The sequence below is a fragment of the Drosophila montana genome, unplaced genomic scaffold (assembly GCF_035044405.1).
Source record: "Drosophila montana isolate Dmon_TW-CO22-7 unplaced genomic scaffold, ASM3504440v1 contig_3084_1, whole genome shotgun sequence".
In the NCBI taxonomy this organism is placed as follows: domain Eukaryota; kingdom Metazoa; phylum Arthropoda; class Insecta; order Diptera; family Drosophilidae; genus Drosophila; species Drosophila montana.
In genome coordinates, this window is record NW_026997958.1 from 1 (window position 1) to 122,355 (window position 122,355).

The 122,355-nt window shown below is 40.7% G+C and overlaps 17 protein-coding genes and 1 long non-coding RNA gene across 29 annotated transcripts; 8 read left to right on the plus strand and 10 right to left on the minus strand.

Moving 5' to 3' along the window:
- Positions 1-2,209: 2,209 nt before the first annotated feature.
- On the minus strand, positions 2,210-29,597 carry Sesn (Sestrin). Its single transcript, XM_064685715.1, has 9 exons — positions 29,429-29,597; positions 17,806-18,661; positions 6,507-6,674; positions 4,051-4,233; positions 3,560-3,974; positions 2,921-3,242; positions 2,675-2,858; positions 2,501-2,611; positions 2,210-2,407 (listed from the first exon to the last, which is right to left on the minus strand). Exons 2-9 carry the CDS (start codon positions 17,854-17,856, stop codon positions 2,321-2,323), a joined length of 1,521 nt encoding a protein of 506 aa, XP_064541785.1. The 5' UTR covers positions 17,857-18,661; positions 29,429-29,597; the 3' UTR covers positions 2,210-2,320.
- On the plus strand, positions 22,062-23,245 carry LOC135430892 (purine nucleoside phosphorylase). Its single transcript, XM_064685713.1, has 2 exons — positions 22,062-22,969; positions 23,034-23,245. The coding sequence occupies exons 1-2, from the start codon at positions 22,172-22,174 to the stop codon at positions 23,208-23,210; spliced, it is 975 nt and encodes a 324-aa protein (XP_064541783.1). The 5' UTR covers positions 22,062-22,171; the 3' UTR covers positions 23,211-23,245.
- Positions 29,598-34,342: 4,745 nt separating the features above from the next.
- Alg3 (Alg3, alpha-1,3- mannosyltransferase) lies at positions 34,343-39,152 on the plus strand. 2 transcript variants are annotated; one of them, XM_064685693.1, is made up of 3 exons: positions 34,343-34,688; positions 34,747-34,795; positions 37,470-39,152. In XM_064685693.1, exons 1-3 carry the CDS (start codon positions 34,455-34,457, stop codon positions 38,747-38,749), a joined length of 1,563 nt encoding a protein of 520 aa, XP_064541763.1. In that variant the 5' UTR covers positions 34,343-34,454; the 3' UTR covers positions 38,750-39,152. The 2 variants fall into 2 exon arrangements, with proteins under 2 accessions (XP_064541763.1, XP_064541764.1); XM_064685694.1 differs by lacking the exons at positions 34,343-34,688; positions 34,747-34,795 and adding an exon at positions 37,274-37,415.
- LOC135430875 (protein tumorous imaginal discs, mitochondrial) lies at positions 34,905-37,176 on the minus strand. 6 transcript variants are annotated; one of them, XM_064685690.1, is made up of 3 exons: positions 35,822-37,176; positions 35,423-35,480; positions 35,147-35,322 (listed from the first exon to the last, which is right to left on the minus strand). In XM_064685690.1, exons 1-2 carry the CDS (start codon positions 37,174-37,176, stop codon positions 35,423-35,425), a joined length of 1,413 nt encoding a protein of 470 aa, XP_064541760.1. In that variant the 3' UTR covers positions 35,147-35,322. The 6 variants fall into 6 exon arrangements, with proteins under 6 accessions (XP_064541757.1, XP_064541758.1, XP_064541756.1 ...); XM_064685689.1 differs by having other exon boundaries at positions 35,147-35,327; XM_064685687.1 differs by lacking the exon at positions 35,423-35,480 and having other exon boundaries at positions 34,905-35,322; positions 35,835-37,176.
- Positions 38,973-41,984, minus strand: l(2)dtl (lethal-(2)-denticleless). The gene is made up of 2 exons (XM_064685685.1): positions 41,789-41,984; positions 38,973-41,499 (listed from the first exon to the last, which is right to left on the minus strand). Exons 1-2 carry the CDS (start codon positions 41,829-41,831, stop codon positions 39,293-39,295), a joined length of 2,250 nt encoding a protein of 749 aa, XP_064541755.1. The 5' UTR covers positions 41,832-41,984; the 3' UTR covers positions 38,973-39,292.
- Positions 41,985-42,478: 494 nt separating this feature from the next.
- LOC135430885 (uncharacterized) lies at positions 42,479-56,833 on the plus strand. Of its 2 annotated transcripts, none has more exons than XM_064685708.1 (3): positions 42,479-43,785; positions 53,405-54,272; positions 56,024-56,833. In XM_064685708.1, exons 1-3 carry the CDS (start codon positions 43,642-43,644, stop codon positions 56,275-56,277), a joined length of 1,266 nt encoding a protein of 421 aa, XP_064541778.1. In that variant the 5' UTR covers positions 42,479-43,641; the 3' UTR covers positions 56,278-56,833. The 2 variants fall into 2 exon arrangements, with proteins under 2 accessions (XP_064541778.1, XP_064541777.1); XM_064685707.1 differs by having other exon boundaries at positions 42,483-43,785; positions 53,402-54,272; positions 56,024-56,824.
- LOC135430890 (protein lifeguard 1) lies at positions 54,849-56,087 on the minus strand. The gene is made up of 4 exons (XM_064685712.1): positions 55,846-56,087; positions 55,667-55,782; positions 55,366-55,605; positions 54,849-55,304 (listed from the first exon to the last, which is right to left on the minus strand). The coding sequence occupies exons 1-4, from the start codon at positions 55,874-55,876 to the stop codon at positions 54,906-54,908; spliced, it is 786 nt and encodes a 261-aa protein (XP_064541782.1). The 5' UTR covers positions 55,877-56,087; the 3' UTR covers positions 54,849-54,905.
- Positions 56,834-56,892: 59 nt separating the features above from the next.
- LOC135430887 (protein lifeguard 1) lies at positions 56,893-58,644 on the minus strand. Its single transcript, XM_064685710.1, has 3 exons — positions 58,490-58,644; positions 57,873-58,153; positions 56,893-57,809 (listed from the first exon to the last, which is right to left on the minus strand). Exons 1-3 carry the CDS (start codon positions 58,524-58,526, stop codon positions 57,210-57,212), a joined length of 918 nt encoding a protein of 305 aa, XP_064541780.1. The 5' UTR covers positions 58,527-58,644; the 3' UTR covers positions 56,893-57,209.
- A 561-nt stretch (positions 58,645-59,205) lies between these two features.
- LOC135430888 (uncharacterized) lies at positions 59,206-59,516 on the plus strand. The gene has a single exon (XM_064685711.1). The coding sequence runs from the start codon at positions 59,230-59,232 to the stop codon at positions 59,500-59,502; it is 273 nt and encodes a 90-aa protein (XP_064541781.1). The 5' UTR covers positions 59,206-59,229; the 3' UTR covers positions 59,503-59,516.
- Positions 59,517-59,663: 147 nt separating this feature from the next.
- LOC135430882 (mitochondrial-processing peptidase subunit alpha) lies at positions 59,664-61,915 on the plus strand. The gene is made up of 6 exons (XM_064685703.1): positions 59,664-59,855; positions 59,930-60,311; positions 60,377-60,793; positions 60,865-61,005; positions 61,067-61,571; positions 61,634-61,915. The coding sequence occupies exons 1-6, from the start codon at positions 59,803-59,805 to the stop codon at positions 61,801-61,803; spliced, it is 1,668 nt and encodes a 555-aa protein (XP_064541773.1). The 5' UTR covers positions 59,664-59,802; the 3' UTR covers positions 61,804-61,915.
- A 41-nt stretch (positions 61,916-61,956) lies between these two features.
- Positions 61,957-66,212, minus strand: drosha (ribonuclease 3 drosha). The gene is made up of 3 exons (XM_064685695.1): positions 64,660-66,212; positions 62,296-64,605; positions 61,957-62,231 (listed from the first exon to the last, which is right to left on the minus strand). Exons 1-3 carry the CDS (start codon positions 66,140-66,142, stop codon positions 62,089-62,091), a joined length of 3,936 nt encoding a protein of 1,311 aa, XP_064541765.1. The 5' UTR covers positions 66,143-66,212; the 3' UTR covers positions 61,957-62,088.
- Positions 66,213-66,294: 82 nt separating this feature from the next.
- Positions 66,295-68,080, plus strand: LOC135430886 (tRNA methyltransferase 10 homolog A). The gene has a single exon (XM_064685709.1). It carries the CDS (start codon positions 66,378-66,380, stop codon positions 67,332-67,334), a length of 957 nt encoding a protein of 318 aa, XP_064541779.1. The 5' UTR covers positions 66,295-66,377; the 3' UTR covers positions 67,335-68,080.
- On the minus strand, positions 67,434-69,744 carry tkv (thickveins). Its single transcript, XM_064685705.1, has one exon. It carries the CDS (start codon positions 69,697-69,699, stop codon positions 68,221-68,223), a length of 1,479 nt encoding a protein of 492 aa, XP_064541775.1. The 5' UTR covers positions 69,700-69,744; the 3' UTR covers positions 67,434-68,220.
- A 567-nt stretch (positions 69,745-70,311) lies between these two features.
- Positions 70,312-75,795, plus strand: LOC135430880 (angiogenic factor with G patch and FHA domains 1). 4 transcript variants are annotated; one of them, XM_064685702.1, is made up of 9 exons: positions 70,312-70,654; positions 70,720-70,816; positions 73,198-73,334; positions 73,486-73,581; positions 73,665-73,737; positions 74,328-74,825; positions 74,880-74,997; positions 75,057-75,156; positions 75,217-75,795. In XM_064685702.1, the coding sequence occupies exons 1-9, from the start codon at positions 70,457-70,459 to the stop codon at positions 75,376-75,378; spliced, it is 1,479 nt and encodes a 492-aa protein (XP_064541772.1). In that variant the 5' UTR covers positions 70,312-70,456; the 3' UTR covers positions 75,379-75,795. The 4 variants fall into 4 exon arrangements, with proteins under 4 accessions (XP_064541772.1, XP_064541770.1, XP_064541769.1 ...); XM_064685700.1 differs by lacking the exon at positions 73,665-73,737 and adding an exon at positions 73,802-74,237 and having other exon boundaries at positions 73,486-73,575; XM_064685699.1 differs by lacking the exon at positions 73,665-73,737 and adding an exon at positions 73,802-74,237 and having other exon boundaries at positions 70,313-70,654.
- On the minus strand, positions 70,826-72,350 carry Hex-C (Hexokinase C). Its single transcript, XM_064685706.1, has one exon. It carries the CDS (start codon positions 72,268-72,270, stop codon positions 70,906-70,908), a length of 1,365 nt encoding a protein of 454 aa, XP_064541776.1. The 5' UTR covers positions 72,271-72,350; the 3' UTR covers positions 70,826-70,905.
- Positions 75,796-75,891: 96 nt separating the features above from the next.
- On the minus strand, positions 75,892-87,104 carry LOC135430879 (myb-like protein AA). Its single transcript, XM_064685698.1, has 7 exons — positions 86,350-87,104; positions 84,891-85,076; positions 83,738-84,813; positions 83,533-83,656; positions 81,248-81,553; positions 76,309-76,433; positions 75,892-76,236 (listed from the first exon to the last, which is right to left on the minus strand). Exons 1-7 carry the CDS (start codon positions 87,077-87,079, stop codon positions 76,114-76,116), a joined length of 2,670 nt encoding a protein of 889 aa, XP_064541768.1. The 5' UTR covers positions 87,080-87,104; the 3' UTR covers positions 75,892-76,113.
- Positions 76,488-76,885, minus strand: LOC135430891 (uncharacterized). The gene is made up of 2 exons (XR_010436692.1): positions 76,753-76,885; positions 76,488-76,701 (listed from the first exon to the last, which is right to left on the minus strand). It is a non-coding gene; the product is annotated as an uncharacterized LOC135430891 (long non-coding RNA).
- A 21,004-nt stretch (positions 87,105-108,108) lies between the features above and the next one.
- scb (scab) lies at positions 108,109-121,994 on the plus strand. Of its 2 annotated transcripts, none has more exons than XM_064685696.1 (8): positions 108,109-108,317; positions 116,842-117,832; positions 117,897-118,005; positions 119,205-119,789; positions 119,868-119,997; positions 120,061-120,423; positions 120,495-121,365; positions 121,423-121,994. In XM_064685696.1, the coding sequence occupies exons 1-8, from the start codon at positions 108,124-108,126 to the stop codon at positions 121,522-121,524; spliced, it is 3,345 nt and encodes a 1,114-aa protein (XP_064541766.1). In that variant the 5' UTR covers positions 108,109-108,123; the 3' UTR covers positions 121,525-121,994. The 2 variants fall into 2 exon arrangements, with proteins under 2 accessions (XP_064541766.1, XP_064541767.1); XM_064685697.1 differs by lacking the exon at positions 108,109-108,317 and adding an exon at positions 114,985-115,341.
- The last annotated feature ends 361 nt before the right edge of the window (positions 121,995-122,355 follow it).

Genomic DNA, 122,355 nt, shown 5'->3' on the forward strand with positions numbered 1-122,355 from the left:
CTCGGCTAAATACAGTCCGATTTCGGACTGCACGGATTTAGGACATTTAGGTTCACCAGGACTCTTATCAATGATATGGTAATACCAAGGATATTTGGGTCATCTAAGAACCATAAAGTGCGGAGGGGTGGCTAAAAGAAAACGCGTACATAGTTGTAGACCATTTCCGAACGTGTTTCGCATGGATTTTAATTTGATGCCAGTTTATTCTATGGACTTTCACGAGTTCAACGCGCCTTATATGCCCGGGATCGGGCTTTATTTGGCCGAGATATGTCCATATAGAGTTTTTCAAAAACTTTCTAATTGAAATAAAATAAATACAGTCCGATTTCTAAGATACAGCAGCTTTTACAGTTTGGGAAGTCCTAGGCAAACGGTCTGAAAGTTAATCAGACATAAAGATTTATTAATATTAATTATCCTATTTTATTTAGCCTATCAAGTATAGAGTTTAACAGCCTTCCCGCATATTTTGAGCTTTGTAAAAATACAATAATAAATAGACATACGAGCATATTTCACCTATGAGTTGCACTGTTCGTTCCATTTATGCAAAATCATAGAAAAAATTGAGACAATGAAGTCGAAGTTCCTATTTGCAAAACTATTATCTACATATATGTCTATGTCAAATATATATATCCCCATTTTGTATAGCTATTTATATGCAAGGGTATACATTTACGTATATATATATTTGTTAAAATCACATCTTTGAATTGTATATAGCTCGTTAGCTTTATGTACAAGCGGTGCTAACTCGCATTAAACTACGTTCAACTTTATATTTAGGCCCTTATGGTTATTCGATAAATTACTTATGTATTCGTTTTCAGGAAACCTGTTTAGAACATTCGTTTTCTTTGTCTTTATACACTTATGTATTAGCTTAATCTACTTATTAAATGAATTATTTTAGAGATTTTCAAACATTCACGTAATATGGTAAAGATGAAGTTTAGCTCAATGCGATATATATTGTTCAGCAAACCTTGATATTCTACCTGTGAGTCAAATTTGTTGACTTTAGGAGCAAAATACAATAGAAACTCGTTCATGGATAAACAAAGATATCCAGCTTTTCGTCGTCTGTTAATGTATATGTGAATATTACTATAAATCTATCTTCGAATGATCGTTAATATTTGGTAGAGGCTATTCTAATTAATTTAAAAACTTTATAAATTGTATGTACAACTCTTTTTTTTACCTGCATTAAACTATGCATATGTATAACAAGCGAAATATTATGTGATTTAAGCATGTTTTCATTTAAGCATATAAGCATTAAAATAATTTAAAATTTTACCTTTGCGACAAGAAACCAACGTGTTTCATGTTCATTTTTAGATTCTTAAATTAATGGGCTGAAACTCTTGTTTCATAAGTTCCATATGCTCTCCATTTCTTTGTTGCTTATCATTAGAATTTTAGAATATATATATATATATATATACGTATTTTGCATTTTTTTATGTATACAATTTAACACATACCTTGGGATTATTATTAATACAAGTACATAGTTATATCCCAGTTGTTAGACATTTAATGTCTAAATGATTTTTAGATGCGCATTTCACATTACAGTACATATAAATATAAATTTTAGTTTTAAATACTATCAAAATATAATATTTGTTTATATCTTTAGAAGAAAAGCTCGAAGACTTAGACGATCGATCCCTTTGATTTCGCTAGACTATGAAAATAGATTCCGCTTTAAAAAATTTATCGTTTAAAAAAAGCATGCAAAAATAAAGAAAAAAGAAACAAATTGTAATTAAAATAAAAATGTATTTATTTCACTAAAATGTTTAACAAAACATAATACATATGTACAGTGATTGCTGCAAGCATTTTTATAAAGGAAACAGAAAACCCAATCCTTTAGGTTCAATCATTGCCAAATTTTTAAGCATTGAGTTCAAATGTGGCCATATACTACATACTTATTGATCTCTCTTTCTTCAGATTTTTTAATATCATAAACAGCTGTAGTATATTTCAAATTTCATAGACAAAAAGTAGACATTGACGAATTGGATTAGACTATACTCTATATATATAGATGAGACATTGATTGACACAAATTTGAAAGGGATCTATTGCAACTACTTTTAATCGGGTCGGGTGGGGTCTGTTTTTTGTTTGTCATTTAATATGCGCTAATTCTGTTCTTTAATGCTCTTGTTAAATTATCAACTCTCTGGAGCCTTTAATATATATATATATTGGTATCTATATGGTGTATGCATGCGTGTTTTTGTATATGTATTTGTATTTGTATGTATATATCTTTAATCACTTAATGAGATCAAGTCATATAGCGCATAATCTCGCGCAAAGCATAGAGTAATTCGGCCTGGTTACGGGCTTCCATTATCATTAGATTAACATGAACCTGCGAACAGTTGAGAAGATACGAAAAAAAGAAGAAAGAAACAAAAGAAGTTATTGTAACCAAAAAAGTGTCCGTCTTTCAGTCCTTAATCACCTTTTCACTATCCTGCAGCTCGACGAGCACACTATCATAATCCTTGGTGGTAATGCGCTCCGGAAAGCAGCAGGCTGTCTTTATAAACATTTTCAACGGGCGCACGAGCAGCTGACGATAATTAAAAACAAAAAAGTAAAATAAAAATAAATACAAAAATGTGAGTGCACTTACCTGGTTAACTTCACCGTAGTCGTAGTCGTCGTGTCGTATGCCAAATATGCACTGTATGTAATTCCAAATGGCCCGACGAAACTTCGATGTATCCACATTCTTGATGCCGCCCATTGTGAAGTATGTCAAATTGTAGGCAGCGCGAAACTTTTCGTCCAGAAAAGTGCCCACATCGTTGTACAAGCTGATCAAAGAAAAGAAAATTAAAACAGATTTCCAACAACATTTTCTTTGCTGTGACCATACCCATCCACTAGAGAATAGCCATGATCCTCCCACGAATAGTCCTGTATGCGAAATGTGTTAATATTCTCGGCACCACGGCGGGCAAAGTCCTGGTACGTGAAGCTGGCATCGTCCACATAATGCGAGATTATTGGCGGCAGGGCAACAGCCGGCTCGGGTGTAGCTGCTGCCAGCTCGGCGGTCTGCAGCTCGACGCTCTTAAAGCGATTACTTAGCTCGGCCTCGCTGCACTCGTCCTGGTTCTGGGAGAGCACCTTCATGCGCTCCATCAGCGCCTCCACAGAGATGGCACATTGATGCTGCGGCTGCAGCTCTGCGGTTGCTGTAAATCGGAAGCAACATTTATGTCAGCATTATCAAGTCAACTCTACACTCAACAGAAATCATTGACGATTTTTTGAAATATTTAATATTAAAAAATCTTCAGTTTAAACGAGGTTTTGTACGTTATTGTATCAAAAATAACATGAAATAAAAAAATATTTATGCAAACTTCCAGACTATAATTTCTTGAGAAACTATGTTGAGCTGCGACCACATTTATTGGTTCGTTATGGCCATGTTCACCTGTGCCTGTCTGTCGCTCAGTTTTAGAGCTACACAGACAAATAAATTTAGGGTATTTACTTTTCGGCTTACCCAAATAGTGTTGCCCAAAACTGTTGTTGCTGGCTGCAGTGCTGCGGCTGTTGTTATTGTCCATTGTATTGTTGTAATCGGGCTTTGTATTGTTGCCAACGCTGCCGCTGCCGCTGCCGCTGCCGCTGCCGCTGCTGTTGTTCAGTGATATCTCGCCAAGAACATTTTTCTGCTGCTGCTGCTGCTGCTGCTGCTGCTGCTGCTGGTTAATGGGGCTGGTTGTGGTTTGGCGTGCATCATCGACCGACGGCGGCGACACGGGCGCACCTTTCAATTTGGGACTAGACAAGCCGTCGAGCTTTTGTGTTAGACCGCAGGAGAACACAAACGAGGAGAGCGAATGGAAATGCGATAGCAATACCATTGCGTGCACCACCTCCGACAGGGACCAGCTGCTCCTGCCCTTGGTCAGACGCTGCAAATGCAAATGCAAATTCAAATCATTAAGGATTTAGAAGAGATGTTTGCTGCGTCTATCTATATGCACATACCTCGATATGTTCCTTGCGCAACAGCCAGGGACGATGGGCTAATATCTTATTTATATCGTATATGGCACGTAATTTGGCGGGTATATAGTCCAGCCCATTTAGCCATTCGCTGTTGCCGCCCTGATTAATGAACTCCTTCTCGTAGCGTTTCACCAGATAGGGGCATTGATGGCGTGCGGCTGCCTAAAAACAAGAGAAACAATCAAAATCAGAGAATCAACAATCTAAAGCAAACGATTTTCGACAATAAAATGATCCCCTACAGTTTCCCAGAGACACTCAGAGCCCATTAAAAGCGCCTGGGAGAGCAGCTACACCTGAAAATGCGCTAAAAATATGCTACGTTGTATCTGTGTGTGTGTGTGTGTGTGTGTGTGTGTGACCCAAAATAAGACGAAGACAAATATTCGAAACGCAGGCCAATGTTTTGACTTTTAACATCGCTTTTGTTTTTTTTTCATATTTTTTGTTGCTGCGTCATCGATGGGGCTTCACTGTACCTGCATCATGCCATGCAGCTATAAATCTGCCAATATTTTACATTTATAAAATGCAACATTCAGTCGCCCAGCACTATGGATATACTATATTCTCATTCTCATTCTCATTCCTGAAATGTTGCGCGGCATGGGTTAAATGAATGTGTTTATTATTTTGAGCAAAACAAAAAGTCAAAGACCCAGAATACCCAAATACTCTCATATCTTATCTTGTTTATGATTATTGCACACACACATACACACACACACGTATACGAGACGTAGGAAAATTTTATTTGAAATAAACAGACAGCCAAGGCGAAAATGCGAAAATATTTTCGATTCAATTGAGAATGGCCGGAAAATCAATTTATCGCAAATGCAGTTGGAAAAACCTGATGCCTGTTATGGATCTTTAATTTTACAAAAAAAAAAAAGCACAGAATTTCACATAAAATATTTTTGTAGTAAATAAAAAAAAAAAAGGGAAAAACAATACCGAAAAAATGTAAGAAACGAGAAACGAGAACAAAAATTGGGCTTGCAAAGAAAATTGCATTGGCAAAAAATGTAACTTTACAGTTACCATTTTATTATCTGAGAGGTGTGTGTGTGTGTGTGTGTGTGTGGGTGGGCGTATAAGTCGCATTCACATTCACATTCGCATTGTTGTTGCAGTCAGTGAGAAATTGAAATTAAGTGCGTCATAAATCAATTTTAATTACGATGTTGTTCATACAAATTTTTCTATTTTTAAATTTTCCGCCGCTGAATTTTGTTGTTTTTCAAATTTAATCAAAATTTTCCGCCAAGTACACGTTTTTCTTATACATTATACTAAAAACTTTCAACTGCTGTGGATTATCTATAAAAGCAAGTTGATAGCACAAAATGACTTTTCCTGGCGCACAAAGCAGCTTTACGGCAAAAATAGAAACTTTAACAAAATTCTTAAGTATGTGTGTGAGTATGTGAGTGTGTGTGTGCGTGTGTGTGAGCACAACTGAAAGGCTTTACTTTCCGCAAGAAGCTTTGCCCAAATGGGTATACATTTTATTTACAGCGTCCTTTGCCACAATTTTCTGAACATTTTCTAATGCCTTTGTGTAAAATTAAATTCTCGTATGAGAAGTCGCAAGTCATAAGCTTGTTATCAGAAACTGCGGCATCAAGTTTTCTACTATATTGTTCATAAATGGACAAAGGAGTTTCGCCCAAGTTGCTCTAATAAACTCATGAGGCGTTCTTACCTGGGATTAATTCAATTGTTAAATGCCATTTAAGATTCCTGGCTGACACCTGGTTGCAACGAGTTGCATGAATATATAAAATGCTGTCAGCTGTTATTAGGCAAACTTGTTTGCTGCGCAACATTTCTATTGTTTCGGGCATTTGGGCATTCTGTATCACCTGCCATAGACACACACACAATACCCAACCGCTCCGTCAAGAATTTCTATTCTTGTGACATGTGTTGCAGCTAGTATAACAAATAGAGCTTAAAGCCAACAGCACTTTTTCACTGCACTGCCGAGAGAGCTCAGAACAGTGGAAATAATTTGCTGTTGTTGATTCCCCAATGTGTAACTTGTTGTGCGGGTGTGTGGGTGTGTATGCGGGTGTGTGTGTGTGCGAGTGTGGAGGCTGCTGTCATTGATAGGAGGGCATCAACAGGCAACAAGCAGCAAATGTGAGAGCTAATGTGCTTAAATTTGCCAGTGGCAACAATGCACAATGCAACCACACGAGCACGAACACAGGCACAGATACACAGATACAGATACAAAGATACACAGATACATAGATACTGATACAAAGATACAGCCGCAGCCGCGGGCAGTCGGAAATATGATGAATACTTTGAAACTGCACATTGGAAAGGGACCAAGAAAAGGGACATAAACAATAGAGAATGCCAATTAAAATGTGATAAATTATAAGAAATTAGGCGCAAATAATAAAAAAAAAACTACTCACAATTATGGCCAAATAGTATCTATAAGCATATGGCAAAGGTCCATCGCCTTTCATAATAAAGTTCTGCGTGCGCAGAAAATGATCACGATAAAGTGGATGATAGCCAATCACCTGCGTCACCTGATCGCAATCATCGAGATCATCCATATCAAAATCTGTGGACGAGCACTGAAAAAATAAGAAGTGAAAGGAAAAAGTATTAAATAACCAATTACGATGAAAAGCATGCGTATACTTAATGCTTATATGTTGCGCATACGTCGCGTATAACAGCGCATAAATAAACGTAATAAAAGCAAACATAATTGAAAAAAATACTTTGTTTAATGTTCGGTTTTCGCAATGTTTGCACATATCAAATATAACTTTTTAATTAAGCAACATTCGTTATGCAACATTCTACAATTCACTTGCGCATCATATTGATATCCTCTGTGTTAACATTAAGCGCAAAAAGTCATTATTTGCAATGAGCCACTTTATTGGCTCCTTTCGGATTGCCCCAATCAATAAACAGTTGCCATGGCAAAACTGACGCAGATTCCGTCCACCGAATGCATTCTGCTCAGATATATATGTGTAATGCGCTTTTAGTGGGGCCAAAGGTAAACGCAAGGGCACAGACACGGGCACAGGTAAAGGTAAAGGCAAAGGAATTGTGTATATTGCTCTCTATTAGAGAAGCGGGACGAAGGGCAACAAGTTGAGCCACTAAAGCTGATTGGCAAATTGAATGGAGCTGAGTTGAGTCTCTGCACTCGCTTGCATAAATGCGACTGGACAAATGTTTAAGCAGCGCAGCTATTATTAATATTATCGCAATGAGCTGAGACTGGCAGCAGGAGGAGCTCTTTGAAGTTGCCAGTAAACAAATACAGCACAAAAGCAGCTCTTGTTTGTTATTTAGTAGTGTATCTAGCATACATACATACATACATACATATACATATACTATAAGCTCGATCGTTAATCAACAACACATGTTTATGCGTTTCCAGCAGCATTTTCTATATTTTTATCGCTGTCTGCAGCTACAGCTCCACTGACTGACTGACTGACTGACTGACTGACTGACTGACTGACTGACTGGCTGACTGACTGACTGACTGACTGACTGACTGGCTGACTGACTGACTGACTGGCTGACTGACTGAGAGACTGACTGAGAGACTGACAGACTGACTGACTGACTGACTGACTGACTGACTGACTGACTGACTGACTGACTGACTGACTGACTGACTGACTGACTGACTGACTGACTGACTGACTGACTGACTGACTGACTGACTGACTGACTGGCTGACTGACTGACTGACTGACTGACTGACTGACTGACTGACTGACTGACTGACTGGCTGGCTGACTGACTGTAAAAATGTTAATCAAAGTTGTTTTGTGTTGTTGGCTTTTTATTATTTCATTTTTTTTTTATTTTGCTTTTTCTGTTGTTGTTTATGCGGCTGCCTACTAAACTGGGGCGATGTTATTAAACGTTCAATGACTTTTTTTTGTTAGTTGTTATTTGTTTGTTTTTCTTCTCATTTCTTTGCAGTCAGACTAAGTCGCCGCTTGATTCTTGATAGCGCAGCGTCTACTTATAGACCATCGCTTATCGTATGTACTATATATCATATATATATGAGCTTGGCCACAATCCGAAGAATCATTTGGTGCTAAATAAATGTTAGTTGCTAACATTTAACCTAAACAATTTGCACATATATATCACGACCTTAATACGCCCACACACACACACACACACACACACACACACACACACACAGCCTTATTCTAAAAGTAATCATGCCATTTTTGGCAAACTTGAAAATGTATCGTATCGTATACCCTGTGTTGCCTAGTCAAAGTTGTTTGACATTGAAACACGCCCACAGTTAAATGGAAATGTTTCATAATACGTTTATTTGTTCTATTGATGTTTTGGTTATTTTGTAGCCAGTTGCTAAATAGCAGCCAAATATAATAAATAAATATGACAAGCTGCACATTTACAATGAGTTGAATAAATCAAAAGGTTTTGGCCTGTTTCTCTGTGTAATACTTCTTGTAAAATGCCAACACTTGCACACATAATTAATTGGTTCGAATGTCGAGATACATATTTTTTTGGTAGCCAGCGTCTGCCGAGAACTTAACATAAACAAGATATTCGATTAATCAATGTGATTTATGGCCAACGATTCACATGCAAATTGATGATCAATTTAAATACATATCTAAATAGTTTGCTTTGCTTTGCTTTGCTAATTTGCAAAATCAACTATTTCTTTTGGGCAAATTAAATGCCACAGCTTGAACAGTATTTAATCGAGTCGCACAAAAAACTGCAGATAAATAATGCCAAAGTTTTCCAGTAGAGGAATTGTCGCGCATCAAAAAAAACCAAAACAAATATGTCACAATTTTACGATCGGGTCAAACCGACTGCGCTATGCCCTTTCACAGGCTGTCTCCCCCAAATTTATTAAGAGTTATGGAACTTTTCAACTCTCAACAATTGTTCTTTAAAGCAAAGTCTCAAGTCCAAACTTGATCTATCTAATTGTCAATTATATACATATATATGCCAAGTCTCGCACAAAACTAATATACTCTTTTTGCATATGGTGAACGAGTGTATCAACTAATTACTTAATTATGCCCATTCACAGTCTGTCTCCCACAAATTTATTAAGAGTTGTGGAATTTTTCAACTTGTTCTTTAAAGCAAAGTCTCAAGTCCAAACTTGATCTCTCTCGCACAAAACTAATATACTCTTTTTGCATATGGTGAACGAGTGTATCAACTAATTACAGCTACCAGTTGAAAGTCGACTCTTGTTGTTGTTTTTTTGTATCTTTTGTTGTTTTTTATTTGCATTTGTCTTTTTTGTTTTTTTAGCATTTTAATTGGCGCCAGGGCAAAACTTGACAGACTTTTTCGCGCTTCGCTCGGAATAAGATAAAAAAAAAAAAAAAGCCGTTGACAAATTGTGTAAGACACAAATTATAATTAATTAATGTCAGTCAATTGAGTATAAATTACGGAGAATGTTGCGCTGTCGTTTCTTATTTATTTAGGAAAAGCGCTTTTCAAAAGCGCTCAGTCAAGAAAGTGTAGGGTATAAAATATATATGTATATGTGTATATATGTGGAAAATTAGCTCGGCTGGCAGAGAGAAACCCGTTTGTGAAGCAAACCGCTTTGACTTTGACTCAACTTACATTGAGCCCAGTTGAGGACCAGTTGGTTGGTTTCACAAAGTCGATTACATGGCCAACACAGGAGCGGGCACAAACGCAGCTTGTTTAGGCCAAGTTTAGTGGATACTGACTGGCTTTTTGTCAACTAGAAAGTTACACTGACAATATATAGGGTATCTTGCGTTCGATATACTTTCGTGCTCTTAATTGTTGTTTGCTTTCTGTTGCGTTCGATTCAAAACTCGTTCGTCAGCGTGGCGTATACGTGATATGACAAGACGCTCTTGGTTGCACTTTGACACGCTTAATTTGGCTCGGGAATTGACAACTCGCCTCGAGTTACACGTCAAATTCAAATGTTGACAGTCGCTCTTCATATTGATTGAATATACTTTAGTAATATATTCATCAGTTCCAAAAGCAAATGATAAATATTTCTTTTTTTTTTTTGATTTCACAACTGAACAACTTCGGAATACGAAACATAAAACATTAAATGGAGGTCAGAGCAAGACGTTAGAGGAAGCAGATCTTGATATACATACATAAGTCGTGACTGAGCATAATATATGGCTACACACACATTAAATTTGTTGTGTTCTCCAAACCCAAACCCAAAACTGAAACCCGAGCCGAGCCGAGGCCCATGCTTATGCATTCATGCATAAATTTGAGCATAATTGAGTGGACTTTAAGTAAAATGGCAGCTGCAAAGCATAACAAGTGATACTTTGCAGCAAGGGCAGGCGGCAACAAGTTTTCGAGTCCCCAGCAGGGGCTTTTCGACCATTTTCGACCATATTCGACCATTTTCGACTTGCCCTGATGACAGCCCACAAACGCAAATAGTTGAGCCGTGGTGTGTGTACATTCAATGTACTTTATTCTGTTTTGTGCGTCAACTTTTAGCGGTCACTGTGACGGGAAGTGTGTTTACGCTGAAAATCACGAAGCGTAGCGATTATAAAGCCGAGCTAGTGTCAGAGGCGGACACACACATCACATCACGTCTTCACAGTGCCTGCTATTCGTCAGCCGTCAGTTAACTTACAATTGTTAGTGTTGTTTTTCTTTACGCTGCTCGAGCTTATGTTAATGCGGGTAATTAATTATATTGTAAGCAAATTTTGATTTCCTCTTTAAAAAATAATAATAAATGGGAGCAGAAAAGCGCACGAATTACAACAAAAACCGAAATAAACTAAATTATGCACAAAATTAGCATAATTAGTTAGCCCAACACAAAGCGAGTAAAATACCCTTTTATTTCTGACAGCTTGATTCACTTATATGTAGGTTTTTCAGACATTCTATCTCTCTGGCTTGCTGCGGTTTTCACTTAGCTCTTTTGTCTTGAATTTTCATAGCTATTATTTTTTTGATATTTTTTATTTTTTTCGTGTGGGCGCGTTTTGAACTCGCAGGGGTTTCGCTTCAAATGTCAACAGTAGTGGCCTCAGCAAATTAAAACAAAAGCTGGTAAACAAGCAAATAAATTAGCATAAATAGTAGACGGCTCAAAAAGAGAAATAGCAAACAATAAGTAGGTAGGTAGATAGGTAGATAGGTAGATAGGTGGATAGGTAGTTGGGTGAATAATAGGTGGGTAAACACAAGTAAAGTGGAAAAAACGGCAGGTGTTAGAAATGCAAACTGAATAAGTGTGTGTAAGTATGAAAACGAAATAATAAAAAATAATAGTACAAAGAATATCAAATCAACAAGTTGAGAGCATTTTTCCACAGCATACAGAAACCTTTCTATATATATATACTATATGTTAATTTGTATCTGTATAAGTGAGTGTGTGTGTGTGTGTGTGTGTGTGTGTCTATTGGCGGCTGCATTATAAACTATTTGTTGTGCACTTGCGCGTGTGCGTAGCTAATAAAGACGCGCGTCTAGACGCGATAAACTATCAAACTCATAAGTGTACTATATACTAATAAGTGGATTTTTAAGTTTGCACTCACAGCTTAGCATATTCATTTAGGTGTATTTACATATTTATGTATATATTTGTGTTCCACATACGCGCAGCGTAGATTGCGATTGCGAGAGAGAGCCAGAGAACAATGCCAGGTTGCAATATGAGAAATTTCTCATTTGCTACTTCATTATATTATACTAGCGGATATAACCCGGCCTTGCCCGTGGCACGTATGTTATAAAATCAATGTTCTCAAACAAATTTGAAATGATTTTGAAACTGATCGCACGGTAAACAAATAACTTTCATAGAAACGTTTTCCGCCAATTTACCACTGTTGCGAGTGGAATTTCCCAAATCGCTGAAACACGTATTCATTATATTCAGCAAATCGGGAAAAAATAAAACCACCCAAAAAATTTGTTAATTGCATTTCACCCGAAAAAGTGTGAATTCTGCGAAAAGTGTGAAACACGTCTCAAATGATTTTTCCTATAGATCTTTGGAAACGAATTTGAGCGCGAAACGTCACCCACCAAATTTTTGTCCTCCATTTCCACCAAGGAGGAACGGATTTTTCGAAAAGTGTGAAACACCCCTCAAATGAATTTAAACAAAGATCTTTGAAAATAAGTTTGAGGCCGATCGGATGGTAAACAAAAAAGTTACGTACAAACGTTTTTCGCGTTTTTTCCACACTTGCGGGTGGAATTGCCCGAAACCTCACATAAGGTAACTACAGTGAAAATTTCCGCTTCTTAGCTCTTACGGTTTGGGCTGTGCGTTGATCACCAATCAGTCAGTCAGTCAGTCAGTCAGTCAGTCAGTCAGTCAGGACAAACAGTTTTATATATAGAGATTATATTATATTATACTATAATTATATTATCAGTTAACATATTTAATTAATCAACTGCAGCACACTTGTTGCTGCTTTTTGTGTACCCGACCCGTTCTACATGTCAACAAAGTTGATTCACTTTATTTTAAGTTGTTCGCTTTTTGCTTCGTTTCGTTTTTGCTTATGTCAAATATTTTGAAAAACATTTCCTTGCACCAGCCACAAAATAGCATTCATGAAAATTTGATAAGCTATATACACACATGAAATCCCATTCTGCACTTGTTTATCTTTGTTTATCTTTTGTTTTTCGTATTGTTTTACACTGTCGAGTCGCCTTTTTTTGTATGTGTGCTTCTCTGACTGCGACTACTCGATTTGAGTTTTTGCGAGTTCCTATGAGTTATATGAGTACACTCATTCGCAGTGTGAGTAAGTACTGTGAAATGTGCACATGTTTGCAAGTGTCTAGCGAACTGGCAATATTGACCAACCTCAATGTGTGTGCGTGTGTGTGCCTGTGTGTGTGTGAGTGTGTGTGGGAGTGTGTGTGGTGGCGTGACTCTGGTCCTGGAGTTTTCCGCCCGCTTGTCTGGCACTCAGTGCGACACTTTGTCTACTGATAAAGTGCAAACAATCGAAGCTCTAAAGGCAAAACAATAGCAATGCAAACACAAAGACATGACAACAACCAAACAGTCTTCTCTGTGGCAAGTGTGGCAAATTATTAGGTGCACATTATCGCTTGTTACGACAACAACAACAACAATAAACTGTCTGACAACTAAGTCAGCGACGGCGACTGAGCTGCTGCTTGGCCTGATAACACTTATTGATAAGATGGCATAGAACTCACACATATTGCCATAATTGTTATTTCCTTCTACCTTTGATATTGATGATAATAACTGGAGAAACGTCTGGTAAATGGCAAATTGTGTGTGTCACCCCAACTAAATGAGTTTGCTAAATATATAAATCTCAGGTTGAATGAACTCTGCCTAAACATATGTATTAACAAAGACTTGTTTACTTATCATTATTGTTCTAAAATAATTCATTAGAAATACTTCATTGGCATTTATGAGGCCTCAAAAAAAAACTTATATACTAGCGCAATTAATTAAAATACAAAAATTCAAATATATAGTATACAGCATTTATCTATTATTGAATAGCCGAATAAATGGCTCGCACATGCCGCTTTCTGCCATTCCAATACAGATATTTCTATACTATTTCACAAATTAAGAAAATATCCAAAAATAACAACAAAAAAAAAAAACACTTTAAATATGTCGCAGCACCAGCCACATTTTTATATATATTATAATAATCAATGTTTAGCCTGACTTCCGCATCTGTGAAATGCTGGCAATTAAATTGCACAAATCATTAAATAAAATATTGAGAATGTTGTTGCTATTTCGAATCGCATCGCCAAATTGTACCCAAAACATATCTGATGAAGAACACACTCAGTTAGTCAACCAGACGGTCAGTCGGCCAGACGCTCAGTCAGTCAGTCAGTCAGTCAGTCAGTCAGTCAGTCAGTCAGTCAGTCAGTCAGTCAGGGGGTATAAGCAGAGCTGTCAATCAGTCAGTCAGCCAATCAGTCAGTCAATCAGTCAGTCAGTCAGTCAGTCAGTGGGTATAAAAAGAGCTGCATTTTTCGCTTTCTGCGTTATTCAGTCAGTCAGCCAATCAGCCAATCAGTCAGTCCCTCAGTCAGTCAGTCAGTCAGTCAGTCAGTCAGTCAGTCAGTCATGATTCGCTTACGCAGTAAGGCAGTCCCTCGGTCAGTCAGTCAGTCAGTCAGTGGGTATAAGAAGAGCTGTCAATCAGTCAGTCAGCCAATCAGTCAGTCACTCAGTCAGTCAGTCAGCATTATTCGCTTAGTCAGTCCCTCAGTCAGTCAGTCAGTCAGTCAGTCAGTCAGTCAGTCAGTCAGTCAGTCAGTCAGTCAGTCAGTCAGTCAGTCAGTGGGTATAAGAAGAGCTGCACCTTTCGATTTCTGCGTTATTCAGACAGTCAATCAGTCAGTCAGTCAGTCAGTCAGTCAGTCAGTCAGTCAGTCAGTGTGTCATGTCGTGATTCTGTCACTCACTCTAGAGGCAAAAGCCATTTGGACTGTTGCCAGAATCTGAATGGCGCACATCTGTTTATTTGATATTGTTGCTCATGTTAGCGTATTTTTATACTACAGTATTCATTTATATCAAATGTAAAATGGCCTGCATGTTGCCCGTTTAATAGTGACTAATCTGCGCGTTAGATAAGTATGCAGAAACATTTGAAAGCTAAGCAACTATCAAAATTTATACTTTACTTAAATTCCCTTTCCTAGCTGCAAATCGCATTCAACTGCGACGCAATCAGAAAAACTTTATTCAATTCAATTTAGTTGAAAATTGTATATATTTATAAGGTTCTGTGCCGCCGAAAAAAAAAAAAAAAAACAGATTAGATGACCCAATTTCGGTGCTATTTATACGAAAATGTGCATAAAAAATATTTTATTCTAAAGCTCTAACAGCAAAAGTGCTTTGTTATCGGTTTCGTTTGGTACATGCCAAAAAAAAAAATAAAAATAAATATCAAAAATAATAATAATTGCTGAATCATAATGTAGTTTTCTGCGGCTTATCAAAGCCTGGCGAGCTCCGAAAAAAATCTTCCAGCCGGAAAGCAACAACAACAGCAAAAAGAAATTGCGCATTTGTTATCATGTTACTATGCTCGTTCCTTGCCAATTAAAAAAGGTTTCATATACAACAATTTTCCGTTTGTCGAATGAACGAACGAGAATCCACATAGAGCTGTTTTTCTTCATATTTCTCTATTTGCAGTGCGCATTGTGATAATGTTGTGAAAGCAAAACCATCCTTCATTGTTCAACAACTATTTGTTGGCTGCCTCATGAAGAGCACATTCAGAATACTCTATATGCTCTATATATATATACTCTATATATATATACTCTATATATACTACTAAATATTAAATGATGAACATAGATTTAGTATTGATAGTTCAAAATTGTTAACCAATGAATTCGTTACTTATCGTTCATTTTTTTAAATTTTAAACCCATATTTGAAAAGTGTTGCCATTATTTTTTATCAATTTCAATTAAGTTCCTTAAATAACTTAAAAACGTTAAGAATAAGGATGATTCTTTTTTTACACCCAGTTTTGTAAGAGTCTTCCCTTTCTAAAAATGTGCTTAACGTTTTCTTAACGTTCAAAATGTGAGTTGGGCAACTATTTAAAAATTGCTTGTAGTGGTGGTGCTATTATTTTTTTCACAGCTGTATATATTCACAGTTATATGTTCCGTCATCTCGAAAGGGTATTACAATTCGGAGTTGTGTGATATAAATATAAACTCCCTCTGCCTCATCTAGAGCACATGTAGAATACTCTATATACTATATGTATTTGCGCTCTATATATATATATATATGTATATATTTACAGTTATATGTTCAGTCATCGCGAAAGGGTATTACAATTCGGAGACTGTGTGTTATAAAATATAAGCTCCCACTGTGTTATTTATTTTTCTGCGAAACTTGCATTACGAGAATATTTAAATGTATATAGAATACAGAAAAGGACAAAGGAAGGAATTCTCATGCTTGAGTTTCGAGTTTCTGGAATTTGTGGCCCTGCAGGGGTTTACCAAATTAATTAATTTAACTACAATTATGACATGATATGGAACATATTTCTCTAAATAGTCTAGACTTTTCAATCCAATACTCGACTCTTGCTGCACAGCCAACTGTGTGTGTGTGCGTGTGTGTGTGTTTGGGTGTGTGTGTTTGGGTGTGTGTGTTGCCACGAAACGAGCACAAAAAGTAGCCTGCAGCTATCTGCAAAAATTCAATTAGTGCATGAATTACACGGAGAGACCAACAAACAGGCGGCAGCTCATTTCAAATGATGTTGATTTCCTTTAGGGTCATTTAATCGATTTCCACGTGCCACATTCTCCAATTTCATGATGCAACAAAAAGTGGCAACGTTTTTGTGGCACACAGAGTTATGCTCACATCCGTTGGCAATAATCATCAAATTATGACCAAAAAAAATAGATATGTTGATAATGGGGCAGACCTAATTCCGGGAATATGCCTGTAATCCGATTTTGAGCCGAACATATTCAAACGCGGAATTTTAATTAATTCTTTACTTTGAAACCAATCCTGTTGCCACAAAAAACAGCTGAACAATAACAGAAAAAATCACAAAGCAGAGGTAGCTTAGACCCCCAAAGCATTGAATATTTTAAGGCAAATTTGATGAATACCAACTGTGCGAAGAGATTACTTACTTACTTAAATATATATAAGCTTACAAAATGTACGACATTCAAAGATTGAATACCGTTGCAGATGTGCGATGTAAATAAGATTTTGCATAAATGTGGGGAACATAGCGAAAATTATAAGTGGCGAGTTTGGTCAAGATATCTTGAAAAACAAAAAAGTTTTCCATACAACAACTTAATTTTCGACCGATCGTTCCCATGGCAGCATTTAGTATAGTGGTCCGATGTTGATAGGATTTTGAATATATACGAGGAGCATAGTAAAACTTATAATTGCGAAGTTTGGTCAAGATATCTTGATAAACAAAAAAGTTTTCCATACAACAACTTAATTTTCGACCGATCGTTCCTATGGCTGCTATATGATATAGTGGTCCGATGTTGATAGGATTTTGCATATATACGAGGAGCATAGAAGAAATCATAAATGCCGAGTTTGGTCAAGATATCTTGATAAACAAAAAAGTTTTTCATACAAGAACCTGCTTTTCGACCGATCGTTTCTATGGCAGCTATATGATATAGTGGTCCGATGTTGATTGGATTTTACATATATACGAGGAGCATATTAAAACTAATAATTGCCGAGTTTGGTCAAGATATCTTGATAAACAAAAAAGTTTTTCATACAAAAAGTTTTTCGCATAAGAAACAGAAAGACGGACAGACGGAGGGACGACATGGCTTTATCAACTCGTCTGTTGATACTGATCGAGAATATATACAGGGAGATGTCTCCTTCTATGCGTTACACATTTCACGACAAAATTATAACACCCTCTGAATGGGTATTAAAAATAAAATTGTTTCATTAGCATTTAATATATGTAAGTATATTTGCCTGGACTAAAGGTTGTGGAAAATTCGATTAACGAACTTAACCGAAAGTAAAGGCAGCGAGTTGGTTCGAAGTTACCAAAAAAAAATGTTTTTTAACATATACTTATAAAAACTGACGACATAGAGTACAAAGGTTGTTTTACTTACATCTTGTGAGAGTTGTCCCATTTCCGCGTAATAATCAACAGCCGAGTACATTGGTGTGTAAATGTGTGCTTGGCTGCTGATAATACCAAAGACCAGTTACAGTTACAGTTACAGTTACAGTTGCAGTTACAGTTCCAGTTGCGGCAGTTACTGGTTTAGTGCCTCCTCCTGTGTGCTTGGCCAACAGGAAACTCGTCAGCAGCGACTGGGCCAAGTTGCTTTGAAGCTGTTGGCTGTTACCAACTAAAGGAGCTGGCTCGTTGTCATTCACAATCTAGATTTGGCTCTCTCTCTCTCGCTCTCTCTCTTTTGCTCTGCTTTTATTTTAAGTAAGTATTTTCACTTGCTGAATTTCGTTTTCGGTTGTTTTATCGTGGCGTCGTCAGTTGATTGTTGCGGCTGTCGGGGCAATTAAGGCAACTGCAACTGTTGTTGCCAAAAACAAAATAACAACAACAAAGAAACACGTCAACAACAACAACAACTTGACTTGAACTTGCGCTTGCACTTGGCTCTGATCAGGAGTTGCGGCTCAGTTTCAGTTTCAGATTCAGGCTAAGACTCTGTTCAAGTATCTTGAGCCTGATGCACGTCTGTGGCACATAAATGCGTCGCGAAATTGGATTTGTTAGCGGATTATGATTTAGGCACTTGTACGTATGACTGCGAGGCCCAAACTTCTTTCGCTTTAGCTGTTCTCTGGCAACTATTCGTTTTGTGCTTGACTCGTATACACTAGAATTGCAGTCGCCGTTTTCATTGGTTTTCATTGGTATCGGCAACAAAGTTTCAGCTTGCCCTCTGGCAGAAAAATCCCCTCACAACGTTGAGTATGTTGCACAATTTCCAGCGCACACTGCAAGAAACGACAAAAAGAAGAGAAATGTTAGACTTTTTATATACCCTATCAAAGTTATCAGCAAAAAAGGCCATATGTATGTACATAGAAGGGCACTACACTGCTAGCTTAGCATAAAAAAATGCAGAGCCTACTTGAATTCTTGAGAATCGAGGAGGAGAGCACTTGGTTGAAAACAAAGGTGCATGCATAGAAAGAGCATGCATATACGTACACACACACGCCTACACATACATACAAACACACATAAGACATAAGTCGAAATTTCCCACCCCCAAAACTCGGCCAAAACTCAACCGATTTGCATGAGGTTTGGCTTTTAGTACATAGTTTTCCCTCTAGATTAATTTAGCATTCAAATCTGAATACATAATTTTTAGTCGAAATTAATGTCAATATCTTACCCCTAAGATTCGTATATAAACATATGTAGGTCGAAATTTCCCACCCCTATAACTCGGCCAAAACTCAACCGATTTTCATAAGGTTTGGCTTTTTGTACAAAGTTTTCCCTCTAGATTGATCTGGCATTCAAATCTGAACACATAATTTTTAGTCGAAATTCATGTCAATATCTTACCCCTAAGTTTCGTATATAGACATATGTAGGTCGAAATTTCCCACCCCTATAACTCGGCCAAAACTCAACCGATTTTCATAAGGTTTGGCTTTTTGTACACAGTTTTCCCTCTAGATTGATGTGGCATTCAAATCTGAATACATAATTTTTAGTCGAAATTCATGTCAAAATCTTACCCCTCGATTCGCATACCGGCATAGGTCGAAATTTCTTACCCCCATAACTCGGTCAAAACTCAACCAATTTTCATAAGGTTTGGCTTTTACTACATAGTTTTCCCTCTAGATTAATCTGACATTCAAATCTGCATACATAATTTTTAGTCGAAATTCATGCCAAAATCTTACCCCTAAGATTCGTATATAGACATAGGTCGAAATTTCCCACCCCCATAACTCGGCCAAAACTCAACAGATTTTCATAAGGTTTGGCTTTTTGTACACAGTTTTCCCTCTAGATTGATGTGGCATTCAAATCTGAATACATAATTTTTAGTCAAAATTCATGCAAATATGGTACCCTTAAATATCCTATAAATTATAAGATAATATTACCCGCCTCCATAGTTTGGTCAAATCTCATCTGATTTTCACGAGGTTCGGCTTTGTGTTTTTATCTTATATAGACAAATATCCTATGAATTGAACTAGATCCATTTGGCTTCTATGTAAATCTGGCAACATTATTTTTGTGTATTTTATACATCTGTATATATGCACATATATATGAAATATTCCTTATTGTTGTGTAACCTTAATAAGCAGCTTTTGTGTTAATTACATTGTGAGCTATGCGAAAAACAAAAGAGGATTTGTGTCAAAACAACATGTAAATTCAGAGCTGCGACTAACCGAAAATCAACAAGCATACATACATACATTTATCAAATAACTTCCAATGATGTATCTGCTTAGGGATCTAGCACATGCTATATAGTTGAAATAATTCAAGCCACAAATTCAGCTGTTTACGCTGCGTATACGTGATTTAATTTGAACGCTCAGACGACGCGTCGAAAATGTCATGTTATGGGCATGGTTTGAGAATGGCTCAATGTCAGTCATGGTATTTGTTATAGTACTTGTTGCTAACATTTTACACAGAATGTTTATGTTTGAAGTCAGCCCCATTTGCATGGCCAGTAAACAATACGTTGGCTGCTGGCTGATGGCCAGTGCATGCCATTATAATTCATTTCTTTGCTAATTAATAGGGTAAACCAATAAACAACAACAACAACAACAACAACAACAACAAACTGTCAACAGACACCACAAGTCGAATTTAATATTGTTTTCATGTGGTTTTCGGCACACATCTGCCCGACGCTGCGACTGGAGACTGTCACTGCTAACTGCTGGGATGGGCTGAAGGCTGACCACGCCCACGCACAGACACACACACAGACACACACACACAGACACACACACACATGAATAACATGTAGCTGATCTGAGTCGCTCAAGCGTTTGGCATGCGCACTGTGTGTGCCTATAAAACGTACATAAATTTATTAATTTTACAATAACAAAGTAACGAAAACAATAACAAGCGAGAAGGAAGGGCTATCTTCGGCACGCCGAAGATTTAATACCCTTGCAGAGCCAACCGTTTCATAATGCTCATAGTGCTTTGACCGTATCTAAGAAGCACAGGGAAAATAGTTAATGACATTTAATTAACCGAGTATGGTTAAAATGTCTTAAATAACAAAAAAGTTTTCGATACAACAACTATATGATATAGTTGTCCGATCTTAATAGGATTTTGCATATATATGAGGAGCATGGTACAACTAATAATTGCCAAGTTTGGTCAAGATATCTTGATAAACAAAAAAGTTTTCCATACAAGAACCTACTTTTCGACCGATCGTTCCTATGGCAGCTTTATAATATAGTGGTCCGATGTTGATAGGATTTTGCATATATACGAGGAGCATAATAAAAATTAATAAATGCCGAGTTTGATAAAGATATCTTTATAAACATAAAAGTTTTCATACAACAACTTAATTTTCGACCGATAGTTCCTATGGCAGCTATATGATATAGTGGTCTGATCCAGCTGGTTTTGACATATGAACTGCGTGCAACAGAAAGAGGCACTTCTGCAAAGTTTTATAAAGATAGCTTTAAAACTGAGAGACAAGTTCGCATAGAAACAGACAGACGGACAGACGGACATGGCTATATCAACTCAGCTGTTGATACTGATCAAGAATATATATACTTATATATATATACACATTTCACGACAAAATTATAATACCCTCTGCAAGGGTATAAAAACAAACTGATACTGGAAATAGAAAACTTTACAGCGCTTCGTTATTGTCATTTGAGTGCGCGCCAAATTGCCTAAGTTACAAGCAAAAATGTTGCCGCTGTTGTGGTTGTTGTTGTTGTTGTTGTTGTTGTTGTTGTTGTCGTCGCTCTGCCGCCTACAAAGTCACGTTCTCTGACCATGTTTTTGCTTTGGCTGTCTGTGTGTAATACATTTGTTGACATTGCTGCGCTGCGCTTCGATCGAACCGCAGCAAAACCCTCAAGATTGTAATCAAGCGATGAGATAAATTACAAGCGACAACAGCTCGCTGGAATCGCTGAAATGTAGTTTGTGCCAAAGTTCTCTCAATATTTTCAACAATAACAAATGCCAAATACGCAATATGCTTAATAAAAGAGATCATGGTCATGATGCCTCCCTTTTTCCATAACTTTGTTATGCCCAAAATCGTTTGGGTTAAGCTTTTGGCAAAGGGAGCATTTACTGAAAGGTTTAACAAAAGTAAAAACAGCGTAGCCTTCTGCCTTTACTTTCAAATAAAAAATTCTTAGATCAAGCATGTAAATTAAAGAAATAAAAAATTCATTAGCCTTTCGACGATTTGCTTCCAGAACTGAGGGGAAAGGTGTCCTTTCAAAATGTGCAATAAGGATTGTTGCGCCCTCAAGACTGCGCTGCAGATACGACGAATGAAAATTTTGATCGAACAGCGACGGCAGGAAGAAGCCAATGCCAAGCCCAAAGATATTATCGTAACGCCCGACAGCCTGATCTATAGTTATGACGATATTGAACAGATGGCCAAATATATAATTAGCCGAACCGAGATAAGACCCAAATTTGGCATAGTGTGTGGATCTAATTTGGATACGTTAGCCGAATTGATTGACAATCCGATTGTCATAGACTATACGGATATACCGAAATTTCCGGAATACACGGCACAAGGCCTCAACAGCAACAAACTGTTTGTGGGCAGGTTAAATGGGGCGACAGTGATTGCCCTGCAGGGACGCTTGCATCACTACGAGGGCAATCCCCTGGGCAGCTGCTCGATGCCGGTGCGAGTGCTAAAGCTGTGCGGTATCGAATATTTGTTTCTCACCTGTACAGCAGGTGCGGTCAATAAGAACTATAGAGTTGGCGATATAGTGCTCGTTAAGGATCACATCAATTTGTTGGGCTGGTTCGGCAATAATCCACTTAAAGGACCCAACGATTTGCGCTTCGGCGACCGGCACGTCAATATGGCTAATGCGTATGATGTGGACCTGATCGAGAAGGCGCTGGAAATTGGCCTAGAGATCGGTCAGGAGGATCGCATACATCCGGGTGTCTATGCTTGCCTGGGTGGCCCCGTATACGAGACTTTGACCGAACATAAATTTCTGCGAAACATTGGCGTCGATGCCGTCGGCATGTCGCTCGTTCAGGAGGTAATTTTGTGGACACTAATCTAGCGAAAATACACCTTAAATACCTGTTACAATACATTTTCAGGTAATTTACGCGCGTCATTGCGGCCTGAAGGTGTTCTCATTTAGTCTGATCAGTATGCCAGCCATTGAGCATCCGGATGTTCCCGAAAATGTTCGTGATATGGCGATACACCAAGGAACAATTGTCGGCGCGGAGCTACTTTCGCGCATGCTATACAAAATACATAACAACTTGTGACCAAAGCGACAAATTAAAAAACATACAACAAATTATACACACAAAAATGCTCAATGGAATCTGAGGAGAAATTTGTTGTTGAGTTTTGACAAATTGTAAAGTAGCTTCTTGGCCGGGGTGATGACTCAGTCTTACCCAGGTCCACTCTACAAGAAATGTGTAGTTTGCCGAGACGCGAAGCTGAAAAGGGGGGTATGGAGCCGTAGTAGGGATAACTCCGCCACAGAGTGGTTACTAATTCTGTTAAGGAAAAAGGGAAGCCGCTGGGATCGCTCCGCTGCGGTTAGGTTAGAGTCGGCTGGCGTGATGGGTGCTGCTGGGATCTAGGTCGTTCCTACCTAACCTGGCAGCTAACTCGCGGTCCCTAAATTCTGTCCTTCGTTACGTACGCACGTCCGATACTCACGCTTGTCGGTTCCAAAGTGAAGTTGCTGATCGGCGACGAAAATCCTCTCTCCAAGCTTGGCTCTCTTTTACTCCTGATAATATCAACAGAGTTGCAAGTGATTCGATTGTGCTTGCAGGCGGACTCTCTCTTAATTTAGTAAGCATACTCTTAACCGATAACTGACTTCATTTACTTATTATTATTATTCTTAGCCTATGATTGGGACATTTTATTACTTCAGTTTTCTGTTCTCTTAACCTATGATTGTGTGCATATATTCGTGCGCGGTCCAAATTGTGACTCCGCGTCACAAAATTCATTTAGACACGAGTATTCACTGTACCAGTGTTCTGTTTGCAGTTTGCACAAATTTCCAGCTATGCGTTGCGTATACGTAACTTGCTTTGATATCGCGTATACGCAACGTATAGCACGATGCAAGTACAACAAAATAAACGTGGACTCGCGCTTATTGTTGCTAATTTGTGGCTACTTTTCGCTGACTGGAATTTATATATAAATATACACATAATAAACAAGAGTACGTATAAATATAGAGAAGAAAAACACGCGCTGATTTCTGTTGCGGTCTGACTTTATTTGCATTTACAAGCTAATGTTGATACGCGCTTACCTTGTATTAGGTTCATTGACACCTCAGCTCCCCGCAAATAATGAAATATGCTTTTGAAACAAATTATTTGTACATCATTCAATAATAAATACGCCAAAAATATATGTGTGCCCAATTACACACGCACACAAACTTATATTATATGTATGTTATGTATTCTATTCTAATCTCGGTTGTTTGTGTTGTGTGTAGTTCAGTGCACTGGCATTGCATTTGAAATAAAATTAAAAACAACAAAACAAAAACAAAAAGACAAAGGCAAAATCAAAGCATTTGAGGCATTTGTGCGTGCATTTCAACGTGCCAACAATTGAAATGCCCATGCATCAGCAGCAGCAGCAGCTGATTGTCAGGATGTGTACATAAATTGATATATATCATATATATATATAGATATGTGTGTACGTATCTAAACTAAGCACATGCAGCAAATAGTTTTGGCATTTCAATTGCTTTACGTGCACATCTGTCGATACTTTGCAAATTGCTTTATCGGCGGGCAGGCGGTCGGTCGAAAAGCAGCTGCGCAGCTCTAAATAGCAATGTGCATTAAAATAGACAGCGTGATTCAAATGCAAGCCAAATATTCCGATAGCTAATCAACTGACATCAGAACGACAACAAATGCAAATTGTATTTAAATGGAAGCTAAGCCACATTATTTGACAAGCCTGCACAATTGGTATTTATTAATTAATTTAATCAGGCGCATTTTAATTGTAAATCTGACGCCTCTCCTTTACTCTCCTCCGCCACATAAATCAGTTTTGCCGAGCTTCAAAACTTTACAATTGAATTCATAAAATTATCATTGTGTCTGGCTGTCAAAGACAGCAAAGTGTGTGTGGTTTGAACTTTTAATATTTGCAACAGGTTGACACATTTCATTTGTGAAAAACAGTCAAGTCAGGAACTGACAAGAAAATGTCCAGGACATCAAGTCATATTCCAATTTCAACAGGAGTCAAATTTAATTTATATTTGAGAAGCATCTTGTTTCTTGTTGTTGTTGTTGTTGTTGTTGTTGTTGTTGTGCTGGTTGAGCTACTCGTAAAACATAAACAACTAGTCACACAGACCGAAAATAGAATCCGAGGCGAGCTCAAAATTATTTCACAGAAAGTTGCCAAATAACATAAAAACACTCGACACTCGCAAATGCCAAGTGTTTTGTTTTGTTTTGTTTTGTTTTTTTTTTGATTGAGTTGCCACCTGCCACATGCCACCTGCCACATGCCACTTGCAACTTGCCACAAGCCGCCAGCAAAATGAGCTAATTGAATTTCCGTTCGACTTGAGTAGTGCATTAATGGTTCAATTAGCTGCGTAATCAACTCATTTGTGCATTCAAAAGCCATTTACAATTATTTCCTACTCTCGACATAATCAAGTACAAGACGCTGACTAAATGTACACAAATTAATGTACATAGTTGTAGGCATCTAATTATAATTACAGCAAATTTTTGCAATTTCATCCAATTAAATGGCAAAACTTAAATGGTAATATTTAATTTATAATAAGCACGCTATAAATATTCATTGAATATTAATTTTTGAACAAATTGGTAAAAAAAAAGGCCCGTTTTTTATCTGATTATTAATTACACAAAGTACACACAACGTTTATTTGTGGCTTGCATTATTTTTTAGCTGTTGTCAGGTGTAAAAAAAAAAAAAAAAAAAAAAAGCCCTAAAACAACTAAAAATTGATTAGATTAGCAATATATAATACACACATTTTATGGCTGTTCATGGTTTGTCACTCAGTCAGGTTTTGTTTTGATGTTTTTTAGTTTTATTTACTTCATTTTAGCTAAATTGATGCTTTTATTCATCATAAGTATTCGATTTTTGCATGGCAATTAATTAAATATCATTTCATTAGCAGATTTTGCAGCTTCAGTTTGTCTGCGAAGCTCACAGAAAACTTTTGTGGCACAAATAACTGCAGGCCTTATAATTTTGGAATGCTTGCAACGACTTCAGAACTTTGAAATCCGTGTCAAAACCACAAGCAGCAAAATATTCCGAAAAAGGAGCGAGCATTGTAATATGCAAGCTGAAAATGGTGTAATTAAAAGCTAACTTTGAAGCGTCAACTACAAAGCAACAGAAAAAAAGAATAGCAAAAAGCCAAAATGAAAGCCGAAATTGAGCGACCCACAATGCAGCTCCCAGAGAAAAGGAACAAAGGAACATAGAGCAAGTACAATGGGAATATGCGGAGCCAGATATTTGTGTTTACCCTACCTTGTCCATTAGGTAAATTCAGCATATTGTAGTAATAATTAGCATGTAAGATTCTACTGTGATATAGCATTAAGTGTCCCACTGTAAATATAACTGTAATCACATCCGAAGGCTTCGCTCAGAGAGCGAAACAATCGATGCTCTCACTCTCGCTCTGACACGAGCATAAGAGAAACGAGAACGATGGTGAAATAAAATGATCTGCGACGACATTCTGAAAGTGACGCGCACAAGAACGGAACGGTTGCATTTTATTTGCGTCACGCAACAAGATATCAAAATATTGGCATACAAATATAATTATTTAAATCAAAGATCTGTATATGTAATTAGACAACCAAGTTTTTATGCACTTTTAATTTTTTTGCTTTGCAAAAACTGCGAAGGGTGCATTGAGAACCCGCAAAATTGTGCAATTAACTACTTTTTACAGGCTGCCAACTGGAGACTCACTAAGAGGCTCTGACAAAAGTTGTTGCACAGCTGCTGTTGTTGTTGTTGTTGTTGTTGTGCGTGCTTGTTGCTGCTGAAAGTTCACTCACCTCAATTTGCGAGCATAGAAGTGATGGTAATGTAAGTAGTTAGTAGCTGACGTTGTTGCAGCCATTGTTACAGCTATCTGCTAACGCATCTTGTTGCAGGCAGCAGAGCGTAAAACACGTCTCTTAAGAATTTCTATTATTTAAGCACCTGTTTAAGCTAACATGAGTGGAGGAAATTATCTGAATCCAGTTAAATATCAATGGGTACGAAAAGTGTTGATGAATCAATTGAAAAATACGCTGCTGCCACAAATGAGTTCCACTTAAGAAGCGCTTAAAATTGATTGCAACATTCAATGAAATACAGTTTCAGACAATTCAAGCAGTTCAAGTGATTTAACTGCGCGCACAACACACAAACACACAAACGCTTAGCAACAACAAGAGGTCGCGACAAAAAACAGTTATTCAACTGCAATATATCTATTTGAGCTCTCTTGGGCTGTTGCCATAGCAACAATTGATATCATAATTGGCATAAACTGATTCAGCTCTTCAGCCTTCTTTAATTCTCTTTTATTTTTGCTTTCGCTTTTGTTTTGCTTTTTCGCTTGAATGGTAGCCAACTGCAAATTAGAAATATTCCTATTCATATGCACATACACGCATGCATGCATGTGTGTGTACGTGTGTGTGTGGGTTTGTGTGGGACACAGAAACTAACGGCATCACCTGATTGTGGATTTAATTTATGATTTGTAATATGCCTGCACGCGTGTATGTGCGTGTGCGTGTGTGTGCACGCATACATATGCGCATATCTATGTAGAGTAGAGCCTGATGATATAATGCTTTGTAATTCTTTTGATGGTAAATGCTGAGTTTATTGTTGAAGCTTAAAGCTCCTGTTAATTACTTGAAAGCCCATTAAATATTTCTATAAATATTGTTTTCATTTATATTTTAACCTAAACGTTATCAACAGTCTGCAGTCGGTTCATCTAAGTATTCAGCTATTATCAGAGTTGGCACTGACACCTAATACAGCTCTTGGATAACACAAACACACAACAACAAATTTGGGTCAACAAGTGACTTCTGGTATGTACATGCACATACATCAACATATTAAAGGTCAGAAAAATAACAAATAAGATTAGAGACAAGAACAAAAGACAAGGGTCAACTATTGAATGCCCTACATTGCCGACATTTGCATATGTCACACATACCAACAAACACACACAGATAGCACACTTAGCTAATACGCTCTTTTACTACATACATAGTGTACTGTACACAGAGAATTCACTAAGTAATGGCGGCAAAGTACGGCGAAAATAAAATGAAATCAAAGAAATGTACTCGGTAATAATTGTCCGTTCATGTGTGTGTGTATATACTCGCGCACACACACACACTCATCGTTAAAATACGTACGCATACAATTGTGTATATGTATAAGTTGAGACGAAAAAAAAACAGCAAAACAAGCAGCGAAGAGAGAACGCATAAAAAATTGTTGCTTAATTTAGATTTACGTGTGGTAGGTCAAGTGGCAAATTTTCTCAGCCGATTTTTCGGCTATTTTTCTTGCTCTTGCTGGGGTACACAATTTTTTTATTTAATTTAGCCAACAGTTTGGCAAACTTAGCACACACATTTAATGTTTGCTGAACTTGAGCATGGTTGAACTCAAGGCAACAACCACAGAATCAGGATCAAATCAAGTTTCCAGTCAATATGAGTAATGATTCGAATTTAGCATGTGGAGTATTAGCAATGCTCCTCATTCAAATGCAAACTCACCACAGACCCAAACACCAACACAAACACAAATCACAAGCCAAAGTTGAAATATCTCATCCTGCAGCTGTCAATCAGTTCCAGTTGCCGTTGCAGTTGCCGTTGCAGTTGCCGTTGCAGCTGCAGCTGCAGTCCTGGCTGTTCAACTTTTGACTTTTGATTTGATTTTGGTCAGATGCAATCCGATTTTGGCAAAATTTTGCCAATTCGAGCTGACTTGACGTACAGTAAAATACAAATACACAGACAAGGCTTGTATGCACACACACAGAAGGGATTAATTAAGATTTTCAGTCAAGCCGTCAGAAATTTGCCCAATTTGCATACAAATGCATTCAAACATCATTTGACTAATAAGTTGTATCAAAATACATCACGCCAAGAAATGATGACAGCAAATCTAGTTACTAATTAAAACCATACAGAAAAAAAAACAAAACAGTTAAAGCTCCTACAAACGGACACTCATTTTCATATCAGTTTAAAGTTCGGACAATCTAACTAATCCAATTTAAGATTCATAATAAATGTATCCCCTATAAGCAGAACAAACTGTTCCAAACAACTGTTCCAATTTGTTTACATGAAGATCTGACTCTTGTGGATTGCCGTTTAACTGAGAATATTTCCATGAAGCGGACAGGAAGAAAACTTACCCATAGAGCCGCTGACGATGGAAAGGTTGCAATGTTTTCTGGCTCTCTCTCTCTCTCTCTCTCTCTGTCAATGTCAGTTTCTTCTTCTTGCTGTTGTTGTAACAGCGCGTGGTAACAGCGCGGCACCGTTTTTTTTGTTCTTTTGAGATCGCTTTTAGTTTTTTACTTGTTGTTTGTTTTTTTTTTTTTTACGTAGCTGATAACGCGGCCACACGTTGATTTTTACGTTTGTAAAATGTATACATATGCCTGTAATCTGTAATCGGGAGCGTCTGATAACCGATGCAGCTTTTTTTTTTGTTTTTGTTTTGTTTTGTGTCTTTTACATGAAAATGTTGATAACGTACAAGAACTGTGGAAGGGATTTTATGAAATGTGAAACATGAAACATGTATAAATACGAGAGAATTAAGATTTCGGCAGATTAACACGTTATCATATCATTGACCTAATTAAAAATTGTCTTTACAAATTTCACTTGTGCACGAGTTTTCAGTTGCATTTAAAGCGATGTGAAACAATTTTATATTTTCGTCTAATGCTCTATCTTTCATTCTAGTATGTAAATGTATATACACAAAAATATTTTCAGCATTTTTATCTTCCCAATTTTTGTTTTTCGAATTCGATTCGGGCATGTGTGAGGTGAAATGCGCCTGTGTGTTTATGTTGCCTAAGATTATAAATTTATCGCTTGATTTTTGTTGTTGTTGCTGTTGTTACTTTTTTTAATGATATTTCTGGGCATTTTGAATTTGTAGATCGACCAATTCTCTAGCTTACACACACACACACATAGGAACACTCACACACATAACTCAAAAACCTAAACTTAAATTTTGATTAAAAAAGATACAACAAAAGCATATCTATACTTATATGCATAAAATAATAAAAAAAAAAAAACAGAATACTGCCGGTCACTTAATTTGCTATATAGCCAAACCAATTTAAGCTTTTTGTGTGTTATTGTTGTTTTTGGTTTCTTTTGCTTTTGCCTTTGCGTTTATAGAGCCCCGACGATCAAGAAATTTCTGTAGTAATTTTCCATGCAATAACAATGATTTTCAGCTTTTTTTTTTTCTTTTTTTATTTTGTGCGCTATCTTGTGCGCTTGTTTTCGGTTTTTTCTTACTGTTTTGTTTTGTTTTTTTATTCTCCCAAATATTTCTAATTTCTTGCTTTTGATTTATACTTGTTGAAAAGCGAACAATAATTTACCAGAACAAATAATAAAAATACACAACTAAAAGACCTAAACGAAAGAATTTCAACACTTTTATCGCTGCTTCTTTGCTCTCGGCTGTGCTAGTTGTGCTTGGAAACTTAAGTAAAAGCTGGGCTTTGAGCGGCTCTTGCTAGGCGCGCCGTTAACTCGCCGACAACCGTACGCGGCCACTGACAAAATCAAACTGAAATCAGCCCCAGCTGCTGGCTGGCTGGCTGACTGCTTGGTTCGTAAACAGCAACAGCACGAAAGCTAAACGAAATATGTATGTACGAGACACCGCTACACATGCACCCACACACTTGCAGTAAGCTTATTAGGTACAGCCGAACAAGCGAGATAGCAGACTGTAGGCAAATGAGAGCAGAGCAGCAACAGGCAGTCGGCACAAAACAGCCATAACAACAACAAAGTACCCTTCGCCATATATACAATGTACTATGTGGGTAGTAAACTGCACTCACTTAGGCCAGAAACGATTCCTTATGTTGTTATACACATAATACTCAAATTAAAATGATATATTTACATATGAATATGATTATGATATGATTTAACTATTCTATATCTGGTCATTTGTAGCGCGATCAGAAATCGCTCAAACCTATTGAAATGTAGTTCTTTGCTAGTTTTTATTACAGCTGTATGTATGTATTTTATTTTGTTTTTGTTTTTTCTTCTACGTGTGCCATGTGTGTGTGTGCAGTCCACATGTGGAATATAACAGCAACATCACCAGTAGTCACACAACGGTAGAGTGGGAGTGTGTGTGGGGGGGGGGGGGGTGCCATACGAACACAACATTGACGCGGCGCGACAAAAACGACGCTTGATATGATTGAACTCTTAAATAGTCCCACTGCTCTTCGATTAACCACCCTCTGCCTCTGCCTACGTCCATCGGCATGGCAAGGCCTATGCATGCGTGTGTGTCTAACTTCATGCTTATGTATGTGTGCGTGTGTTTGTTTGTTAGTGCTTTGCAACGTTCGCGTACGCGTTCTCCGCGTCTGCTCAATTATCAACAGTTTGTTTGTTTGGCCGCTTTGTCTCCTCCGCTGTGTGTGTACACAAAGCAAAGTGCCAAAGCAAAGCCAAAAGCAAAAAGCAAAAGTAAAGGCAGCAATTGTTGCTGCCTATCATAACAATAGCAATAAACAGTAAACTAGCGAATAGCAGGAGGATAGAGAAGAGTAATAAATTCTATGCAAACATGCATATGTATATGTATGTAGGATGGACCTCTGAGCTCGGCTCAGAAATTCGCTTGAAAGTTTTTATCATACTACACACTGCATATGCAAATGACGAATCTATATATTTACAGCCATTTATTTAATTAATAATAGATAACGTACCAGTTAATTGTACTTGCATTTACAATTCACGTTCTCAGTTTTTATTAAAAACTTGCAGTGCACAATAAAGGAACGAAGCATTAAATAAATTAACAATAATATAAAAACGCGAGTACAAAGTTCTGCATACATACATATGTATGTATGTATGTATGTATGTATGTATATAGAAACTATTTAAATGATTGTCAGCTAGAAGTAGACACTTGCGTTATATGTAAGTGCATAGATATGTATGCATGTATGGACATACATATGTACATCTGTACACACTTATATTCTACATTATTCTGTAGCTTGCTAGATTTTATTATCAGCCTTTTTGATAACAGCAAGCAGAACAAACACATACACAAATGCACACACATATAAATGTCTGCATTGTACATAAATATTTACATATGTATATGTACGTACATAGGAGACCATGCACATATGTATATACATATATTGATTAATGGACAAATTTCGCACTGAATGGTTATATTACAGTTATCTGTGGAGAAGCCCCCTGTTGCTCACACAAACATATATATATATACACACATATATATTTAGTTTTTTTTTGTTGTATTGGTGGCTGTTACGCCTGATAAGAAATGACCGATTTAGTTCTATAATGTGTACCCATGTTATTCAGTCTTTAAATGTGTATAATGTGTACCCATGTTATTCAGTCTTTAAATGATAACTAGCGTCGACTTTAACGAACGACGATGCTAAGAATTGCCAATATTTGAGAATATGTATGTATGTGGACACACAATCTCATTTATGGAAATAGCTTGATATGAACTATGTACCATTGTACATTGTACGGTTTTATATTTGAATATAAAATACTTGAATGTTGAGGAAGGCAAACGTTTTAAAAATCAGTTGGAGAGAGCATGAATCGAAATATTTTTGACCAATTCCTAGCGCACTCTCCTAATTATGTGTGTACATTTATTTTGTTTGTTATCATGCAGAAGTAATTTATCTGCAAACTCAATTTATTGGAAACATCTCCATTCATGCAACAAGCTTAAAATTAAATTCTTTCTGAATTCTTCACGGCATTTATTGAAATATGCCGTAAGTTTTCACTGCATTCCTGACATACGCTCCCCTTGAAATGCGTTCGAAATCCATATGACTGCCGCCCCACTACACTGCCCATCTGGCCTTTGGCATAATTGCAGCCATTTGAGCAGTTCAACTGGACATGGACATGGGAACAGTTTGCATGCCATTTGTCAACTTTTTGCGAATACACGGCGCACTGGGCACAATTAGTGCACGTGTACACCACCTAAAAATTGAAAAGAAAAGAACAAAAAAAAATAAATAAAAACAGACGGAACAGTGCAAAATCTGAAAAACATCCGCATCCGCAGGTTGTCAATTAATTGTGCTGAAACCTGCAGCTGAAGGGCGCACAGAGCAGCGGCAAATGGTTGTTCGAGTTTGAGGATGCTTGTAACTTTTTAAATGGCCAACATTTACATGCATGAGCGAAGTAAACGGAGTTGCCAGACCAGGCCCGGCCAGCCAGCCAGCCGGCTTCTCTTCCCATCATCATTCGCTCTGACTTAAACTCCCCACACACCCCCCCCCCCCCCCACCGCCAGTCACCCCTTATGCCAACACTAAATTGGCTGTGCCCTTTGCACTTCCAACAGGTAACGGATACGAATCGGCCGTGCAATTGACCGCAAGCAGATTTGGCTCAATTTCCTGCAATATAGTCAAAATACTATTGCAAAAAATATTCCTATTTCCCCTATTTAAAAACTGAGTATGTACTATAAAAACTACTGTAGTGTACTGTACTGTTCTGTAAACAGTAATATTAAAGTATGTTAAAGTTTTTTCTAAAAAGAAACTTACATTTTGATATAGGGTGAATCCATTTTTTGATTTGAAAACCGCTTGTATAAAAGCTGCAGCTTTATGGTAATGCAGTGCATTTGCCTATTTTCAAATGTTATCGACTTGTGGCGCCCGACAAACCGTCAATGCGATTCCTTCAGCTGATTTTTATTTTGAGTAAACTTTTTGAGCTCACCTGCGCACCTGCGTTCTCATCGCGACAAAACAATGCATGGTTTATGTGGAGCAACAGCTGTGCTGTTATGGCGGCGTTATGTTGCTGTTACGTTTAGCAGTAGCAGCTGTTAAATTCAATTACAAGCGTCATTCGTCGTTTTACTTGACAGACTTGTATTCTTAATACACAGTTTATATAATCTTTTACCGAACTGCATTAACCTTAAAACTCGTTGTTATTATTTTACCCAACAAACTCGTAACGACAGTTTTTTTCACAAACAAATTGGTGCGCGCTGTTAACAATCTTTCTGTAAATGTTAAAATTTTGGGTGCCCACAGCGTGTTTGTGTGAGGTGTGCGGGTGTGTGCACATCATTTAACCGCAAAGATATTTATTATCAAATAAATGGCACCGCCAAGAACCAACCAGCGGCCTGTGACCCGACGCAAAAAGCCCAGCAACCTGTTGCTCACGTTAAAGGACAAATATGTCAATTGGAACTTTATCAAATACCTGGCATTCGAGCCGGCTGCGCTGCCCATTGTTGCGGTGCTGATTGTTTTGGCCGAGGCGGTTATCAACGTGCTTGTCATTCAACGTGTGCCCTACACCGAGATCGACTGGAAGGCCTACATGCAGGTGAGCATGATGGCAACCAATTAGTATATATATATACCAACATATTTTCGCCCTACAGGAATGTGAAGGCTTTCTGAATGGCACAACCAATTATTCGCTGCTGCGAGGTAAGTAAATTGCCGCCTGGCTCTGGTTTATTTTTGGAAACTAGGCAGACACAGAGAGAGAGAGAGTGAGTGAGACCAGGCTGAACGTAGACAAAAAGGCCGCAAGCTCTTACTCTGAATTTTGGTGTATTTTTTTTTTCATCTGTTTCCACACTGGAATATATAGCCCCCAAATTTACATTTAACAAACTTAAAGGCAAAAAAAAAACAAACGCTTTTGTAAGCAATCGTTATCGTTTAACCAACGACGATTACAAAAGAGTTATCGATAACAAGACACAATTCAACTTAGATGAACATGGATTTGATTTTGTTCAAGAAGCCTCCGCCACCACTTCCGCTTCCGCTTCCGCTTTCGCCGCCTCCGGTTTGCTTTTCTTTTCTGCGTGTTTCCGACTTTTCACTTTGTTGATCTTTCGCTGATTCTGTTTCTGTTGCTGCTCTGCTCGTTCCTTGACTACCGCTGTCCGCTGTTCCTGCTGCTGCTGCTGGTTTGGTGCCGGCTTCAGTTCTGGTTTCACTCGCACCTGCGCTGCAAGACATGTCAGTGAGAGTCAGTGGGAAGAGAGAACAGAAATTGTAATTTGAGCAACTTTAAGAATAAGCTATGTTTAAATTTTAAATTACTTAAGAATATTTGGCGTAGTTACCACAACCAGCTAGCCAATTGCATAATTGATCTATGCTGTAATTGTATTCGAAAAGGTTTAATAACGTAAATGCTTTAACCATAGCCTATGTACAGTGAAAACTCGCTTAACGCGGATAGTCCGTTTTTGGCTACTTTATGCTAAAATCTTTTCTTGATCGGAAGCGGACACTTTTTCTTATCCCGGAAGGGGCAGATATTGAAGGAGAATTGAATTGGGTTATGTTTAGGCGGACAATCTGGAGCCGGGGGGGGGGGGGGTATCCGCTCAAGCGAGCTTTCACTGTAGTTACAATTAGAAAACAACAGTGTACTGCAAATACAGATTCTTTTGTATTTGTAGGCCCAATCACACATTAGTTTAGAAATGTATTTACGTTGCTTTCTTACTGCCATCTTTCCGCTGCGCCATGCCGTGTATCTGGCCGGGCGTGTCCTCCTCCAGTTCGGCGTACGCCTCCAGCAGGGCGCGCTGCTCCTGGCTCAGCTTCTTTGGTATCTCGATCTTGATGTGCACGTAATGATCGCCGTGTCCGTGAGCATTGACACGCTTCAGGCCCTTGCCGCGCAGCGCAATCTTACGATGCGACGAGGTGCCCGGCTCAATGTTCAGCCACTGATCCTCGTAGACGCCCTGGACACGGACTGTGCCGCCCAGCACCGCCTGGGCCAGCGAGATGGGTGCATCGGTGTGAACATCGGCGCCGTCGCGCCGGAAGTAATCGCTGCGCTCCACACGGAAGGTGACAAAGAGTTCCTTGGTGCCGACCTGCATGCGCACGGTTTGGCCATTCTCGATGCCAGCGGGCACTGGGACGGTCACCTTGCGCCGCTGCACTGTCCGGCCCTTGCCCTCGCACTCGGCGCACGGATATTTGATATATTGACGCGTACCCTGGCAATAGCGGCACGTGGAGCGCATGACAAAGGGGCCGGTCGAGATGGTCTCGAAGCCCGTGCCATTGCAGTACTGGCAACGGCCGGGCTTGGTGCCCGGCTCGCACTTGGAGCCGGCGCATTTGGGACACTGATCCACGACATTCACATTGACGTCCTTGTTGACGCCACGCGCCGCCTGGGCGAAGGTTAGGTCCATGACCAACTCTTGGGCCTGACCGAAGCCGAATTTGGAATCGGCAAAGTCGTCAAAGCTATTGGTACGAAAATTGCCCTCGCCAAAGATCTTGCGGAACAGCTCCTCTGGATCGATGGTGGAGCGGAATTGCCAATTCTGTGAGAAGCCTTCGGGGCCAAAGGGACCGCCGCCGCCACCGAAGCCGCCGGCTCCTCCCGCACCCTGACGATTCATATTCTCCGTCGTCTGGCCATAAGTATCGTATTCTCGCCGTTTCTGATCATCGCTGAGCACCTCATAGGCCTCGCTCACGTCCTGGAACTTTTTGCTCGCATCCGGATCATCCTTGTTCGTGTCCGGGTGATATTTCTTTGCCAGCTCATAGTACGCCTTCTTAATGTCCTTGGCATTGGCATTCTTAGCCACGCCCAGCGTCGCATAGTAGTCCTTCGCCTGCAGGCGACTCGAGCTAAAGAGACTGCGTCGCTGCTGCTGCTGCTGCTTCGCCGTCCTCTGTTGCCAAGCGCAGACGGCGGCAGGTTTCGGTTTCGGTGTCCATTTCGTTGGCCACACCGACAGCAGCGCGGCACTGTAATGCCGGCGACAGCTTTTGAGCGGCAGTTGACGCAAAACACATAAATTTTTACACGAAATCATTTTGTCCGTTAACTGTTTTCAACTCTATTAATCTTCTCTCTCTATATTTGGCAGCCAGCTCTAATAACATGCCGTAATAACCTCCATGCTGCTTGTTACAAAGTCTCTCTCTCTCGGTTTTTTTTCACTTTGACATTTTGACAGTCACCCAGTTGCGTTAACAACAGCTCGCTCATGAACTGGTTGGTTCATTTGCTAGTTCCGCGCCAATTTCACAGCTGTTCATGGGAAAATAACGCGTATTTGAATTGTAAATTGTATTGATTTGATTGATATTGTTTAATTTCCTGCAGGTGACACCGGCCCCTTGGTATATCCGGCCGCATTTGTCTATATTTACTCGGGACTGTACTATTTAACCGCGCAGGGTACCAATGTGCGTCTGGCCCAGTACATATTCGCCTGGATCTACTTGCTCCAGATGTGCCTCGTGTTGCGCCTCTATACGAAGAGCCGCAAGGTGCCGCCCTATGTACTGGTGCTGAGCGCCTTCACATCCTACCGCATCCATTCGATCTATGTGCTCCGGCTGTTCAATGATCCGGTGGCCATTCTACTGCTCTATGCGGCGCTAAATCTGTTCCTCGATCAGCGTTGGACGCTGGGAAGCATTTGCTATAGCCTCGCTGTTGGTGTCAAGATGAATATATTACTGTTTGCTCCCGCGCTGCTGCTCTTCTATTTGGCTAATCTGGGCGTGCTCGGGACTCTGGTGCAGCTCACAATTTGCGCGGGACTACAGCTGCTAATAGGCGCGCCCTTTTTGCTCACCCATCCTATGGAATATCTGCGCGGCAGCTTCGACCTGGGTCGCATCTTCGAGCATAAGTGGACGGTCAACTATAGATTTCTAAGCAGGGAACTCTTCGAGCAGCGTGAGTTTCACTTGGTTCTGCTGGGACTACATCTGGTGCTGCTGCTGTGCTTCGCCAAGCCCACCTGGACGTTCTTTAGAAGCTACCTGAGACTGCGAGAGGTGCAGCAACACATTGTGCCACAAATCCTGCAAAAGAATCGCGAGCAGCAGAACCAGGCAAGGCAGTCCAAGCAGCAGGAGGAGGAGGAGCAACTGAGTGCCGAGCAAAAGTCCTTCCTCAAGGCATTCGAGCGGAGTCTGCAACAAAGCACGGATCAGAAACCAGCAGAACCATTGAACCAAGCTCCCGAAAAATACGACATTTATTTTGAGCCATGCACGCAGCTGGCGCTGCTGCCCTTCTTCCTGTGCAACTTCATTGGCGTCGCCTGCGCCCGGTCGCTGCATTATCAGTTCTACATTTGGTACTTTCACTCGCTGCCATATTTGGTTTGGTCTACGCCGTATTCGCTCGGCGTGCGCTTTTTAATTCTGGGCATTATCGAGTACTGCTGGAACACCTATCCCAGCACGCTGGAGTCCAGCATAGCCCTACATCTGTGTCATTTAGTTCTGCTTGTGGGCGTGGCACGCCACGTCTACCACATCATGAGGCTGAACGCGTCGGTAAAGCAACAGCAGCAACAGCAGCAGCAGCGGCAGGAACAATCCATTCTACAAAATGGTCAACCAAAGACGTCCAAAAAATCGCAATAATCAATTACAATACATAGACATATATATACATATGCATGTTCAAAAAATCATGGAAAGAAAATAACGCCTTAAACATTTACATATGTGACTTTTTCCGGGAATAGATTGCCAGCTAATATATATTTAATAGGCCAGCCCAGCTCGATATTAGTAAGAACTTCAAGCTGAAGCGATCTTTTGATATAAAGGTTATAGAACTATATATATTATAGAATTATTATAGTAGAACACCTTCGAAAACGTAATCAGTTTTATTGTCATTATTGGTAAAGGTTGACCCAGGCCAAAAGCACATGCATGTCCGAAGAGCTTAAAGTAAAATATCCTATTGATATATATGTATATATATAAAGTAAAATATCCTATTGATATATAAATATATATATATATATGTGTAATTATATTTAGTCTCTTGTGTTAGTACTGTACAAAAGTGTGAAGAGTGCTGATTAGCTTGCAGATAAAAAGAACTGTTTAGCCTAACACATAGAAATAACTTAAGCTATGTCCGAGCTAAAACTATATATGGGATGGATCTCTGTGTCAGTCGCTGCCGACGACAGTCGTTGGCGTCCTCAGCGTCAGCGTAGCTGTTGCTGGCGGCGGCGGCGGCGGCGGCGACATGGCAGGCAGCTCCACATCAACTATGTTATCAACTTCAGCAGCAGCAGGAGGATCACTGCCGCTGCGTTGCACGCTGAAGAAGCGCAGGAGCGTCGTCTCACTGTTCCGCCGGCTGGAGGTCGGCGTGCGCAGGTGTGGAGCGGAGGCGCCGCTATCGTTGTTGTGTGAAATGCGTCGTTTGGGCGTGGCCTGGAGGCGGGGACTGCATTCGGAGTTGCGCAGGCTTTGTAGGCGGGGCGAGGCCATTATATCGAGCGCCTCCTCGATGCTCATCTTCTCGTTGAGCGTCAGCGTCGCCCGACTATTCGACATCAGCTTCTGTTTGCGTATCTTTGTTAGCCAGTCGACCTTCTCTTTGGCTTTGCGTTTGGGCGACATGACGCCCAAATGCGGCGCCTCGCCGTCCAGCACAAAGTTGGGCAGATTCGAGGTGGGCGAGTAAATTAAAGAAGTGGAGCTCGTTGCCGCCGCTTGCGCTGATGTTGTCGGTGGCGAGATATACGGCGGAATGTGATTTAGATGATGCTCACCAAGCGGCGACGGCTGCTGGAATCGACTAGCTGCTGCTGCTAGCGGGGAGATGTCCTCCTGATTCTCCTGATTGCAGGCGGACATGTTGGATTGCTCCTCGCCAATGGCCGGCAGCTGCTGACTGCTGCTGCAGCTCGGTCCGAACAAGCGTCGACCCCGCGACTCGAGTGGCTTTGTGCGCTTCTGTTGCGGCTGCTCCGCGTTTGCATCGCTGCTTGTCGCGCCCAGCATCTCCAGAAAGGAACGCTTAATGGTCGAGCTGGGCGTGCGTTCATTCATCTCCATGAGACGTTTCAGTGAGCGCGGCGTGGACTCCAAATCCCTGAGATTGTATTTGTGTTGTGTTGCTGCGGCGGCCTTTGGCTGCAGTCTATTGAATTGACGTACATAGCTCGCCTGGCCGCGATATTGCTCCGCAATCTCGGCAACTGTCAATGTCTCCGGCGGCGGGCCGATGCGCCAGATCTTGTGGCGGGCATCGTCGCTGCAGGTGACAATCGGACGATCATGGGTGGCGCCCCAGGCGACGCACGTGACCTCGACCGTGTGGCCCGCCAATGCGACCAGCGGCTCAGCCGCATAATCCAGATTCCAGATATAGGCGCGCTCATCACTGCTGCCGCTCAGCAGATATTTGCCGTCCGGACTGAGGCAGCTCTTGATGTAGAAAGTCGAGTTGAGCAGGCCCTTATAGCTGGCCAGCGGCTTGGACGCATAGGAGACCAGGTTGTAGCAGTAGATCGTGTTGTCCATGCAGTTGGCATACAGGCGCGTGCCCGCCGCATCCACAATGAGATTGGTGAAGCCCTTGAATGTCGATTGACCCGCATAGGGCAAGCTGTGACGCGGCAGCGGCTCCTTTTTGTATGCGCTATAGTTTCGCCGCAGATCCCAGACTTTGATGACGCCGTCGCCGGCGCCGCACGAGATGAGCGTATCGTTATCCTGGAAGGCCAAGCCCGTAATGCTGCTCGAGGTGTTGCTGTTGCTGGCCATTTTGGGCGTGCGAGTGCGCTGTTTCCGCTGAGATTGGGGCGTGCCCGGACCGCCAGTGTGGCCGCTGTAGATACAATTGTCCACGCGCGAAGTCAGATCCATATTGAGATTGGCGCGAATATCCCAGATGAGAATGGCGCCATCGCGTCCGCCCGTGGCAAACACGGCCGGATCTGTGCGCTTAAATGCGGCTGTTTTCACAGAGCGTGTGTGGCCCACATAGGAATTGAGACCACGTATCCCGGAGCCGGCGACCTCCCACAGACGAGCCGTATGATCGCCGGAGGCGGACACAAAGCGCATCTGTCCGGGCGCCCATTCCAGATCGAAAACCGCATTGAAATGACACTGGGGCGCACTGAGCGACTGCTCCTCGGGCTCCTGGTTCCGTTCTGTGGTATCCTGCAGTGCAATCTTGCCATCCTCGTTGGCAATGGCCAAAATGTGTCTATATCCATCGCAATTGGCGAACTTGGCCGAGAAGATGGGCGGCTCTGGGTTAAAGTCCGGACTGTAGTTGGCGGGGGCAATGCCACGCCAGCTGTCCTGCCTGGACACGCACAGGCGACTCAGCGCAAAATCATAAGTACGCTCATTGGCTGCAGAAGAGAAAGGGGGAAAGTGTGGAAAATGAGTGCCAAAATAGTTTGCCTTTGTTTACGTTCTAGTTTCTTATGCACAAGTTTCGCAAACGCAGCAAGTTTCAGATATTCCATATTAAATGTCGTTGTACTCTGTTGCTTCAAGTCTACAAGTCGAATTGCACACGAAATCTCCTTAATAATATTCACTGATCTGATTTTGGCGCTCGAATTTCCCGCGAAAGGAGCGGGAATGCATTTCGAGCGCCAAATTGCATAAATTGCCCGCGCTACGCTTCTTTCTTACCCAGTCCATGTTCTCTGCGACGCAATTTGTTGTATATGTTCATTATAAATACTACTGATTGTAATTTCTCTAATTTCAGACGCGATTTTAACTAGTTTTTTTGGTATATAAGCTATTTCTTTTAACTATCCGCGCACTTAGCACATATTTTTCCCTAGCGACGCAGTCCCTGCTTGTCGTACATCTGTACGGTATATGACAACACTGTTTATGTTATAATTTGTGATCGCAAAACTAAACACTGTGCTCAACTGTTATTAACAGTGAGCTCGAATTTTTTTTGTCCTCTACACCTTTACAGAAGTATAATTGTGTAATTGGTAATGCGCATTATTGTAAATGACTGCTTAATAAAAAACTCCTTCTCGCTAGCAGTAATTTTTGGAGAAAACATTACTGAGTTCTAAAATCAAATTTAACAGCTGCTAAGTGGTTCTAACGCTTATTTTTAACATGAGCGAAACATAAAGAACACAGCTGTTTTCAAATTTTTCGATTATAATTTCTTATTTCTTATTTCTTAACTAAATTAAATATTTAAATACAAGCAATAGGAACAGGAAAAAATAGCTGAAAATAAATGTTAAACGTTACTCAACTTATCGTTACTAAAATAATAATCGATTTTTACAGCCGATTTTTCACACTGAAATCTGCGTAGTAGCTGGCAAAACTATCGCGCTGCACACATCACAAGCTAACGAGTAGTTTCATTTGTTTATACTCGAAAAGTAGTGGTCGGTTGTCGGTAAAGTGTTGGATGCGTACAGCCCTGCTTTTTGGCCGCTTCAAGAAAGTGAAAGTGAAAGTTAAAAGAACAACTACAAATTATGTAAAAAGCACAATATAACAGTTTGCATGCACAAATAAGTGAGTGTGAAATTACGCGTGCTTCAAGGTTTTCCGTTGTATGGAGGCTGCACCGGCAATGCAGCTGCACCTAACGAATTAAAATCAACAACAAAAAGCGCCAAAGCGAATCGGCGGCAACGCTTTAAATTGAAAATTGTCGGCGCCTTTTGCTAAGCGCCACTTACATCGTATGTTGAAACAATCGAGCTCAATCACTTGAAAACAACATCATTCGCCTTACACACCAAAGGAATAGGTTGTCTATTCATTAAACGCTCGCCTTGCGGCTCTGCTTTGGCTGTGCGCCATAAAATCAACCCACAAAGGTGAAGGCACACACACACATATGCATATCTCTCTGCTGTGTGAGTGCATACACTGATGTGCGGAAGTCGGCGAACACAAAAGAAAAGAGTACTTAATATCTATCAACATGTTAACTGTTCACCGATTATATAATACACATAAATGCAATACAAACCATATAAAAATATACCAATAATGCGCTGTGCGGCCACTGACTGCTTGCAGCGACTGTTCAATTAAACACTGCATTTGGTTATCCGCATTTAATGTTGTTTTGTTATAGTTCAGTGCATGCATTGCATATATTTGATTGAAAAACAACAACAACAAACTATAAATAAATAAAAAGTGCATTTTATTGACTGCAAAGAATATTAATTTTGTTGACCTTCACGAAACAATATTATTTTATTTAATTTAATTTAACGCTTGGCAACATATTAAACAGGAAAAAAAAAACAATGTGAAGAAGCCAAGCTAAAATAAATAATTGAAATTTGTAATGCAAAAAAAAAAACTATCCGTCAAACTTTAAAATGGTTTTCACGCGTTTCCCGTTATTTCAATCCATTGAAACTTGATTTATCTCTGCCGTTAACTTTGCGGCTATCAGACTGGAGGCCTCACTCACACTGAAGCGCATTTTTGCCCGCAAAATTGCCTATAAATCGAAATCGAAATCTACTCTAGCGGCCATGCGAACTAAACATTTAATATTGATACTAATCGGAGTGATAATCGCAACGCTCGTATTTATTGTGTTTGGACCCGCTGGCGAACCGAACGATTCCTTCAAGCACATTGTCGTGCAGACGCATCAGCAGTTCAAAGAGTTTCAGGTGAGTCCTCCCTCTCTCTCTCTCTCCCTCTCTCTCTTTATCTATGTTAATAACTTGCCAAACCCAACATATCCAAATTTGTTTACATGTACCCAAACAGTCGAGGGACGTAACAGTTACTGTAACTGTTGTTGTTGCTGTTGTTGTTGCTGTTGCTGTTGCTGTTGTGATAACATGGTTGTTATCAGTGCAACTACGTGACAGCTTTCTTCTTCTAGGCCGGTCAGATTTTTCCGTTTTCATTGAGCAATATTTTGCGCTTATCAGCTGTTCTTAAGCAGTTTTATATATAATACAATCATGTGGCATAAAAATGCATTAAATGTTGTCAAAGCGTTGTCTGCAAACTGAAATAAATGTATAAATTTGAATTTGAATTTGGGTTTTCCTCGCATGACTCATTTAAAGGGGGTTGCCAAATATTATCTGTTAGCATAGCTCAATGGTGTCAACCAACAAACCAATGTCAAGTGCGACATTTTCTTTTTTTTTTGTATTTATTTTTTGGCAAATGATAATACAAACTAGCTGCCAGCTGGCATAAAGAGTCAGATATGGACAGAGGGTCTGTCAAAGGAACTGTTTGAACTGTCCACCCCTTGCACCCTGTATAATGGGTTGAAAATGTGGGTATAACGGTTTTATGCAAATGCCATAGGCAGATTGAATAACTTGAAGATATCTAGAGGGTATTGTGTAGTCGGCCACTCGAGCACTCTTGTCCTTTCTATTCAGGAGGGCTTTTAGCTAAATTGAAACACGTCTCGTCGGTTGAAGAGTGCTGGCAAGAATAACCGGACAGTCTTTGCCTGGCCAAGGCAAACGCGTAAATGACCCAAAAGATATCATCATTTGACTGGCATGCCTGCCAATGTCCGTCTCATCATCATTCAAGTTCCGGGCATTAGTTAAGGGAGTTCTTTAGCTTTTCCTGCTGTTTGTTTACATGCAAATTCCATACGCAACTTTCATTCTCACATTTCGATAACATACATAACATATGCACACAGGCATATGTTTTCACATATGTATATGGAAAGTATTACATACTTATATCATGATTGAGTAAGCGGTTTCCTTGGCTCGAGTTTTGTTTGCCTTAATTTTGTGTGTGGCCAGAACGTTTATTGTTTACTTTAATTAGATTGCGGCAGCCACTTTCCGAATCCATTCACAGCCCCAGTCCCGGCCCCGGCCCCGGCCCCAACCCCGGCGTGCATATTAAATATCATGTTTTCAGCGGTTTTACTTTGAGTTACTTTTGAGCCCAACTTAGTTTTGGATTACATCAAGTGACACGCAAATCAAATAGAAATTCGTTGAGAAATATCTATCTATATCATATTTGCTCTAGTACTAGATATTGAATACGCCGTGTAAGGCGAGATCGGCAACAACATTTTTTGTGTTATCTGCTGTTTGAGTAAAATGTGCTGCATCGACCGCTTATCTGAATCTAATCACTTGAATATAAGCCCATATAAGCCCTACAAAAACATAAAAGTATAAAAAAAAAATTAATATTTTTTTTTTTTACATAACTATTGTATTGTTTTTCTGTGTATGATTAATAGTTGATAGGTTTTATATATAAATATGCATATACTTTATGTACTTTGACTTGAAGAGGAAAGCAGACTTTTAACCAATAAAGTACTTACATACATATATACCCCAAGAAACTGAATTGCCTTAACATATATTCCTTTTTATATGTACATATGTGTATACTCACACACGAAAATAAAGTTTATTATTATGCCAAAACAACATGTTATTACAACAATAACAATTGAAGCATGAAAACCTGTGGGTCATACTTGAATTCATGAGAATCGCAGAGGGGGGCGAGAAAGATAACAGGACGTGTTTTAAAAAAAAAATATTATGTTAGAAGTATAGTCTTGGGATTTGAATTTTCCTATAGATCGGTCAATAAGGTCCGAGTCAATGCATGAAAGCTTTTTCTCCATTGAGCGCCTTTGTTTCTATATTTTATGTTTGGCTAGACGAACTGAAATGGCAGCTCGATGAGTTCCAGGGTACTTGCGAGCCGAGCACTCCCGACTAGAGCACTCTTGTTGTTAGTTTTCTTTTGCTGAACAGCTTCGTTGTTTACTTAATATATATATATTGAACAGCGAAAACATATCGACTTGATGTGTGTGTATATGCGTGTATAATTGGTATACATGTGTCTGATGCCTTTCAGTTGCTAAACTTGTTCTCACACCATCTAAAACCGAAAGTCACAGACAACACAGAGAGCTCATTGTATTTCATTAGTCTCTATTTAGTATTGTGGAAGCTATCCGACTATTCGACTATCTGCAACTGGTTTTACTTGCGATAGGTCGTGTTACAGTTGCACATGATTTCCATTATCACACATACAACAATACACAGGTGTGAATAGTATAAAGAGAGCTCATCAATATTCAATACCAATTGAACCAAATTTCAGCAGCTCAGGCCCCATTTGGTGCCGCCTCCAGTTGCGTAAGACATCGCGGACTGTTGACAAGTGCGCCGCACCTGGTAAGAAGGTGCTTCAAAAACTGTCAAGTATCCGCTAGATACTCACGCATCCAGCCCGATGCATGACGATGATGACGAATAATAAATTGCAATGATCATCGTCGTTCGGTTAAACTGACGTCAAGTGCTAAAAAGCCGCGGGTTGTCCGCTTTCTGGAAACTATTCACAGTACACAAATAAACATATACTATATACCGACATATTTCAGTTCTCACAATGTCGCCACTTATGATACCCTTTCCGGAGTCTATTCGAATTGTTTCACTAACTGCCAAGCATATATATTGAGTCGTATTGAGCCAGTTCCCCCCCAATCTTCAGTTGCCATCCTACTCCGGCAGGCTTCTGCTTCTTCTTGATCTTCCGTCGTTAACTAACCGAAGGGCAATTCCCGGGTTTATCTTCCCACATAAGTTGATTGCTGGCGACATAGATTCCTCTTTTCTGTAAGGACGTCTTCAATTCTCTGTTCCACCAGGAATTATCGCCCCTTATTCCTACCTATTTATTTTTGATTACCATATAAAAATTACAATAGTTTGTATCACGTTTTCTCCACCGAATTTTCCCTCCCTAATAAAATGGTTGCTTTCAGGATACCTTCGGGAACTCACTGACCATTCCCAGCTATGAATTGGGGAGAATTTTCCCCACCGGGTCGATCATTTCCCATCACTATCTCTTTTGTCACATCTACTTAAAAGTCGATATATCTTGATGTTTTCCTATTTATTATTTATTTCGGTTTTTTCCTTTTAATCGGGATATATTTAATTTTGTCGACGGTAGTATAATATTTTGTTTCCCCGGACGGGCAAATAAGACACCTCCATCATGTTGTTGATGCTATTAGAAATTCGTGTATTCTAATTAAGGCTTTTAGACTTCAATTTTCATAATTTTGTGTATTAAATAATTGGGAAGACACTCGTTTTTTTCAACCATTAATAAATAAATAAGTAAATAAATATTCTGGATTCAGTATTAAAAGCCCTAGATAACTCTAGTCTAGTCGAGTCTCTAGTCTCTAGTCTCTAGTCTCTAGTCTCTAGTCTCTAGTCTCTAGTCTCTAGTCTCTAGTCTCTAGTCTCTAGTCTCTAGTCTCTAGTCTCTAGTCTCTAGTCTCTAGTCTCTAGTCTCTAGTCTCTAGTCTCTAGTCTCTAGTCTCTAGTCTCTAGTCTCTAGTCTCTAGTCTCTAGTCTCTAGTCTCTAGTCTAGTCTAGTCTCTCGACTGCAATGATATTTTAAAACTTAGCATAGATGTATACCATATATCCAAGTTGACCAACTTTATCATACAGCGCCAACAGAAGTCGGTCAGAAATGAAGTCTTTGTATTTCAGGGCCCTACCCGGTTAGGTATAGAAATATATACTGTTTGTGGAAGGGTATTAAATCCGCAGCCTCTAAAAAAAAGTCTGTTTCTTGTTTTAGCTAACTACGAGTTTAAATAAATGTGCTGATGCAAGCGAGCCCAATTACAATTCTCTAGTTCTCTAGCGCTGTTCCAATGGGAACCACACAGGTGTTGTGATATATATTTTGTTCTATACGTATATGTAGCCAAGGGTTGGAATATTGGACCTCGTCATAAGTACATTTTAAATTTACCTTTTTAAAACGACAAATTTTCCACCCTTTATCAAGCTGTTGTGCTTTTGTTAGGCCTTGGCAAAAAAAATTGGATACTCTACAAATTTAATTTGTCTTATCTTTAATCTTAATTGCAGTATTCAAATCAATTGTTAATTATACATTTTTATGAAAATTTCTATGCCCTAATCTACTTTAATTGACTTCGAAGTCATTTAGCCACTTAAAGTGTGTCCCATCGTCTAACGTCCAACGAGAGGCGTAGTCCATCAACTGACCTCTGACTCCTGAACTAAGTGACATCAATTAATTGCAGGGTTCGCAGTGAAATGTGCCGTCTACTTAGCTTACATGCAGCTCGCCCGCGACACGACCTTTCACAGCACGCTCGATATTGTTTAATAATTGAATATAATATAGCTCAAATGAGCTTTCGATGACCTAGAGGAACAACCGACTGGCCTAGCTCCAAAGTGCACGCGAAAGCTCAAAGGCGACAAACCAAGCAGAAGACAAAAGAGTTTCTGTGACAAGTAGAGAGCTCCAATCAAGCCCGACTAGAAGATGCCCTGTATTCAGGCTCGTCTGCTCATAACAAACATACAATACTTTGTTGCCCGAGATACTCCGTTTTTTAACATTTTTGAGGGTAAAGGGTTGCCAAATATTACATTGCCAAGTGGAGCCTCTTAGTATAGTATAGCAGGCATTCGGGGTCAACGAGTAGAGTATAACAAAGGCCTGCTACTTTCTGCATTCAGTTTGATCCTCTGGTGACCTGAGCTGCGTATTTGATACAATCTAAAACCCTGAGCAGATGAAAGCTCTTTTAATTTGTGCTCGTAATCCGGATTGTTAATTTTTTTTCACTCGGAATGTACAATTGCTGTAAAAATTTGGTCTGTGTGTGCTCGTGTGTAATGGCGCCTTGCTCCCTTACTCCGCAACACACTCCGAGGCGCCATTAGGCACATGCGGACATTTCGAGTCACGCGCGACCAACCCAAACGAAATTCCACATTCAATTTGTTGTTCACGTGCAGCACAGGATGGCAATAAAAAAAACAAAGAAAGAGGTTCTAGTCGGGAGCTCCCGACTAGAGGATACCCTGAACCCTCTGCTTCCAACAGGCGATAGGTATAAAATGAAAGATACTTGATATATATATATATACTATTCTAGATGTCAAGTTTGGTGGCTCTAGCTCATATTATTTGCCGAAATTGCCCAAAAAACAGGATTTCGATATCGATTTTTTTATCGATTACTTGGAAACGGGGCAAGGTATCGTTTATCGGAAACAAACTCGATCTGCGCGGGTACTAGGAGGACCTACAGCTAAAATTTCAAGCTCTAGCTCTTATAGGTTCTGAGATCCTGGCGTTCATACCGACATGCCTAGATCGATATATATATATATATACTTTATGGGATCGGAGATGCTTCCTTCTGCCTGTTACATACATTTGCACAAAAACATTATACCCTTTTCACCCATTTTCAATGGGTTCAGGGTATAAAAAGTAAGGATATCACGCTCTTTGCCATGACGAATATTATATATCCTTGCGGCTTACTTCTATCCGTGTTCCCATGGAGAAATTTAATAGTTCCGATCAAAGCTACAAGCCATTTAAGATACCTTGGGAAAACTGAAAGATATTACATATATGATATTGAGTTGTCCAATCCGGCTCCAAATGCGATGCGGATCTCTGCCAATTCCAAATCCCTGGGACAGATATGCGGCTACTTTAATATGGCTGTTCGCAACGATCAGGAATAAAACAACTTGTTAGTTATAACAACCTGTGAAAGGGTATAAAAGAGATTATGGTGCCGACTTGCAGGAACTGCGTGTCATGGTCTGGGCTGGCCTGGCTTTGTTTGGCTTTATTGGGCTGCTACACAAATGAAATGCTTTAGAAATGTTAAGTGGAATCGCCATATGTCCAATTAAAGGGCCTTAAGGGAATTCAGGCGCGTATTTAACTATATTTTTGAGAACAAATTAATAATGTGAATCATTCGAATTTGTTAGCTTTTTAGTTCTTAACGCCATTAACAAAGTCTTGATAGCTGATTTTGCCATCGTTGTCGGCATCGATTTCCTTCATCATTTCATCGAATTCCTCGTCAGTGCATCGCTCGCCCAGATTGTACATAACATTACGCATCTCCACGGGCGCTATGATGCCATCCTCGTCGCGATCGAACAGCTTGAATATGGCCATTAGATTCTCTTCCTTGGACAGCCCATCCATGCGCCGCGCTATCATCAGTTGAAACTCCAAAAAGTCTATCTCGCCATCCCCATCCAGATCAATCTCATCGATCAGCTCGTACAGCTCCGCCTCTGTGGGACAGTATCCGAGCGAGCGCATCGCAATTCCCATTTGCTTGCCCGTGATCTTGCCCGTGTTGCCTTGATCGAAAACCCTAAAAGCATCGCGTATTTCATTTAATTGATCCTCGGTCAATGCGACTCCTGCTGAACCCTCCATTGTTCCGTTATTTTCGACAATTTTTGGAATTTTTTTCAATTATAGCTGAATATAATTTTGTGTGTAGTTTTTGTTTGGAAGTAAATCTCAATAAATTCTCGTTTAAAAGGTAAACTAGATTCATCGCAGGGCTCAAAATTTGGACTACTTTGCTGTCGAATGGATTCGATTTAAAATATTTATTCTTAAGGCCGAATTCTCAATATTCAACTATGATGGATCGTGACGATGATGCATGAATAAACAAATATTGAGAAACCGACCTTATCAATTCAGTTAATTCTCATCCAAGGACATCATCATGCTGGCGAACTCTTCGAACACCAAAACCCCATCCTGATCAACGTCCGCCTCGCGGATCATATCGTCAATATCATCATCGGACACTTTGAGGCCAATTTGTGTAAAAATTGTGCGCAGCTCAGCTTGCGAGATGAAGCCATTGTTGTCCTTATCGTAAATCCTAAATGCCTCACGCAGATCATCCGGCCGATCCGTATCGGACATTTTCCGTAGCAATATCTTGGTGAATTCGGTAAAGTCTAGCGAACCGTTGCCATCCTCGTCCGACTCATTGATCATGTCATGGACAACCGCATCGGTCAGGTTGCCGCCCAAGGCACGCAGCAGGACACTTAGCTCCTTGTACGTAACGCTGCCATCCGCTTCCACGTCAATTATGTTGAAAAACTCTTGAAAAATTGCCAATTGATCTTTTGTCAAATCATCCATTCCGGTGTCCTATTTGTTAATATTTTTCCAGCTATTATTTGATGCAATTTTTTTAATGTTTTTTTTTTTTCTTTACTTATTTTTTGTGTCTTTATTTATTTTATTTTATTTTCTTTTTATTTATGGCATAGTTTATTAATGTTTTTTTTTTATATTTAAAAATCGTTTTTTATTTTATTGTTAATATTTTGCCAGTTATTATTTGATATAATTTTTTTTAATGCTTATATTTTTTGGTTTATTTTCACTTATATTTTTTTGTTTCTTTTTTTTATTTTATTTTTATTTATGGCATAGTTTATTAATGTTTTTTTTTTATATTTAAAAATCGTTTTTTATTTTATTGTTAATATTTTGCCAGTTATTATTTGATATAATTTTTTTTAAGCTTATTTTTTTTTGGTTTATTTTCACTTATTTTTTTGCGGCTTTTTTTATTTTATTTTTTATTTGTGGCATAGTTTATTCATGTAATTTTTTTTTTTATTTAAAAATCGTTTTTTATGTTTGTGTAGTTGTTTTTCTGCGGCTTTTTTATTTTTTATTTATGGCATAGTTTATTAATGTATTTTCTTATTTAAGAATCGTTTTTTATGTTCGTGTTGTTGTTTTTTATTTAGTTGTTTTTTTATGACATATTTTGTTGTCTTCTGTTGTAAATAGAGTGTAATAATAATAATTGTCAGTCTACATATTTCAAGACAACAACTTGTGCTCATGAAATTTAAAGCCTACTGTGTTATATTTAAATACTTGGGAGTATTTAAATGGGAAAGTCGAATAACTATCTTGTTTCTGGGAAAATGTGCAATCAACCACGAGAGAGAGAGAGAGAGAAAAAAAACCCAATGACCATAATGCAATTTCCTAGAAAATCAATAAGCGAGCCCATTTAAAGGAAACTGGGCAGAAGGTGGAAACTGTGCCCTGTTTCTTATATATATATATCATTTATTGAATAGGTTTATGACGGGGACAGACAAACAGACAGATATCGGCTGTTTAAGCATGTATATGCTTTTTGACATTACAATTCCCTTACATGTTTATACAACTTTCTTATCGTGGTTTCAGTTTTCTCGTGTTTGTTTTCTTTTTAATTCTCGACTCAAGATTGCGAACGTTCAAAACCCGCATTTAATACTCCAATACTCAAATCTTCATTCGGTTCAGCGAAATGCTCAATGTTTCTAGAAATGTTTTTGCATTCCGTACAGTTAACAGTTTCAATCAACTTTGCAATTGACATGAGCCAATTCACTTTGGGTCCAATGATGGAGGTTGAGAAGGGGCCTCATGGGCCTTGGCGCACACAGTGTAGCCGGAAGGGAGAGACGCAGAGGTCGGATGGAGGATGTCAGGCTGTCATGCGATTTGCGGGCGACGACAATCATAAAATGTTGGCTTATTTTTATACCCTGAACCCATTGAAAATGGGTAAAAAGGGTATAATGTATTTGTGCAAATGTATGTAACAGGCTGAAGGAAGCATCTCCGATCCCATAAAGTATATATATTCATGATCAGCATCAACAGACGAGTCGATCTAGACATGTCCGGCTGTCTGTCCGTCCGACGATCTGTCCGTATGAACGCCAGGATCTCGTAACCTATAAGAGCTAGAGACTGGAAATTTTAGCTGTAGGTCCTCTTAGTCCCCGCGCAGATCGAGTTTGTTTCCGATAATCGATAACTTGCCCCGTTTCCAAGTAATCGATAATCGATAATCGATGGTGGCTAGAGCCACCAAACTTGACATCTAGAATAGTATATATATATATCAAGTATCTTTCATTTTATACCTATCGCCTGTTGGAAGCAGAGGGTTCAGGGTATCCCCTAGTCGGCAGCTCCCGACTAGAACCTCTTACTTGTTTCTCTTTGGGGGGGGGGGGGGGGGGGGGGGTCTGGCGCCACCCACATAATCAGTTTCGGCTGAGGGGAAAACAAATTCTTTACTGGCACATGACACGCCCGTAAGACTCTGAGGTATGAGACGGAAAAACCACGAAAAATAATAAATATTCCACTGTAAACAACAGTTTACGGCGCGCCCATTGGGACTAATTTGGTTGCTCCACATTGATCGGAAAGAAATTTTGTGTTATTATGCTTGAGCAAGACCTCGCTCTTAGGGAAGTCCACGACATATTAGGTCTTAGACGGACATCGAAATCTATATAAATTGTGCTTCTTGTTATTTTCGAAAATTTACAAAACTTCAGTTGATTTGTATTTTGCTTTCAGGAGAACTTACGCGTTGGCCTGGAACGCAAGAAACTCGAGCTAGAGCCAAAGTATTTGGCGCTATTGGGATTCACGTCGCCGCTAAGCACAAAGGATGATGCCTCCCAGCAGCCGCAATATGCGGTCCACCAGCAACAGACAGACACGCCCGTCACGGCGAAAAGGGCGGCGCAGGAGATCGGCGAGGCGCAGCAGCTGGCAGCGGTAGCGTCGCATTCCCAGGGACAGGAGCTACTGATCCAGCAGCAGAAGAAGAGTCAGCGGAAACGCATTACGACGCCGTACAACGGCACCAAGGCCAACTTTACCATAGTCACCTATGTGCAGGAGGGACAGGTGTCGTCGGCCATATTGTTGGCCCAAAACATTGCGGCCAAGCTGCCCAGCGAGTCGCTGCTCATCTACGATCTGGGCGTGTCCGAGGAGCAGCTGCGCTCCCTGAACGCCAACTGCAACAGCAGCCGATGCGCTGTCATCACCTACGATCTGACGGAGTTTCCGTCGTTCGTCAACGATCAGCGAACGCACGCATATCGGCCCATTGTGATAAAGGATGCTTTGATGAGGGCCAAATCGGTGCTCTTTACCGAAAACTATATGCGCATACGCGGCGGCAACTATCGGGAGCTGCAGGATCTGCAGAGTCGAGCCTTGGTCGCCGGCGTCTTGGGCTGGAATACACCAACAGCCGTCTCATCGCGCACACATCCAAAGATGTTCGACTATTTTGAATCGGACGCGGAGGATTTTATATTTTTGCGTATGGTTGATCTCGATGCGGTCTTCTTTGCGGACACACTCTTTGTCACGGACAAGATAATGCTGCCGTGGCTAAAATGTGCCCTCACCATGGAATGCATCGATCCAATTGGTGAGTGTTCCTTTTTTTTTTTTGTTTTGTTGTTTACATATGATGTCATTAGTTCAAAGTCACATTCAAAGTCCGCATAGTCCTGTCCTGCGCTAATGACCATTATTTACAGCGCATTTAGTTGATGATAGCAAACGTGTCACATACATGTACACATAATTGGGTTCCTTTCGATCCCAAACTCAAATCTGACATCTAATGGCTTTTCTCTGGGCAACCCCGTTAATGGAAAACGGCAATTAGGGTACGGGAAAAATCGAAAAAATCAGAAGCTGTGCTACAAAACTTACATTTACCTTCCACAAAGGATCCAATAAACAAATTGCGCCATGAATTCGGATATATGGAATAAATTGCTCACGAAATAGGATATTATATTTCGGTTTGGAATTGTATAAGAATAGATGTATTTATGTATTTCATTCTGTAAATCCCGTATCCATATACTCTATTTCGTATATTTATATCCATATACTTATTTCTTCCACAAAAGATTTCTGAATTTATATCGAATAAGCAAATTGCGCCATGAATTCGGATATATGGAATAAATCGTGAAATAGGATATTAAATTTGTATTAGAATAGATGTATATCCATGTAGCTAAGTATTCCATTCTGTAAATCCCATATCCTAGCATATCTCACTTGTACGGCAATTTCGTATTAGTTGAAGTAACATTACAAATGGTCCGAATACAAAGTGCCTAATTATGAGCCACAAAAACTTGGGCACATCAGCGTGTATATTGACAGCGGCAAACACATACTCCTCGGGTTCCACCTTGTAGCCATGTCGGCCGGAGAGCATCAGATGTGTATCGTAGATGATATACCAGGCCTCCAGCGTGCACGCGAACAGGCCGAGCAGCTTGAAAAACATGTCCAAAAAGTATGCCAACAGCAGAAACAGTCCAAAAACCAAATATATTATAATCACGCCCACGCCATGAGAACATTTTAGTCGCTCCTGTTTAGTGTACAAAGCGACAGCCAAGAGCTCCGTAATAACAATCAGCGGATATGCATGCAGCTGGAAAGGAGGAGCAATGATATATATCAGTCGCAATATAGGAATATCAAGGAATACGCACCCAACGTGTTTGACCGAGCTGTATTAAATAGATAGCCATGCTGAGGGCGGTTGAGAGAGATGTCAACAGGAACACGCCGTAATTGTAGGGAGGCTTGCGTCGCCAATTCGGCCATAGATAGAGGAACGTGTAAAAAATTAATAGCACCACAATGGTGACGCACCGTAAGAATAGCTGATTATACGAAATCGAAAGCATGAACATAATCTCCAAGCAGGGCAACGTCAATGCGATCTCTAGCTGTGGATAAAATATAATAATAGTTACATATATTTAAAATATTTTCAACTGAGCGACCTACCATTAGCAAATAGTAAAAGCGACGCACCAATCGACGCCTTGGTCCAATATCGGGTATATCGAATGCGTAGGCGCGTCCATCGGACAGAAGCTCACACTGTATGCTGACGTCTTGTGCTGTCCGTTTTAGGTAGGGTATATATCTATTATATTGCAAGGGGATTAAATAGCAATACCAACCTGATTTGGGATTCCACTCAGCACGAGACATTGCTATAAATGAACTAAATGATGCATAATAAAAAGGCTTAAAAAGGGAGCCGAACAAAATTGGACAAACTATTTGATAATTGTATCTGATTTGATAATAGGCTAATCGGTTATCTAATTGCTATTTGTTATTTTATCTAACTGTTAGGTGCCCAATCGAATGGCTGCAAGTTTAACAAGAAACCACTTTATCGGTATTCTGGCTGTCATGGCTATGATGCGTCTGCTTTCAACATTGTCCTGGGCCTGACATGGCATCTGGACGACTCGAAATACTCGCTGCCGAGCGATGCGAGGGACAACATGTTCTACAAGGAGACGCTAGAGCAGGCGACCAAAATATTGGAGAGTCGCAGACGCAACAGCAGCGACACATCGGATCATCCGTTCACGGAGGACTGAGTCTTTGATATACATCTAACCGATTCCTTATTTGTATATACACACACACTCAGGAGCCGCTGGATCAAACTGCAGATAATAGCCTTTATTATTTAGACAAAACAAACATTACATTTACACATACTTACGGTCATCATATCGAGAGAAGTTCGTTGTATTTACAGTGATTTCAGCATAGATTAGTTACATACATAGATCAAATTTATACATACATAATGCTATACTCTGTATAGGCAGAGGAGCAGCAGAGCAGCAGCAGCTTCTGTCCAGTAAATACGCCTTAGTTACTTATTTGTGTTATACTGAATATTTGTTTTATAATGATACTCTGCCTAACTTAAATACGATTATTTATGTAAATAATTAAAAGGAATTACATACGGTTTGTTGTGATTGTATTTGATAGTTACACACATATTCATACATAATCAATACAAATAACTAAATATATAATAACATACATATTAAATGTACTATAAAAAACAAAATGAGCCAAAAACGTTAGCTTAATAAAGGACAAAGTACAACAAAAATAATGCACCCAGTGTCTGTTTTTGATTTCAATTACCTAATATAAAAAAAAGACAGATTTCATTGAATAATAAACAATGTTAATATTAGGCCGTGAGTCTGTTTAAGCGTTTGGTTATAAACCATTCAATATCGGCTTACAATATTTATTTTTCATCTGAATGTTCATTTTGGCTTGCCATTTGATGGCCTTTATGTTTTGCTTAACTTAAAGGGTTTTTTTTTACATTTATAGGAGTCTTGTCTAAAATATTTTGGAATTCGTTTTTGTAAATAAACTTTTAAGAAATCCTGTATACAATTAATAATAAATTCACATAGATATACACTCAGTTGTGTTCGATTCGATTCATAATGTCAAGCAATGTGCAATATTTATGAGGAAAACGGAGGAGAATCATTTACCTTCTGGCCAGACGCAACACATACAAGAAAATGCGCACAACATCTAAATACAAAGTTAATGCCGCGAATATATAATCCTCCGGATTAAACTGATACTTATGTGTGCCGCCAATTATCAATTGTGTATCATAGATTAGCAGGAAACTGGCCAGCAGAGCACCAAGGCATGACACCGCCGTCTCACCGAAGGTTCCACGCAAAAATGCACCCGCAAAGGCAAGGATCAACAAACAGATTACCACCGTGATTAGGACGCCGCCCCAGGCTGTGAAATCATATTTGGTTTGTATGGCAAATATGGACAGAGCCACAACCAATACCGCAGTTATTCCCACCGCCAGTAGCACCACATTTGCGTCCATAGTACTGGCCACGGCGCCCAGCAGTAGCGACATGGTAGCCGTAAATAGGCCCAGACAAATAAAATTAATGGGAAAGTTGCGCCGAGCCGTCTCACAGCAGGCCATCGAGATCAGGACCACAATGTTGACGATCATGGCGACGCACACCACCATCGGGTTTTCCCGGACAAAGTGCTTGGTGGGCACGTGATACATAAAAATGGATATCACACCACAAGTGACGAGCAATTGTGTCTGCAAGAGCGAAACAGATGATTAGAGAAAATACTTGAAATTTGGTTTACATCCAAGGCTTACCAAGAGAATAAGGTATACTTTTCGTATAAAGCCCTTGCGTATGCTTTGATCATTGAAGATGATATTCTTTGCCTCCAAGCTATCTGCATCGGCACCAACAAATCCAGGTGTACTGTGCATTATAATTTGCCCGCTCTCCAAAAACGGTGCCGCATTCATAGTTTCCCCCCTGCCAACTGCATTTGGATTGTTCAGATTTTCCGTGTTCTTTGTTTCCGGGCCGGCTGGCGGTGGCCCAGGCAATGGTATCGGTGGATAGCGCTCTTCATTGTTGAGTGGCTCTACGATTAAAAAGTATCCACATTAGCTGGTTAATTTAGGAAATTTCCCATACCTATTTAGGTATGTGTATCTCTGAATTCAGGGAAAACGAAGCACGAAGCACTGCGTCATTTGCGCCGGGAAAAACACATATTGGATACATACATATTATTTACATTTGCATATACATTCGCAGAACTCTGTTTGTTACATGCATTTGAATGTTTTCGGGTAAATAAAAAGTGCTAAATTTAATTTTGAAAGAATGCCATTGTATGCATATGGAAATACATATATTTATGCAGATTATCAATTTTCCAAAAATGCATGTTTATAATTTTGCCATAGCAACTTACCTGAATCTTTGGGCGTTTTCATACGGTTATACGACATATTTTTATATAGCTGTTTAAAGCGCTTATCGATATAACGTCGACTTAATAAAAATGAAAACACTTCTTATCTCCCTCGGTATTGGTTTCGTTCTGAATGGACCAATTTGGCACTGCTGTTCAAGCTGAAAGAGATGAGCGCGATCCGTGATTTTGATTTAAATAGGCACGACTTAAACTGAATACGTTAAGTTATTAATACAACACGCGACCTATTTTTTATATTATTTTCCTAGACCCTGGTAATTCGAAACAAATCAAATTAACCACACAAACCTTTTATTTAAGAATACAACTATTAATTATTTATTTTTCGTGTTGAAAGCTCTACATTGTGCATTTACCGTGCTATAAAACTCCTACATGTCTCTGGTTGTTCTGGGGCTGCCACTTGTAACAAAACCACCTTGGCGTTGCCCATGAGTTTCAAAAAGTAAGCGCGAAAATTGAAAATGAAAAAGCTTCTGTTATTCAAATGCAAGCATGCAAAATCGAACTTAAGCCTAGTGCAGCAGCAGAGCAGCGGATTATGGAGTAGTCAGTATAATTTGTGCCACAGCAATTGAAACAAGTTTAAATTGACCGAGCAACAGAAAACAAGTTTAGCGACCAAGACAACGAGCTACTACTGTGTACAAAAAGTAAAAGGGAGATCCGCGTGTGTACAACTAACAATGACTTTAATTACGAAACTTTTCAATATTATGGTGATTTTTTTGTGCGCACAACATGAATTGATTAAAATAAACGCATATGATCCAAATGATACCAAAATAGTTGAGTGTTGCCTTCCACCTGCTGGAATGTTTGAGGCCTTCTATCCTCGTGAAGTGGAGGGCATACCAAACAGTGCTTCTCGGCCAGCTCACGGGCATGGCAGCTTCTTCAAGCATCGAAATCCCGCACTGGTGGACACCAAAAATGCCGCCGCCTATGGCTACCGCTTTGATGGAAAGCGGCGCTTCAATTTTGATTAGTTTGTAAGGTGTTCAACCATGTACAAATACATATTCAAGAAAATAAAAAAAAAAAATCCTATATACATATTGTTTTCAAAATTTTCACGAATGATATATCGATATACATATATCAAAATACAACCATGAGTTCTGAGTTCCGAATGACATATGGGATTGACAGTAGGAAAGAAGAAGAATATTTTTTTTCTTCAAAAGTATGTCTTTGAAACAGATTTCTTGAACGCAGCAAAATTCAACATTTGAAATTGTAAATATAGTTGAAAACGCTCAAGGCCAGACCCAAATCACCTGCAAATCATGAACGTGAGAAGCTTCAGTATGCTGCAAATGCTAAAAAATTCTTGGCGCACGTAAGAATCGTGTGTGTTAGCATGGTAGTACAAAAACCCGGTAAAAATAATGCATTTCATAATTGTTCAATTAGATTTCCACGGCGCTACGCCACAAAAGTAACCATTGTCGGTGGTGATGAAATTGGCAGTGGTACCGGAATTGGTCAAATCACCGGACGCGTGCGAAGCAAAGAGGATGGCCCGCACAATGTAAATAAGCCATCCAAAGAAATTGTTACGCATCTGCCGCCACTAACCGAACCGCTGCCAAACTTGCCGGAGGCCGTTTATGCCAATCCGTTGGTTGAGAGCGCCTCCACAAAGGTAACAACATTAATTAATGGTCTGCGCATTGCCTCGGAGCCGCGTTATGGACAATTCTGTACTGTGGGTCTGGTGCTGGACTCTGGACCACGCTACGAAGTAGCGTACCCTAGTGGCGTATCACATTTTCTTGAAAAGCTTGCGTTCAATGTAAGTGTACCCCAAAATAGTTGCATTTGTGCTTATCTAAAAAACACTTCTTCATCCGTGCACAGTCAACAGTTAACTTTCCTAACAAGGATGCAATACTCAAGGAGTTGGAAAAGAACGGCGGCATTTGTGATTGCCAAAGCTCGCGTGATACCCTTATATATGCGGCCAGCATTGACAGCCGTGCTCTTGACTCCGTCACCCGTTTGCTGGCTGATGTAACTCTGCGGCCGACGCTAAGCGAACAGGAAGTGAACTTAGCGCGTCGTGCTGTCAGCTTTGAATTGGAAACACTCGGAATGCGACCCGAGCAGGAACCAATACTGATGGACATGATTCACGCAGCCGCTTACAAAGACAATACGTTAGGATTACCAAAACTATGCCCGCCACAGAACCTCGACAGCATTGATCGCAACGTGTTAATGAACTATCTAAAATATCATCACTCTCCGGACCGTATGGTCATTGCCGGCGTTGGCGTAAGTCTACCCGCGGGCGCATAATTTAACATAAAATTTTTGTTATTAAATTACTATTTACTCTTGTCTAGGTGGATCATGACGAGCTGGTGGAGCACGTGAGAAAATACTTTGTCGAAAATGAAGCAATTTGGATGAAAGAAGATTTGACAAACGCGGCTCCCAATCAAGTGGACACGTCAGTAGCACAGTACACGGGCGGCATAGTCAAAGTAAGCAACGATAGCTTAATATAGTGAATTGCACAATTTATCTTGATCTGAACTTAAATAGGAGCATTGCGAAATTCCCATTTATGCGGCAGCTGGGCTGCCTGAACTGGCGCACGTTGTGCTCGGCTTTGAGGGCTGCTCCCATCAAGATTCGGACTTTGTGCCATTGTGCGTGCTCAATATTATGATGGGCGGCGGTGGATCCTTCTCCGCTGGTGGCCCTGGCAAGGGCATGTACTCACGTCTGTACACGAAAGTTTTAAACCGTTACCATTGGATGTACAGTGCCACAGCGTACAATCATGCCTATGTGGACACTGGACTTTTCTGTATACACGGCAGTGCGCCGCCACAGCACATGCGCGACATGGTCGAGGTGCTAACCCGTGAACTGATGAACATGAGCGCCGAGCCCGGCAAGGAAGAGCTAATGCGTTCCAAAATACAGCTGCAGTCGATGCTGTTGATGAATCTGGAGTCCAGGCCAGTTGTGTTCGAAGATGTGGGACGTCAAGTGCTGGTCACGGGCTATCGGAAGCGCCCCGAACATTTCATCAAGGAGATTGGTATGCAAAAATATATGCACACATTAATTGCTATAAATTTAAATAACATAATTATATAACAGAAAAAGTAACATCTGGCGACATTCAACGTGTGGCTCAAAGACTGCTTAGCTCAGTACCGTCGGTGGCTGCGCGCGGAGACATTCAGAATTTGCCGGAGATGACAGATATAACAAGCGCACTCAATAGCAGCGGGCGCTCGCTGGGACGCCGTTTATCGCTCTTTAAGTAAAGCTAAAGCTACCAGAGAATTAATACGTTGTTGAATTCGTATTGCATTTTGTACCATAGCCATTCTAAATCGATTTGATTTTGTTAAAATTTGCAATCTTCACCCCCAACAATCACTTGATTTTCTTTCACTTTTGTTATTCGATTAACTCGATTTAGTTATAGCGCTTGATTTGCAATGCGATCGTTCAATAAATTTGAACTGAAGTACAGTGCAAATTTCGAAGAATCGCTTTTGGTATATTTATCATCAATGGACCTATTACGAAGCTAACAAATTTTAAAATTATAATGATGACGAGGATACGGGGGAAATCGAAGCTTCCTGCAGACGAGCTCGTCGCTTTGGCGGCGTACTGGAACTGTCGGTATCACTATTGCTGCTGCTGCTGCTGCTGCTACTTCCTCTCCTCGAAATAGGAACTGGCGCTTTAATTAGAAAGGACAGGATTAAATTAAAGATACACTACTATACAATCGTAATTGTACTTACAAATGGGTCTTGTAGTGGCAACATTGTCATCGTCATCATCGTCGGGCAATTCGTCGCTGGATATATTCTCATGCATGCGATATTGTTTGGGCAAGTGGGACTCATCCTCAAGAGGCGGCGCATATTTGGGCTTCTTGACCTTCCTATCGTCTTGGGGCTTGTCGGCATCGGTATCCATTTCGCTGCCCGTCTGTTTCTTAATGCTCTTGGCAATGACACGTTTCTGATGGTCCAGCTGGGGAAACAAATCGCGCGAGTTCTCCAGCGCCTGCTTAGCCGCATTCATCTCTGCCTGTTGAATGGACGAGCCGCTGGCTGTGGCCAAACGCTTGGAGCGGAAATAAACAGCCACTTTGTAGACGCGCGTATTTGTGGGTCCGCTAGCCTCGACCACCTTGTAGTAGGGTATATCGGGCTCGCCGCCATCCATGGTGCGCAATGTGAGACAGCACTGTTGCAGCTTCGACTTGGGATCGTTCCAGTCCTGATTCATAATGAACAGCTGCAGGCGTGGGAAGAGGCAGACATGGCAGAACTGCTCGCAATAGAGCAGTCCCTTGTCGACATACAAAGCGCCCAAAAAGGCTTCCAGCAGATCAGCACGATCTTTGGTCTTCAGATCGGCCTTGGGATTAGCATAGACAGCGTACTTGGGCATGCCCAAATCATCGCAGACCACGGCCTGTGTGCGATTGTTGACGAGCGACGAGCGTAGCAGCGATAAATGACCCTCATGATGTTCCGGAAAATGACGGTATAAATATTCCGAGCAAATCAATTGCAACACCGTATCGCCCAGAAACTCCAGACGTTGATTAGAACCGAGCGTCAAGTGGGTAAAGCCAATCGAGCGATCGGTGAAGGCGCGTGCCAGCAGGCGAATGTGCTTGAACTTAAGGCCAATGGAATCCTCAAATTTGGTCAGATCCTTGAGGACGCGATACGAATCAATGCAGCTACGATCGCCGAGCGGTTCCTGTTCCTGTAGCGGATGCTCCGGCAGATTTTTCCATATCTTAAGCAGCTTATCGTCCTGCCGAAAGAGTGCATCGGTAAACACCTCATCGGCCACCTTGATGCCACCATCCAGGAGTAGAGCGCCCATCAGAGCCTCAAAACAATTGGCCATGGCGTGACGCAGCTCCAGCTCATGGCACAAATCGGAGCCGTGTGCATACAGCATGAATTCCTCGAGCTGTAATTTTTTGGCCAGCAAAGCCAGGTGTTGATTCTGAACAATGGCCGCGCGGTAAGTGGCCAGGCCACCCTCCTCCAGCTCGGGAAACATGAAAAACAAATGTATGGAGCTCAGAAACTCGACCACGGCATCGCCAAGAAATTCGAGGCGTTCGTTGTGCGTAATATTCGAAACAGTCTCGTGATCCTTGCCAAACCGGGACATTATGCTGACCAGCGTATTGATGCCACGCTTGCGTGTATTCATATAGTGTATCTTGCGGTCGCCGTATTCGGGCTGTCGTATGCCGCAATTTGTAAGCGAGTTGCGTGCATGATCCGGATTGGTGCCATAGTTCTCCTTGTAGGATGGATGTGTCAATGCCAGCTGAAGCAAATAGCGATTCTTGAACTTGTAGCCAATGCTCTCCTCCAGCAAATCGAGAGACTTGTGAAAACGCAAATGGCCCGTGAGCACCGGTATGAGCATCGCATGCTGCACAATATCGCACATGATGCCAGTGCGATAGAATCCCTCTGAGCTGATGGCCACGGTAATATTACGCTTCATGCGTCCCTGCGTGCGCATCTCCTGCAATCGCTGCTCCTTGTCCTCCAGCTTGCGCTTGTCCTTGAACGATGGCTTCGACATGTTCGCCATTAGATGACGAAACTTAACATATTCCCGCCATGCCTTTTGATACTCCGGATTGCCCGCATAGCTTAGCTGCGGTGGCCGAATGCCAAAGTGCACAATCGCCGGATGCGAGATGCCAGTCTCCCGATCCAAGCACTCTGGCAAATCGGAATTGTTTCGATCTAGTTGATCGACGCGCAGCGAACAGGGCTTATGCCCCGGCTTGGTCACCAGCATGCCCTTGATGAAGTCCACGTACTTTTGCCACTCATGCTGACTGATTTGGTTTAGGTGCAGCAGCTGTTGGCGCTCCACCAGCTCGGCTGAGTTGTCCAGCAGATACTTGAGCACCTCGCACATGGCAAGCACTTCCTTGCCGTTGTCGGGCAGCTCGCGCACAAAGCGTGGCAGGAAATGAAAGGCTGGACAGGATTCCTCGCCATTCGGTATCAGATTGAAGTCAACCAGCTCCAGCAGCTCGTGGAACAGGTATTTAACTGAAAGAGAAACTATCAAACCAGGACAACTAAAGTTATAGGAAGCACACTCACAAAATAAATCCAATTCGCGTATGGTAAAGTTCTCGGGCATCTTCTCCTCGTCGTACTCAATGGTGTACTCAATGTTAAAGCGGATCACCTTGCAGACGGGCAGATCGGTTAGGCGGACATGGGAAAGTAGAGAGAAACCCTCGAAAAGGAACTCGTGCTCATCGTGCTTGATAATAGTCGGTGTCTTTGTCAGAAAGTTTGTCGGCGGCGATATGGTGATGCGATAATGATACAGGCTAGCCGCATTATTTGTATCCTTGTCGCACAACGGATAGCCCTTCTCGCCGGGATAGATGCCGTGCCTAATGCCAATGCGTCGCGATTTGGCCGAGCAACGGCACAGCGGGCCATCGTTCATCTCGCCGGCGTCGTTGTGCCACAGATCGGGATGTACGCGCTGTGGATGCTGCACCTTGGACGACAACTCTTCCATGCAGCAGTCCTGCTCAATTTTGAACGCATCCTCATCCGAGTCGGTATCTGAGCTGGAGGAGCATGCCTCCGACTTATGCTTGTGCTTGCACGCACGTCGTCGCGTTTTCCGCGCCGGCGGCACATAAACGGGCAAAGTCTGGCGCACACGGTCGGCCCGCTGCAGGAGCTCATCATCGAACAGAGCGCACAGTTTGTGGAGTCGTGTCTTGGCCTTAACCTCGTGCTCGGTCTTGGTGCGCTCATAGTATAGCTCAGCGGGCGACGAACGTACCCAGGACTCGGCTGGCACTTCTGCCTCGCTTAATGCATTCATTTTCTTAATATAATCCTCCGGCTTTTCACAATAGTTGGCGCACCATTGACGCAAAAGGCGATCACGTTCCGTTTCCAGCTTTGGCGGATTCGACGCCGATTCGCTCCACGATCCCTTAAAATTGCTGCGCCCGGGCGCGGAGTGGGAGCCAGCTCGCGGCTGTCGTGGATTTGGATTGTAGTAGCGTTGTTCGTAGCGATTGCCGTAATTGTAGCCACCGTAGTTGCCTTGGTAGCTGCTATTGTTGTAGTTCGCATATCTTTGATTGGGCGGTCGATAGTTGGGGGTGGGGTAGTCATACCGTTCCTGGTACTTATATGCGTAAGAACTCTGTCCGTATGCCTCATAGTCATAGGAGCCAGCCGGTTGATGGTAGTTTGTATGTCCGTAACCCTCCTGGTATGAGAAGCTGTCATATGAATATGGGGCTGCATTTGCTGCGTACGGTGGCGGTGGTCCTGCAGCGTATGGCGCATAGGCCGGTCCAGCATATTTAAAGTAATTTGTCGAAGAACTTTGAGCGTGGTAGGGATTATTCACACTTGAAAATTGCTGCTCGTAATCAAAGGTACCGGGAGCCGGCACAGTCGGATCATTAGTGCCGCCGCCAGGTGGGGCCTCGTTTTTTATGCCGGGCGGCGTTAGTTCATCTGTTTCAGCTGCTGCTGGGGGAGGTGGTGGTGGTGGAGGTTGCGAGGGAAACTCCTGTGGAGGCGGCAAAGGTGGCTGGTACATTATGTTTTAACAATTTCTTTCTTGAGCTAGACTTTCTCGCGTAAAGTGACCATAATGGCAATACTTTCGGTAGCCCTTAAAGTTTGTTTACCTCAGGGCTGGGTAGCTAAGTGTAGTAAGTGTTGTGAAACTAGTTCCGAAAGCAGGCTAGTTCAATGAACCAAATAGGTTGAAACATGCTTGGCCAAGCAATCGCACATACTTATATTTATTTTTAATTAATAAATAAATAAATATGGATATAAACGGGCCAGAGCAACCTGTGGAGATTACGCTAGGTAGCTGTCCGGGCACCACGCCTGGCACACCACTGAGCAAAAACCAGTTGAAGAAGCAGCGGAAGCTCGCCGAAATGCTGGAACTGCGAAAGTTGCGTCGCCAGAAGGAGCGCGAGCGCCGAAAGGAGAAGAAAGCTGTGGCCAAGGCCAATGGATTGCCGCTTAGTATGGGACCCTCTCGCAAGGAGCTGAAACGGCGGCAGCTATCAGCAACCAGTGGTCAGAGCTCTGGCGATGCGATCAGCGTAGCCATCGATTTGGACTACGATGACCTGATGCAGGAGCGAGATATTGCCAAGTGTGTGAAGCAATGTCTGCGGATCTACACGATCAATCGACGTGCAGCACAGCCGCTGCGTTTGCACTTTACGGGCATTAAGCGCGAGGGACACATACACGAATGCCTTAAGAAGAACGACGGCTGGGAGAACTGGCATGTGGACTACCACTTTGATCGCACGCACACCGAACTATTCGACCAGAAGCAGTTGGTCTACCTGACCTGCGAATCGGATACGGTGCTGGAGCGACCACAGCCCGGGCATACGTATGTGATTGGCGGCCTTGTCGATCACAACCATTTGAAGGGACTGTGCCATCAACGCGCCACAAGTGCTGGACTCTTGACGGCGCGCCTGCCGCTCAGCGAGCACGTGGATATGAAGACACGCGCCGTGCTCAGCACCTTCCATGTGTTTGAGCTGCTAACACGCGTGGCAGCTGGACAGGATTGGACGCAAGCGATTCTCGAAACCATACCACAGCGCAAGGGTGCCAAAGCCAAGATTAGCTTAAGCACAAATGCGCAACTGAAAGAAGACATACCAAGCGAGCAACAGGAGCGAAGGGAGCAACAGGAGCGAAGCGAGCAAGAGGAAGGCGAACAAAAGAAGCAGCCAACAGCAAAAAGTTGACCCCATTTGAAGGAGATTATTGTTTATTATAATTATTATTTGTAAATAAAAATCGTGATTCAAGATTGAAGATACAACGAAAACAAATCAAGTAAAATCCATAAAGATGCGCTTAAAGCTAAGTTAATGCCAAAATAGAACTTTAAGAACGCGTGTGCCATAAGTTGGACACAGTTAAAGGTTAATATAATTGTTGCACCTTCAAACATCCTTTGCACAAGTCAAACATATATCTTAGAGCTAAATGTATTTCCCCTATATGTCTATATGGTATCTATACTAATTGAAGCAGCCGCTAGAACTTCGCTGGACAAATTGTTTGCCGGCATTTCTTTCTACAAACTAGTATATGTATTTTATGCTAGTCTAAATTTTACATAAGGCAGCATTACCTTGCACTGTGTTGGCGAGGACTTATAACTTATACATTAAATTACAAATATTTTACTCGCACTACAAATTTTTTTTTTAGCATTCATTAGATGCTTGTCAACTTAGCCTAGTTAATTAAATAGTTATATACCCAAAAAGTATACACAAGCTGGCACAGAAAAAAAAAGAAAATCTACAAATACATTTCGTGAATATAGTATTGTATCCAAAAAGATTTCTCAAATAGTTAAAGCATTTTCAAACCAATGATTATCAACGGCCTTATCGATAAACTAACAACAAATGAACTTACGTCTAACATACAATCAGTACGGCTCTTAATGTGATTACAATTAGGCACAAATTTTCTTACATGCGATTGGACAAAAAAGAAACGAATTAAACGGAAGAAATTGTTGATTATATAAATGCAACTTAGGTCAAACCTGCAGGGGACTACAGACTACTACAACTAACAAGCTATTGAATAAAAATCAAAGTAGACAATCTAATTCTAGACAATCTTCATGGGCACATCGATGAGGCAGTCCGCTTCGAGGCGGCCGAGCGTTTTCTTCACACGCAGCGCGGTGAGACGCACCGTTGGATTCGGATGCCAGCACTCCTGCATAATTTTGGAAACGGTGGCAAGCACATCATCCTCCTGCCAGCGCAACGGTATCGGCGGTCGGTAGCCCTTGGCGCAAACAACGGCATGCATATCATCAAAAGTGGGATCGGAGGGCACGACATCATGATAGGGCAACGCGTAGTCCTCGCAGCTGGTCGTCTTGGTGCCCGAAATTGGCGTATAGCAGCGTCTGGCAATCTCCCATAGTACCAGGCCCACAGAGTACATGTCGGCGCGTTTAAACTCTTCAAATTGTTGCGGATTAAGGGTCTGGCTAAGCACCTCCGGTGCCATATAGCGTCGGGTGCCCACACGCGTATTCTGTGCAATATGTATCTCATCTAGCTCCGAGATATATTTAACGGCCAGTCCAAAGTCGGCAATGGCGCACTGTCCGTTGCGCTTCACCAGTATATTCTTGCTCTTAACGTCCCGGTGCGCAATGGCCGGCTTGCCCGGCGTGCCGAAGATCTCGTCATGCAGATGGGCCAGGCCCGAGGCAAGTGAATAGGCCAGCAGCTGTAGTTTCTGTGGATTGATCACCGATGTGGATAAATAATCGTGCAGGCTGCCCATCTCATGGTAGTCGGTGATCAAGAGCATTTGCGTCCAGCTTCCGTTACCCTTGATGTCGGCGGCAATAAAGCCCAGAATATTCTCGTGCCGCATAAGGACAGTTTGGTAGATTTCCGTTTCACGAAACCAGGATGCTTCCTCGGTTGTAAAGAAGGTCTTGACGGCAACACGCTCGTCGCGCCATTTCGCCAGCCACACCTCGCCGTAGCGACCCTTGCCCACCAGACGCACCATCTGGATCTGCTTGGCAATTGTACGTTGCACCAGCAGCGGTAAGCCCGATCCGGACCCAGAACTTTGCTCAACCAGCTGTGAGATTTGCGAGTTGCACATGGAGTTTATAAGGCCGGGTTGCTTACGCAGCTTCTCGCGGCGCTTATGGACCAGACAAAGTATAAAGAGCACCACAATAAAAACGGACATGCTCACAATGATGGAGGCGAACAGGGCTAAAGTGTGCACGGATTCATTGCTTTCGGGCAGCTCGGGCGCAGCTGTGGTCATCTTTGGCATGAATTCCGGCTGCAGTTCACGATTGCAGAAATCTGTATCTTCACAGCAGGCAATATTCTTGCCATGAATGTGGGGCACAACCGCCACTTTACACATCAGCAGGCCGCCATTCTCCTCGGGCGGCATGCAGCCAAAGGTGCGCTCCTCCTCGTAGGTGCCAGTTAACTCATCGTATACCTCCTCGACGGCACTGAAGCAGCTGCCACCCGGCCGAGTCTCGCAGGTGCCGTTACTTACATTGTTCGGGCAGCTGCCATCGCAGTAGCAAATCATCGAGCGTGCAGCATTATTTCTGCGCTTTTCGTGATGGACTGTGATTGCTGCTGCACCGTTGTTTAGCACGGCTGCAGCAGCAGTTTCAATAACAGCAACGTCTTCGTAGGCCCTAAATTCACCATTTTGAATTAGCACAAGCAACACAAAAACAATATAAATCGACGAAACACTTCTGTTCCACATTCTTAATGATATAACTTGTACAGAGAAAAACAGATTTTTTATTTTAGTTTATTAGCTTCTTGCTAGAGACGTAAGAAAAAAACATCGGCGCATCGATCTATCGTATTTTTATGTCGCCTTAACTTTTGAAACTAGTAAACGACTACTTTTGAATACTTGTACTTGTCACGGTTTGGGTAAATATCGCTAAGCCTTGGCACGCATCCATCTGATTTGGTTATAATGAAATTGATTTTTCTAGGCATATGAAATGTTGTTGAGTATAGTAAGATGCTAAATTAAATTTAATGATATATATCGCTCTATATTAATTTAGAGTTTCCAGTATTAGAATTTCTAGTTCGATATTTTTTGACAGCTCTGATTCGAGAAATATATCGCCCATCGCTAAGACCAAAAGCAGAACATTAGCCAGCACTGTAGAAAAAAAAACATTGACAACCGGTGGAAAAATTCCCTGCGGAAAAAATAAGACGCTGCCCAAGTGCACAACTTGTAGAAATAAGTTCCTTAGACAATGACAATTAAAAAACAAGTCATATGAGTAGAGCTGCGATATAAGGCATAAACAATGTCAACAACCGTTCCAGATGCCTCCCAAGCATCCGCCGACGAGGCTTCGGCTCACGATTACATAGAGCTGAAATCTATGGAGGATGTGGAGGCCCTAGAGCAAAAACAGCTTTACGCGTACGTAGAAAAGTTGCATGGAATTATTAGGAAATACGACACAAAGATCGCATCATATAAGCAAAAGCTAAAACAATTCGTGAGTCCCAGTGTGACTTGGCAAATTTCTAACAAACAAAAAATAAGCCCAATCCAATCTTGCAGCTGAACAAGGAATCAATAAGTTGCGGTGAAAAGAACACGCAGGCGTCCAATGGCCATACAAATGCAAATGGAGTGGCGGCACAAGCCGGAAAGGAACGTGAGTGTAAAAAAAGAGAACAATTTATTAATGCTATTAAATTCTACATTAACATATTTGTTGACCGATTTGCTAACTTTGGCTGCCGTTCACTTTGTTTTGCTGGCGACGGCGGCAACGAGCGCTGCGCCACGTCCCGAACCATCCTCGGACAGCATAATATCGAACTCCTTGCCTGGCTTGACCAGTTTCTGCATCATTTCCCTGATGTAACCATCGAATTTCGGATGATAGCGGTAGACAGAGCCATCTATGCCCACCACCACACGGCGATCAATGATCTTATTGATGAGGCCACTTATGCCGATGGCCACGAAGGTGGCAGCGCGCCTGGTCACACACTCGCAAATGTACTTGAGCTTCTGGCAATCCTCAACGGTTGCCTTTTCCACGCCGAACAGCTGCCTGACGATGCGTCTCGTGTTGGGGAACTCCGGAAAGGAGTCGGCTTCCACTTCGGATATGTATTTGGTTTCAAAGATATCCACATTCTTTTGTAGCACAGCAACGAACGCTGCACGCTTTGTGTTCAGCTTGAAAATTTTATTCCGCTCGAGCGCGCGCAACAATACCAGACGCACCAGTTCACCCAAATACATGCCCGATGTCATTTTCTCGAACAGCTGCTCGGATCGGTTAATTGATTTTCTGTCCACCTCACGATCGTAGTCTGTGCGTACAAACTCCAGCTGTCCATGATCGCCGAAGGCGCCCCACTCCACATTGACAATGACCTGTTTCTGGGCGCGCTTGAAATCCGTATCCAGCAGGTCCACATTATCCACATGCTCCACATAGCAGGCATTGCAGCCGGTGCCCACAATCACGCCCACACGGCAGTCGGGATTGCGATGGGCGCAGGACATCAGCGTGCCGGTGGTGTCATTGAGCAAGGCGACGACTGCAATTTCTGCATCGCCGCGTCGTTGAATGGCATCGTGCAGCATCAGTCCGACATCCTCACCCTCGACGCCCGGACACTTAAAGCCCTTGGTCCAGCGCGTCAGCTTGGCCTCCCTGAGACCCAACTGTATGCAGGGAAACGAAAACGTGAAGCCCAGCGGCAGAAAGGCGTTGTGCATGTCGTGCTTTGCCACAAACTTGGCCAGACATTCGGCTATGTGATCGAAGAGCTCGACGCCAGGCCCGACCATCAGATCCTTGGGCACAGCATAAATCTGTGACTCGACCGTCGCCTCGTGATGACCTTTGAGCGTTACGAGCAGCACCCGGAAATTGGTGCCGCCCAAATCGAGCGCCAGATACTTGCCCATCTCATCGCCCGTTGGCAAATCCTGCACGTAGGTGGGAAAGCATTTTGTGCTGGCCTGCTCGTGTGTGTTGCGCCGCAAACCCTTTTCGATCTCCAGGCAGAAACGACTGTACACTTCTTGCACCTGATAATCGCTAAGCACAAAGGGTTGCATAAGTTCACGTATTTCCACATCGACCATTTTTGCTCTCTCTGATTAGCTGTTCTGCTTCTTTTTTGTTCCAACCGCCTGGCTCGAATAATGAGTAACGACTAACCAGACACTAACCTAACCATCACCTGCCAATGGCGACGCCTTCGTCAGCTTGCGCCGCACCTGATAAGAGTAAGCTCAAAAATTCGCATTGCATTCGCCCGGTCGTAGTAACAACCCGGCAATCTCCCTTCCCATCAATAGAAAATATTAGAAAAAACAGCCGACTAAATCTTCTGAAACCTAACAGAGGCGAGAGTGTGAAAACTATAGAGCTCTAGAGCTCTTTTTAATTGTAGTACATTTTATAGTTTGGGGTCGTTTAACCTCGGTCTTCGATTTTGGGCATATGAAAGCTCTATAGAAGAATAATTTAGTGGCCTGAGTTGTTCAGGTGACTTCAAATCCGCATGCTATAATTGCCTTAGATGGGCAATATTATATTAATTAATTTATAGACTATTCAGAATTAACACAATTCAGTGACCTAACAAAAGTTTGCAATAGGAACATACAAATATTATATATTTAGAGGTATAGATAAGAGCTATTTAAACAAATAGTTTGGGTTCATATGACTTTATTGGATGGTATCAACAATTTACACACGAACACCTTCGTTTACAAGATTGATCGCTACATCCGTTGCGTTTTAATCTTAATTATTTTATTATTTGCGCTATTGCAAAAAATGGAAAAAAAAATAATATAAGCGCCAAGTGCGCGTCAATTATGGTGCCTCGAACTAATGCTTGGGAGATTAGCGCCAGTTCCCGGTTTCAGTTAAGGGGCACAACATGATGTAAACAGGTTGACATTAGGCTAAGGCAGGCAGATGGTAAATGGGCGATAAGTTGGCTTTAGACTTAAATTGTAATTGTAAATTGTGCTTAATCAGGTGTACAAATTTTGCAGTTTCGCCAACAGATGCCTTCAGTTTTGTGGACGAGATGCGTCAGGCGGCGAAGCATGCAGAGAACTTGAATAACTTTGTCTATGAGCCGACATCGGGCATGTACTACGATCCCAAGACGGGCTACTACTACAATGCGGTAAGTAATTTACAACAACGTAATCTTTATGACGTGCCGCGGCATGTGCCTAGCGCTTGGTGACTTTCAGAGGTTATCGCCAATGATGGACCTACAAACACGCCCCTGCTATAGCAATCAAACAAACTAAATAATATACTCTATGTAACAGGAATACGGGCTTTACTATGACGGCAATACGGGCTGTTATTATAGCTACGATCAGGCAAAAGATTCGTACGAGTTTCACTCGCAGGCTCAGGTGCAGGTGAGTGTGTGTAAGAAGCAAGACCTGACTGATTAAATTGATGATATTCTCTTCCTCCTTCCTCCATCCTCGGTTAATGCAAGTGTGTGGATTATAGTTGCCTCTTAGCACGTTTCCGCAAACTAAGCATAGACCGAATGCGTAGCAATGCATTAGGTAAGCGCTGAGCATCAGAATGTGCGATAAAAACGCGGATTTCTTTTCTTCTCACTGGTTTCAGGCGAACAGTAAGGACGAAGCTGGCGGCGGCGACGACCAGCTGGAGGATGACAACGAGGACGATGATGTCGAGTTCGATGAATACGGCGGCGTTATCACGGACAAGGCGACACTGCAGCAAATCAAGGCGGAAAAGCAAAAGCTGCGAGAGCGTGCGGCGCGCAGCAAACGCAAGGCCAAAAAGAAGCAGAAGAAAAAGCATAAGGAACATCGTCACAAGTCCAAAAAGCGACACAAAGAACGCAACGGCAATGATGATAATGCTGATGATGATGATGACTCCGCTGATAAGGCGGCCAATCGCAAATCTCTTGATGTCGAAGACGGCGAACTGTCGCAATCGACGAGCAGCTCCGGCTCCGATTCCAGCGACAGCAGCAATAGCGACTGCGACAGCAGCGGCGTTCCATTGTTCAAAGCCAACAGTCGCTTTCAAGGTGTTTAAAAGAAATTCGCGTTTTTTTACTGAACATTCTAAATCGCTGATTATTGATTATATTGATACTAATGTTTTCCTACCTACACAGACATTGCCAAGAAATATCCGCCCTCGCTACGCATCATTGTGCAGGAGACGAATGTGCCGGAGTTGACGGTGGGCAGCCTCCATTTGATTACCTATAAAGGTGGCTCGCTGGGCCGTGAGGGCGCACACGATGTCATCATACCGGATGTGAATGTGAGCAAGTGTCATCTGAACTTTCACTACGATACCAAGCAATCGATCTACAAATGTCGCGATCTGGGCTCCCGCAATGGCACCGTCTTGAACGGCGTGCGCATGTCCGAAACGAAGGCGGCCAGTGGGACGCTGGATCTCATGCATGGCAGTGTCATTGGCATCGGGCAGACAAAGCTGCTGTGTCACGTGCACGAGGGCAACAGCACGTGCGGGCTATGTGAGCCCGGCCTGCTCATCGAGACGCCAGCGCCGGCAACAGCAACCGCGACAGCCAGCGTCAATGTATTGACACACAAGGAGCAGCTGAAGAAGCTGCAAAAGAAATACGGATTAGAGAACGAAAGTGAGTGTGTATAAGTGAGTGTGTTATAAGCCTTACTTAAATATTCCTTCCTAGAATTCGTGGAGGCGAGCGTCAATCCGAATCCAAATTATAATGATCGCAGTGCCCAGCGGCGCATCAAAGTGGGCAGCAGCACGGACAAGGAGAAGACCGAGGTGGCCTGTGTGCACACGTAAGTCGAGGCGTATATACCTGCTGTGGGATGAGTTTAATTCGTTTGTTCGATTGCAGTGAGATAGCCAGTTCCAATAAGGGCTTCAAGATGCTCAGCCAACTGGGCTGGCAAAAGGGCGAGACGCTGGGCAAAAGCAATCAGGGCCTCTTAACGCCTGTAAGTCGGATGAAATTCAACTCAACGGGGTTACTTATCTTTCTATTTATTATCCAACAGATCAATGTGGTGGCCAATGAGGGCACCACCGGCCTGGGCAGCAGTGAGCCGAAGAGTGGCCCGCGTTCCATGGACAAACGAAAATTGGCCAATTTGAAGATAACGCAGGCGCGTTATCAGCGCGCGAATGACATATTTGTCGAGTCCGATGAGAGCGATTGAAAACGTTATTTGATTTAAGTTTTGAAACACACATTTAATTAACAATTACTCATAAAATATGTGTACTCAAATGTATACATTATATATGTATGTGTCTATATATAAAGTATACAAATGTATGCATATCATATTATGTAATTCGAAAATCTTGCTATATAAGGTTAAGCTATCAGTCAATTAATTAATTTAGCTTCGCTCAAACACACACACAATAATAAAAAAAACATGGACAAAATATATGTTTAAAAACTAATAATAAATAAAATACATTTTGTTTAGCTTGTGGTAAAAACTAAACGTAAACGAAATGCGTGTGCCAACCAATTTGTATATAAATTAATTATGAATTAGTTTTATGGTTATGTTTATATGTTTAATACAAAAGCCTCTTAAGATATGTGGTTTTCTCTTACCATGGATGTGTTGCATAAGAATTGTTTTAATATATTAAACGTGTTGTTTTTGTTGTTGATTGTGTTGATAAATGCGCTAATACTTAGCCAAGTGCATATGTATATGTATGTATGTGTGTATGTATGTACTGTATGCTTGTATTGAATGTTGGCAGCAGCCTAAGGCCCTTGCATCGGTTAACAACACTAAACAAAACGCACAACGAGAATCTTTGGATGTTGGAACTACACAGAGATGCGCTATATATACGCTCTATATATATGTATATGTTAGTATATATGCTAATGTGATTTGTTTTTGATAATATTTCGCTAATTTGATCTAACATACGCCCGTGGCTCGGACGCCTATAAAGTAGCCCGTGGCACACGAATCCTTGCGCATCTCGCACCACGAATTATATGTGTGATTGTTGTAGCCACAGATTTTATCCGCCCGGTATTGCTATATAGGTGTAGGTACAAGAGAAATTTCCCGTTATTAAATCAATTCCTTTTATTTGTATGACTAACTTACCGTTCGCTGTTGCTTGCGTGCGCACTTGTAGCGGCAAGAGACGCACCGCGGCATGTGCGTCTGCAGGTCCACAAGGCAGCTATCCTTTGGGCCGCACTTGATGTCCGCACAGGTGACGCGGTCCGCTGCAAAAAAAAATACATTTTACGAGTCATACATTTAAAGCAGCTCCACTCAAGTTTTTGTTTTTAAGTTTTTGCATTCCCTGAGTTTTTATGTCTGGCAATTTCAGTTGCTCGTTTAATGGCCCCTCGCGCATATCCTGGCCAAAAATCATGTGAACTTTGGCAGGTGTTGTTTCCAGATTTCTTGATGGCGACTGGCAGCTGGTATAGCCACGAGATTCGTGTGTGCGTGTGTGTGCATGATTTTACCCTGACATAGTAAACAAGTCTTGTACATACATATATTTATAATATTAACATGGGTAAAAATCATGCTTACATTTCCTATTATTTTAATATTATTAGAAATGTTAAAATATGCTGGCAACGCCTAATTATGTTCAGGAGACAATTATTAATTGCCTATGAAATTTACATATGGTTTACATTGCATTGTTTTAGACAAGGTGGCAACATACGCAGTTTTTATATAATAAAATGTGATTCGGATTCGGGAGTGCTAAATTTCGTTGTGAATATGTCATATAAATAGTTATGTGAAGCTTAAAACAATGGCTTGAAACAGTGCTTATAGAAATATGTACAGAGTGCGGCGTATTTTAAGGGTGAGTGCTTTTATTACTTATCTATGTTGCCGACCCATTCTTTAACAACGCTTACAGCTGTTTTGGCTTTTTTAATTGGGTGTTGTTTTCGTTGTTGTTGCTGCTGTTGTTGTTGTTGTTGTGGCACACTGCAATTTTCAACGCTGCCACATTATTCACACCACAGGCAATGGCCATGTGTACACGTACATACATACATATAATGTATGGAAGAGCCCGCCCCATTCCTGACATGCGCAAGACGGTAGCCAAGCCAAGTCAAGTCAACGCAAAGCAAGGCAAGCCAGCCAAGCTGCGCAGCCGCACACACACATACACATATTGGAACTTAGCAACAATGTTGCAAAATGTTGCCCCGCGGCAAATGTGCGCAATTGCTTATTGGTTAAGGATGAGAAGGGGGGGGGGGGGGGGGGGGCAGCGGGGCAGATGCAGATATGTATATTCTGCATAGTTCCTGCTGGCCATGGCTCTGGCGACGTTGCGTGAAAGGTTGACCGCCTGGCTGGCAATTCGAAACAGTTAAAGTTTATTAATTTCAACTGCCAATTTTCGCTGTAGTCTGGCAACGTCCTTTGGCCCGCTGCACGCGGCCACGCCCCAACGCACTTGTACTTGTTGATTGTGATGGATATGTTGTTGTTGTTGTTGGTGCTAGGCGGCCGGCCGGCCTGGCTGCGCCGGCTGATAATGCCGTCACAATGCAAGCCAACTGTAATTTGTTATGTCGACGTGGTTTAATCAACGCCAGCGGCAGCCTGCTTCCATCCGGTTTTTACAGACGCGTCTAAGTCGCCGCTGCTGCTGCTGCTGCTGTTGGCTGGCGGAACTTATTGCAACATTGTGTGGCATGGCCAGAGATTCGTTGTGGTCGTATGGGTCACATACACAATCCTGGACTGGACTGGACTGGGCTCAGCTGTCTGGCCATTTTGGCATTGCGTGTTGTTTAAGGTGATTTTAATACGATCGTAAACTTCAGCCGGCCCAGACGCAGCCAGCGCAGACGCTCAGCCAGACAAAAGTGACGTCGCGAACAGCGGACGGGGGAGGAAGGGGGGGGGGGAGGGTGGACTAGGGACACAAGCGAGAACCGGACGGGCAGTTGCAATCACAGAACCTGCGTCGCCCCCCGTCTCCCCCGTCATCGCGAAAATGGCGTTTTTAATGGCTTGTACGTGTAGTCATATTTCTTAGGGGCAAATTTGCCCAGGCTGCGTCTGCGTCTGTGGTTGTGCTCGTTTTTTGGGGGGCTCTTATGGGCTCTTGATCGGGGCACAGGAAAATATTTATGTGAAAGCACACAAACACACGAAAACCATAAACTTACTAACCATAAAGATAAAATGCTCAAAAACGCACCAAACATACAAACTGAAAGCTATTGAGTGTGTGTGCGTGTGTGTATATATATGTATTATTTTATCGGCCGATGATCAACATGAAGTCACGGACAGCGCAGCAGACAGCAGGAACAGAAGCTCGCTGGAAAGGAGGAGCAGGAGCTGACTGCAAAGGAGGAGCAGGAGGAGCAGGAGGATCAACAACTGAAGCCTCTGCCTCTGCCGAGATCATCAGCAGGCAACAAACAAACAAACTGCACGCATACACGCACACACACGCACACGCACACACGCACACACGCACACACGCACACCTTTGTGCTAAAAGCAAAAGTGAATAATTGTTAATGATGTTAATTTATTTTAATATCCGGCTACCGTGCAACAACTTGAGCAAGGTAGAGTAGGCAGCTTGCACCAAAAGGTGTGCAAAATTTATGAGCTTTTTTTTTTAGCGCAGACAGCCAAACTAATCGTGTAGTTGGTGTAGGGCAACAGCCTTGAAGAGTCGTCTCAAGGTATGAATGAATACATGAATGCATTACGGCCGGGTTATGAGTAACTCAGGCAGCTGCCAAATGAATAGAGTTTTGTGAGTACGCCTGGCGAATGGACTTAAAACTAAATATGGCAACATTATTCTTGGTCAACCTTCATGTGCAAAAGGTACCCGCTAATATCCTATATAAACATTGGTCGAAATTTCCCACCCCCATAACTCGGTCAAAACTCAACCGATTTTCATGAGGCTTGGCTTTTTGTTCATGATTTGACCTCTAGATTAATCTGGCATTCAAATCTGAATACATAATTTTTAGTCGAAATTCATGTCAAAATCTTGCCCCTAAGGTTCGTATATATGTAGATACAGGTCGAAATTTTCCAACCCCATAACTCGGTCAAAACGCATCAGATTTTCACGAGGTTAGGCTTTTTGTACATAGTTTTCCCTCTAGATTAATCTGTCATTCAAATCTGAATACATAATTTTTAGTCGAATTTATTGTCAAAATCTTACCCCTAAGATTGGTATATAGACATAGGTTGAAATTCCCACCCCCATAACTCGGTCAAAACTCAACCGATTTTCATGAGGCTTGGCTTTTTGTTCATGATTTGACCTCTAGATTAATCTGGCATTCAAATCTGAATACATAATTTTTAGTCGAAATTCATGTCAAAATCTTGCCCCTAAGGTTCGTATATAGACATAGGTTGAAATTCCCACCCCCATAACTCGGTCAAAACTCAACCGATTTTCACGATGCTTCGTTTTTTTGTACATAGTTTTCCCTCTAGATTAATCTGGCATTCAAATCTGAATACATAATTTTTAGTCAAAATTCATGTCAAAATCTTACCCTTAAGATTCGTATATAGACATAGGTCGAAACTTCCCACCCCCATAATTCGGTCAAAACTCATCAGATTTTCATGAGGTTTGGCTTTTTGTACATAGTTTTTCCTCTACATTAATCTGTCATTCAAATCTGAATATATAATTTTTAGTCGAAATTCATGTCAAAATCTTGCCCCTAAGATTCGTATATAGACATTAGCCCAATAAAGATAGTAAGAAAGCTATAGGAAAAATAGGTTTTTTTTTTTATACTCCTACACTAAAATCAGTAATTATGACATTAACGTTTCTTCTAGCATATCGGCCGTAGACTCTTTCTATGTTTAGAAAGTAAGAAATGGTAAATAAATGAAATAATATGAAGAAAAACTGAAAATTCAAGCTGCTGTGTTAAAATCAAATGGGTAAGTAGGAAAGTTCTTTTTAATTAGAATAATTCTACGGCATAGTATCTGCCTATCATTTAAAAATGTTACAAACCAAATATTTATATTTGTCGAGATTTTGTACGTAAGCAGCTGTTTGGACTTGTGCTAGAGATTTTAGTTGGTTTTCCTTTTGTTTTAGTTGTAGTTATAATTTGTATTTTCTTCAACATTAATTACAAGCTGTAATTTGCCAACAAAACACTGCAATTAGCACGCAATTGCAGCCGGGCAGCCGCCTCTGACACACTAAACCAGTTTGGGCAGTCTGTCTGTCCGTCTGTCTGTCTGTCTGTTGTTCAGATATGGCGCGCGAGAATGCAACACCCGCCACGCCTTTAATTGGTGCGGCGACTGACACCAAGGCGTCAACAACTGCTGCTGTTGTTGTTGTTGCTGTTGTTGTTGTTGTTGCTGCATCTCAGCAGCAGCAGAGATACATCGCATTGTAGGCGTTCAGCGGCAGCTGTTTGCATGTAATTAATTGGAAATCGGAGTCGATCAATCGCAAATGTAACCACAAAATTAATAAGCATGAATTATGCCGAGCAAGAGAGATGTCGTCGTGGATGCGCGACAGTCACAAAGTAGAGCAATGCTGACAGCAACAGCAACAGCAACAACAACTGCAACAGCAACTGGCTAATCAAATTGCTGGCAATCATGGAGCCGTATAAGCAAATGTAGCAATTTCAGCCAACAAACACCGAGCGCAACTTGATATGGCACGGCGACAACACGACAGCAACAACAGCAGCAACAACAGCAGCAACAGCAACAACAACAGCAGCAACCAGCACTTGCGGTTGTGAGTCGACTTGAAACCTCAGCCAAGTCAAGTCAATCAAATGCAAAATTGCGGTTCTGCGTTGATTGTTGTTAAATTTGCACAGCCGCCATCGTTACCGACAACAGCAGCAACAGCAACAGCAGCAGCATCCCAGCAACAACAGCAACCGCTGCAATTGCTAGCAATAATTTTCCTGCCTGCACTTGGCTGCGACTTTCAATTAATTTGATTGAGTTTTAAAGCTTATCAATCATGAAGAAGTATAAAAGTTGTAGTTGTAGTTGTACATACCACGACACGGTCCCGGATATGCGACTGCAATTGATCGTCCAATTTTGCAAATCATACGATCTATATCACAAGTGCTCCTGTATGTGTTGCCATCGATGCCGCAAACCGCACGCTTCTCCTCGCCAATTGTTGCTGCTGCCGCCTCATCCTCATCCTCATCCTCATCCGGCTGCCGGCCATCGCCATTCAGATCGTATGCCATATCATCCCAGGGACATTCGATTTTGCATTTTATACAATGCGGCATCATATACTGATCCTCCACACAGGTCAGACCGTTCACACATTGAACACCATTGCAGCTCGCTGTGGCGATTTCAAATCAAATTAAATCAATTAATAAGAGGGGAAGAAAAACTGTGTAGCATACTATAAACCTCTTCAAATGCTTCTGAGGTAGTTCAAAATCTTGACGAAACTCTCATTACTTTGCCAAAACTCAACAGAATATTGCAAGGAATGGCTTTTCGAATATTTTTTGAAAATTGCATTGAAATAGTCTAAAAATTGGCCAAATCTCGACGGATTTTGCGGAGGAATATGTACACATTATTATATAAAATCATAGATATGAAAAATAAACTTTAAGCTCTCATAACTTTGCCAAAACTCAACAGAATATTGCAAGCAATGGCTATTCGATTGATTCTGCATTTAATTATGCATGGACATAGTCCAATAATTTGTCAAAACTCAATGGATTCTATTGAGGAATATGTCCTCTATATAATAATTCTGCATTATCCCGACTGTGAGCAACTGCGATTTGCATTGCGATTGGCCTTCAGAGTTTAGCCAAAAGTATTCGAAAGCAGCTACATATATGTATATAAAACTGCCAAACTTGTTAAATTTGTATACCTGAAAATGCATGGTTATATAGGAAGACATTTAGCAATTACCTTGCCTATGCAACTTTGTAATATATGTGGCTATATATGCGTCTATATGCTGATTATGCTATAAATAAGCTGTTTGCCAATTTCTATGATTAGCGCCAAAAGCGCGCGCACGCACACACAAACAAACACACACACACACTCACACACATACAGTGTATATATACTCTATATGGCTGGCTATAAACTGTCAAATTTATCATTTTGCGCATGGGCCGTTGAAACGCCTTGGCGCCAACTGTGACACTTGCTAAAAATTGCATTCATTTTTCTGCACAAAATTACGAGTGAGTGAGAGAGAGAGAGGGAGAGAGGGAGAGAGGGAGGGAGAGATCTGCATGGCCAGATCTTCAGATTGCCCGATTGCACATTCCAGAAAAGCTGGAGTTGGAATTGGAGCTGCCATGTCGGCACGCGCCAACGTTAGATGTTGTTGCCACTGCCGTTTTATGTCTTGCCACGGCAACAAGAGGCGACAGGCCGCGCTTGCCGCTCTTGCCGCTTGCCGCTTGCGGCTAATCCAACAAGTTCTTGCGGCCTCGCAATACAGTTGGGTCCTCCATCGTTCTTGTACGTTTTTATTGATCATTTGAGCATGTTTGCGAGTGCTTCCTGTATCATTAAATTATTACAGAAGCAGCAGCGGCTCCGCTCTCGATCGATTCCTCTGTCTGTCTGGCCATTGGGCCTCGGTTGATTTCCCCCACTGGCGACAAGTTGTTGGCCGTAATTGAAATGTGCAATAATTTGTCATCTAATCTAATTGTGACGCTGCTGCGTTTTGGCACGCGAGCACACACTCACACTCATAGTCCTCACACAAATACTTATAGTACTCACACAAATACTCATAGTCCTCACACAAATACTTATAGTACTCACACAAATACTCATAGTACTCACACAAATACTCATAGTATTCACACAAATACTCATAGTACTCACACTAATACGCATAGTACTCACACTAATACGTATAGTACTCACACCAATACTCATAGTACTCACACAAATACGTATAGTACTCACACCAATACTCATAGTACTCACACAAATACGCATAGTACTCACACCAATACTCATTGTACTCACACTAATACTCATAGTACTCACAACAATACTCATAGTACTCACACTAATACTCATAGTACTCACACTAACACGCATAGTACTCACTCTAATACTTATAGTCCTCACACTAATACTCATAATACTCACACTAATACGCATAGTACTCACTCTAATACTCATAGTACTCACACTAATACGCATAGTACTCACTCCAATACTCATAGTACTCACACAAATACTCATAGTACTCACACAAATACTCATAGTACTCACACTAATACGCATAGTACTCACTCTAATACTCATAGTACTCACTTTTGCAGTGGCCGCGATAGGCGACCTCTAGTTGGGCGTTGTTTGTGCGGCAGGCGCGTTTGCGCAGCTGGCATTCGGTATTGTAGGTGCGTCCATCGTTGCCGCAAACCGGATTCGTATGTTGCTGAGGGCAGACAGACAGAGAGGGGGAGAGAGGGAGAGATGCACCCAAAGAGTATGCAATGGTTTTACACAGACAACTTACCACTGGCGCTGCCTCATAAATTCCAGGCAGAAATGCTAAATCATCGACATTAGCCAAGTGGCCGTGACTGTTGCCCGATGACGCAGCCGTTTCACTTCCGTGTTCAGCCAGATACAGACGACGACGTCCGCCCGAGCTAGAGCCAGAGCCAGACATTGTGGTATTTGTGCGCCGCTGATCCTTGTGGTTGTGCTTGTGCTTACGCCTGCGCTTCTGCGTTCCATTGTCGTATTGTTGCTCGTGATTTGGAGCATGTTGCTGCTGTTGCTGCTGCTGCTGTTGATGTTGGTGTCTGACTCGTGCTGGCGCATTGTCTTGCCGCGACTGTCTATTAATGTCGTTGGCGGGTTCATTAGCATTTGCCAACTTGTGTCTAGACTGAGCCGTCGTCTGCGCAGGCGTCGTGGACGAGTCATTGGCTCCTGTTGCTGTTGCCGTCGTCATTGATCTTGTTAAGTGTTTGCCATTGTTGTTGCTGTTGTTGCTGCTGCTGCTGTTATTTTTTCTATGTCTGCGCCTCTCGCTGCCCCACGGCGGCGTCATTCTCTCCATTTCTACCTTCATCTGCATTTGCACTTTGCCGCCGCTGCTGCTGCCGCTGCTGCTGTCGGTTGTGGGCTGCTCTTGCAAATTGCTGCTGTCTATAATCAAAAGTCTTCTGTGCCTCGTCTCGCCCTGCCTCATTCCTCTTCGGTGACTTGCTCGCTTTGGCATACTCTTCTCTTGGCTTTGTTGCTGTTGCTGCTGTTGTTTTCTTTGGTTATCAGCGCGGTTGCTGTTGCTGTTGTTATTGTCGCTATGTTTATGCTGGCGTTTAGCGCCATCTAAACCTAAATTGCTGTTTGTAATTTCGCTACTTAGACTACGTGAACCGCGCGGCGACAACAACAACACCGACGACGCCCACTGTTGCTGCTGTTGCTGATGTTGCTGCTGCTGCTGCTGCTGCTGCTGCTGCTGCTGCTGCTGCTTTCGGCGTAACGTTGCTCCACAATCGGGCGCACACACACATTTGGGCCTGCCCTTGCGCTTCACGCACTTCTTGTTTGGCCCACATTTAAAGCCCTTGCAGGTCTCTGCAAAGTTCGCAATAAAGTTCCATCATTGCATCTGCTGCCATATCTAGAGGTTACTCAATGTCTGTGACACTCACCTAGGCACGGCGCACACTCAATCCCATTTCCGATGGCTGTTGCAAAGAAATGCTCAACGCTGCTCAGCTCGCGATCCGTGTAGGAGAAGGTCTGACTGGCGCCACAGCAATTCGATTTTGTGATGTTTGTTGAAAATATTTGATTGCATTTCCCACTGTCCAGATGTGTCTGCCAGCAGGTGCCAGCTGCAGCGATAAGAACAAGAACAAAACGTTGAAAATATCACTTTTCTTGAATATCAATGAAAAAGTATTAAAATATGTAAGCGAGAGCGAGAGGGTTAGACAGAGAAAGAGAGAGAGAGAGAGAGTCAGTAATACAGAGACTGCAAGCCTTACTTGAATTCATGAGAATCGCAAAGAACGGCAGTCGTTCGTTTTCGTTTAATTCAACTTGACTTTCGGTCAAATTGGATTAATACTACAATTCATCAGTCGTTTATTAAATTCTTTACTACGAATTGCCCGTATTATTTCGAATTTGTTTGTGCTTGTATTTAGCTTGAGTTGTATACATATTTACTATAATTGATATGCATTTGTTTAAGGCAGAAATAATTTATTGCGTTTGATAAATTAATGTCTCTTTGAGTAGTTGTATGGCAACGCATTTGTTAAGGAATTTTTGCTAAACAACTCTATTACTCTTAACTGCTTGTAAAATTCCGCAGTCCGCATTTATTGCACTGATAAATTGATCAAATATTATTTGCGGTCTGAAATATTTGCGATTCGTTTTCAATATTTGTTTTCCTCTGATCAAACTGCAAAAAAAATAAGTATATCGGAACTAAAAAGGCAGCTAATAAATGGCAAAGCGGAGCCGAAAATTTGTTTGCAATTTATTAGTTTTATTTTTTTTATTATTTATTTTTTGGTTTTCCGTTCGATTGATATATAGCACATGGGATAAACAAATGCGAATGTGCTGAAAAATTGCGTCATATTTGAGCAGAATGTGTCACATTTATTGTGCATGTCGCATTTCGAGGCGAATGAACGCACAACAAACAAAGTTATATACAAAAATACAGAGATTCCGAAAAAAATTAGAATCTTTCGACTGCCGAAGATACAATACCCTTGATGACTTGTTGGCACGAAAACTTTATTTCCGGCCAAGTGAAAACAAAACAACTAATTTTCGATCGATTCTTAATATGGGACTAAGTGATATTATAGTCTGTTGTAGGTAAGGATTTTTTCAAGATATCAAGAGATATTATTATATATTGTCAAGATATTCTGCAAAACTTTTGATATACTATGTTTATATAGTATACATTCTATGTACTTTGCGATAAAGTAAAATATTCTCTGCAAGGGCATATAAAAAGCTACTCGTTACTTAAATATTCTTGCTGTGTATGCTCGAGTGGGGCAATAATTTTAATTTTGGGTCAAGCTGTATGTGAATCTTAAGAGTGTGTGTGAAATGTATCTGACGGATGCGACTTACCCGATGCGAGGCGCATGCTCAGCAGCAATGCAATTAACAAAGTCATCAATGGCACTCCACACTTGGCTCGTGTTGTTGTTGTTGTTGTAGATGTTGTTGTTGCTGTTGCTGCTGCTGTAGCTGCTGCTGTTGTCGTGCAGCGGCTGCTCTTTTGTGGACTAGAACTAGATAAATGTGGCTGCTGCTGTTGTCGCCGTTGTTGTTGTTGCTGCTGTTGCTGCTGTTGTTGTTGTTGTCGTTCACGTGCCGTTGACACCTCGTCATTAGCGTCAATGTTGTCGTCGTGCTTGCTACCGGCTTGCGTAGTGCGTGAATGTGTTTGTATTTGTGTATTGACGTCATGGTCATAGCCGGCACTCACATACGCATTCCCCTCATCATCATCATCGGCAACATCATCATCATTGTCATTGTCATTGCGAGCAGCATTGAGCAGGCAATTGGCCATTGCCTGCAAAGCTTTCCATATGATTACTATAAATAAACTTGGAATTGTGCTACATTTGCCGGCAGTTGTTGCCGCTGCTGTTGCTGCTGCTGCTGTTGCTGCTGCTGTTGCTGTTGCTGCTGTTGCTGACGTCTTTGACAATGTTGCCGCTAATTGGTTTGGCTGGCGCGCTGCGAACGGAAGTGCGCGCATTGCCAGCATGTTTCTGCGCTTGTATTTGTAATTTGATTTTAGAAATGTCAAATTGTTCTGACTGTTTGTTTGATGCTGCTGCTGCTGCATGACAAGGCAAGCAACAACAACAACAACAACAAGAGCGACAACAAGAGCGACACCAATTGATGAATGCTGCAAATATATAGAAAAGCGAACAACATTTTTCAATTAAATAACGCACAAATATAAGTATTTTAGAAGAATCATTGTTAGGCAGCCTCGACTTGGCAAGCACTTCAATGAAGCACATGCTTCAAGCCACATGATGCAACAGCAACAACAACAATTGCCGCCAGTCAGGCACAAAGAATGTTTTGTTGAAAAAAAAAATACTGCAAAGAGGCAACAATTAAGTCTCAAACGTTGAGTTGACATTGAGCAGGCGGTTTTCAAAATGCGACTACTAAAAATAAAGAACCTGTTGCTGCTGTTGCTGTTGTTGTTGTTGCTGTCATCGCTGTCGTTGTCTGCAATGTTGCTGCAGAGGCAGGTGCGCGAGCTTTAGGTAGGTTTGCTGCATAATGCACTCGCGTTTGTCTTCAGCTGCGGCCCGTCTGTCCGTCCGTCTGTCTTTCAGCCTGCCTGCCTCTGCCTGTTTTGTGCCTGTGACTTGCAGTTTGCTTGGCGCGCTAGTTTGGCATTTGTTTTATTTTGGCTGCTGCCGTCATCGTCATGACATTAAGGACGTGCTCAAGCCAACATATGCAGACGGGCCGCACAGACAGACAGCCGGGACAGACAGACAGGACAGACAGACAGACGGGCAGACAGACAGACATGCAACAATTGCATTGAGTAGGCGCAAACGTAGCGAAACGTGACTGGAGTGTGACTTGTGCATGTGGCCGCTGTTAGCTTAACTCAAGCATCCTAATTTGCTCAACTTGGCAACGTCCTTGAGGCAGACCCCTACCCCTCCCCCCTTGCCCCTCCACTCCCTCCACTTCCCACAAAAATTGTCAATGTCTAAAGTGCTGCTGCTGGCTTCAGGCTGCCAACCCTAGCCCTAAATTAGCCTGCTTCAGCGCGCACCTACCTGTGCGTCGTTTTACCTGTGCCGCGCCAGACATTGCACATTTCCACGTAAACAATTAATGACCTACTGCGTCATGGTTCATGTTCATCAGCACGGGGAGCAGGCAGCAGCCAGCAGCCGGCAGCGGGAGGTGGTGTTGCAGCGATGCAACAAAAATAAAACAAGACTGTTCAAATCGGGTGTGTCCGACTAGAGGATACCTTTCAGAACATTAGTTTAAGATTCAAATGTATGTATGTACGTACAGAACCCCAAAAATCCTTTAATAATGAGTTTTAAAAGTTTAAAGGGGGGTGAAATATTCTGGTTCTACTACTTTGTCTCTATTTATAGAAATGTTTGTCCTGACTGGTTGACTGACTAACTGATTGGTGATCAACGCACACGATATGCAACATATGTACATACATACATACATACATACATACATATGTACATACATACATACATACATACATACATACATACATACATACATTCATACATACATACATACATACATACATACATACATACATACATTCATACATACATACATACATACATACATACATACATTCATACATACATACATACATACATACATTCATACATGCATACATGCATACATGCATACATACATACATTCATACATACATACATACATACATTCATACATACATACATGCATACATACATACATATGTACATACATACATATGTACATACATACATATGTACATAAATACAAACATACATACATACATACATACATGCATACATACATACATACATGCATACATACATACATACATGCATACATACATACATACATACATGCATACATACATACATACATGCATACATACATACATACATGCATACATACATACATACATACATACATATGTACAAACATACATACATACATACATACATACATATATACATACATACATATGTACATATGTACATACATACATATATATGGTCATGCATACATACTTACATACATACATACTTACATACATTACATACATACGAAAAAACAACAAAACAACAAAAATACCAAAAAAATAAGCACTACACTACTAGCGAAGCATGAAAAACTGCAGAGCCTACTTGAATTCTTGAGAATCGAGGAGGAGAGCACTTGCTAGAAATTCATTTTATTTAAATTTGCAGCATAGCGAGAAATAAGCTTGGTCTGCGTTTGGTCTTAGAAAACAAAGATGCACACACGCCCACACACACACACACACACACACATACATACACACACACACATATATCTCTGTACATAAAACTCCCATTACTCGGTGAAAACTCAACCGATTTTCATAAGGTTTGGCTCTTTGTTTATGGTTTGATGGTTTGACCTCTAGATCGAATTGGCATCTAAATCTGGCAACATTATTTGAAGTTAAAATTCATGTAAAAATGATACACTCAAATTTCCTATATTGACATATAGTAGGTCAACATTTGCCACCCCTCTTTGGCTTTTTTTTTTTTTATTATATACGTACCACGGGCAAGGATCGGGTATTCTCGCTAATCATATTATAGACTATAGTCAAATAAAGGATGTCGATATCGGCTTATATCTATTTCGTGGAAACGGGACAAATTATTGATGACAATAGGAGGAGCTAGGTTCTTATAAAGAAGATGCCCCCTTTTGCCTGTTACATACATTTGCCCATAGCCATAATACCCTTTTTGCCCCGTTTTGCAATGGGTTCAGGGCACAAAAAAAAATTATTGCGTTAACATGCGTTGCGACATTTTATATGACGGTCGGCTGGTCGGTTGCCTGGCCAGTGGCTTTCCAGGTTAACCCGGCCAGCCAGACGCTGTCTGCACAGCCACACTCACACACACTCACACACACACACACACACACACACACACACACTGGCACACACAGATTGGCAGAGACGTAGCCGCCGCGGACCACGTCCAAGTGCAGCAGACGCACTTGCATTGGAGCTGCATTCCTGTCGTGCCTCGTGCAAGACGCAAGAAGCTTGGCTATTTTTAGACCTGGCGCAGTCAGTGGGTTTTTTCGCATACCCTTGCCATGAGGGTATTATCATATTTGTCACCAAATGTGTAACGCATAGAAAAAGATGTTTTCTGTCCCATAGAGCATATTCCTAATCCGAGGCGATATCAATCAATTGCATCTGGCAGGATACTTTTCACAGGATCGTCTCTCTCTTTCTGTGGCAGAATCTGCCTAGGTTAGCTTCAACTGGACTATACCATACTCTATAATTTAGCTGTGATAGCCACAATTGGTCGAAACTTAAGTCCTTGTATGCAAAAACTATTTGATTTTTCAAGATGTCTTGACCAAAAAAATTGATTTGTTTTTGGAAAACTTTTGTGCTTTTTCAAGATATTCCCATTAAAATGTATTTAATCTTCGGCGTGGCAAAGTTACACGATTTATCATGTTTCTTTTATATATTTTGTTGTTATTGTTGTTGTTGCATTTGTTTCTGACTGCTTTCCGCGCTATTTTTGTTTTTGTTATTGTCTCGTCTGTTGTTGTGTTATTGATTTAGTTTTTCCGCGTCATATGGCTGCTGTCTGCGTAGTTTCACAAATTTCGAGTGTTTACTGTACTAAAAGTTTTTTGCGCGCGCAAATGCTTGAAATTCCACAGTGTTTACAAACCAACAACAACAACAACAACAACAACAACAACAGCAAAATTGGGTTTTGAAGGAGCAAAGCAAACGACAAGAGCGACAACAACAACAAGAAAAACAACTATCACCGGCAAGTCGAAGCTTTAATACCCTTGCAAACGGTATTGTGGCAAAATTTGCAAGTAAACATTATAGAAAAGTAAACATTATATTTCCTATATCAGCTTTATGATATCGTTAGCTGCTAATTCTAAATCTTGACTGAAAGAATTTTATTTTTTTTTTATTTTAATTAAATAATTTTTTATTTTGCGCTGGAATCGATCTGTGACTTCTGATCTCTACCAAGCGAATAAATAAGGGAAGAATGCATAGTTACAAGTATTTAACTTATATGATATTTTAAATATTAGAATTTTACTAAAACTTTAATTTGTCAATTTTTCTTATAAGAAATCATCTAGTCAACTTGTCAAAAATATTTTCGATGGAACTAATAAGATATAGAAATATATATGGCTAATATGTCTAAAGAAACAAGCAACTTTTTCAAACAAGATCATAATTTTTAACCGATCATTCCTATAACAGCTATTAAATATAACACTCAGATCCGGCATATTCCGACTAACAGACAGACAAACAGACAAGCCAATATCGCCTTGGCTGTTGACACTGATCCAGAATATATATATATACCTATTGGAATCATTGTGTTACACATAATATGACATTATTATGCTGCCCTTTGCAAGGGTATCAAAATGCAAGGAGCAGCAGCAGCAGCAGCCGCATAAAATGCATTCACCGCAGCAGGCAAAAGCTTAGCAACTGCATTGCCAAGCCCCAATAACACACACACACACATATTGTATATACATCTATATATATATATGTATATATCTGTATATATGCACAGCTATGTTCTTATATAGCTCGCCTTTTTCTTGATGCAGTTTGACCGTTGGCCGACGCGACCGTCGTCGGCTTTAAAGACCTGTTTTCATGTTTTTTGGGCATTTATTCTGGATTTTCGCAAAAACATTTTTTTCTGTGTGTGTTTGTTGTTGTATTGAATTGCATCCGCTGGCGTCTGTTGTTGTTGCTGCTGTCGTTGCTGTTGTTGTTGTTGCCGCTGCACTTGAGCAACAAGTGCATTATATATTGAAAAGAAGAATTTCAAACTTTATCCGAGAGCGAAAATTAAGCTGCACTTTGAATGCGGTGCTAAATTTCATTGCAGTTCATGTTGATGAACATTAAGAGAGATACATGTAACCCGAAGATGCACAGTGTCAGTTGCACGTTAGATCTGCCAGACATAATTTCAGTTTCCCATTGAGTATCTGGTCTATGCCCATGTCAAGGTCTCGGGCTTGCCTTTGGCCAGGTCAAGCTCATTAGCATGTGCTCGTCGCAAACAGATCTATTAGACACGCAGTGCCAACAGATTGATCAAATATAATATAATATACACATAGAGTTTACAATTTGGAATGTGATCTTTTAGGTAGGCAACAAACAGCAATTTAAATAGAATATATATTTAAAATAATACCTTAAGCATTCTATGAATGGATGGAGTTGGAGATGAGATGAGAAAGTGTGCTTGAAAATTAATATAATACAATTAATTAAATTTAATTTAGCATTCCAATTCAATGCAAAATGTTTACGCTGAGCCTAAGTTTCGCACCAAGATCCATTATAATATTAATCTAATTCCAGCAAAAAAGCAAAAAAAAAAACAACATAAATAAACAAAATAATATATTCAGCATTCTATGAATGAACGATGAAGATGAGATGAGAAAGTATATTTAATAAATTAAGTATTTCAAAAACAATTGAATTCCCTGAGCCTAAGTTTCGCACCAAGATCCATATTATTAGCTTTGCCCAAAAAGCGGGCAGATTTTATATAAAATAAAAAATGATTATGTTCAAAAAAAAAAATAAATAAAAATATTATTAGCTATTTATATATACATATTACAGTATAGACTCCACTACATTCCCACACACACACACACACCCGTTCAAATATTTGTGCTTATCTACAGGTAATCCGTTTACCTACCAGATTTTATTTGGCATTCCCGGGTCTGTGACCATTTGTGGCGCTTCCTGCTTCTGGTGTGGCAACAAAGTTGCCGCCGCGATTGCGCAATAACTGAGGACGACCCGAGTTATTTTTAGCGCACGTCTCCAACTGAGTCTGGCCCCGGCTCTGTCTCTCTCTCAGTCTCTCTCTCAGTCTCAGTCTCTGTATCTGTATCTGTATCTGAATCTATGTGTATCTGTATCTGACGCGCTGTATAACTGTGCATCAGGCGTAGCTTCATGCTTAGCGACATCAAAAAACAAAAGGGTCAAGCGCATGAATAACAAACAAAATCGCTTCTTAGAAAATATATATATGTATATATTTTTGGGATTTTCTTTTTCTTCTTCTTCATCTTCTTCTTGATTTTGTTTCATGACAGGAAATTCCTTTCAGCAAACTCATCAGGCCAAAGTAAACGCGCGTAAAGTTGCACAGCTTTTTTTTTGGTGCGAGATTGATGACATTTTGGGCAAAGACCGACCACACACACACACACACACATACACCCCCTCTCAAACCATGCCGCCCCACTTACGCATACGCAAAATTTGCATATGACAGCAGCTGCCAGGGGGGATGGGGGGAATGGGGGGGGTGGGAGGGTCGTTTGTTATGCAAGCAGTAAATTTTCAATAAATATACATAAACCAACAAACAAATCAAGCCACACGACGACGACGACGGTCAATCAAGCAGCCAAACTGACGCTGCGCGAGTGTGTGTGTGTGTGTGTGTGCGGGTGTGTGTGCGTGTGTGCTGGTGTGTGCGTGCGAGTCGAGCCTCCCACTGGCTAGAGAGACAGCCGCCGCATCATGTGATCCATTGCGTTTTGTTTGTTTGTTTTCTTTTTGCGCTCGAACGTGTCACGCGTTCGTTTGCATTGCACATACGCAACGTTGGCCGAAAAAACCCGACACCCGACAAAGTGCTGGGCACATATTTGCCCTTGTTGTTGTTGTTGTTGCTGTGATCTTACAACAACAACAAGAAGAAGAAGAAGAAGAACGCCTCATTAACGCCAGCTCAAGTCGCAGCTTTGGTAAACAGGAAATCAGCAGGATTTTCTAAGTTTTCGAAAAGCGCGCGCGCGCATATTTGAGGGTATATTATAGTTTTGTCACAAAATGAGTCTATTGAGGATATAGTATAATAGAAGAAGATCTGATCAGTAAAACTAGGCGAGTCGATATAGCCAAGATCGTCTGTCTTTGTAGAGCAAAACTTTCTCAGTTTCGAGCTATTTTAACCAGAGTTTGCATAGATCTTTTTCATACATCATCATTAAATTGATCAAAGATTAAATTCCTATCTTAAAAGTTGTTAATTTTTAAAGATATCTGAACCAAACCTGGCATTACATTATATCAAAATCTCATTCGAGAGAAATTGGACAACATTTTCTATAGTTTAATAGCCTGTTTTTCAAAATATCCCAAGCAAAGTCAACAATTTCCGAGCCTTTGATTTCATCTAATAATTTAATTTCTAATAATTTCTTTCTTCTAATTCTTTAATTTCTTCTAATGCATCGATCAACAATTAAATTTCTATTTAAAAATTTTTTGGTTATTAAAGATATCTGAACCAAACCGGGCATTGCATTATATATATTAACAAAATCTCAATTGTAAGAACTGGTCAACATTTTCAATTGTTCCATTGTCTGTTGTTTAACAAAAATTATGATTTCTTCTAATAGATCTGCATCGATCAAGGATTATAATTTCTATCTAAAAAGTTGTTGGACTTTAAGCTATCAAAATCTCAATCTTAAGAACTGGTCAACATTTTCAATTGTTCAATTATCTGTTTTTCAAAATATCCCGACTAAAGTCAACAATTATGATTTCTTATGATTTCTTCTAATAGATCTGCACAACTTTAAGCCACATGCCAACAAATTCACATCGATCAAAGTTTAAATTCTATCTAAAATGTTTTTGGTTTTCCTGAGATATCTGAAACAAACACATTATATATATAAGCTTCATCTGAATCGTACGAACTGGTCAACATTTTCAATTGTTTTACAAAATATCTCGATTAAAGTAAACAATTATGATTTCTTTTGATTTCTTCAAATAGATCTGCAAAACTTTAAGCCAAATGTTAAGAAGCGTATTTAACTTTCGGTGTGATAGTTCATTTTTTCTTGTTTTGCTTTTCTAGTTGTTGTTGTTGTTGTTGTTTATTTGCCATCTTAGTTGCGTGAAATTGTTGTTTGCTTATACTCTACGCCCCCCTCTCCCCTCCTCCCTCCCGCCCTCCCCTCACTCTGCTGTGTGTTTTACAATTGCCGTCGTTGTTTTTGCGTCTTCCATCGGAAGAGCAGTCAAAACTTTGGAGCATAATACATAAAAGAAATAAACCATCTAATATCGTCGGAGTGAATGAAAATAAATATCGTCGCACATTGAAATTGGATCTGTTATTGAGTCTTTCGATAATTCTGTTGACAACTATGCAAGAATTTTGTTATTGTCTGACAGCCGCAATTATACGTGGAATTATTTTCATTATTCCGTTTTTTTTTTTATTCATGTGTTTTCATTATATTGCAACTGCATTCTTCAATTGGGGGGAACTGTTCTGTTGCAGCTGCACAAATCGAAACAATTTGCAGACTCTTTTTTCCGCAAAAAGCAAACAAAACACACAAACAATAAACCAATAAAGGTGTTAACAATCGGTTTTGCCCATAGACCAGATATTTTGTAAATTTAAAGGATTTTTAGAAGATCGGATAATCAATTGCTTGCAAAGCAGAACAATAATAAATATCCCAATTTATATGATTTGTTTAAAGAGTTAATTTCAGTGAATAAATACAATAATATTAATAGGTATTGGTAGAAGGAAGTAAATAGACTTGCAAAATTTAAACAACAAAAAATGTAAGCCGAATTTTCATTTAAAAACAATTAAATTCTATATAAATCAAGTTTGGTTAAGTTTTGAATTAAAAATCTTTTCATATAAATCAAGTTTGAATAAGATTTTAAAGTTTCAACTTAGATTTGCGCTAAGGTCTACAGATCTTGGCTAACAATAAAACTTGCAAAACTTTCAAGCTCCAAGTTATCAATTAAATGTAATTTATAATTTGATTAGTTCAGTTACAATAACGTCTAAATATTGCTTGAATTTCTCTCACCTTTTTATTTTGTTTTAGCAGAAATCGTTTGTTAGGCAATTTTTAAATACAGCTTTATGTCAACTTTTATGAATTTAAATGAATATTATTTTTTATAGCTAAATTTTCCCAAGAAAATAGCTGATAAAGTTTTTGTTTTTTTTACTATTATTATTATAATTTGTTATTGCAGTCAATTTGCGTAGTTTTGTGAGCTTTTTCAGTTAATAAAATTGTACACTTTTATTATCAGTTAAATTAAATATTTATATAAGAACTTAATTATATATATATATATATATATAAATGAAAAACTGCCTAGCGGGGCAATAAGTTTTTGTTTTTCTTTTTTTGAGCGCGTCTTTTGCCAACTTTGCACATATTAAAATTATATAAAATTTAAATGTGAAACGAACTGGTTGATTAACAATTTGTTTAAATAATTTGGTACACAAAATATTGGTTTTGTTTTGTTATTTAAATTAACAACTTTTCGCGACTGAAAACTTTATCGTGCGACTTTTTGGGCGGATTGAAATACGTGCGCCCCAACTGATGGTCGAATGCCGACTGAATTTTGAAAACCAAAGTTCTCGTTTAGGTAGCCAACAGCCAGAGAGCGAAAGAGAGAGAGAGCGAAAGAGAGGCAGCTAAGGGAGAGAGAATTGAGAATTTCTTGTTGTTGCTATTTCTGTTGACTTGTTGCTTCGTGCTTAAGGACTACTTCGCTTTCGGCCTGAAAGCATTTGCGAGTATTTTCTTCTTTTTAAAGTGTGCCGTTGAAAATTTAAATTTAATTTTAATAAGTTAACAGAGAGAGAGAGAGAGAGAGAGAGAGAGGGCGTGAGCAAGGGAAAGAGAGAGCGTGTGTTAGTATTTGTCGGAACCTGCTGCAGTTGCAGTTGTTGTTGTTTGTGACTTGCTGAACAGCTGATGAGACTCTTTTTGCATATTTGATACCCTGTAGCAATCAAAAATGGTCAGAATAATGGCATCATTAGAGCTTTGCACGCAGTTTCGACTCTAAGAAGTACAAAAGTTCTTGATCAGAGTCTAGAAGTGTCGAAATCAGTATGTACCTCCGCAAACGACCAAATTGAGGGGAAACTTATTGGATTCACATTTTTAAAGATAGAGCTTGAATTGTGCTATATGTGCTCTAGACTAGGAGGCTTTAGCTCGTCTTGGTTTGGGCTTTAAGGTTTGGCTTGTGCGTTGATCTTCACTCGGTCAATCAATCTGTTACGATTTCGTCTATATGTGCTGATATAGAACATGTACGACTGTTTACATATCTTGTTACAGGGTATTTTCTAGTGTAGCTTGCTTTAATTGTGCTTATTATTTATCTGTCTGTGCTTTATAGAATATGTTTATGCTTATTTAGAATATTTTAAGCTGATAACATATCTTGTTACAGGGTATTTTCTAGTGTAGCTTGCTTTAATTGTGCTTATTATTTATCTGTCTGTGCTATATAGAATATGTATATGCTTATAAGGATATATCTTGTTACAGGGTATTTTCTAGTGTAGCATGCTGTAGTTATGCTTAATATTAATATTTATTAATATTTTATATGCTTTATAGGGTATTTTTAAGTTAAAGTGCCTCAACTTTTACTTTTCATTTAATATTTTAGTGTCATTTAATATTTACAGGGTATTTTCTAGTGTAGCTTGCTGTTAAATACAATTAAGTTACACATATTGGGTATTTTGAAGTCAAACTGCCTCAACTTACTTTTCATTTAATATTTTTGTGTCATTTAATATTTACAGGGTATTTTTTAGTGTAGCTTGCTGTAGTTATGCTTAATATTAATATTTATTAACATTTTGTGTGCTTTATAGGGTATTTTTAAGTCAAACTGCCTCAACTTTTTTCCTTCATTTCATATTTTAGTGTCATTTAATATTTACAGGGTATTTTCTAGTGCAGTTTGCTGTTAAATACATTTATAGCTATAAACAATATGAGCATAAAGCTTATATTATATTCTGTGTGCATTCTAGGGTATTTTGAAGTCAAGCTGCCGCAACTTTTTTTTAAATATTTACAGGGTATTTTCTAGTGCAGTTTGCTGCTAAATACATTTATAGCTATATACAATATGAGCATAAAGCTTATATTATATTCTGTGTGCATTCTAGGGTATTTTGAAGTCAAGCTGCCGCAACTTTTTTTTAAATATTTACAGGGTATTTTCTAGTGCAGTTTGCTGCTAAATACATTTATAGCTATATATATAATATAAGCATTCTGTGCGCATTCTAGGGTATTTTGAAGTCAAGCTGCCGCAACTTTTTCTCTCCATTTGTGTCTGTGTGCATTTCCGGCTGTGTACGTGTGTGTGTGTGTGTGTGTGTGTGTGTGTGTGTGTGTGTGTGCGTGTGTGTTGTTGCCAAGCTGCTTGGCTCATTAAATGCAGAGAAGTGCCACGCTGCGGCCATATAGTAAACATCAGCATAAACATAAACATAAAAATATCTGCCTGGCCTTAACTGTCTATTGTTTGCAGCAGCAGCAACTGCAGCAGTAGGAGCAGCAACTGCAGCAGCAGTAACAAGCTTACTGCTAACTGGCAGCTGGCGAGAAGCGAGAAGCAAGCGATTTCTTTATGGCGCAAACAGCGTCATAATTTAGATCTAATTGCCAGATATTTGCGAAAGAAACAAACAAGCTGCAGCTTGCGCTGGATACTCTGCCGCAAAATTAAGAAATTTTGTTGTGCAACGGAGGGAGGCGCAGAAGGAGAAGGGGAGGGAGAAGGGGAAGGGGAAGGGGAGACGGAGATGAGCTGCTCTTGGCCCTCGTTTTATAGGGCGATGGCGTGCCGCGCGTGCATTAGGGCTGCAGCTGCAGCTGCACTTGCTGCACTTGCTCCCACTCCGACTCCCACTCTCATGCCATCTCGCTCTAATGACATGCATGTGGCTGCCACATTTGGTGTGTGGAGTCTGTCCGCATTGCGTGTGCTGCGGCATAAACGCCAACACTTTGATAACGACAACACAAAATATAATATAAATAAATATATATAAAATAAAATAATACGCGTACCACATGACGTATGCGCAATCAGCTGGCCCAGCAATTTGTGTGCCACATTTAGTTTGCGTTGATTTGAAATTTGAATTGCATGGAAATCGCACTGATTTCAAACAATTTTTCTTTATTTATATATTGGTTGGCAAATTTATAATTGTAAATGCAGATTTCCGGCTGTCGAAATTAAATGTGCAAAATGTGAAAATGCAAAATGCCACGGCGCACATCAAAGTGCAATTTGCAATTGAGAGTTGGGCGCAGGAAATGAATCACATTTCGATCAATGACAATAAATAAGTTTTAGGGCGAAAAATATGCCTAGATTAATTAATTAATTAATTAACATCAAAGTGAATCAGTTTTCGATCAATGATAAGTTTATGAGCGAAAAATATATTCCTAGATAAATTTTGTTCTTTGGGTCACACGCTGCGTATGCGTAATATTTGGTCCTGCCACAGCGTAATGCAATATGTGCAAACAGGAAGCATTCAGTGGACGGCTGTGGGCGTGGCACGTTTCCCATATCACATATATCAAATGATGAAATGGTTGAGCAAACAAAAAGGCGATTATTGTGTAAACTACAGTAAAGCCTCTTTAGAGTGAGAGCGAGATTTTCATTTATCAATTTGAATGCACACGCTTCTCACGCTAATTAGTGCACTAACTGGACAAAGAGAGGGAGTGGGAGAGGGGGAGGGAGAGGGGGGCGGGGGGCAGCTTAAGTGAGCGGCAATTTGCGGTGCCTCAAGGATATTCGATGACAAAAAGAAATTGCCTTGCGTTAAGCTGTCTGCCCGTTGTCTCTCGTCTAGACTGATTTCTCTGTGTGTGCATGTGTGTGCGTGTGTGTGTGTGTGCATGTGTGTGTGTGTGTGTATTAGTCCGCTTAGGCTTGTTCTGCTGTCGGCACTTTACATCAAAGCAAAAGCCATTGCAATTGGCTAGACAGCGTCATTATAATCCTCGTTAGTCGGTTTGCAGTTGGACAGCGCATAAGTGCATGTGTGTGTGTGCATGTGTGTGCGAGTGTGTGTGCGTGTGTGTGTGTGTGTTTGCCTATATGCAACAAAGTTGTATGTGTTCGGTTTGTTCGTGTGCATATGCATAAATTAATGGATGCGCCTATTTTCAACTTAAATTATTCAGGTAAGACGCGTGTGTGCGTGTGTGTGTGTGTGCCATGCGTATTAATTATGGGAAATGTAGCATAAAGATTTTGTACATTTTAATTTATATCGAAATTTGCCGAAACAGTAAGCAGTGCTATAAAACGACAAATAATCCAATTTGTTATCAGTTCGGTCTATATTACTTTAAACAGATTTATATTATCTTATCTTATACAGCTTAAGTAATATGTGATAATATGTGTGTCTTTTATTGGATATTTATTTATTGCATGTTTATTTAAAAACTACATTTTCGTTACGATTTACACTTGCACTGCTTGCTATATATGCTTACTCATTGCAATATTTAAAGAGCTTGCTGTGAACGGTGTGATTATAATTAACTATTTATAGAGATAAACAGTAAAGGATAAGGGAACATATTAAAAAATATAGTTTATATAGAGTTTCGAAAATTGCCCTCAAAGGGCGTTACATTTGAAAGCTAAGAATTTGAATTTATTTGCCCCCCCCGCACAAAAGTATGCAGTAAAGTTTTTCATACTTGCGGTCGAGTAGCGCAGAAGCTGGCAAAGCAGTGTAAACCGCTTGCGTGCAGACTCCTGCACTGCTTTGCAATGAGCAACAGGTGGTGCGCGTCTCTGCTAAATCGACGCAGTTGGCAACACCAGCAAAATGCAATCCGGCTTCGTTCAATTTAAAACCGGAAGCAATTTGACTTTTAGATAAATATAAATTGAAAATTTATGGCTAACTGGCAGTTAAAATGGTTATTAAACAAGTGTGACGGGCACAGACTAACTGCTGACTATTTTTCTCTATTCTCCATGCACCTTCCCATATCAATAAAAGTGTTGAACATTTATGAAGATTCCCTTTTTATATATTTATAATAAAAAATCCCGCAGCGAATGCAGCTGCAGCTCTTAATGCGCCCACAAGCCACGCCCCTCTCTCGCTGTTTCGCCCGCCTGATTTGAATTTTAATTGCGCCGAGCAATACGTTTAATGTGAATGTGAATGTGAATGTGTGTAGCGAGGCATTTAACAGATAGTTTGACTATTTTATGACGACAACGTGCCTCGAGTTGACAATAAAATCAAATAAAATAGTGCTGAAATTACAATTCGAGCTGATAAACCAAATGTGACAGAAACCTGACGATAAGTTGGCCTGAAAATAGATCTAGCTTGACATTGGGCTAGATTGTATCTTTCGCTTGTATCTTTCGCTTGTATCTTTCGCTTGGATATATTTCATTCTATTTGTTACACGATCAATTCAATAAAATAAGACAACAAAAATCAAATGCTGAAATTACAATTCGAGCTGATAAACCAAATGTGACAAGAAGAGTCTCGAAACTTGACGATATCTGTATCTTTAGCTATCTTTATCTTTCTTTAGCTTGAATATATATTTACTTCTATTTGTTACACGATCAATTCAATAAAATAAGACAATAAAATCAAAAAAATGCTGAAATTACAATTCGAGCTGATAAACCAAATGTGACAGAAACTTGACGATAAGTTGGCCTGATAATAGATCTAGTTTGACATTGGGCTAGATTGTAACTTTAGCTTGTATATCTTTAGCTTGTATCTTTCGCTTGACATATATATTACATTCTATTTGTTACACGATCAATTCAATAAAATAAGATAATTAAATAAAATGCTGAAATTACATTTCGAGCTGATAAACCAAATGTGACAAGAAGCGTTTCGAAACTTGACAATATCTTCATCTTTAGCTATCTTTATCTTTCTTTAGCTTGGATATATATTTACTTCTGTTTGTTACACGATCAATTCGAGACCCTGAGTCAATATATTGTATTTTTTTTGCATACTTCAAATTGCGACGAAAATTGAATAAGATTTGATTTGCTGCTCGTCTCGGATTATTCGGATTACGGCTCTGATTATGGCTTTGACACAGTTTGAAAGATATTGAATCTTATTTTTCGTTTTTTTTGCTCTCTCTCTCTCTCTCGCTCTCTCGCTCTCTCGCTCTCTCTCTCCGGAAAGCGCCGCCTGAATTGGCTATAATATATTGAGTCTGCCAGAAAGCGAAAGTGTTTCGCAGAGATCTGCCTCTTCTCTCTCTCTCTCTCTCACTCCCTCTCTCCCTCTCCCTCTCTCTCTCTCTCTTTCCATTGAAAGGTGAGATTTAGTAGGCGTCTCGCCTTGAGCCACATTCATTTGCCCAACATTATGCGATCGCAATTACGCACCTGCGACTGCGCCACTTTCCGTTTCAATTAGTCGAGCGTCAGCAATTTGTACCCTTCTTTTTATGTAGTGTATCTTTTTGTTGTTGTATATCTTTGTATACCTGCCAGACGGCGCCTGGGCTGGCAAAGGGTTGGTTTTTATGGCAAAAGGGTTTGTTTGACATTGATTGGCATTCAGTTTGCATTCAGTTTCCTCAAAATTGCCGTGGTTTATTTATGAAATGCAAACGGGAATGTTTTTACGGGGCATAATATTATATGCTTGTTATGTGAGAGTATTAAAAACTTAAGCCTAGAACATTTTTTTTTTTTTTTTTTAACATAATTATTATTTATTTTATTTAAAATCTGCCCCAAGCCTAGAAAATGTTGTATAAAGTATTTTGTAGTTTTTGGAGAAAAGAGTAGATCATAATTGAAGCTTAGCCGAATTACATTTAGCAAAATGCAATAAAGAATTTATGGACAGCATCAAAAAACTGAGCAATACGAAGATTTTTAATTGAACAAATTATTTAAAAATTAGTTTATAATGTTTATAATATAATATAATAAATATTTTCCTATTTAGAAAGATTACTTAAATTATTGAGAACTAAAATAAAAAGTGAAAATCCAGTTTTAGTCGGGAAGTTAGATGAACCGAACTAGGTTTTAATTTTCTTATAAGTATTTGTTAAATTTCTTTCATTATTAACTGATATTACTGTATTATTACTTACTGTATTATTACTGTGCTATTACTGTGCTATTACTTTAGTCCAGCAACTTTTATTAGCGTGAGGATCGGGGTTCAAAATTTAAGTTAGCTTAGCTTAGATATTTAGTTACATTTAGTTGTAGATTTATGCATATGTTTATTTTGTTAGGGCTACGTTATTTTGTTGAGATTCTTTATGCTTCACTCTAAAGGCGTCTTTTTTAGGCCTCCTTCTTCTTCGCCTCCTTGGCAGGCTGCTTGGCAGGATAATCTTATCCACAAAGGATTACTATATTATTCAGATTAAGTTCCCTTTGCAAACCTCCTTTTAAGCGAATTAGTTTTTCTGCTTGCAATATATTGGCTGTTAAGTAAATGTAGCTTGTTTCTTCTCAAAAAAAAAAGACAAGTCTAATTTGATTTTTACTTCAAAAGAGCGACAGAAAAATGACTTTTTTTTACAACAACAAATCAATGTCGCTGACGTCATCAGAGCGGGGCAGCACACCTGCATTGATTTCACCTTTATAAACGCAGACAGACACTTCCTTTTGTCAGCTTTACTGCTTTACCCCTCCCCCCTACCCCTCCCCCTCCCTCCCGCTCCCCTTGCCCAAGCACGCCTCACGCGTTGACCAAATAAGGCGCCGGCTCACAATATTTTCACAGCTGCAACAAAAGGCAACAACAGGGGCGAGAGAGGAGAGGGGCGAGGAGAGTGGAGAGGGGAGGGTAGCTATTCTATAGTTATTTAGTTGTCGTTGATATGACTGCAAGTACATATGGGGAGATATAGCATGTATATATATACATATGTATATATATATGTTTGCTTTTGCTGATAAATTGATAAATGCATCTAGAAGCGCGAAGCATTCGTCAAGTTGTAAATGTGGAAAAGTGCATGAAACTTCCGTCAAGTATGGCGACAGATAATTATGAATACGAGCTAAATTCATTGGGGGGAAGGGAGATAAAAAAGCGATGCCAGTTTCACAGCAGCAGCAACTGCATGAATTGGAGTAAAGATCATCTCAAGGGCAGCCTCTAGTAAACGAACCCCATTTGAGGGCGAAACTCAGTTTCAACAGTTCAATTTGTGAGCGTTTTTTATACCCTTGCAGAGGGTATTATAATTTTGTCGTTAACTGTGTAACGCGTAGAAGGAGACGTCTCTTCTTCTTGATCAGTATCAACAGTTGAGTCGATATGTTCATGTCCGTCTGTCTATCTGTCTCTCCGTCTATCTGTTTCTATGCAAACTAGTCTCTCAGTTGTAAATGATCGGCCATAAAGTAGGTTCTTGTATGAAAAACTTTTTTGCTTATCAAGATATTTTGACCAAACTCGGCATTTATTAGTTTTACCCTGCTCCTCATATATATGCAAAATCTTATCAACATCTGACCACTATATCATATAGCTGCCATAGGAACGATCGGCCGTAAAGCAGGTTCTTGTATGAAAAACTTTTTTGTTATTCAAGATATCTTGACCAAACTCGGCATTTATTAGTTTTACCCTGCTCCTCATATATATGCAATATACCATCAACATCTGACCACTATATCATATAGCTGCCATAGGAATGATCGGCCGTAAAGTAGGTTCTTGTATGAAAAACTTTTTTGTTATTCAAGTTATCTTGACCAAACTCGGCATTTATTAGTTCTACTATGCTCCTCATATATAAGCAAAATACCATCAACATCTGACCACGATATCATATAACTGCCATAGGAACGATCGGCCGTAAAGTAGGTTCTTGTATAAAAAACTTTTTTGTTATTCAAGATATCTTGACCAAACTCGGCATTTATTAGTTTTACCCTGCTCCTCATATATATGCAAAATACCATCAACATAAGACCACTATATCATATAGCTGCCATAGGAACGATCGGTCGAAAATTAAGTTGTTGTATAGAAAACTTTTTTCTTTCTTGTATTTTGACCATGCTCGGCATTAACTATTTTCCCCGTGCTGCTTAGATACCAGCAAACCGCTATTAGCATTACCCCAAAAGGGTATTAAATCTTCGGCGTGCCCTCTTTCTCGTTTTTGTTTGTTGCTGCCACAAGCACATGTTGCAGCCATTTCAAGTGCAGCCAGCAACATTGAAGGGGAGCGCCGCACGAAAGAGCAGACGCGTGCGAGGGCGACTGCTGTGGCATGAACTTCAATTATATGCCACAATATATACATATATATTGCTGCCCCCTTCTGCTGCTGTTGCTGCAACTGCAACTGCAACTGCAACTGCAGTTCGTGCTGGCTTTGCCACTGCCATAATTGCCGTCAAATCAGCTGGCGAGCGCATAATTATGCCTATTGCATTATGATACTTTCAACTTTGTGGACTTGTGGGCGTGGCACAGACACAGACAAAGATAAAATTTGGATCAATGTGGCATTGCCGCGTTGCATTTACCGCCAGTCAATGTTTACTTTGGAACTTTTTAAATAGTTGTGCCCAAGCTTCAAAAAGAAAATATATAGCTGCTTGTTAGCGACCGCTTAACTGTTAGATACCCTGTACATAGAGATTGGTTAAAATATATAAAATCAAATAATAATAAAAAATAATATGATATATGCCAGAAGAATATAAATCCGCAATTTGAATCAGAATCGAGTTTATTTCTTTATTTTTTCACTGAAATAAACGAATAAGGAAAGAGTTTTTAATTTATTCAAAAATTCTAGCCCCTTCTTTTCCCCATTACAGGGTATTAGAGCGCAATGTTGTCTGATGATGATATATACCAGAAGAATCGAAATCCAGCATTTAAATTTATTGTTTGAAATAAACGAAAAGGGAAAAAGTTTTTAATTTAGTAAGACAATCGTAGCTCTCTCTCCCCATTACAGGGTATATTAGTTGTCTGGTTGTCTGGTATTTGCACCGCGCCAACCCCAAAAACCAAATAAACACAGATGTTTAAGACCCACAACTAGAGTATTACGTATTTATGGCTTTTAACAGGAATTTTATTTATGCCTCGACTTCAAATTCGAATTTGAAAGTTTCTTTAAATGGAATTGAAATTGAAATTGTAATGGAAATTGTAATTGTAATTGGTAAAGCTGTGAATTGACATTTATGGGGTTCGATTCAATTGGCTTATCAGCGCTTGAACTTTCTTAGGTTTTTATTGTTTTACAATTGCGGCTGATAAACGGCAAACTAATTCAATTACACAAACACAGAAGGGAGCCAAAGTCAACTGCAGTAAATGGAAAGACGTGCGTCTTATCAGGCCCCTGTCTGTGCTCTCTCTCTCTCTCTCTCTCTCTCTCGCTCGCTCGCTCTTGCCGTTACTAAGTGCCTTCTAATTGAGCCAGCGACCCGGCCGCATGTCAAACTGCCTGGCAACGCTTATTTAACTCCCATTCATGTCACGGACACATAAACTGCGGTCTCGCTGCACATAACCTACCCTAACAAATTGTTGGGCTACATTTTTTATATCGCACTGTCGAGCTGATAAGCTTATTTTATTGTGTATAAACAATCCGCTCCCGGTATTTATTTTGCCTACAAGTTCAATGACTGCAACAGCATACTGAGCATGCTGAGTATTTCGGCAATATAAAGCACATGCCCGCAAGCACTTGCATGCATAACTAATATACATATACAATATACATATATATACACATACACATACACATAAACGTATATATTCTTATATAAATCGTCATCCTTTGTTGGATATTTATGGCCGACATGTGCTCTTCATTTGCATGTCCAAACTGATCATTCTGGTGCGAGCATTTTGAATGCTTAATGCAAATTCTTAATTATAAGCAAATAAGTATTTATGCGCACTTCGAAAAAAATAAAAGCTGACAAATAGCCCGGTTCGGCTCCAAAGGGAGTTATTCCTCATTAAAGGAAACAACCAAGTCCACTCACACGAATTCCACTCGCTCAATGGTGACAATAATGAACGCAACGCAACGCTCTTTGCTGATTGTCCATGTGTGTGTGTGAGTGTGCGTGTGAGAGAGGATGTAAAAATGCATGCGGGAGTGTGTTTGCAAGCGCGGGTGGTTGCATGCACTGTTAAAAGAGAATTCACTTCATGCCAACCGACAAAAATATTTTAAGAATGAAAGGGAAAATACTCAATGGGAACAATAATTTCCCTTCCACATAGATGGCAGTTGTGCGCTTAGTCGATGGTGAATTTCATCAAGGTATCTTTGCAAATAAAAAAAAAATCACTTGACCACAAAAATCTTACAACTTCATTATTAGACTTCTCCAAAAATAATGATTCTTAAATAACACTGGCAACTATGGCCTCCGATTAAGATAATGCTTTATGCATATCATTTGAGTTCGAGCTTGTGACAAACATGTCGCCTGTACGACACATTCAAGCACGCACGCACACGCACACACACAAATGCAATCGAAATCAAAGCACAGTCCAGACACAGACACAGAGACCCAAACAAGAGGCCAGAGAACACACAGCGGCAATTGAGCTGCTTCATTTTATTCGAAGCGTTCGTCGAGTGAACACGGGGCAAATAAAGAGCGGAGGCAAAAGACGTGAAATCGGTGCACGCATGATCTCTATAGTATAAAAGAGCAGCAGCAGTTGAGGCTGCGGCAAAGGCGCTTGCAACATACGCGAATTACGTGAATTTCAAGAGTTTTTTTGTCTGTTTACTTGACACAAGTGTAATTAAAGCGAAACAGTTGTAAAGCGGCTCTCGCACAATCAACAACAACATATTCGACTTTCGGCTTAGGATTAATAAAAAATGCAATAAAAATAAATTAACTAAAGTGTGGACTGCGTGTTAAATCATCAATTAAATTCAATAAATCATAAATATAATCCTCGAGCTCGTTTTAATTGTGATTTATGAGCTTAATAAAGCCATATGTGATATATACAAATATAACTGTGCATATATATAACTGTGCATTCTTAATAAAATTCAATTTAAAAGCAAGCAAAAATTACGCATGCGCAAATTTCATTTGATGTCTTTCAATTCAAATTGAATTTTAACTGCCAAACAACAACAACAACAACAACAGAAAAGATGTGCCGCCTTTTTGTGCCGCTGCTGCTGCTGGCGCTGCTGCTGCCGCAGCTGCGTCCCGGAGGCGTGGCAAACGCCTTCAACTACGCGCCGCGCGCCAACTTTGTGATACGCGCGCCCCAAGACCTCAAATTCCATTTGCCCCAAGCGCGCAGCAGCTACTTTGGCTACACACTGGTCATGCGCCCCACCAGGTGAGTGCGTGCGTGAATGTTTGAGTGTTTGAATATGAATGTGAATATGAATACGAGTGAATATGAGTGCGTGCTTGAACAAGCCGGGCTGCTATGCGCCTTTTGCAAATATTTGCTGTTAGCAGAACAAAAAAAAGAGGGGCAAAAAAATATGTGAGAAACTCGGCAACAAGCAACGCCTTTTAGTCTTGTCCGCCCCACTCCCCCGTCCACTCCCCCCCTCTCTCTCCCCGCTTGCAATTGAGCTGCTGCTCGGCAACACCTTTGTCAATATTTTGCAGCTGTGGCTCAATTTTTATGACAAATGCTTGAAAATATTTCAACGCTCGCCCAAAATTGAGAAATCAAAGAAGCTTCTTGCTTGAACTCGAGTGAGCTTTAGCTGAGAGTGACAGACTAACAGATGCCCTGTAATATATAGAAAAGCTGGTTTTTCTCTTATCAGCCCCACATTGATGCCCATAACATCTCTGACAGATGTGTGTGTATATTAAAAAGTCATGCAACTTTCGTTCAATTCTCACTGTTTACAGGGTATGCATCAGACACAGTAAATTGATTAGCATCAATTAGCACTTGGGCGGCATTTAACGCCATTTGACTGCGTTTATGTGGCCCATAATTAAATGTAGTCAAATAATGGCGATAGTTCGTAAATTTTCGACTTGGCAGCTGCATAAATAAAAACTAAAACCCAACAAAAATAATAGTTAAAAAATGCGCAGCACGTAAACCACTCGAAAGAGTAGAAAAAAAAACACTTAGCAAACAGCATTTTCTAAAAATAACAAACTTCAACAACAATTGCCATCAATTCGAATTGCCACAGATCGCAGCTCTCAGATCTCTCGACAATTGACAAACTCTCACTTCGACCCACATACGCCATGGATATGGTATATATGTAGATATAGCTCCGGGTAGATACTTGTGCGTAGACCTGATGGCGTCCACTTTTGTTTAGAATACGGGCACCGGCAATGACATCACACCAAAAAAATAAAATTAAAGCTGCACAGCAAATCAAATCAAGCTTTAAAATTCAAACAAAACCCAAGACATTAGAGATCAACTGTTGCGAAGTATGCGAAGTCTCCAAGGAAATACTCTAAGATAAGCATAAATGCGTATTTGGTGAATAATGCAATACATTAGGCTTAGACATTGCTACAATCCATTAGCTTCGACTTGTTGGGTTCTTTTTTGCAGTAAACAATATAGATAAAAAGTAAGTTTAGGGAAATACTCTAAGATAAGCATGAAACTACATTCAAATACATTCGTATTTGTTGAATAATGCAATGCATTAGGCTTAGACATTGCTACAATTCATTAGCTTCAACTTTGTTGGGTTCTTTATTGCAGTAAACAATATAGACAAAAAGCTAGTTTAGGGGAAAAACTCTAAGATAAGCATTGAACTAAAGTAAAATATATTCGTATTTGGTGAATAATGCAATGCATTAGGCTTAGACATTGCTACAATTCTTTCATTAGCTTGAATTCATTAGGCAAAAAGTAAGTTTAGCTTGATTTAAGTTAGATAATGTTGAATTTGGAAATACTCTAAGATAAGCATTAAACTACATTCGAAAAAATTCGTATTTGGTGAATAATGCATTAGGCTTATTAGGCTTAGACATTGCTACAATTCATTAGCTTCAACTTGTTAGGTTCTTTTTTGCAGTAAACAATAAATACAAAAAGTTTAGGGAAATACTCTAAGATAAGCATTAAACTACATTCAAAAACATTCGTATTTGGTGAATAAGGCAATGTATTAGGCTTAGACATTGCAAAAATTCTTTCATTAGCTTGAATTCATTAGGCAAAAAGTAAGTTTAGCTTGATTTAAGTTAGATTATGCTGTAAACTTCTCCTCAATCAGCAGACTCTGGGAAATACTCTAAGATAAGCATAAAACTAAAGTAAAATACATTCGTATTTTGAGAATAATGCAATGCATTAGGCTTAGACATTGCTAAAATTCTTTCATTAGCTTGAATTCATTAGGCAAAAAGTAAGTTTAGCTTGATTTAAGTTAGATTATGCTGAAAACTTCTCCTCAATCAGCAGACTCTGATAAGAATCAATTTCCAAGTGAATGACAGACATGCAATTCTCTGATTAAGATTTGTTTCACATGAATATATTGCACAGCTGATGAGTCAGTCCTATATATCTATTGCTTATGCAACTTACCCAAAGTAGTCCCCTACAATGGGATAAGGAGCACAAAGTAAATACAACACATTTCAGTGAAACACAATACACATTATCAATGCCTGGCTTAACATGATATTTCCAAGCCCCCAGCAATGATTCATTGCAACAATGAATCAAGTAGTCAAAACATGTCGGAGAGACGTTTTGGTGACATTGTGTTATATATATTGGTATCATAATATATAGAACATTTTGTATCTTTATTCGAGCTATTAAGGTTTTCTTTTCCATTTCTTTCAATTGCCAAAATTATGAATGAAATACGCATTTGTTTTTATAAGTTTTAGTCGTGGACATTGTTATTGTAAATCTTACTTTGTATACCCTGAACCCATTAGAAATGGGTAAATGTATTTGTGCAAATGTATGTAACAAATGCAGAAGGAAGCATCTCCGACCCCATAAAGTATATATATTCTTGATCAGCATCAACAGACGAGTCGACCTAGCCATATCCGTCTGACTGTCTGTCCGTTCGTCCGTCCTTCCGTCCGTCCATCCGTCCGTCCTTATGTATGAACGCAAGGATCTCGTAACCTATAAGAGCTAGAGACTTGAAATTTTAGCTGTAGGTTCTCCTAGTCCCCGCGTAGATCGAGTTTGTTTCCGATATTCGATAACTTGCCCCGTTTCCAAGTAATCGATAAAAAATCGAATATAGAAATTCTGTTTTTTTGGGCAATTTCGGCAAATAATATGAGCCAGAGTCACCAAACTTGACATCTAGAATGGAATATATATATATCAAGTATCTTTCATTTTATAAGAGAAGAAGAAGAGGGTTCAGGGTATCCTCTAGTCGGCATCTCCCGACTAGAACCTTTCACTTGTTTAAATATAGCCGCGTTCAATTTGAACCAGGAACTTGCTTTACTGGATTACTTAGACAATTAATCCTTCGATTATCCACTTCAATACGAATTTAATAAAAAAATATCTTACAATTATTTGTCGCAAACTGATTCACGCACTTGATATGTCCTTTTTTCGGGTAGAGCATAAGAAAGAGTCGCCAAATTTGGGCCACAGCTTCAGATGACAAAGCATCAAATTTCATACTGTTTTTTATTGTCATATTCTTTCTTTTTTTTCGCGCGCAGTTAGTAGTAATAATTTTTTCGCATTTTATAGCCATACTCGTATTTTTTTTGGGGAAATTGACAATCTTGTTTTTTATGCATGACTATGAGTAGTTCGTGTTTATAACGAGTTTCGCATTTGAGTATTTTTTTTGGTTTTTTTTATCATCTGGATGGACACTCGTCTAACTAATTGGGTTACTTCCTCTGCTAATTTTTTTTTTGTGACTCGCACTTGAAAATTTAATGCAATGTGCCAGAAATTTGTTTTTATTGTGATTAGCCCCGCAATTAGCCGCGAGTGCGCCTAATTATTTACGGAAATTACGCGTAAAATCACGACAACCTGTAATTTATTTCACATCAATTGAAGTTGGTACAAAACAAAATTAAAACTAGAAAAAGTAAGAATAAACAAGTAGAAATGTTGCTGTCGAATGAGCATAGAAATACCCTACAAAAGTGTGAGAAGCTAATTGAATAGTTTTAAAGTCTCAAGTTTGGAGTTAAAGAAAAAATAAAATTTGAAAGGGGAAAATCATTTATATAAAGATCAATGATAATGTTCGGCTTGGAATATATATCAAGCCAACTATTGATAACATTTTAGCAGCTAAATTATTGACGTTTATTTATCAGCTAAACAGCATAAATTTTTAATAATAATAAGTTTCTTAAACAAATAACCGACAGACTTTATCGATAATTGAGCTTTAATAGCTTTAATTTACAATATTTCGAATTTTGTAATTAGCTAAACGTCAAATAAAACTCAACTTAGCTAAACGAATACTCGTCGCGACGACATTTTCCCTTTTGGGTAGTTGTGCAGAAAGATTATGATTCATTTCGCATGAACGAGTATCAAACGTGTGTGAAGCGAGCAGCGAATGAATTGCGCAACACATGGATACTCGCGATACAGGCAACAAATGCTTGGCGACATCAGCTGCATATTGTAATGCATAAAGTGCTGTCTGCTGCCGCGGCGCCAGCACGTCAGTACGTCAGCACGTCAGTATGGCACGGCGCCCCCGCGACGCCGGAGATGCGACTCAGCCACAAAGTTAACACCGCACAAATATTTTTAGCTGCTTTTCTCTTGGTCATTAAACCCAATTCCAAAACGAGCAACAGCAACAACAAAACAACAAAAACTGCAGCAACTCTTGCTGCAGCGGCTGCTTTTGTTCTTAAACATTTGTTGACCGCAAGTTGCTGCTGTTGTTGCTTTTGTTGTTGTTGTTGTTGCTGTTGTTGTTGTTGATGGAGATGGAGATGGGCGCAATCACAGCGCGAAAGAAAGAAGATTTGTGTGGTCCACGACGCGGCTTATTCTTATTGTCCGACTATATGCACGCATACATACATACACAAACATGCATACACACATTTATATATACACATATATATATATTTATATATATATACTATATATAGCGAGCAAATCCCTGGCAAAAGCAATCCATCATCCAGTTCCAGTTCCAACTGTAAATATAATATCATATATAGTATAAAGAACCAAAAGTTGGTATTCAACAGTTTCCACCCATCTCCATTTCCACCCGTGTCTTGTGGTGAGCAGCTTGAAACCGAAAAGTAAACTTTCGTTCATTGAACCCGCATTCTATCGTGACCTCCACGTCTTAAGTTGAATGTAAAATATACGTAGATATTTGAAAATCTGTGCAAAGTGCCTCGAATATAGAATCAAAAGTTGGATTATTCTGATTCTGATTATTCTGAGAATTTGATAAATAAACTTTCGTTAAAGCATCCTTTCACACGCAATTTCAATCCAAGAGGGGTGGAAATATCTGGTTATAATTGGTAATTCGCAATCCAAAGGGGAAAAGTTAGGTCACTTTAGGTCACTTGTTCAGCAACGCTATAATTCCGTGCGGTGATAGAACGTTAAGGAACGACATAGCTCCGCCTTAGTAGAAACAATAGATTACCGCGCGGAGATATGACGTTTTATGACGTAGTGGAAATAATACATATCCGCGCGAGGAGATATGTTTATATATAAAGAGAGAGAGAGAGAGAGAGAAAACACAATGGCGCTACCCTCCGTCCTGACAATTTCTTTTGCTGCACTCAGCACAGGGCATTCCGTTTACAAGATAACAATATTCAATACACCTCGCAACACCAAAATAGAAGCAATTACTTCAAAAACTCTAATAGTAAAATACTGAAAAAACCGGGTAATAACTGGACTATATAAATAGTAGTATATACATACACATAAAAATTTAAAAAATATGTATAAACTTTAGTCCGTCTCAAGCAAAACCTCCGCTGATCTTATACAAATGGATTAGAGTGTGTGCGGTTGCGGATGCCTTCGTGTCTGTATGTTTGTGTGCATAACTGGGTGACACATTACAATCCTCTTGAGCGAGTGACTCATAAGCATTTTTTTGGGAAATACTCAAAAGTCGGCGTTGGTGTGTAAAGACGGTCAGTTGCGAGTGAATGAATGAGTACTTACACACACACGCACACGCACACTAATGCATGTGTGTGCGCTGCTGCTGTCAATGCTGTTGTTTTCATGCTTGTCGCTTAAGTAACAACAAATATTTGTTGATTGCTTTTGCATAAATGTGTAAATACTGTAAATACCAAACAAGTAGCTGAGTGACATGTGCTTGTTACCTGACAATTTAATTACGATTTGTGAATATACAAATACAATTGTAGAGCGCACAACAAAGGGCAAGAAATCAAAATTGATTGCCTAGGCATTGCATGGATGCAAAATTGTGATTCATTTACCCCCCCCCCCCCTCTTGGGGCTGACTAAGCATTAGATGCACAGAAAGAAAAAGTCTCTTTTTATGCTCCTTTTATAATCTGCGTTCCAGTGGCAATAAAAAAACGCTTTTGTTTTTTTAGTCGTAGCAAAGTGTTAAAGTTAATATTTCGCTTTTTTTTTCAAGTTATTTATAAAAGCTGATTAACCGGTTGTATTTAGTTTATTTTGAATCTGTTTTGTTATCAGCTACGCTCAGCTAGTTGCATTCAGCTGTAAACTGTTGTTGTTGCTTCCCATACACTATGAAATTGCATTTTATACGAAGGGAAGGCCAAACAAGTTGACTCCAGCCAAATATGGAAATAAGATAATAAACATAAACGCAGCTTTTTTAAAGCACACGTTCTCACTCCCACTGTCGTCCAGTCGACTGCAAACAACGGTAAAGTGAGTAAGCTGTTCACGCTTTGAGTGGAAAAGCGAGCGAGCTAGAGAGAGAAAATGAGAGCGAATTCGAGCAACGCTGCGCACTCTCAAAAAGTTACCTGTCCGCTGCGGCTGCAAGTCGAAGAGAGCGCGCGCAGCTTTTCAGTCGAGTTCAGACATTGGCTCGAGACGGTTGCGAGCGGCAAATCATTTGTAATATTGTCTGTTGCATCAGGTCGTGCGTTGCTGCGCGTGTTTTTGTCGCCGTTTGACATTTGTGATAATATATATAATCAGAATTTATAGTGTAACTGCTTTAGCTCAGTTGATTAAAAGCCGTTAACATGGCCCGGCAAGGTAGCTTGCTCCTGTCGCTGCTGGCTGTCGTTGTCTGCCTCGCTGTCAGCGCCTGCGCCTACAACATGTCCCCGCGCCCCAACAAACAGATCAGAGATCCACAGTTCGCCACGGCGATGCCGAAAGTGCGTGCGTCATATTTCGGTTATAGCATCTCTCTGCGACCGCACGGGTAAGTGTGCCGTTCCAAGATCCGCGATCCGATTCGACTCGAAACTTAAAGCTCGGGGCGCGTCTTCTCTCGCTTCTCGCTCGCTCTTTCGTTCGCTCTAGGCGTCCGTTAGGGCAAACAGGTTGGAGTTTTCGATGATTCATCGAAATCGAAATCGAATCGGCGGGGAGTGGGGAGCGGGGGGCCTAGATGCCAGATGAAGTGGGGCCATAAAAGAAAAAAGTGAATGAAAAAGAAAAATGAAACACAACTTAATAAGTTGTGCAAATGATGAAGTCATAATTGTTGCTGCTATCAATCCGACAAGGTAGCTGCCAGGTAGGGTGGGGCAGTTGTTCACCCTACACTCCAGTGTGTAGGGCTAGTACACTCAGAGAAAAATCAAGCAAGATCGACCTTCTTATTCCAATTACGGGACTTGTTATAAAAATCTATTACTCTATTCGAGAGAGACCATTTTATATCTATTGAGGCTTGTTTCAGGCATGGAATTTCTTATTAAAAGCGAATTGAACGGAATATGGATTCCAGCTAATTCTTATTAGAATTGTGAGTGCATTGTTGTTGTGGGTTGGGGTATATCAAACATGGGCCGAAACGAATAGCTGAGGTTATGCAAATATTAAAGCATTCACATTGCACGTACGTTGATACCCTTCCGACCAGATATACCTATATATATATATATATATATATAAATATATATATATATTTGTTACTCAATGAGGCATATTCAATTTCTGGCTATTGTTCTCTGTGTTTTCTAGCTAAAAAGTTAGTCAATGCCAATTTTTTGTGCTGTTTATCAGCTTTGCTTTTAGTCGATTTTCTTTGATAAGATTACCTGTGTGCGCATGTGTGTGTGTGTGTGTGTGTGTGTGCGTTATGGCAAAAATGCCAATTAAAGCTGACAGCAGTTTGCCAAGACTAAAGCAAGAATGGAATTCTGGCTAAAATTACATTGTTAATGCAAAGTAAATTATTTATTCGTATTATTTATAGTTTTATTAAGTTCTTATATAATGCAAACAAATGTTCAATTTCTATGGCCTCAAGCTGGAGCTGAATGAAGGTTCACTTTGTGGCTCCTTTGTCCCAGTTTAACTTCCTTCAAGATATTCCTTAGTATTATATTGCCTTGGGTCTGACTTGACTAAGAGTATTATTAATTGTTTCCCCTACCCATTTCTCAGTTTCAAGCGATAAATGAATTGTCGTTTATCAAGTATACGCCAGCTATGCTCGCAGATAATGTCTTTATCAGGTTGGTCGCCGTTTCGACCATAAAGAATAGCCTATGTCTGTTAAGTATTGAGAACTCATAACTGTATTTAGCTGGAAAATGCGACAAATTCCAATTGCTGAGTCGAGTCGATGACTAGGTCTATTGGTCTATTGGTCAATTGGTCTCAATTGGTCTGAGGTTCATTGTCAGATTTAATGCCTCTTGCTAATGATTCTATCCATCTCCCCTCCCCTGCCCCTCCCCCTCTTTTGCAGCGTTTTTGTGGGTGCACCGCAGGCTCAGTCTACGCTGGAGGCACAGCGCGCTGTGAACGAGACGGGCGCCATCTACAGGTGCTCCCTGCTCAATGGCACCTGCAGTCCATATGTCTTCGATAGCCACGGCAATCGGAATAATGAGAATAACGAGTATACATGGGACTCGGAGCGACGCGACTATCAATGGCTGGGCGGCTCGATGGACGGCGGGACGCGGGACGAGGATAAGCTGTTGGTGTGCGCGCCGAGATTTATAGCGCCGTCGTCGAAGGATTACCATATGCACGGCATATGCTATTGGGTCGCGGATACGCTCGCGGATCAGCCGCAGAATGTGACCAAGATCTCGCCGTTGCGCCTGAAGGACGATCAGGTGAAGGAGAACAACGATCATCGATACTATTTCTATATCCTGGCCGAGCAGGGACTCAGCGCTCATGTGTCGGACGACAACGAGCAGTTCCTGATCGGAGCGCCGGGCATCTTCACGTGGCGCGGCTCGGTCATACGCTATCGCAAGGTTTCCCTCGTGGATGATCCCTCGGCGAGTCGCCGCGACACGAACAGCCAGAAGCGTCGCAAGATCCGTGGCAGCGGCGACTATTTGGACTATGCGCCGGAAGTCACCTACGAGACGGACATACCCAATCCGGATCGCTGGGGCCAGCCGGACGACTCGTATTTCGGCTACGCCGTCGGCTCCGGCCACTTCGACAGCACGGACCTGAAGAGGCTTCTCTATGTGGCCACCGCGCCGCAGGCCAACGAGCAGTCCGGCGAGGCCTACATCTACGATGTGCGCGGCAAATCCATCGAGAAGTATCACGTCTTTCGCGGCGAACAGTTTGGCGAATACTTTGGCTATGCCGTGCTCGCCGAGGATCTCAACGGGGACAATCTCACCGATGTGATCATCGCCGCGCCGCAGCATTCCCTCGAAGAGTCGCACGATAATGGCGCCATCTATGTCTTCCTCAACAAGGGCCGGGTGAGTAAGCCGAGCGACGCTCTTCCTCTTCCTGGTGCTGACTAATCGTTGCTTTCGATTCCAGTTCAATTTCGAGGTCAATCTGCTGCCCTGTCCGCTGCCCGTCACGGCCAAGGCACGTTTCGGCACCACGCTCACCCGACTCGGCGACATTAATCACGACGGCTACAACGGTAAGTTGTCCCACCTTTACTAAGTGTCCCCTCCCCCCCCCTCCCCCTCCCTTTGCTCCTGTGCTGACAAATGCAATGTAAATATTATTGCAATCTTTGCCCCGTCTTGGGCGTGGCCTTGTGCATAGAGTACTATTCCGCTCCATATAGATAAATAAAATAAATACACCGCGCAGCAATTGAATAGGAACACTTACGCATATAAAGTGCTCAGGCGGAATATTATAATATATACAGTAGGGAGCAAAAGTGTTTCCATAGTTGACACTTTGAACTTTGTGGGTCAATAATATTCAAAGGAATGAAGCAAATAAAAAAAACTTTTTTTTTTCCAATAATATATATTTAATTCTTAACAAATTGCCGTATATAACAAAAACAAAAATAAATCAGCAAAATATTCAAACAAAAAAAACTAAAACAAAAAACGCATGTGTACGATTTTGAACGTTCAGTGAGAAAAAAATTAAATATGATTCAAAATCAATATTTTGTCCACAGACCCTTATTAGCTATTACACTTTTTATTCGGTTTGGCATACTCTCGACCAATGGTTTCTCTATGGTTTCCTTTGGAACTCGTTTCCACTCCAGTTCTACACGCTTCCAAAGATCGTCTAGGTTGTATACCCTTGCAAAAGGTATTTGAATTTAATGGTAAAATATGTAACACCTGCAAGAAGATACCTATATTCGTATAAGGCATATATACTTATATAGCCATATCTCTCAGATTTGCTTTAATCTTGGCGTATTTATTTAGTCGGTCGATTCGGATCCAAATCTTATAGCTATCATAGGCATAAACGTCCGATAATTCAACTTTTGCATGAAGAACCTTTTTTATTGACAATTTCTTAAGCAGAATTTACCAAATACCTTTGAAACATTTTTTTTTTTAACAATATTATTATAACAATATTATTATTTTTATTTAAAATTATTTTTTTTTTTGTTTTTATTTAAAATCTTTTTTTTTTTTCTTTTTTTTTTTTTAATAAGTGGTTTGTAAGAAATCTTTTGCCTTATTATATTATTATTATTATTATTATATAATTTTGAAAGAAGTCTTTTAAATATAGGAAAACTTAGGGATATAAAAGGAAAACTTTCTTGTATTCTCGTCTTCGACTTCTCCCTCTTCATTTACATACTATTTGCTTATCTTCACTTTCCACTAATTTGCTCGCTGATTCCAGACATTGCGGTCGGTGCACCTTTTGCGGGAAATGGTTCCGTGTTTATATACCTGGGCGCCGAGCAGGGACTGCGGAGTCAGCCGAGTCAGCGCCTGGACTCGCCGCAGCTGGAGTTGTCCAAGTACGGCCAGCACATGTTCGGGCATGGTCTGTCGCGTGGCTCCGACATCGATGCGAACGGCTTCAACGACTTTGCCGTGGGCGCGCCCAATGCGGAGGCCGTCTTCCTCTATCGCGCCTATCCGGTGGTCAAGCTCTTGGCCAGCGTCCGTTCCCAGAATCGCGAGATTAAGCCGGACCAGAACCGAGTGCAAATCACGGCCTGCTACGGACTCTCGACGACGGCCAAGCTCAGCGCTGCCCAGCAGCAGGAGATGGCCATCCGGATTGTGATCGATGCTCAGCTCAAACGGGCGACCTTCACCCAGACGCACTCCAGCGAGCTGAGCTTCAATGCAACGGCGGGCATCACGCAGCAGTGCCGCGTCTTCGACTGCGAGGTGCGCTACAGCGAGAAGGATATATTCCAGCCCATCGAGCTAAAGATGCACTACGAGCTGACCAAAAAGGTGCCAGACTCCGAAGGTAAAAGGAAGGAAGAGTTAGGAAGAGAAAAGAGTCTCCTGTTAACTGGTACTTACTCTCCATTTAATCCGCTTTCAGAATTCTGTGAGACCTGCGTCGCTGTGGATCCCGAGGAGGCCAAGGTCTACACAGAGAAGATCATCTTCAGCACGGGCTGTGCCACAGATGTGTGCATAGCCGACCTGAAGCTGAGCGCCAAGGATGTCAGGTAACTCTCAGACAAACTGCCATAAGATTTAAGTGCTCATCATTTGTTTTTCATCCGGACTAGTCCCAGCTATATACTGGGCAGCGACAGGACGCTGCGCCTCAATTACGAGGTGAGCAACAACGGAGAGACCGCCTATTTGCCGCAGCTGAATGTGACCAGCTCGAGTCGCTTGAATTTCGCCCAAATTCCGGGCAATTGCCGAGTCAGCGAGGCGGTAATGGTCTGCGATCTGAACCATGGACGACCCTTGGGCAAGGGCGACAGGGACAGCATCACGATTAGCTTCGATGTGAGCAGTTTGACGGGCAGCGCTTTGACCATCAGCGCCGAGGTATTCAGCACGGGCCTAGAACAAAATCTCAGCGACAATAAGCTCAGCACGCTGATTGCGCTCAAGGAGCACACGGAAATTGATGCCTCCGGGTAAGATGCGATAAAGACAGCAACTCACTTAATTTGTGAGGTACTCATCCCAATTCCATTGATCCTTGCAGCGGCCAGTCTAATGCAGCCATCGACTTGGAGCACTATAAGAACTCCGCGCTGGTCGTGAACAACTATGAGATCAAGAGCAACGGCCCCAGCACTGTGGATGCCCTGGAGCTAGTCTTCCATATACCCGTTGCCTACAAGATCGCCGGCTCGACGGCAACGCTGCCCATCATCAATGTGGGCAATCTGAGCATGCAGGCCACATACGATTCCCAGCTGGTGTCCATTGAGCTGCTCGACCAGAATAATACGCAGATCATTATGAATCCCATTGAGATCTCAACAACACGAACGAGCCAGCACACGGAGCGCGTCGTGGTCAGCCAGAATGGGGAGCACTATGTGCAGGAAAGCTGGCAGGGATTGGACTCGGATTCTGTGGCCACGGCATCCATGACGCGACGCAAGCGACGCGATCTGAAAGCCTTGACCGCCAGTCGGGAGCAATATGAGCGCATCGTGAACTTCAAGGCGCACGATCTGCTCAGCGAGGACTTCAAGGACAAGCTGCCGGTGAATCGCACCATTGTATTCAATTGCCGGGATCCCGAGATGACCGTTTGTTTGCGCGCCGTGATGCGCGTCTACAATTTCAAGCCGGAGAAGCCAATCAATCTGAACATGCGCTACAGCATCGATCTGAACGAGGTCAATGCCATCCTAATCGATCCCTGGGAGTTCTTTGTCGTCCTCATCGATCTGAATGTGCGCAAGGAGGGCGATCCCACCGGCAGCTCGCTGTCCATTCGACGCAAAATCGAACCGAATGTCATATCAAAGCATCTAGAATCCAGCTTGCCCATCTGGGCCATTATTCTGGCCGTACTGGGCGGCCTCCTGCTGCTGGCAGCCATCACCTATGCCATGTACAAGGTGAGTACCTCGAAATTCGGAAACGGTTTGATGACTAACGCACTCTTCTTCTTGCAGGCGGGCTTCTTTAAGCGTAAGGAGAAGGAGGACATGGCCATTCTGGCTGGCCAGGGCGCCGTGGAGCCCGAGGCGGAGAACCTTAACAGTGGCAATAACTAAGCTCAATATTGTGATCCTCGTTGCTAAGACAAGTTTAGACAAGTACATCACATCGATTCCAACTGAACAGTTGGCCAATACCAAAAAAGCGAAAAGGATAAACGAACTGGATAAGTGGAAAATGTGTTCTTCAAAAAGAAAACTATACATATATATATATATATATATATATAGATATATATTTATAACTAAATCCTAGTGCAACTTGTAGGCCGCGAAGCATCAAATGTTCTTGTGGATTTTTTGTTGGAATTTTTGATAACTCGCGTGGCGTTTTAAAATGTTATTTATGTGGGAGCTGCGCTAGCTGCGCCGAGTCAAGCCATATTGCCATTATTTGTAAATATTTATAAAATATTGCTAATAAACATATTTGTTTAGTTTTTAAGCTTCGATGGCAACGCAAAAGACTTCAATTTTTGTATACAATGTAAAAAATAAACGCACAAACATGTAGAGAGAAGGCAAAACACACACACACACAACACTAAATATATTGTACGCAATAATTCATCCTAGCTTAAATTTAAGTGAGAAAAGTATTAATTAAATGTTTTTGCTCTAAGTTATACAATTAAGAGTTTTTTTTTATTCAAATTAGGAAAGCAACAAATTGCGAAACTGCACGAAAGTCCTGGTCCGGCAGATATTCAATTTTTAACTCGCGTTTTTGGAGTCGTTTTACGGAATAAAACGTATCTTGGCCAAATAAACCACGATCTTGGAAAGATTAGTCGCGTTCGATTCGTAATTTTCGTAATTTTCGCAAAAAAAGCTGCATCCGTACGGATTTTTGGATGGCAATCGATAGTCGGCATCCGTACGAGTAGT

Excerpts from the sequence above, each read along its gene's own strand:
- Sesn (XM_064685715.1), bottom strand. The coding sequence starts at position 17,856 with ATGTACTCGGCTGTTGATTATTACGCGGAAATGGGACAACTCTCACAA. Across the intron at positions 2,859-2,920 it reads GGCTATTCTCTAGTGGATGG|CTTGTACAACGATGTGGGCA; the intron begins GTATGGTCACAG and ends TTCTTTGATCAG. Across the intron at positions 2,408-2,500 it reads AGCTGCAGGATAGTGAAAAG|GTTCATGTTAATCTAATGAT; the intron begins GTGATTAAGGAC and ends AACTGTTCGCAG.
- LOC135430892 (XM_064685713.1), top strand. The coding sequence starts at position 22,172 with ATGTGCAATAAGGATTGTTGCGCCCTCAAGACTGCGCTGCAGATACGA. Across the intron at positions 22,970-23,033 it reads GCATGTCGCTCGTTCAGGAG|GTAATTTACGCGCGTCATTG; the intron begins GTAATTTTGTGG and ends ATACATTTTCAG.
- Alg3 (XM_064685693.1), top strand. The coding sequence starts at position 34,455 with ATGGCACCGCCAAGAACCAACCAGCGGCCTGTGACCCGACGCAAAAAG. Across the intron at positions 34,689-34,746 it reads ACTGGAAGGCCTACATGCAG|GAATGTGAAGGCTTTCTGAA; the intron begins GTGAGCATGATG and ends TTCGCCCTACAG. Across the intron at positions 34,796-37,469 it reads CAATTATTCGCTGCTGCGAG|GTGACACCGGCCCCTTGGTA; the intron begins GTAAGTAAATTG and ends AATTTCCTGCAG.
- LOC135430875 (XM_064685686.1), bottom strand. The coding sequence starts at position 37,176 with ATGATTTCGTGTAAAAATTTATGTGTTTTGCGTCAACTGCCGCTCAAA. Across the intron at positions 35,328-35,821 it reads GATGGCAGTAAGAAAGCAAC|CGCAGGTGCGAGTGAAACCA; the intron begins GTAAATACATTT and ends CATGTCTTGCAG.
- LOC135430885 (XM_064685707.1), top strand. The coding sequence starts at position 43,642 with ATGCGAACTAAACATTTAATATTGATACTAATCGGAGTGATAATCGCA. Across the intron at positions 43,786-53,401 it reads AGCAGTTCAAAGAGTTTCAG|GAGAACTTACGCGTTGGCCT; the intron begins GTGAGTCCTCCC and ends TTTTGCTTTCAG. Across the intron at positions 54,273-56,023 it reads GGAATGCATCGATCCAATTG|GTGCCCAATCGAATGGCTGC; the intron begins GTGAGTGTTCCT and ends TCTAACTGTTAG.
- LOC135430890 (XM_064685712.1), bottom strand. The coding sequence starts at position 55,876 with ATGTCTCGTGCTGAGTGGAATCCCAAATCAG. Across the intron at positions 55,783-55,845 it reads TGAGTGGAATCCCAAATCAG|CACAAGACGTCAGCATACAG; the intron begins GTTGGTATTGCT and ends TAAAACGGACAG. Across the intron at positions 55,305-55,365 it reads AGCTCGGTCAAACACGTTGG|CTGCATGCATATCCGCTGAT; the intron begins GTGCGTATTCCT and ends CCTCCTTTCCAG.
- LOC135430887 (XM_064685710.1), bottom strand. The coding sequence starts at position 58,526 with ATGTCGTATAACCGTATGAAAACGCCCAAAGATTCAG. Across the intron at positions 58,154-58,489 it reads GAAAACGCCCAAAGATTCAG|AGCCACTCAACAATGAAGAG; the intron begins GTAAGTTGCTAT and ends TTTTAATCGTAG. Across the intron at positions 57,810-57,872 it reads AAGTATACCTTATTCTCTTG|ACACAATTGCTCGTCACTTG; the intron begins GTAAGCCTTGGA and ends TCGCTCTTGCAG.
- LOC135430888 (XM_064685711.1), top strand. The coding sequence starts at position 59,230 with ATGGTGATTTTTTTGTGCGCACAACATGAATTGATTAAAATAAACGCA.
- LOC135430882 (XM_064685703.1), top strand. The coding sequence starts at position 59,803 with ATGAACGTGAGAAGCTTCAGTATGCTGCAAATGCTAAAAAATTCTTGG. Across the intron at positions 60,312-60,376 it reads TTGAAAAGCTTGCGTTCAAT|TCAACAGTTAACTTTCCTAA; the intron begins GTAAGTGTACCC and ends ATCCGTGCACAG. Across the intron at positions 61,572-61,633 it reads ACATTTCATCAAGGAGATTG|AAAAAGTAACATCTGGCGAC; the intron begins GTATGCAAAAAT and ends ATTATATAACAG.
- drosha (XM_064685695.1), bottom strand. The coding sequence starts at position 66,142 with ATGTACCAGCCACCTTTGCCGCCTCCACAGGAGTTTCCCTCGCAACCT. Across the intron at positions 64,606-64,659 it reads ACGCGAATTGGATTTATTTT|TTAAATACCTGTTCCACGAG; the intron begins GTGAGTGTGCTT and ends TTTCTCTTTCAG. Across the intron at positions 62,232-62,295 it reads TGCCACTACAAGACCCATTT|CGCCAGTTCCTATTTCGAGG; the intron begins GTAAGTACAATT and ends TTCTAATTAAAG.
- LOC135430886 (XM_064685709.1), top strand. The coding sequence starts at position 66,378 with ATGGATATAAACGGGCCAGAGCAACCTGTGGAGATTACGCTAGGTAGC.
- tkv (XM_064685705.1), bottom strand. The coding sequence starts at position 69,699 with ATGATTTGCTACTGCGATGGCAGCTGCCCGAACAATGTAAGTAACGGC.
- LOC135430880 (XM_064685699.1), top strand. The coding sequence starts at position 70,457 with ATGTCAACAACCGTTCCAGATGCCTCCCAAGCATCCGCCGACGAGGCT. Across the intron at positions 70,817-73,197 it reads GGCACAAGCCGGAAAGGAAC|TTTCGCCAACAGATGCCTTC; the intron begins GTGAGTGTAAAA and ends CAAATTTTGCAG. Across the intron at positions 74,998-75,056 it reads GAGGTGGCCTGTGTGCACAC|TGAGATAGCCAGTTCCAATA; the intron begins GTAAGTCGAGGC and ends GTTCGATTGCAG.
- Hex-C (XM_064685706.1), bottom strand. The coding sequence starts at position 72,270 with ATGGTCGATGTGGAAATACGTGAACTTATGCAACCCTTTGTGCTTAGC.
- LOC135430879 (XM_064685698.1), bottom strand. The coding sequence starts at position 87,079 with ATGCAGCAGCAGCAGCATCAAACAAACAGTCAGAACAATTTGACATTT. Across the intron at positions 84,814-84,890 it reads TGAGTGTGCGCCGTGCCTAG|AGACCTGCAAGGGCTTTAAA; the intron begins GTGAGTGTCACA and ends CGAACTTTGCAG. Across the intron at positions 81,554-83,532 it reads CTATCGCGGCCACTGCAAAA|CGAGCTGCAATGGTGTTCAA; the intron begins GTGAGTACTATG and ends AAATCGCCACAG.
- scb (XM_064685696.1), top strand. The coding sequence starts at position 108,124 with ATGTGCCGCCTTTTTGTGCCGCTGCTGCTGCTGGCGCTGCTGCTGCCG. Across the intron at positions 108,318-116,841 it reads CTGGTCATGCGCCCCACCAG|CGTTTTTGTGGGTGCACCGC; the intron begins GTGAGTGCGTGC and ends CCTCTTTTGCAG. Across the intron at positions 117,833-117,896 it reads TCTTCCTCAACAAGGGCCGG|TTCAATTTCGAGGTCAATCT; the intron begins GTGAGTAAGCCG and ends TTTCGATTCCAG.